The sequence below is a fragment of the Phascolarctos cinereus genome, unplaced genomic scaffold (assembly GCF_003287225.1).
Source record: "Phascolarctos cinereus isolate Bilbo 61053 unplaced genomic scaffold, phaCin_HiC Scaffold_5;HRSCAF=322, whole genome shotgun sequence".
Lineage (NCBI taxonomy): Eukaryota > Metazoa > Chordata > Mammalia > Diprotodontia > Phascolarctidae > Phascolarctos > Phascolarctos cinereus.
Window position 1 is genome coordinate 339,375,537 of NW_027555958.1, and position 144,179 is coordinate 339,519,715.

The window sequence follows — 144,179 nt, forward strand, 5'->3', positions numbered from 1 at the left end:
CGGAATCAACTGTCCTGCACAGATGCAAAACTTGGGATTAGGCCCAGGGAGAGCATCTCGATGCTATTCTCGTCCAAACATGGCATCAGTGGTCCTATAGCATCAGAGGCACGAGTTGTTCCTCTATGTACATGCTTTGTTCCTTATGTATCTGCTCCTTATTGCAATCTCTGTGGGGGCCAACTCTCCCCACAGATGGTGTATGTATTTATGGGAGCATATGCCCTAGATTTATAGGAGAAATTTCTATTGGGACTTTTTTTTACTATGCTCTTTCATTAAATGGCTTTCCTTTGAAATAATTTTGTGGTCTGGGTGACTAAAAAATAAACAAAAACATTATTTGGGGCTTGTGAACCCTAAATTTTAATGGATACAGGCACACAGAGCACCCTGAATCTGGGGTAACTATTCCAGGGGCCTCACATGAGAGAAGTGAATGCCCTGGGTACCACATACACATGGGCATATATGCCTACAAATGTGTATACAGGCATATAGGGCAGCTGGCAGCACAGTGCTGAATAGTAAATAGAGTGTGGACCTAGAGTCAGGAAGACCTGATATACTACAGACTCTGAGACTGTGAGCAAATCACTTAATCTTTCTCATCCCATTTCCTGATCCATAAAATAGAGATCACAACTCCTCTAGCACCAACCTAATGGAGTCGTTGGGAGGTTTGAATGAGATGGCGTCTGGCAGACTTCAAAGCACCATATAAGTGTCAGTTATATACAGATAAACCCATGGTATTTATACTAGTGATTTAAGGTTTGCGAAGTGCTTTATATGTTATCTCATCTGGTCTTTACAATAAACTTGTTAGATAGGTGTTATTATCCCCATTTTACGAAGGAGGAAACCTGTAAATAGAATTGAGTAATTTGTTCAGAATCACATAGCTAGTAATTAACATAGCTAGTAATAGCTAGATTTGAACTCAGGTCTTCCTGACTCTAGGTCTACACTGTATTTACTGGGCCACCTAGTTATGGGTATGTATGTATATATGTGTGTACATATGTATGTGTATATGTAAATATATTTATTACATATATACATATTATTTGTATATGTATATATGTTGTTGTTCAGTCGTTTTTCAGTCATGTCAAACTCTTTGTGACCCCATTTGGGATTTTCTTGGGCAAAGATACTGAAGTGGTTTGCCATTTCCTTCTCCAGCTCATTTGATAGATGAGGAAACTGAGGCAACCAGGATTAAGTGACTTGCTCAGGGTCACACAACTAGTAAATGTCTGAGGCCAAATTTCAACCCAGGAAGATGAGTCTCCTTGCCTCCAGGCCCAGGCAAATCCACTATACCACCTAGCTGCCCTACATCTTTGTGTGTGTGTGTGCGTATACCTAGGTGTATATGTATATGTGTGTATGTATGTGTGTATATATATATATATATATGTATGTGTATACACACATATAAATATATACTTACATTAAACATGTATATATATGCATTACCCATTAATTTGAATAGTAATTCCTCAAGTGGGTGGGATCAATGTGATACTCTTCTGAACATAATATTCCCTAAATATCCATCAGCTAAAATCATTAATCTGGGAGATCTGAGCATTAGGATCATCGTGACTCTGCCAAGACTTCATCATTAGTAAATCTCAATTGAGCCATCTCTCCTGAGCCAAAGAAAATATCCAATTAAATTTATTTATCGTTACAACCTTAGAAGGTTCAAAGGAAGCCCCTGGGACAGGCCTAAGGGGAAACTCATATATATCTTTAACCAAGATAGCTGCATTATTGACGGTTTCATAACTAGCTCTCCATTGCTGAACTGCATTCTTAGACCATGCTGAAATTGATCATGTACTCTTTAAACTTATCCTTACCCTCACTATTACTGAGTCTGAGTTTAGCCACAGGCACAATTGGAGTGGTGAAGTTATGGGAATGAGCTGTCAAAACAACCCTTATTTCTGTTCTCATCTTTTCCACTGGAAATAAGCTGAAGTGAGAAGGTAGGTAGGCTGTTTTTGTTGTTGTCCTTATTGTTTTTCCACCATTCATTCTTTCTTGGCCTCTAGATGTTTATTTGCCCATGCCCCATTTATTCCCATTTTCTTTGCCCCTTAGCTACCCTTCCAGAACATGACTACCCCCCAAAATTATACCTTTGCCATTGTATTTGAACATGCATAGTATAATAGCTGACATTCACATATCACTTGAAAGTTTGCAAAGTACTGTGCATACATTATTTCCTTTAAGCCTCCAGCAGCCCTGAGGAATATTCTAAAGCTAAAGGTATTATCCCCATTTTTACAGATGAGGAAGTTAAGGCTCAAAGCAGTTAAGAGGTTTGTCCATAATCACAGCAGTAATAAATATCTGAGTCAAATTCAGTTTTTCCTGATGTCAAGTCCATCATTCTATCCCCTGTGCTACCTTTTCCTTTCTCAACTCCAGCAAAGGTGTTATGACTCACATTATAACCAATAACACCATTGTTTGAATTCGTAGATTTTCTTGATTAATAAAAACAATGTTAGAATTAACTGGGTTTTTTAAAAACATATTCCTTTTTTCTACATTTAGGCAAATCATATCTGTTTTCATGAAAGCAGTACCTTTACCAATCTAAGCCCAAAGAGGCGCTCGTGAGTGAGGAAAGGGTCATCCAGACTGCAGACCTGATTAATGGGGCCAGTAACAGTCCTTGAGAGAGGGGGTGTTTGGAAATAAAAATTTAAAAAGAAAAGAATGTAAATAATAAATTAATATTATTAAATTAAAATGTTAAAAAGAAATCCATCCAAACTGAAGGTCAAGACCAATTAACTTGAAGAATGCCCAGGCTGAACACCTGAGTCCCCCAAAGTTTCATGTCAATGCTCCTGTGGACAGGGCCAAGCCTGTGTTATGCTAATAAATCATAGAATCATAGAATTAATACTAGATCATCTAGTCCAAGCCCCTGCTTTTTACCTATGAAGAATTGGAGGCCCAAAGAGGCTAGGTAACACACCCAGGTCACACAGTAAGTGGCAGAGCTGAATTTGAACTGAATTTCTCCAAATCTGAATTCCACAGTTCTGCTCTGCCTTTTTACAGTTCATCAGTCTAGCCTGTTATTTTAAAAATGTAATGAAAAGTACAGACTACCTTTCTTTAAAGGACATTTCAGAGACAGCTAGGTGGCAGAGTGGATAGAATACCAGCCCTGAAGTCAGGAGGACCTAAGTTCAAAACTGACCTCAGACCAAATACTTGACCCTTATTAGCTGTGTGATTCTGGGCAAGTCACTTAATCCCAATTGCCTAAAAAAATAAAATAAAGAACATCACATAATTTCACTCCTTCAGACAGGCCTTGTTTTTAAATAGTTGAAGTCAGTGACATTTTTATTCTCTCTATAGATACACAGGTTTATAAGATTAGAGAATTAGACCTTGAGGGGATCTCAAACATCACCTACTCCAACCAATTCATTTTACAAAATGGGGAAATGAGGTCCAGAAAAATGAAGTAACTTCCCAAAGTTTATATAGTGATCTAGCAGATAAATCTTTGTTTAAAAAAAAGCTTTTATTGATGTATTTTGGTTTTTTTACATTGCCATCATTTCTCCCCATATCCTTCTTCCCTTCCCTGAGAACTATTTCATATAACAAATAGTATTTTTAAAGACAGAAAAAGAAAAGGAAAAGGACAAAAATCAGCGTAACTGGTCAATGCATTGGGAAAATATCTGAAAATATGTGCAAAGTATAACACTTATGGGCCTTCCACCTCCTAAAGAGGTATGTGTGATGGGAATATTTTCTTTTGGGAATCTCTTCTTTTGATCCATGCTTGTTATTTATAATTTTGCAAGATTCACTTTTGATTTTTTTAATATCGTTCTTTCCACTTGCATTGTTGTACACAGGATACAATATACAGTGTGTATATTATTTCTTGGCTCTAGAAGAACCTAAGCTTCTTGACTCCTAGCCTCTTCCTAGGCTTCCTTTTAAATAGAGAAACTCAGAAATTGCCCCACGCACTCTAATTGGCTGAACTTGTGAACCTAGCGCCTGAAAGTGGTGCTAGCCACACTTTTCACTCCACTGAACCAGGTATTACCCTCTTCCTGAGATCCCTGGAGTGATTGCCAGTAGGAGTGCCATTAGCTAGAATGCTGCCTCTTTGACCCTGGGCAGAACCAGACCAGACTAGTGAATGAAACTAACTAACTAGGGTTCTGAGAGCACGTTACATTCCGCTCTCCTTTTCTCCGGTGCATCATTTTTCTAGCCTTACCTAACAACGCTGGAATCGGTACTCCCGTGAGCAGGAGCAGGAGAACGATTTGCTCCCCGAAGACAGAACAAGAAATTTTCCCTTGCAAATATGGGTGGAGAATTATTCATCATCCCTACTACGTGCTGATGTTTAGAAAGAGACAATCATCTCTGTAACCTCATGTGATATAATCAATGAATAAACCCTAGAATAAAAAAGATTAAGCTAAAGTGTACACAGAGGTAATAGTCAATAGGGTTCATTCTTTCTATGTAGCAGAAATGTCACCATGAAACTTCATTTCCCACAATACCTGGAGCTAAAGGAGCATCAATCATTGGTTGGGATTTTCTGGAATATATTTCCCAGAGGGCTGTTTATGTGCCTGTGTGATGACATCAGTAGTCAGAGAGCTGGGAAGTGTGCTCCCAGATCGGAGGTTTTAAAGGGGTGGAGGGAATAGTCCTGGAGAGACAAGCCAGCAGAGACCATGTGAAGCAGTATAACCATTGTGGCCCTGGAAATAGGAGTTATAGCTGGCCCATCATATTCCAGAGCTGAGACAAAAACTTTCAGTCAATTTTCCAGTCTGCTGCAAGAAATGGCTGGAAAAAGGGGCAGCTAGGTGGCACAGTGGACAGAGCTCTGGCCTTGGAGTCAGGAGGACCTGAGTTCAAATCCAGCCTCAGACACTTGATACTTACTAGCTGTGTGACCTTGGGCAAGTCACTTAACCCAATTGCCTCACCAAAAAGAAAAAGAAATGGCTGGAAAGGAGGGGATGGAGATAAGCATTTATATATCGCCTACTGTGTGCTAGGTACTTTACAAATATTACGTCATTTGATCTTCACAACAACGCTGGGAGGTGGGTGCTGCTATTACCCCCATTTTACAGTTGAGGAAACTGAGGCAAACGGGTTAAGTCCCAAGTGAGTGTCTGAGGTTGGATTTGAATTCAGGTCTTCCTAACTTCAGGTACCCCTCCCTCCTATTTACCTAGCTGCCTCATGCTGATAACATTGTACTCTGAACATTTACCACTGAAGCTATGAGATCAAATGAGATCATACATGTAAAGCACTTTGCAAACCTTAAAGTGCCACATAAATGTTAGTGATGATGGTGATGATGCTAGGGAATCAGGAATTAAAGAATTAGATTGAAAATCTCCTGGGCACATAGGATAGTGCAGAAAACATTTTTTTGCTTGATTCCCTTCTTTGCCTTTTTACATGTCTTAGTTAAGGACCTAATAAAACCCTGTTTGCCTCAGTTTCCTCATCTGCAAAATGAGCTGGAGAAGGAAATGGCAAACCACTCCAGTATCTTTGCCAAGAAAACCCCAAATGAGGTCACAAAGAGTTGGACATGACTGAAAAATAACTAAACAACACCACCAAAATGCTTAATAAATACTTGTGGACTCACTATCCTTTATTGGATGCAAATATTGTCTTATGATATAGCAAGAGAGAGAAACTTTGCATTGGATGGGGACTTGACATGTGTTCACTAGTCTGTTTACCCCAAATAGCCACACTGAATTTGGGAGTAGCATGGGATACTACAAACACACCCATACAAACATTATACTCAGTAAGAGATTTTTAAAATACTTTCTGAAATTAATGACTATTTTTCTGCTTACAATTCACAGTCCTTTTATAGGAACTTGTAATAACTGCCTTTTATGAACACAAATGTATATAGGATGTCCATAAGTCTTAGTACAGGTTTAAACTATTAAGCCTTAAAACTACACTAAGACTTTCAGGACACCCTGTATTTACTAGCATCCCCTGTAAAACAGGTATCATCACATGCCTACCTGCTGGATTACCATACCTTTTATTACTGAAGTTTGTTGGTTTTCGTTGGGGATGTAAGTAATAAGTTTATACATAAGATCTCATGGAAAGAAAGAAAGAGAGAGACAGAGAGAGAGAAGAGACAGAGACAGAGACAGAGACAGGGAGAGAGGGAGGAAGGAAGGAAAGAAAAAAAGACTTATAGAGTACATAAAAACGGAAGCAAAACATGGAATTTACCAAAGAGAAGACCCCTTCCTCTCCTTGTTGCCACTAATGTCATTGGCTCAACAAATTACCATTCAGCTTTGGATGGACCTGAGATGATTTTAATTGGTTACTATAGCTGATAGATTAGCCTGATGCCCCCTTTAAAGCTCAATTCAAATGCTGCCTCTCACATCGGACCTAGCTGCCCCGGAAGTGACTTTCTTTTTTGACAGTCTTAAAGAATGGCTGTGGCTGAAAAAGTCGTTACCCTGAGGCCAACCTAGAGATTCTGTCTGAGATCCAAACCTAAATATATGTTACTATGATTTATTTAATACTTTGACGTTTACAAAGCAGTGTTTTCCAGTGAGGTAGGTAGTACAAGTATAGTTACTCCAATTTTAAAGATGAAGAAACTGAGGCACAGAAAGAAGGATGAGGTGACTACCAGGAATACACAGCTGGTCAGAGTCAGCCCAAATTCTAGGCCTAACTCTAAGCCAAATATTTTGGTATTTTGTTTTTTAATTGCATCATGCTCTCAAGGACATACCTCCATTTCTCTGACATTGTCTAATATAGGTAACTCTCAAGATTCTTGTCCAGCCCTGAGATTCTCTGATTCTATGACATACAGCTCAAGGTTCTAGAACCTTGTACCTTGAATGCCACTATAGGACTCAAGGGGAGCATATATGGTAGGTTTCTGCACACCAAAACCCAAGAGGGACAGAGTGAGGAACAAGGAAGTTTTTATTTTATTTTTTTATTTTTTGGCTAGGCAATGGAGTTAAGTGATTTGCCCAGGGTCACACAGCTACTAGGTGTCAAATGTCTGAGGTTGGATTTGAACTCAGGTCCTCCTGAATCCAGGGCTGGTGCTCTATCTGCTGCGCCACCTAGCTGCCACTTAATTTTTTATTTTTATTTTATTTTAAGGAACAAGAAAGTTTGGAGAAAGATCTCTTCTTGAGGATTCTTTCCCAGTGGCATCAGACTTGTAGAGAAGATAGGGTGTGTTGCACCTGACCTAGGAAAGATGGATAGAATGAAAGAGACCGAGTCTGGCCAGATTGGAGAGGATTAATCCAGAGAAGCAAGTAAGACCAGTGAAATTCCCAAGAAAGGAACAAAGAGATAAGAAATGTTAAAGGTTGTGGTTTAGCAAGTAAACTGGACCAAGGAAGAGACAGACAGAGACAGAAGGAGAGAAGAGGAAAGGGAGAAAGAGGAAAGAGAGAAAGAAAAGAAAGAAAGCAATACTAGCGTGTGGTAATGTTTCCTTCTTCTAAACTCTTGTGAGTTATTTTCAGTTGAATTCATTTGACAATTAGTCACATACAGCCTTGCAACATCTCTTCTATTGTCTAAATTATTCAAATCTTTCATCATCATTCGATAGTCACATGTTGGAGCCTTGTTTCCCCATCTAAAGGCTAGGTGCCCCTAGAACATAGGCCTTGCCTCTCCCTGGAGCCTTAGAGCACCTAGCACATAAGAGGTAATCAATAAATATTTGCAATTTGAAAGGGGAATGAGAGAATAAAGCAAGGTCCAGGGCCCAGTGGAGAGCCAGATGTGCTAATGAGGGATATTTTGCAGTACTTGTTCTCAGGAATGACAAAAGTACAGATTCAGGGGCTAGCTTGCCTGCCTGATCGCTTGATTCAATCCTGTGTTCCCTCCCCTGAAGTCTTAAGATCATAGATCTTGAGCTGGAAAAGACTTTAAGTTCAACCCCTTCATTTCACAGATGAGGAAAATGAGGCCCAGAGAGATTAGGTGACATCTGGCCCAAAGTCACATCGCTAGTAAATATCTGGGGTTGGATTTGAATCCAGGTCTTTCTGACTCCAAGTTTGGCACTATCCACTAGACAACACTGCTCCCCTCAATTTGCTCCTTTTAAGCCACCATCTTCTCCAGAAAGATTTCCCTTAACCAGCTACCCAGGTGAAAATGATCTGTTCCTCCTTGCACTTTTATCTGAATTTTTCCTTCTCAAAATATCATAGTCATTGTGTATTTAACTACCCTACCTCCCCATCCTAAGCTCCTTGAGAACAGTCTTTGTCATAGCTCTCTTTGTGATTCAGGCTTCTAGCAGAGGGTGCTTTTCTTTCAGCCTCCATGCCAGATGAGCTCTTTGCCTGGCTCCCCCACTCCCTGCTCCCTCCCCTGGCTATGGCATTCCCAGCAGTGACTTTGCAGTTTTCTGGGGTCTCTTTCCACTGGTGTCCTGGAATCCACCGTGTCTCATTTTCATGTTGTTGTTTTTTTTTCTACTAGCTTGTATTTTTGTGCTTGCCTCCTGGCCGAAAGTGATGGTTAAGATTCCGATGCAGTTCTGGGCTGGTGAAAATTATAACAAGACCAGTGACTGCATTTGGATGTAGCAGTCAGTCAGTGAACTGACGTTTATTTAGCTCCTACTATGTGCCAGGCACTGTGCTAAGCGATTGGGATACAAAGAAAGGCAAAACAACAACAACGAAAAGTTATGTAGTAATTAAGAAATTTTTCAAAAGTAGCAATTAAAAGTTCCTTGATGAACGTGGAGAGAACAGTAGACAGCCAGATTGTGAGGGACTGAGAAATGAGTTGAGAGGGTTCCAATTTCAATCCAATATTTTTCCCAGTATGCAGTGTTGCCTCTCAAAGCAACTATCTCGGGCTAGATTCTTTTTAAGCAAAATAATTAGCCTCTGTATACCTGAGTGTAAGTCTATTTTCCTTTTGGAAGCTTTTTAAAATCTTATCTTACAACACTGGAGTGTAAGAGCAGTTAACACAATGTCAAATCGTGGAAAGATAACACTTTAAAATTTATGAATTATGATTTCTTGTTTCTGCTCTAATGACAAGGAGTCCCGAGGGCCACTTCAGTAAAAACAAACAAGCAAAAAAAAAAAAACCCAACCCCAAACCATAAAGACAGACAGACAGATGGACAGACAGATCATTCATTGCCAAGACGTCAGACCTCTGGCACCATCAGTTTGAGATGGCTAAGCAAAGAGAATACGAGCAGGGTTGGTGGCTGGTGCTGCCCAGATCAAAGGGGCCGCTGGCCCTGAGCTGTCTACTGTCCTGGGACTCGGGGGAAGAGGGTGGGCTGGTGCCAGGATGCTAGAGAAGAAGCCGCGATCTCCTTATGCTCTTCTTAGTTTTATCTCCCTTCCACCCCAGCTGCCTCTAGTTAGAGAACAGACCTTGTCCAGTAACAGATTTATTACTATGATGATGATTTTTAGTAACATGTTTCTGCTTCTCCGTTGATATGCCTTTGCTTATTTTGAAACTGCAACTGGCCAGACTTCCAGGAAGCTCAGGTTAGTAGCAGGTCCCTGGCTCACTGGGTTGTGGGCGAAAGTAGGAAAGTCAGCCGACCAGACTTCCTTAGCTCAGCTTCAGGACGATGACGTCAGTGTGGAGGGACGCGTGAACCAGGAACTGGAAGCCGACTCATTTTTGCTCTGCTTTTAGCCTCCCATACACAACTAAGTTATACCTTCAGAAAACAACAGACTTGCTGGACAGACAGGCTTCTGCTGGGATCTCCTGGAAGGTTGAATACCCAGGGTAAGTAGGAAAAGAAATGTATCTTCCTCAGCCATAATGACGGTGCTGTAAGCTATAGGAGAGGTGGCGGAATTTGTACAGGACCAGACCCGTGGACAGAGCCCTCTGACACTGGCAAGGCAGAGTTATGAAAAGCGTTGGAAAGAGGATGTTACTGAAATGCACTATTTATTTGTTTGGGTCTGGCTACCGCTGCTGGAGAGTTCTCCCGGTGCCCGATCCGGTAACAAATTACTTTGCAACGGGTAACTTGGAATGCAGTTCTCCCCGAATTTCTTCTGTCTCTGTTAAGAGGCAACATTTCCAGCACAATCGCACAACCTCCCTCTACCTATTACGAAGTGGGTTTGTTTAGGAAGGAGGTTTTATCTTTTAAGGAAAAACGCTGTCATCAGAGAGAGTAGTGGGGATGGAGAGATGTTGGGAAAGAATCGTCTTCAAAAAGTAAAGATCTGTTTAGGCTGCTCTTGATGGGGAAGTGGGGACCTGGACCCCAAAAAGCCTTAAGACTATCTCTCTGAAAGTAACCCAGTTCCTCCAGCCCCACCCCTTGAGAAAATTTACTCTTGTTGCAGGTCTGACTCTGTAATTCCCTCATCAGGACAGAGACAAGGTACTGGCCCAAGGGGTTTTGCCCCTAGCTGACCCAAGGACTCCTTCTGTCCGCAGATCCCCAAGGTGCATGCCTCTGACAACTCCTTCAATGTCTGATATGCTCCTTACACTTTCCCATACATAACTCCCAAAGATACCTGGACCCTTAGATCATCTGATTGGCTTCCCTGGCATTCCTTTCCCATGCCCCTTTTCTATATAAATTCACTCCCATTAGAGTGCAAGTTTCCCAAAGGGACTTCACCTGCTTCTAATGGCATTATCATAAACTGTCTCTTGATGGAAAGATGGCTTGAGTGTGTGAATTCATTCCAGGCGACTCTGCCTTGGCATTCTTGGGGTCCAGCACCCCTCACCTCTCCCCAAACCTCTTTACTTTTAATCCTTCTCAACTTGGTTTGCGTTGAAATATCATTACACGTAAAACCTCTCCCCAAATCCCCCACCATCTGGTTCTTTCCTGTTTGAGACCAGGGTTCTTTGGGACCAGGGTTCATTGCCCCCAGTCCATGTGTGGTGAAGGGGCCACAGATCTAGAAGGGATCTCAGAAGCCATTTAGTCCAATCCCCCGACCTCCTTTATACAGATAGGAAACTGAAGTTAGGTGACTTGCTCAAGGTCACACAAGCAATGAAACCAGAGGCAAGATTTGAACCCAACTCTTGTGCCAGTGTTTTTTCCCACTGTTCCCTAACTTCTGTAGGAAAGCCAGCATTTGCAGGAATATAACAGTGTTCCCCTACAGCTAGTTTCATGGCAGTTCTCCAGGCTTCCTGTTAATTGCCTTTCTTTTCAAAAGCATATTACAGTTGCTCAGTCACCTTGTGGTTAATTAAAGTAATAATAAAAGATTGAAAGCAATACACAGGGAAGCAGAGTTTCCCTCTCCCGATTTGTCTGAAACCCTACTTATGGCTCTCATCCTATTGAAGGAATGAAGTGGTAGTAATGGCTGTGTTTGGGTCTTCCCTGGGTGATCCACTTAAAATAAGCCTTTCACCAAAAGAAATGTGAATGGAATGTGCCTTTAAGTAGCTCACCGAATCCTTAGCTGTTTCTTTCAATTATGAATGTGGACTTGCAGCTCACTGACCTCTTGTTGAAGATTGTCTTCTGTTCCTGAAAGCTTTCTGAATTTTGCAGAGATCCAAAGCATTCTTCCTGGAAGGACATGGGAGGAAGGGAGGAGGGAACTGGTTTGGTTTTGGTTTTGATTTTTGCCTGTTAAGTTGAGATGTGGAGCAAAGAAAGATTTGCAGTTTTCAGCTGAGAGAAACCAAGCTATGGTTTTGGTTGGTGTATGGAGACATACAGGAAAGAAAAAGAAAAAGAAAAGTTTCTGAAAATAGATTCATGGGAGCTTTAGTTTATTTTTCTGCTAGCGGTCGGTAATTAAGGTTTTCCTGCAGGCAGTACTGTGCATGAAGTTCAAGTGGGTGGGTTTCTCTTGAAAGCCCTGCCTGGGTCTCATGCATCTCATTTAGACCTTGCACTTCCCTGGCCAAAGAACTTGTTTTTATTGGTAAAGAGATAGAAAAACCAGCCAAAACACCCACAGCTTTACCTGATTGGCTTGCTTTTTTTTTTCTCACCTACCCAATTACTGCTTCTGCTAAATGTTCCAGGTAATCAGGGGCTATGGTGTTGTTTAGTATTACATTTCTCTGTTTTTCAAGAGAGTTTATTATTATTTCACTTTATTTTCTTGCTTTTTTAAAAAAAAACAATATGGTTAAAATGAAAATTTAAAACACTTGTGTTGTATGGTGTGTACTGGTTTCCAGCATTTAAATTAGAGGAATTCCATTTGCAAATAAACCAGGTAAGGATTTGGAACAGTTCTTTAATTGTTCTGAGACTTAAATTGCACTGTGTTATATAAGTATGATGAATAATGAGAAGCTTGCATGAAAAATAGCTGTAGATGGAGGAACGTGGTGAATTACATTCATTAGAATGTAAGCTCCATGAGAGTAGAGGTTGTTTCTTTCTTAGTATTTGTCTCTTCAGTGTTTGGCGTGGTGTTTGGCATGTAAGGGCTTGATAAATGTTTGTTGAATGATTGTTTGATTGAATGTTTTCATCTCCGTTTGAGTTTTTTAAATTTTCATTTTAACCATATTGGTTTTTTTTTTTAAAAAAAAAAGCAAGCAAAATAAAGTGAAATAATACATAAAGTGAAAAAATATGCTTCAGTCTGCAAAAAAAAAAAAAAAAAATAAATTTTCATTTTATACTGGGGGAATTCCCCAAGTTTTTCTGTAGGTCAGTGACAGAAGAGAGACCCAGATCAACAATCATTTGGAAAGACAACATGATGCTCTCAAATAATCTACAAAATATCATCCACAATCCGGTAACTGATTTCCTAGAAATTAATTTTTGTTTATGGAGAGAGTACTACTTAATATGGCTATGTTTAGTTTATTTATGAGGATGTGAATGAAATTAGAAATTATCTAATGCCAAGAATTTCACTTTAGGGGCAGCTAGGTGGTGCAGTGGATAGAGTACCGGCCCTGGAGTCAGGAGGACCTTAATTCAAATCCGGCCTCAGACACATGATAGTCACTAGCTGTGTGACCCTGGGCAAGTCACTTAACCCCATCGCCTTGCCAAAAAAAAAAAAGAAAAGAATCTCACTTTATCCAAGAGATATAACTTCTCCCCCCATGTTTTTCATCAGACATTTAGTAAAGAGCAAAATTAGCAATGGTATCAGCTCCTCTCTCCTTCCTCTGTGGAAGTGTATGGTTAACAAACTTGGAGCTGGGAGAGATCTAATCATAGGGTCATAGCTCTATCTAGAGCATCAGAAATCAGCTAGTCTGATCTCATTTTACAGAGGACAGAACTGAGGCCCATTGAAACTAAGTGACTTTCCCAAGGTCACACATATAATAAGCAGTTGAGTCAAGATTTGAGTTCAGGACCTCCCTCCAAATAACAGCAGTCACATCACTGTACCACAGTGAAATGAAAGGTTTTGAGAGAAGAAAGGATATAAATAAAGGGCCTTCCCAAGCCACAGTGGGTTTAATTATCCCCTAAATCATTGGGGAATTGGCTGCGTCATAGATAGATAGATAGATAGATAGATAGATAGATAGATAGATAGATAGATAGAAAGAAAATAGATATAGATAGGCAGAGATAGAGATAAGTAAAATAGGTAGATAGAAAGATAGAGGTAGGTGAAGACAGATGGAGGATAGACAGGTGGAAATAGAGAGATATGTACACAGATGGAGGATAGACAGGTGGAAATAGAGAGATATGTACAGACAGAGAGACAGGCACAGATAACCATATAAATATATAGACAGATAAATAGATATAGAAAGGAAGGATGGAAGGAAGGAAGAAAGAAAGAAAGAAAAGAAAGAAAGCATGTTCAACAGCAAAGCTTCTGAGTTTATGTAATGATGAGACTACTGAGAAATGAGCTGGTTGCCATGTTTTTCAGGCTGAGAGGTGTTTGTGGGCCTGAGAAGAGTCATATTTCTCAGGGTCTTTGCTCTGGAATCTTGAACAAGGGGAAGAGGGTCAGCTCTGGGCATGAGTTCAAGTCTTGCTCCTTTACTCCAAGTGTGACTTTGGCTAAGTCATTATGCCCCTGTTTCTTCATCTGTAAATTTCACAAAAAACAAGTCTGTGCCATAAGGAATGAGGCCATAACTTATACTTTTCTTTTCAGCTGTTGAGTGTGAGAGTTGCTCCTTTCGCACCAGTTTTTTCTGCCTCTGGGAAAAAGCACTGTACAAATAAGAGTGAGCTACTGTATTATTTCTAAATGAAGATACAATAAGAAGGAATCCAATTATAACTATAAGAATGGAGATAAGAATTGGGAAGCTTCATAACTATGATATTAGTAAGAAAATACAGAATGAATTTCATGCATTTTGGAATTGCAAGTCTCAGGGTTTTAGTGTAAAGAGAGAGGATGGGACCATATAATGGCAATAGCTAGCATTGTCATTTGGCAATAGCTAGCATTGTCATTTGATCCTTATAACAACCCTGGGAGTCAGGTGCTATTATTTTCCCCATTTTACAGATGAGGAAACTGAGGCGGAGTTAATTCAACAAGTCAGCAAAAGCTTACTACGTGCCAGGAACCATGCTAAGTGCTGGGAGGCAAACATACTCAGAAAGAAAGACAGCCTCTGTTCTCAAGGAGTTTCCATTCTGATGAGTGAAGACAATCCAGAAAAGAAAGCTGAAAAGAGGTGGAGGTGGGGAGAGTAGATAAGGGTACCTAGCACAGAGGCATGGTAGAGAAAGTCTGGAGTCAAAGGTGTAGTCTAGAGAAGAATGAAGACGTGGTTGGCCTGGGAATCCTCCTTAAAATGGAGTTTCTGAGGAGAACCAGCTAGTCAGAGGAAAAGGCTATCAGGTCAGATGGTACTTTCGATATGAGAAGTAGTTCATGGGTGGTATAACCTTCTTCAGTGAAGAGATTTTGAAGACATGGTAGAGAATGTCCGGAGAGAATTCAGTGACTTGCTCAAGGTCACACAGCTAGAGGGTTAGATGGCTTTCTCAGGGTCATATTTCTAGTAAGTGTCCGAGGCAGGATTTACACTCAGATTTTCCTAACTTCTGGTCCAGTACTCTATCTGCTGCCCCATTGAGCTACCCCAACATGGCATTCTAAATGATTGAATCCCCTTGCAAAGCAAGGAAAATACACTCCAAATTAAAGCCCTAACTTCTGTCCCTCACAGAAAAAAGATCCCATATTTGAATATCAGATCTAATTCATTCAACAAATATTTATTAAGCACCTACTATATGCAAGGGGAGAGCAAGGGTTGGGTTCACCTCAGGCACACACTGGCTAGGTGAGTTTGGGCAACCTCTGAGTGCTATACACAACTGTCTTAAGACTCTCAATTATGGAACAATTACAGACCTCTGACAGAAAGTTTACTCATTGGGAATTTCCTATAGCAATGAAATCGTAGTTCTCCAGAAAGAAATATGTAAAAGGTGTAGAGGCAAGGCAGCATAATCTAGAGAGGAAAGTCAGGAAAACACAAGTCCAAGTTCCAAGCTCTGTAACCCTGGACAAATTACCCAAGCATTTATATCTTAGGCACTCCCTCAGGCACTTATCTTTTAAGATGTTCCTTGAAGCTCTATAAGAATGAACTTAAATAGAACTTTCATAATGGTAGAGGCAGTCTGGAAAGGCTAAGCTGCTTCTAGAAAGGTGGCAAAATCAATAAGTCCAACTCAAAACTAGTGTATCCTGAGTTTTGTGCCATAATGACTCAGTGCAATAAAAGAAAAGCCCAGTGTAGAAGTCACTGGAAAATATCTTTAACAAAAAGATCTCCTTTTTTGCCCCCAAAATAATCTTTCTGTTTTTTAATCAACAATTTCTTTTTCAGGGTCTCTCTAGATAGTATGTGGATTTGATGAAAATCTATCTAGATCTTTTGCTTCTTTCTTTAACCTGTAATCTTTGGGAGATTTCTCTGTTCCACAGTAGGATGAAAGGGCTGAGCAATCTGAAATGAATATCTGAAATAAGAGCCTTGAATCTGATTTATTATTAAATAGTACATTATTGAATGCCCATAATTCACTAAGGTTCTTCCTCTTTCTGGTTTTTAGTTGGCTGTCCTTCTAGAGTCTGAAAGACATAGTGAGGATACCGATAAGTCAGATAATCCATTAGGGTGTTTTGTGATATAGATTTGAAAACATTTGGATTCCTATTTTCATAAATGTATTGTTTCAGATGCATCTAAACAATTCATTAGACAGTACATAATGAATGTTTATACTGTGCTCAGCTAGGTGCTGTAGTGGATAAAATAATTTTTCTCTTTTAATTTTTGTGTTGAGTTTCAAAGTTTTCCTCTTGTACCCCTTATAGTCAACAGACCGTGCAAATTGTAGTCATCATAGAATCCAGAAAACAAAAGGAAAATTGTACATCTGGCTTTTGGGCCTTATTCATTGCACATTTTTCCTATAGGTAGCATCTTAATGGAATTCTAAGAACTATGATGCCAATGAATCAGGTTCATTTTTCTCTCCGTTCAGATTTACTGAAAAGGGTGGAGCAGGCAACAGATTAATTGCTTCAGATCTCAGTCTTGGCATACGTCCCTTATTGTTAGAGGTGTTCACTAAATAACTACAAGGTATATTGTGCGAGGATGGGGCCTTTGAGAGAGTGACATGGTCACTGACCTGTGAAAGTTCCTATGCTGAAGTAGCAAAGAGCCCTCTAAAACTAAAGCCTCAGCCTGTGCTGTAGTTACAATTTTTGTTCCTGAGGTATATTGTTGCCAAACTTGTCTCCTCCCACTATAACACAATTAGATTCTCATTGTTTTAATTTTGCCAAAAAACACAGAGGTCTTTCCTGTCTTTAAAAAAAAAAACTCCTTTTGTTTGACCATGCTACCCCTTTCAGCTACTGAGCATTTCTTTTGTTTAACAGTCTTTTTATTAAGCTCCTGCTGTTTACAAGGCATTGTGCTAGGTTCTGAGGACACAAAGATTTTAAAAAATGGCACTCCTCTTAAGAACCCTTTAGGTGGGAGATACACCCAAGATAAGTATATTACAAAGATGAGAAATGTTGGAACAAAACAGTGTTCTCATGAAGTCTGAGAAGCAGAAGAATGATTTTAGGTATAGGAATCAGAAAAGTCTACAGGGAGAAGGTGGTCCCTATAACCAGCCTTTGGCCATAATCCCAGGCAGGAGAGAATCTTGGTTCAAGCCCATACCTCAAATTGAATGTGACCAGGGGCTGGTTCTATACCTAAGATCAGTCTTGAAAGAAGAAAGGGATTCTGAAAGATAAAGAAAGATGGAGAGGCAGCTAGTTGGCTAAGTGTAGTGCTTTGAGAAGCCAAGAGAGTTTAGAAAAGTTTGGCTACCAGTATCCAGTAGTAGAAGCATAGTTTTTAGAACTGAAATAGACCTTAGATATCACCTATACTCTTGGTTCAGTCCAGGGGTGGGGAACCTGTGACCTTGAGGCCACATGGGGCGCTCTAGGTCCTCAAGTGCGGCCCTTTGACTGAATCTGTGAAGTTTAGATTCAGTCAAAGGGCTGCACGTAGGGACCTAGAGGGCGCCATGTGGCCTCAAGGCTGCAGGTTCCTTACCCCTGGTTCAGTCTGTTGTTTCCCACTTGATATACAGATTTTTGGCAGACACTGATTAATAAAATGATTCATATTAACAAAAGCAAATTGAGAGAAAACTCTGTTTCCTTCTTCCTTAGATGATTCCATATGTTGGTACACATTCTGAGGAGCTGGGGCCTGGGAAGTTGGTTGTCATCCATGGTCATGTGCCCAATGATGCAGACAGGTAACCCAATGGTTAGGGTCCTCTGCCTTGCATATGTTAGATGAGAAAAGACAAGGAAGAAATTGAAGAAGCCTGTGTACTTTTTGGTAATACTGTTTGCTTTCAAAATTCTTTTTTCCTGGATGATGACACGGGGCCAGACGACCAAGCTGGGGTGGGGGGAAAGGGGGTTGGGGGAGGAGGGGAGAGAGGGGTTAAGGAAGCAAAGTACAAGGTTTGAAACTATCTTCTTCTCTTTCTAAAAGACAAAAGGCCTGTCTCTCATGCTCTTCTCCGAATAGGTTCCAGGTGGATTTCCAAGTGGCAGCAGTGTGAAGCCCCGAGCTGATGTAGCCTTCCACTTTAACCCAAGGTTCAAAAGGTCAGGCCACATCGTATGCAACACCCTGATGAAGGAGAAATGGGGATGGGAAGAGATCACCTATGAGATGCCTTTTGAAAAGGGAAAACCTTTTGAGATCAAGATTATGGTACTGAAGGACAAGTTCCAGGTCAGTTTGGGGGAAAGAGAGATTATTTACTTACCTCCAGTAGAGGATCTTCATAGCATCATGGATTTAGAGTTCAAAGCAGCCTTAAAGGTGACCTAGTCCAATGTCCTCATTCTCCAGATAAAGAAAAGGCGACCTTGAGAGGTACAGTGACTTGCCCCCAGTGATACCATAATGTCACAGGCTGGATTTGAACCCAGATTTTTTGACACCCAGTCTAAATAAACTCATAGGGAAGATTTTCATTAAGTTCAGACTGTAACTGAATGAATTTGCTGCTCTAAGCTAGCTTTGGCATATGTTCCCTAAAAGGTTGTTGTGGGTAGATTCTTTTGTTTTCAGCTGACCGAACGCCCAGGGAAGGGTGATTTTGTCAAACATTATATGTTTCAGAGTTGAGGATGGAGGTAGGGAAATGGAATAATTTTATTACATTCTGGACATTAAATTCTGAATCTCTTCAACAGCCTCTTGCAAAGGGGCTCACCCCTAGTTACTAAACATGCTTCTGATTTTGACGTTCATTCTTTTTTATTTTATCTCTTTGCCCATAAAGATTCCCGTCCCCTAAATTCTTTCATTGGAAAAACTTAGAAACTTTTCCTTGAATTTCCTTAAATTAGCCAAAAGTAGATGTATCTCATTGTACATTATTGTCTTTAATGCTATTATTTCCCAATACCACAACCTCTCAGTATAATCCTCCATGGTGGCAAAGAAAAAGAAGCAAAACAAACTAATACCTTGACTATGTCTAAGACCATAGACCTCATTCCCACCTATAGTCCACCACCTCTCTGCTAGGAGAAGGGAGTTGTATTCCATCATCTGTCCTCTGGAGTCAAGATTGCTCAGTACGCTGAGCCAAGTTCTTATGATTGTCTTCCTTTATATTACCATAGTTATTGTGTAAGTTGTGCTCTTGGCTCTTTTTACCTGGTTCTATACCTGATTTCTTTTAGGTGCTGTTTAATTATGGACTGCCTATAATAGTGTGCTAGGCATTTTCATGGATAAGAGTTCTCTTTTTTCTAAGACCTTACCATCTTGGGCAACATAAGTTAATAGCATATTAGGTCTGGAAAGGACCTTAGACATTGTGTGGGCTAATCCTCTCATTTTAAAGCTATGGAAACTAATATATAGAGAGGTAAAGTAAATTAATTTCTAATACTCCCCCTACAATACTCATTTCTAAATGTGTTAAAAACCTACAGGAGTGAAGGGTTGCCCAACCATCCATAGCTTCCCTCCACGGTCTCCAATGCAGTCCAGATGATGCCTGCCAAGTTATGACCTGGATGATTTACAACTTACACATCAAAGGAAAATCTGTTCTTGAGAAGCATTTTATACGTCTTGTACAAAATGAACCAAATCTTTATTCTGCTAATGCATGGCTTCAATAAGCCTTGCAGATATACTGAATGACTTAGCTTAGTGTCACAGAACATTGTGTTAGTAAGGTTGACAGGCTTCGCCCCCATGAATGTGAGGTAGCTTCCCATTGCACAGCCAGAGGTGGTAGTCTTAATCCTAGCCAGCCAGGGATTAACTGTACTTTATTAATCCAGAGAGCTCACTCAGCACACTCCATTACTACTTTTAGGTTCAGTTTTTCCTTTTATTGAAGCTGAACCTGTATCTTTGTAAGTTCTACCCTTTGCTTCCAGCTCTGCCCTCTAGGCCCAAACAGAACAGTTGGATCTCTATTTTATTTCCCTCTTTTTTTTTTGGTGAGGCAATTCGGGTTAAGTGACTTGCTGTGAGTCACACAGCTCGTGAGTGTCATGTGTCTGAGGCTGGATTTGAACTCAGGGCCTCCTGACTCCAGGGCTTGTGCTCTATCCACTATGCCACCACACTGTCCCTGGATCTCTATTTTACATGAATGCCCTTCAAGCAGATCAATCCCTTTTGAAGACACAGCTGCCATCTCTTCTCTTTGCTCATCCAGGCTAAACATTCCCATTTCCTTCAAGTGACCCATATGTGGAATGGACTCAAAGTTCCCTCACAATCCTGGTCTCCTTCCTCTGGACTCATTCCAGTTTGTCAATGTTCCGCCTCAAATGTGATGCTGAAAGCTGAATACACAACAATTTGTGGTCTGCCCAAGGCAAAGTATATGTAACAGAGTGAGCACCTCTCTCATTTTGGATATCATACCTTTGCTAACATAGCTCAAGATTGCATTAGATTGTCTTTTTTGTTTTGGTTTGGTTTTTGGCTTTTGTATCTTACTGCAGACTCACAGTAAACTTGAAATCCATTATCCCTGTGTGTGAAGGGCAAAGCATTTGCAAAGTCATTGATTAGACTTAACTCCTCCAAACAGTATTCTGTTGGCAGCAGATAAATGTATGCTTATGCTGTCTTATAAAGAATATTATTACACTGGATGCGCTATGAAAGTATTTGCCATAGCATTCTATTATAGTTACATCCATTTTATGTGTGTCTGATTCTATGCAAGGGGAATTAGTTATTGAGGTACTGCAATGACCATGTTTATAATATGATGTGTCCCCCAAATTGTGGTATAGTTTTAAATTATAATAGCTTAAATAACTTAAAATTGCACTAAGATTTTTTGCACATGAAGAAGAGAGGGTGGGGAGAGTGAAAAGGGGTGGGGGAGTATTTAAATAGTATTTAAGGTTTCCCAAGTGCTATAGTTTGGCTTTCTCTCTTGATTATAATATCATTTTAATATCATTATAGTAGAGCCTTCACAAAAGTCCTGTCCTCATGTTTTGTCATGTCATGGAAGTGACCCTGAGCTATACTACCTACATTGTAAATAGGTTTGCCAATACCAGTAGAGCTCTGTGTGCCATTCCAGTGACAGACTGTGTCTGTTTTCTGAGGACCCTCTAAGTTTGGTCAGGCCAGTTACCAGTAGGATGGCCAGCCACTAGGTGAGGATGAAGCCATGAACCTATTAAATGAAGAAAGATACAAAATGGCCTTCACTTCTTTATGGCTTTTTTTTTTTTTGCTTCTGGCAGTGCTAGCAGAGGGGGGGGGTGAGAAGAAAGATGATCTGAGAATCACAAAGCTTTTAAACCATCCATCCACACTGTCAGCACACCCTAAATATGAGATCCACGCCCAGTGACAATTAAGTTGATGTGCCAGGTGAGGAGCTGAATCTTGTCAGTATTAGCATTCTTATTACAAATGAAAACAGAAGATTCCCAGCTGAGTGGAAGGAGGGCCCACAGGTTTTCCTTGGAGAGGCAAATGAAGGGGTCAGGAGAATTGTTTTTGCTATGTTTCCAAAGAAAATCATTTTATCATCATTTATGGGACCTGTAAAAATAATCTACACAGCTGTGAAGATTATCTTTTATAAAGTTTTTAAGAAGGAAATAGGAAGACTTGTGCAAATTATATTCTCCACTAGGCCAGATCTTTACAGTCATGTAGTTGAAAGAAATGTGCTTATTGTGTGTTGACATTAGAAAAGTATTTGTTTTGCTAAAGCACAATGACACCTAAAAGCCTTATATTAACATCTTGCAAGATTATCTGAAAGACACAACAATGAAATGACTTTGTTCAATGACTTGATTATTATTATCAAGTAAGGCATAAAACAGGAAGAAGTGTGCCCTCCAAAGATGTTTGCCACTGTTATGGAGGGAGATTCAGGGTAAAGGTCAAGTTAAAGACAGTTTCCTCTGTAGTGAAGTCCTCCAAAATGTTCCTGTTTGCAGATAACATTATTTTGATTTTGAAACATTGAAATGTTGTAGAGCATCCTAAATCAGATTCATAACCACTCAAAAGAGTTCAGAATCAATATCCACACAGATAAAAACTAAGCAAATGAATGGTTATTGTACATATTCAACTTGTACTTGGATAGATATCCCATAGAAGTGTTCCAAGATAGCTGATAAATATTGAACAAAATGGGACCAGAATTGAGTGAGATCATGGGACTACTCATGGGAAATTGCTTCTTTCTGAAACCAAAAAGTAACTTTTTAATACCAATATTCTTCTAGTTGGGTATATATCTGCAAATCATAGGATACCACAGTCTTTGACAAATAAAAATGGCAGACCACCCAAAGGAAAATGGAGAGACACATAAGTAGACTACAACATATTATATTACCAATGGAGGATATATATAAAAGGTAGCATAAAATCTATCATCAAAAAGATGTATGACTTAAAAAGGAGGTGTGCTAGTAATGAAGTGAGGGTGAGAAACAATGGATGGACAGTCTTGTGTGCTGCATCGGTACTAACTTAAATTCAGGAGAAATAGGAGACCAATTGCACATTGGATAGACCTTCTCTGGATAAATTATGAGAGGACATGGATAAGAATCACACAGGATGAGTTGCCATCTGTATACAGTAATGAAATTAAATGTCTCCTGGAGTAAGAAGATCTCTACCTAACATGGTGCAGCATTAAAGTGAAATTCTAGCATAGTGCCTACCACATACTAAAAGCTTGATAAATATGAGCTAAGTGACTAATAATGTAGGCAAAGTTTAGAGGAAATATGATTTTTAGTCATATCATGGTCCAACATATTGTGAGATCAAAGAAGAAAGAATTGAGGGATAATATGGTGCAGTGAAAAGTCTATTCAACTTGGAGCGTGGGACTTGGTGTCATTGAAATTGAGTTCAAATCCTGACTCTGCCATTTACAACCTTGGGCATGTCACCTAACATCTCAGGGCCTCATCTGTAAAATGATGGGATTGGACTAGATAACCTCTAAAATCCTTTCCAGGGGGCAGCTATGTGGCGCCATGGTTAGAGCTCCAGCCTTGGAGTCAGGAGGACCTGAGTTCAAATGTGGCCTCAGACACTTGATATTCCTAGCTATGTGACCCTGGGCAAGCCACTTAACCCTGATTACCTCACCAAAAAGCAAAAAAAAAAAAAAACTTCCAGCTCTAGTTATACTATCATAATGAAATTGATTCCAAGATTAGAGATTAAAACTAGAATACTAAGTTAAGTATCCAGGAGTTTGAGATTTTAAATTAATTAAATTAAAGTTAAATTTTAAAGCCTTTAGATTGCAGTTTATTTCTAGTTTTCTGCTATCTTCATAGGTGGCTGTGAATGGAAAGCATCTATTGATCTACAAACACAGAATTGAACCAGAGAAAATAGATACCCTGGGAATTTATGGCAAAGTACAGATTGTGTCAATTGGGTTTCACAGTAACTTGGTAAGTACCCCCGCGTAGCTTTATGTTCTCTTAGAATTGCTTTTCTAATAGTACTGTTCACCTTTAGAAACCAGGATCTTATAGTACAGGAATTCTTCACCAAATATCCGTGAACCTAAGTTTTGGGGTTGTTGTTTTTTTAAGGGAGATAGATAAGTAGGTAGATAGATGAAGAGATAGCTAGATAACTACATTTCAGTATACATAATTGATTTCCTTGGCGTAATTCACTGTATTTTATTTCATACATTTATAAACATTAATCTGAAAAGGAGTCCATAGGTTTTACCAGGCTGTCAAAGTGGTCCATGACAAAAAAAAGGTTAAGAACCCTTCATCTTCTAGTGAGATCGAGCTAGTGCTGGTCAGGAAATATCACCGTGAGTATATTGCTCACTTTCTGGGGAGTTAATTCAGATTCCCAGAGGACCATTTAATAAACCTGGTTTTATTTGGGCCTTTATAATGTATACTATCTCAGACCTGGAATTTTTTATTTTTTGAGGTGAGCTCAGGAATTTATTCTTAGCCATACCTGATCCCATTAGCTAAAATGATGTGTCCTTCAGATTTTTCATGTATTACTCTGTCTGAATCTCCTTTGCCTTTATCACACTTTTTTATTATACTTATTTGTGTATATGTTATATACCTTTTCTCTTTCCACCCTCAACTAGATTGGAAGCTCTTTTAGGGAAGGTACTGTGTAATTTTTTGTCTTTGCATCTTTAGCACTTAGCACAGTGCTTTGTATACAGCAGACAGTTAATTAATGTTTGTTGAATTCAGGTAGCTAACTTAGGGCCATATGGATTTGGCCTTCAATTTTTAACTTCATCACTGTGGTATTTACCATGCCACAGAAATGAATAGTTTCTGGAAAAAGTGCTTCATCCCAAAGATGAAGAATCGATTCCAGGGAGAATGTCAGTGGTAAGATGAAACCCAAGACCTTTTTTTTTTCCCCCACTTCCTTTTCAGTTTCATAGATGGAGGAAGCACAAAATATTTTAAAATGTCTCTCTTGGCGTTACATTAAAGTACAGATAAATGGCTGTCTCTTGTCCTCTTTTATCGTTCTGGGAGGAAAAAAAATCACCGTTTGACATCAACTAATGAATTCCATTTGTACTTTAAGAGTATGTAATTCCTTAAGCAGACCAAATTAAGAAAGAATGTTTTGAAGTGTCAGAAAATTTAATCCTTAATCTGTTCTTCAGTCTTTACAAGGAGCCCAAGCAACTTCTCTGGGAATGCTAAAGACAAATTCAGGAAATGTAAGTAGGAAAAAATCACCATGGTGGTCAAAGTTCTTTAGGTCACTTTGTAAATAAGATGCAGGGCATTTATTTTTATAATTGTATCTCAAATATGAGACCACAAGGGCAAATGAATAAAAATAAAGAGAAACACTTTGTATTTCTAGAGTTCCAAGTTCAGGCAGAAGCTTAGGCTAGTAATGAAAGGATCATCTTTCATAGGAAGATATAACTCTTTCACAGCTATTAGGAAACACATTACATCAGCTGCTTAAAGTTAGAACACTGGCCAGATGAAGTTATCAGATTAATAGCTACAATAATAATAATAGGTGACATTTATATAGCTCTTTCAGGGTGGGTTAGGGTTAGCACTTCTATAAACATTATCTCATTTACAGTTGATAACATCCCAGAAGAGATTTAATAAACCTAAACAGCTGGAGATAGTTTGAGCATAATCATTTTGGGGTTGTTTATGTGCTCACGGTGAGGGTCTTGTTGACTTCAGCACATTTATATCTCATAAATAGTCATATGATTCTGAGAACTCTCTGGATAGATAGAAAAGGGAATTAAAAAAAAGTATTAAGTACTTACAACATTCCAGGGACAGAAATGTGTAAAGTTCACATATAATTCTGTGAGAAAATATTATAACATCATGACATGTAAAAGACCAAGAAAAGCCATCCACTGATATAGTGAATTATCATTCTAAATGACTAGCTTTTTATATTCTGGATGAATCTTAAATTTATATCACCTGTCACAAAACATGTGACATTTGGATTCAAGATATCACAATCCTCTCCAATCACATATTAGTAGAAACAATTACAGGATCAGACTTTACCCAGATTCTAAAACAGAATCCTTTCCTGTTGTCCTTATTCAACGTTATTTCTTTCTCTTCTAGCAGATGCAAACATCTGAGGTGTCACAATTTGTAAGTACTTTTTACTTCTAGATGAACGTCAAAACTATTTATACAGTGGCTTAGAAATCAGTAATGCAATTGGCAAATTCATTTAACCCTATTTTACTCCAGAAACTTCTCCACAAAACCTCAAGAGATAATGGATGATAACTGTAGCAGCTGCAGCAGCACAAAGAGCCATAGTCACCATAAATGTTCCAGGGTTGAATGTCAATTTATAATACTTGCTTATCTATCATACGTTTGTTTACCTCCCTGCTACTGAAATGCTGTTTACCAATCCTGAATGAATGGGATAAAGGCCAAAATAAATTTTATATTCTTTATAATAAATCATACAAATCCCTTACTGCAGCAGAAGCTGAATGCAACCATTTCCCATTCATTTGCAGCATATAAACTTCAAAGCTATCATTACATCAAGTTTTTAAAAATATACAGGGGAATAATTAGCACAGAAAGAAGTCATATACATTTCCTAATGCACTTCCCCATTGAGAAGCCTGCAGTGTTAGGCAGAATGTTGTTGTTCAGTTGTTTCAGTCTTGTCTGACTCTTCATGACCTCATTTGGGTTTTTCTTGGCAAAGATACTAGAGTGCTTTGCCATTTCCTTCTCTAGCTCATTTTTATAGAGAAAGAACTGAAGCAATCAAGGTTAAGTGACTCGCTGAGGGTCACATAGCTTACAGAATACTGAACTGAGACAACCAGTATAAGCAGTTCAGTTTGAGTCAGTTTCATGTCATGGAGCTGATAATCTGGGGGCACTAGTGATGCCCCCCCAATACAGTAATATAACTGGTTCATTTTGCCCATGTGTAACCTGCTTTCTCAAGCTCATACAGATCAGCTGAAGATGGTTCTTTTTTTTTAGACACTTCCTTATGTTGCAAGATTGAACTCTGCACTGAGCCGTGGACGAACCATTGTCATCAGAGGAGAAGTGAAGAAAAATCCAAAGGGGTGGGTAACACTAAACCAGCATTCCTAAAATATTGTAACTTTTTTGCCTTTGTACAGCTCAGATAACAGTTTAAAGCAGAGTAGTATTTTGGATTTGTGATCTCATCAATGTGTATATTTCCTCCAACAATACTCCCTTGAGCGGGGGGAAATCGTACTCATCCATGCCCACTCGTACTGTATGGTCATGCTTTCCCAACAGTGTGAGTATACCAACAAATGTTTATTAAACCTTATTTGGGTCTAGAACTCAGAAGAGATGTCAGGGTTGAAGAAGATTTGGGAATCATCTTCATGGAGGATGTAGGTGTGAATGAAATTGTGTAGAGAAGGGAGAGAAGAGGACCAAGGAGAGAACTTGTTGGAACACCCACAGGAGAGGGACTATATTTAGCAAGGGTAACTATTATCTCCTTTTTATATGACGAGATTGAAGCACAAAGAAATTAAGTAATTTACTCAAGATCACACAGCTGGCCAATGCAAAGCCAGGAACTAGAACTTGGATCCTAGCCTAGACAGCATGAAATGGACACTGGACAAGGAATCAGAGATTTAGGTTCTAATGTGACTCAGCCACTGACTTGGCTTTGTGACTTTGGAAGAGTCACCTTTTAGGAATAAGTAGGAGGAAAGGGCAACTAAGAGGCACAATGGATAGAGCACTGGCCCTGGAGTCAGGAGGACCTGAGTTCAAATCCAGCCTCAGACACTTACTAGTTATATGACCCTGGGCAAGTCACTTAACCCCGACTGCCTCCAAAACAATTTAGGTAGGAGGTCATTATAGTAATCCAGATTTGAAAAGGAAACTAGGGGTGGCTGAGGTGGGAATGTAGAAGAGAGGCTGAGGGGCAGCTAGATGGCACAGTGGATAGAGCCCGGCCCTGAAGTCAGGAGGACCTGAGTTCAAATCCGGCCTCAGACCAAACACTTGATGTTTACTAGCTGTGTGACCCTGGGTAAGTCATTTAACCCCAACTGCCTAAAAAAAAAAGAGAGAGGCTGGATGTGAGAGAAATTGCCACAGTAGAATCTATAGGATTTAGCAACTGACTGGCTATAGAGAGGTGAGCGAGAGTAAAGAATCAAAGGTGACTCTAAGTCATGAGCCCAGGAAGCTGGGAGGATACTGGTGCCTTTAATAGGAATTAAGGGGTTAGGTTTTAGAGAGAAGAAAGAGTTTGGTTTAGAGCTCAGCTAGTTAGAGGCTTCTGTAGAACACAATGTTAAGACCTAGTTCTATCCTACACCAAGGTCCCATGCATCAAAACTGCCTTATTAAAACATCTAGCATATAAAGTGGAAATAGTTTTACATGATTTCTGTGTAGAATGGGGCACTGTATTTCTTGCCTTCTCAGTGGGTTGGGGAGGAGATGGGGAAGGGAAGGAGAGAATCTGGAACTAAAAATAAAAAATGTTTACATTAAAAAATAAAATTTTAAAAAATCTGGCATATACTGACACCTTCCAGTATTTATTGACTTGGGCTTTTTGTGTGTGTGTGCTTTTAGAAGCTTTACTATTGACCTAATGGCATCCAGTACAAAGGATATAGCACTGCATTTGAACCCCCGGCTAAGTGCTAAAGCATTTGTAAGAAATTCTTTTCTCTGTGAGAGCTGGGGAGAAGAAGAAAGAAGCATTACACACTTTCCATTCAGCCCAGGGATGTATTTTGAGGTAAGACAATCATGTAAATGGGATGATGGGTATAGGAACTATTCACAACAGGCTCCATTTAAATTGATGTTTGGAGGCTCAGTTAAGCAGGGGTAAAGGGGAATCTGTTTTCAATACTCTTAATATACAAAGATAGCCAGTTGGCTGACCCATTAGAATTCATTCAACAACATCAAAATTTATGTCCTTGAAAGTAGCTGTCACAAATTACCTAGGCAGCACTATACTAGTGAATGGTGATTTTAAATGCACAAGTGATGTCAAGAATTGGAAAAGCCATCAGGATACTGAATTTACAAACAGAAAGATACCAAAGTTGTTATTACTACATACCATTAGGCAACATAGGAGATTATGCTAAAGGACTTGCATAGTTTGAACTAGTAGCCCCTTCCCTCAAAATGTTTACAATCCATCAAAAACAAATTGAATAGAATATATATTTGTGAACTACATATAGTTTCAAAATTATATAAATTAGCACCAAAGTATGCTATGAAGTTTAATTCAACTGCATGCAATAGAATAAGAAAATAGAAGAATACACCCAGAAAAGCTCACCCCAAGATGACAAAAAAGCATCAAAAACTAAATCCACCAAGGAAGAAAAAGTTAAAAAGCAATATTCAAAAGATGCCAAACAAGAAAAGCTAGCTAACAAGGAGGAAAAGTCAAAAAAGACTAATGAAAATAGTAAGCCAGCTGATGCAAAGCCAGAAAAAAGAAAAAGAAAAGCTGAAGAAAAGGGTGCAAAGAACATGAGATTTTGTCATTGAAAAACTCTAAACCAGAAGTTGCCGAAATGATGAAGCCATCACCAAAGCGCAAAATTGAGCCAGATGTTGAGAAAACAGATAGGACCCCAGAAAAAGACAAAGGTGTATTAACTGCCCCAGCCAAAAAGATAACGCTCAACAGAGAAACAGGGAAAAAAATTGGAAGTGGAGAAAATCTGCCCAATGCAAAAGAACTCACTGAAAAATTGGAGCCAACATCCAGTAACATTAAACAAGAAAAGAAAAAGGAAATAGAAGAAGCTGGCTTTATCATGGATGATACCCTGGAAGACATCGATTTTAAGTTGGGTTCAAATGAAAAACATGCAATGGTGAAGAATATAGGATTGGTTGTTTTAGATCTAGGAGGACAGCTAGAGCAAATGACAAGAGGTTGGGAAGAAAAACATGTGAGATGATACCATTTTTGTCTGTTTAAAGAGAAGGGAGTAAGAATGGGTGAATTAAGACCATCGAAATTGGTAGGGTAAAGCCAAGCTGGCTGGGTGCCCTAGAAGGAGTTGACACTTGATGCAATTGGTGTTATGAGGTTAACTCAGCGTGTTTGGGGAAAGGCTAGATGAAATCAGGGAATGGTACAAGAAGATTATGGCGCACATCATGCATTCACCAAAACCTATTTGAGGGGTTTTCATTGTCTCATAGCAATATAGAGTGCTATAAATATAAACAGAGTTGCTATAAATAAATATGACTTTTGCCTAAGGTCACATAATGACATAGCTATGATGAGTACTCAAACATCTTGTCTCTCAGGCCATTACTTGGATTGACTTTATTGAAAAGGATGCAAGGGCTTAGCAGCTTTTCTTTTACAGAAAGAATCTTCATCCTTTTTGTGATAAGCTCTGTGATACCCTATGATAGGGGAAGTAAAACAATTCCCAGGTGATAAGGGATGAGGGTACATACAGAGAGTGCTGACAATGAAGACCCTGAGTTCCAGGGAGTATAGTGGAATACCATTCCCCTTACTGCTGAAAATCCCAGAAAACCAGGGAGAGGCCTTTGTAGTAGCCATACCAAACTTAGAGATAAGCCAATTGCTTCCAAAAACCTTAGCAGGGGCCCATCCAACTGAATCAGAATGCTCTTGACTCTGCTGAAGTTATTATTGTTATTACTCTTAAATTAAGAGAAGCACCTACATTTCCTCTTTTTCTTATGTTTCAGATGATCATTTACTGTTCCACTAACGAATACAAAGTTGCCATAAATGGAGTCCACATCTTGGAATACAAATATAGATATAAGGAGCTTGACAAGATTGACACTCTGACGATCAATGGAGACATTGATTTATTAGATATAAGGAGCTGGTAGTTGGTGCCACGAGAACAGAATCAAAACATGGTTTATGTAGTAGGGGCCTCAACATTGTATATGTAGACTTCCTCTCTGTTGTCCATTTTCCTTATTTTGTCAAGTTACTTTTCATAATATAAAAACTGAAAAGGGTATTTTGAAGAGTCATCACTAAAACACAACTTAGACTGGAACAGGGAGAAGACATCTGTGGCACAGGGGACCTTATAGCCACTACTGGTGTTATTCTGACTCACTCCCCACCACAGGTTCCTCTTTTCCCTCTTTCTTTTTCCCACTTGCCCACCTCCTCCCTCCTTTCTTCCCTTTTCTTTGGGCATTGTTTAACTGTACTGGGGCAATCAGGGTTAAAAAAAAGGATTACTAAATTCTATTCTAAAGGAATCCAAAACCCAGTCTAAGCTGGACTATATTTATAGGATCTGACTTAAAAGTTGCTAATAATGTGATGCTCTAGTTTTGGCTTACCATGAGGCATATAGAATACACTTAACAGCCGACTGTACCAAAAAAAAAAAAAGAAGAAAGAGAAAGAATAAAGCATGACTTGTAGCTAATTCCTTTGTCATAATACCCATTTAGATTGTACAGTAGCCTTAAACAATTCATCCATTACATAGACAAGTATGCATAATGAATCTCCTGAAGTGGTCAATTTATCTGAATTCTTACATATATTCATTGGGCTAGAGCTGATGACTATATTTTACATAGTTATAACTTTGAAGAGTATGAGTTCAAATGCATGTGACCATGTTAGGGGATTCATTATTCAGACTAATCAGGGACTAGCTGTGGTACTTTTAACTATTCACTGCAGTAAATGAGCCAAATTAAAAAACAACAGCAACAACTAATTGGTTTTGAATCTGGATTGCAGTTGTATCTACATGGTACAGAAAAAAAGAAATAGGCTCGGGGTGGTTATCTTGTGTATGAGCAAATGCTAATTTCTGAAAGATCTGCACTTTAAAGATGTGAATGATCTTTCATTCACTTTCTTTTTAAGTCTCTGTGGACCCTGTGCTAAAATAACTTAGAGTACACACCCAGGAACTTATAATGACTCCATAGTAAAATTGCAAGTCTACGTGAATTTTATTTTTAATAGTTTTAGGTGGGGTAAAATGAGGGTGCCATGTACTATCAAGATGAGTTTTCCTACATCTTGAGCATATATGCCATCTTGAATATTGATACAGTAGATGTTATTAGAAAATACAATACTGAATTTTGAGAAAAGACAGCATGGTAGAAATGATGGACTTGTTTGCATGAGCTTTTCACCACTCAAAGTCTTACCCCATCATGTCATTAATAACTGAGATCCGAACATTACTCTACATAATGTGATTAAGATGAAACTTCCATTAGTAAGTCAAAGTGCTTTACATTTCTATCTTCAGTACTGTCCCTGAAAGCTGGCTAACTGTGGAAATTCAATGTAACCAACTCACTATAAGTCAAATTATGTAGCAAATTTCAAGGAGGTACCCAGATCATTTTGTTCTATTGAATTTTGCTGAAATGAACCATCTACTGGGTCTTGGAAATGTTTTCATTATGGTGAAATTTTTATAATAATATAATGTGAGAGCAGATCTACATTTATATTTTTAAAGAGAATATTTGACATTTTCATTTTGCAAATACTTAGGGCAGAAACAGCTAGTCCAAATGTTTGGGGTTTTTTTTTCCCTTTCAATCTCTTTTTCTCTTTAATGTAACTATAAACTATTTCTTCAGTATTAATATTTATTTGATGAAATGCTTTGGTGCAGAGACACCAGTGAAATGGCACTTTCAAGGGTTTTCAGGTCCCCCTGTTGACCTTTCTGGGCAAAGTAGCAAAAGCTCAACTTTCCCCTCAAACTTTTCCCTCACTAAATAAGGGCTAAGGTTCTATAGAAACAATTGGCTGGTAGTAATAATACAAGAGATCTAGTTATATTGAATGTTAGTAGCAAAGATCACCTATATGGAGCAACTAGATAATTCTCAGTTCAGAGGTTATGGAGATGGAATAGTTTTTATAGTGTGCATTATAAAATCCTCAATAATTCCTATAGGAAATTTGTGTGTATACATATATATGTACATGTATGTACTCACACATATATACATATATTATATATATATATATTAATTAATGATCTTGAAAAATCTGTAAGCAGCGAGCTGTAGCTGAAGCTTGAAAATGAACCTTTCATTTCCTTTGTTAAAAGATTGTAACTAACAATGATTTAATGAAATGCAAACCATAAGTCCTTTAATGCTATGGGTAAGTTAGATTTTATATAAAATATCTATATTCCATATAATTCTTAAGATAGCTTCTTGAAAGAAAATATTACCATGGCTAACATGTTTAATTCGTATAAGGTCTATCACTTCTAGGTCATATTAGAATATCAGAGTCCTAGAAAACCACTGAAATTGATTTTCTCTCTCATAGGCAATTCTTGATCATCAATCTATGGAACTCTCTGGCAAATTTGTAATCCCAACTTGGCTTCCTCATGGACCTTAACATGTTTCTTAATCACTTTTTTCAATGTGTGCTCAACACATTTTCATTCACCTCAATAAAATAAGATTGGGGTGCCAGAATGCTAAAAAAACCCCAAAAACAAAAAACTCCACAGCCAAATGGAAGAAATTGTTGGCCTTTCTGTTGTTGTTTTTGTTGTTGTTGTTGTATGCCACACTTCCCTTCTACTGGCACAGATAACTGAAAGTTGACTGTAAAATTTCAAAATAACAAATAAGTATTATCTTAATAAATGCTTGTTTCATTTTTTCATTTCAAGTCCAGCATTCTGTGTCTATGACTGGCCTACATATATCTGAGGAATCTGGGTATGCCCTCTCATGATGTAAGAGGATTACCTTCTATCAGCTCTGCTAAGAAAACAATAGATTCAGGAAAAAGGATGAGGTAGCGTTCCTTTATCTGTAAGACAGAAATCAAGGCAGCAAATCGAACCTAAAATGAAGAAAACACTAGACAGACAGACAGACAGACACACACACACACACGCACACACACACACACACGCACACCCTATGCACAGTGCTGAAAGAGGAGGTAGCATCTGAGCTTGGAATCCTAAACTTGGGAACTTCATGATACTTACAAGTAGTAGGTTGTGCATTTTGGACTATCTGTCCATTTTATTCAGAACAACACAGTATCTTGAACAAAGCAGAAATCATAAACCACTGTAAAAGATGGAAGTAGGAACACTGCCCTGCCTGTCTCAGGGGGTAGCTGTGAGATTAAAGGGACAGGGCTTAGTACAGTACCTGGCACATAGTAGGAGCTTAATAAGATATGATTAACCCCCTTAGTCCATGCTTATATTTTACTTAATGTACATACCTTATCCCACATTTAAAAGGGATATACAAGATAGTTACAAAAACAAGGCTAAATATTAAAAATTCCCTAGATCCTAATACTTTAATCATGACAAGGCATTTAAAGGCAGCTAGATGGTACAATGGATAGAGTGCTAGACTTGAAGTCAAGAAGACCTGAGTTCAAGTCCTACACAATCTAATAACTGTGTCAAGTAACCTGGCCAGTCACTTAATCTCTGAGCCACAGTTGTGTTATCTGTAAAATGGGATAATAACATCTACCCAACAGGATTGTTGTGAGGGGCAAAACAGATTATTATTGAGCCCTTTGCAAAGTGTATCATTCTTACCTGTCTGTGTGCCTTACCAACTCTACATTAGGTTGTAAACTCTGAGGGGAGAGAAGTTGTGGTTTTTCAATTTTGTGTCCCTGGCACTCAGCTGTAGTACCTGAAACATAGTAAATGTGTAGCAATTGTTTATTGAATTTCCTAAGCAGACAGATTCCTTCTATTTGAGCTTTTTGCCAAGTTCAATTGTTCAAAAAGTTCAGTTTTGCTAAATTTAATTGTTCAAAAAGAAGAATTATAGGACACTGACACTCTCTTCCCTTGCCTTCTCAGATTTCTCAATCTACTCTTCCATTGTTTCTTTTCTGTCTTCGCGGCTTTTCCTCGTGACCCCTCAAGGTAGGGTCTGCTCCAGCCTAAGGCTTTTGTCTACATCTCTTTAATGGATTCCATTAGTAGGCCCTCTGTCTTTTTAGCTTGCAATCACCCTTCATGCTTTCCTTAGTAGATAGCCTTTATGAGTTTCCATGGTGAAAAAGAATGATCACTTGTTGGCCAATTTTCTACCATTAGCTAGGCTGGTTTTTGTTATGAGAGCCACCATATTCAAAGTTGTTTTAGACTGGCTTTAAACTCACTTCACATGTCACTGGCATAGCTATAAAGGGCCACTTTTACGCAAAGATTAAGCACTGTCCTGATATCATTGGTTCTCTTCAAGAATGAAGGATGAACAAGAAGCTTCAGAGTAGGATTTTAGTGGGAGAAAGCTCCTATTATAAATTTAAACATTGACCTGTTTCACAGATTAGTCTCTTTTGAATTTGGTTAGCTTTAAATCAGTCTAACCAGAACCTGTTCACCACTGACTTAGCTAGAGCCTGCAGCTTGTTTTTGCATGGCTTGAGAGTCATACATTTCTCAAAATGTAAAATCTTTCTTAGCTCATGAGCTTTTTTATTTAAAAATGTAAAAACCTTCTTAGCTCATGGACCATACAAAACAGACATTGGGCTAGATTTGGCTCTCAGGTCATAGTTTTCTTACCCCTGTACTAAACTGATAAAAATCCAGTTCTTGAGACACTGAAGACTGAAGAACACATCTGAACCAGGTTCTCACTCTGAATCCTACCATGTATATGCATCTGGGCTCGCAAATATTTTGACTATAACAATAGTGTTCTAAAATGTATATTTATTTCATCAAAATAGGTTCAAGATGTTCTTATCAACCCTTCTGACCCTGTAGCAAAAGCCTGCAGCAGGATCGACCTTCCATATCTCAGTTCTTATCTGTCACTTTTCACTATTGCCTTCACTGGCTTCACCATTCTGACATTTAGGAATGACAGACAAGACATTCAGTGACATGACAAGAATTGCATGAGGATTTGTGTTTTCTGCTCACCCAAATTTAGGACTTTAAAGGAAAACACAGTTATACAGATACCTGAATAACAGTTGAAATGACCGATTTTACTGTCTTGTTATTAAGTTAAAAACTTAAGTATCAGCAAGGTGCATAACATTGGGTCCCAGGAATGTAAAAATGAGCATAATTTTGTTCTGGATTTTATCCTAAAATAATAATAATAGCTAGCATTTATGTAGTATTTTTAAAGCTTCGAAGTACTTTATAAATATTATGCCATTTGATCTTCATATCCTCATTTTATCCTGAGAGGTAGCTTCTATTATTATCTCCATTTTACAGATGAGGAAACCAAGGCAGACAGAAGTGAAGTGACTTGCCCAGAGTCACACAGCTAGTAAGTATCTGAGGTTAGATTTGAACTTAGGTCTTCTTGCCTCCAGATCCATCACTCTAAAGGAGGCCATTGGCCACATTGAAATAAATAAGGTCTTTGAGGTTCAAACACCTCACTTCGAAATTTTACTCCTAGAAAGGTCTGTTCTGTATAAGGAAAGGACAAAGTGTTCTTGGTTTGTAATTAATACTATCTCATGCCACTTCAAGGGCATTGCTGAAGGGATCAGATTCCTAGAGTAGCTTGTCATTTTATTATTCCATACCATGGCAAGTATTTTAAACCAATATATTCACTAGATTTGGTGTGTACAGCTCACCTGTGGCTAAACGAGAGAGAAGATAAGCTGCCACCAAGAAAAAACAGCCTGAAATACTCTGATGTCATGCCAGTCCAAAGGTTGAGTCTACCAGGGTGTTTGTCTGATTTCAAGCCAAAATTCCAAGTGAGCTGATAAAGGAAAAATTAAACATCGGAGGGGGAAAAGAAGCAACAATTTATACCTTAGGCACTAAATTTCTAAGGTTGTTCCAAAATATAATCCTTATAATTAATAGTAGGTCAACAAATAAGAGTTACATTCTTGAAAAAGAGTAGAAAATGTATCGGTATAAATCCAAGGGTGTATGTGGAAGAGCTGCCACCTGAATATTGGGCAAAGTGCACCATTTGTAATTCAGATCAAACGACAATGACCAAGGTACCCCACTGTTTCCCAGCAGCAGCAGGCCTGAAATGCAGTTTGGGTCTTTTTGAGATGCAAGTAGCCCTCTGCAATCTTACATTATGGAGTTGCAGCAAATGGCACAATCACATTTATGGGTTGGTAATATACAGAAATGTTTATGTGTGAAATGTGCCAGTATTTCCATTCTTGTGGCTCTTTTCGCCGTCAATAATATGTTTATACTCTACATTTGTACATTCTTTCTTTTGATTGTACTGGCAGCTCCCCAGAGTTAATGAAAATCCATTTACTTATATAACGAGGGAGCCCACTACAAAATGTCTTTGGATGTGAAGCATTGACTTGGCTTGGTATTTCCCAAATGGAATGAATATTTTGGGGCTTGAAATCTAATTGGCAGAAAGCAGAAATGCTGCTTGCAGCGATGGAAGGGAATAAAATGTATCTGGAGTAACCTTGGGATACAAGGAAAGGGGAAGAGATTTTGAAATAAGGCAAAGAATTAAGCCTATTTTTACACTGAAAGATGACTATATGTAAAAAAGCTTTTTATGTGTCATTTCATATTTATATTTTAGAGGAAAAATGTCACTAGCATTAAAATTTTCTCATGGAATTCATATTCACATCATGCTGAACATCAGGGTCTTATTTGGGAAGTACTCATTTAACAGATATTATTGAAAAATTGTTTAGGAAAAATATACTTCATTTTTGACACACACAAAAAAATACTTCAGCAGCAAAGGTGGAGGGAGATGTGCAGTGAGAGGCTTGAGGAGATATTAGAGGGAGTGGAACAGGTGCTTTGGAGAGTGAGATACAGCAAATCAACTAGGTAGGAATATTGGCCTTGCTGCAATGAGAGCCTAGTTGAACTAAGATAACATAAATTTGTAACAGGACCAGCCAGCATAGTGGTGTTATCTCCATTCACCAAGGGGTTGATGTAGGAAGAGAAGGAGGAGGAGTAAGTCATTGCAGGGGTGATAGCCTACCTAGGAAAGAACCAAGAAGTGGAGAGAATGGAATTCATGAAGAAGGTGAAGGCAATGTAAGATGTAAGTTGGAATGGTAGAAGACTGATGAGGGAATTTCAGAGTTCATGAACGTGGAAGATGGAACATGTGGGTGATGGAAGGTCAAGGGTATGACCTACTCTGTGTGTAGCTGAGGTGGAGTGGAGTAGGTCATGGGAATTGAATAGATTGATAAACAAGGAAATAGGGGTACTTAAGTGTCTATTTTTATGTTGAAGCCCCTGGTGTGAGGAAGAGAGAAAGATTATGGGCCAGCTCTGAACTCAGTGAGGAAGGACAGAGAATGTCCTGAGGATATAGAGATAAAACCACAAGGTTTTGGTTTAGGTCACAAAGTTGGTTAGCATGAACCTCAAAGGAGAAGTTGCTTAGCAAAGGTTGTGTGATGTTGGGAGGGAGCCATGTCTCAGTGTGGATTAGAAGATGGAAGGATTAACAAAGGTTTAAGGTGAATAGAAATTAAAAAATTACTGAGCAGATATTCCAGAGGGCACAGTGGAAGGGATGGAAAAATCTAGAGTAGGCCATTGGGAGTTAGTTAAGGTGAGGAAGTCTTAAGTCAGGGATGGGTAAAGGGGAGTTTATGTTGGCCTCTTACTTCACTGAGAAAATTGGGGTCATTCACTGAAAGCTGCCTCTTCTTCTCTCCATCTTAACTAGATCACTCAGATGTCTTCTCCCACTATCTCCTTTTCCACCCCATGCTCAAATGAAGAGGCAATTTTCCTTGTCAAAGTAAATCTCTCTACATGCAGGATTCCTCTACAAGAGGGATCCATCCTTCTTGATTCCCATCCCTTCCCATCTTCTTCAGTAGATTTCCACCAATGTCATCCCCATCCTTTCTCTCTTGTTTTTCATCTTTCCCTCTCTACTGGCTTCTTCTTTCCTGCCTACAAACATGTCCATGTCTTTCCTACCCCTAAAAATCCTGATACAATCCCACCATTGTCAATTAGTTCTCATCCTATGTCTCTCCTCCACTTTATAGACAGACTGTCTGAGAAAGCCATCTACTATTGGTGCCTCCATTTCTTCTCCCTCCTCTCACTTGCTTCTAAATCCTCTGCAATCTGGGCTCCTGATCCCATCATTCAACTGAAACTTCTCTCTCTGAAGTTCACAATGAAGTCTTAATTGCCAAATTTAATGGCCTTTTCTAAATCATGATCCTCCTTGACCTTTGTGCAGCATTTGACACGATTACCTTTTCCTTCTGGATATAGTCCTCTCTCTAGGTTTTCATGACACTGCTCTCTCCTGGTTCTTTTCCATTCTAACTGCTCCCTCTCAGTCTCCTTTACTGGTTGTACATCTATATGCCATGCCTTCTAACTATGACTATACCCATATATCTCCATCTCAGTTTCCTCTCTCTTTTCAATCTATATTATCTCACTTTGTAATTTCATCAGCTCTCATGACTCAATTATCATCTCTGTGCAAGTGATTCCCAAGTGTATATATGCAACCCTAGTCTCTCTGCTCAGGTATAGTCACACATCCCCAGTTGCTTATTACACATATCAAACTGGAAATCCCATTGGCATCACAAACTCAACATGCCTAAAACAGAATTCATTTTTTCCCCTAAATCCTTCCCCCCGTTACAGGTTTCCATCTCACTATCAAGGGCACCACCACCCTCCAAGTCATGTAGGCTTTCAACCTTGGTGTCAGCCCCAACTCTTCACTCTCATTTACCCCATATATCCAGTCACCACCACCAACCTTGACTACCATCTCCCCTCAGATGCTGGTGGAGACAGCCCAAGACTAACCAAAGAGCCTTAGAAATAGTGTGTGCCTTTGGGAATAGTGTGTCCTAAACCACCAGACTGATTTCTAGCTCAGCCCCTGAAGCCAGTATTGAGGGGAGAAATCATTGTGGAGGGAAGCCCACCATCCTCACCACCAGCAATCATTACTGACAAATTAACTGCCATTAACAGGCAGATGGTTACAGGAGCCCTGGAAGTGGCAGCACCCTGTAGATCAACATTCTTACTTCTAGCTCAGCCTTCGAAGTGATTATCTGGGGAGATAATTCCTGTGGAGAACAGGCCAGCCATACCCACCAACTGCCGAACAACTACTATTCATAGGGCAAGCAAGCTAGCTTTAGTGAAACAGTAGGACATGCTGAGGGGGAAATGTGAGGTAGTATTTGCCTTTTCAGGCAAATATTTGACTACCATATTTCTTTAAGCCACGTTGGAGATGTTCTAGGATCCTGAATGTTAGAGCCTTTGAAATAGCTATGCTTTCAAGCTCAGTGTCTCCAGCCATCATCCTGGGAAAATCCCCCTTATGGAGATGCAGCCTGCCAACTGCTCCCACAGATGCCACATCCATATCTCTTGTAGACCTAGCAAAGAATGTTGTAGCTGAAGCCCTTTACACTGTCAAATGGTTCAACATCAGGAACTGACAGGATTTTATCAATGCATTAAAGAGGGATTATCAGAGAAAATATATAAGATATATACCTAGTAGTGGTATTGCTAGGTCAAAGAGTATGCACAATTTGATAGTCTTTGGGGCATAGTTTCAAATTGTTCTCCAGAATGGTTGGATTAGTTCACAGCTCCACCAACAATGCATTAGTGTTCCAATTTTCCCACATTTCTCCAACATTTATCATTTTCCTTTTCTGTCATATTAGCCAATCAGATAGGTGTGAGGTAGTACCTCAGAGTTGTTTTAATTTGCATTTCTCGAACCAATAGTAATTTAGAACATTTTTTAATATGATCATGATTTCTTCTTTTGAAAACTGTTCATATCCTTTGACCAGTGGGGACCATCTATACCTTGATCAGGACCCAGATGGCTCTAGAGGAGAGAGTTTGGCTGGGGACTTTGCACAGTCCTGCCTCACTTAAATCCATTTCACTTGCAAGTAATGACATCAACTACCTGACCTCATGGTCCTCTTCCAGAACAAGGACAAACAACAACAAAGAGGGATTATTATGTTTACAAAGAGGCAGCTAGGTGTTGCAATGGATAGAATGAAAGGGCCTGGAGACAGGAAGACTTGAGTTCGAATCTGGCCTCTGATTGTAACCCCGGGCAAATCACTTAAATTCTATCTGCCTCAGTTTCCTCATCTATAAAATAAGGATAATAGCACCTACTTCTCAGGATTGTTGTGAAGACCAAATAAGGTAATATTTGTAAAGTGCTTAGCACAGTGCCTAACATGAGGTAAGCACTGTATGAATGTGAGCTATTATTATGCTCTGCTTTGTTGCAGCATCCTGAGGATCTTGTGATCTTTCCATCTGACTCATAGCTGAAACTTGCCATATGGTGCTGTCCTCACTAGAACATGAGCTCCTTGAGAGCAGGGACTGCCTTTTTTCTATTTGAATCCCCAGAACTTAGCACAGGGCTTTGGATATAGTAAACCCTGGATAAATGCTCTGACCCCTCACTTCAAGTCTTAGTTTCCTTGGCTTCCTTCAAGACCCAACTTAAGTCCTCCCTTCTGAAAAAACTTTCTTGATCTATGCAGCTTCTATTGCTTTCACCTTTCAGATTAGCATCATCATCTCTCTCCATGTGTATACGGTATACACACACACACACACACACACATACATACACATATATGTATCTAGGTATTTACATGTCTCCTTGCCATTCCCCAATTGATTAATAGTCAGAGGATATGATAAGGTAGTTTTAGGAGAAATCAAGGCTATCAAGTCACATGAAAAAGTTCTCTAAATCACTGCTTATTAGATAAATGAAAATTAAAACTCTGAGGTACTATTTCATATTTATCAGACTGGCTAATATTGCAGAAAAGGAAAATGACAAATGCTGGAGGGGCTGTGGGAAAATTGGGGCACAATCATTGCTGGTGGAGTTGTGAACTGATCCAACCATTCTGGAAAACAATTTGGAACTAGGTTCAAAGACTACATACTCTTTGACCCAGTAATATCACTACTTGTCTGTATCCCAAAGAGATTATAACAGAAAGGAAAAAATCCATTTGTACAAAAATATTTATAGCAGCTCTTTTTTGTGACGGCAAAGGATTGGAAATTGTGATGCACCGTTAAGATCAGATTTCCTGTCTTGAGCATAGATGCAATTTTGATTGTTCATAGAGCAGACACTACCAGAAAATGCAGTACTGAATTTTGAGAAAAGATGGTGCCATAGAAATGGGGGGGCTTGTCTACATTCAAAGAAGTATTTCTCTCTCACTATTCAAAATTGTACCCTGTTATCATTAGTAATGAGATCAAAACACTGCTCTACCCAATGTGATGAAAATAAAGCCTGTATAAGCAAGTCCCAAACCTTCACATTTCTCTAACTTCAGTACTATCCCTCAAAGCTAGTTGGCAGAAATTCAGTGTAAGTAAATTACAAGTTAAATCATGTAGTGAATTTATTTCAAGGTGTCCAGATCATTTTGTCGTCTTAAATATTGCTGAAACAGGCCATCTGCTGGGCTGTGGAAATATTTTCATTATGGTGAGGTTTGATATGATGAGATTTTGAAGTGAAACCAACGTAAATTAATTGCTACAGCAAGGAAACCAAATTGCCCAGAAAGCACCTTAGCAAACATTTGATTTACTTGCCAAGTGGATAGAGATGGCTGCCAAAGGCAACACTGGGTTAGAATATAAACTCATTTTATTAATATGGGTTCTTCATAAAATCTTATAAAGGATGATAGATAAGCAGTACTATCTCATACAGAAGAGAAAAGCAGGAGGCTAAAACTATGAAAGTTTGGCAAGGTATCCATCTGAACAAAGGCCATTCCAAGGTCACTTGGGGATAAAAATGGAAAGAACTATGAACAGTAGAAAAATGGAAAAGATTTGCAAAAAAATATTGCAACAAATTGTTTTCTTCTTCAAGGAGAGCGAAACCACAACACTTGGACCCTGACATGACAGTTCCTGAGGTGTGTGTAGACAAGAGAAAGAAATGGTACAAAAGAGAATAAACATGATTGGATGAAGTAATTATTGGGGCAGCTAGTAGAAACAGTACTGGGCCTGCAGTCAGGAAGACTTGAATTCAAATTCAGCCACTGACACTAACTAGTTCTGACCTTGGGCAAGTCACTAAACCTGTTTCAGTTTTCTAGTCTATAAAATGGGGATAAAAATTGCACCTACCTACCTCCCAGAGTTGTTGTGAGGATTAAATGAGATAATAATTGTAACGCACTTAGCATAGTGCTAAATGTCAGCAATTATCGTAGAGGAGATCCATGCTGCAGTCAGTCCATACAATTGTGAGGGGAGAGGGACAAATTTATAAGCAGTGGAAGATCCCAGATGTAGAGGAAAAATCTCAGGCCTTCCTTACCGATGCCAAAAAAAAGAAAAAGTGACCCAGAAAATATCAACTACTGACCTGTTTATTCTCTCATCTTGATAAAAGTTTCACAAGTGCCATCTATACATCATTTGAGACCATCCTTCATGAGAGTGTTAGTAGGGAACAAGCATGTTTTCACCAAAGTCTTCAACAGTGGAGCACATCTCTACCCTCTCACATGTGATTCCTGGAGGGGTTGGGATGGAATGGGATTGCTTGTGTAGAAATAGGATTAGCTTTGGAAAGGCTTAAAGTCGTTTCATCTTGTGAGACAGGGGTAAAGGGACAGATAGCGGCAAGAGGCATGTGAGTGATATAAGATGTGGAAGAGGTGGAAAGAGTGCACAGTGGAAAGAAAAAAAGCCCATCCTCAAGCTAAGTAGAAAAAATTGTTGGCTGTTTCATTTTCTTTTCTTTATTTTGACCCTAACATCAAATAAAACGAACATTTCAATATACAAAGTAGAATAGAAAAAGGATTGTACATAAAACAGAGAATTTCTTTTACATGTAGTTTGCTCTTCCTTTTAGGTATGTAATAAATCCAATATGTAACTTTTCAATCTGCTTGTCTGATTCCTTCTGGCCTTCCTTCTGTTCTCTTCTGTGCATTTACAAAAAATGATTCAATGACCCTCTTTTCTTTTGTCTTTTTTTTTTAGCAACCGTATTGCTAACCTCTGCCTTCCCCCCATCAGTTTTTCATTACTTTTACCACACTGGCCTCCCTCTAGGAGAGACAAGTGAAAAATGACCGTAATGTTTAAAAAATTATAAATAGGCATTATCTAATTCCAATGTAATATACACCATTTAAATGGATAACAACCTTTCTGTGTGTGCAAAAACTTTATCCTTTTCTTATATAAACACCAGAGAACACTAAAATGTGTATACATTCACATATTAAGGATCTGTGATCTTATCAAAGTAGTTAATTGCATTTGGGAACTGCCTCTACTATCGTGGAAGGCAAATGATTTATTATTTCGGAGATTTGTTCTTTGGGAGTTGCCTAAAGCCAGGGGCTAAATGACTAGTCCAGAGTTACCTATCTAGTAAAGGTTAGAAGAGAATTTGAAACCAGGTATTCGGTACTCCAGTCCTAGCATGCTATTCATCACAGAACCCAATGCAATAATTTTTTTACAAAATTAGTTTACAGTACATGGACCTAACATTATGGATTATAGTTAGGTGTATTCTAGCCTTCAGTAGTAAAATTAAATTGTTTTTATTATTACCATAGCTAATTTTCTATAAAAAGTTACAGTCCAAATGAAAAAAAAGTAACATTTCTACAAAAGAAAAAAACCAGGCCAGTTGATATTAAAAAACATGTTTCATTTACTCTTTATGCAAATATATACGGTTAGAAGATGGCACTACTACATATTAATACAAATCAGAAAAACTGAAAGAAATACTGCCATTTAAAAAAGACAGCTCATGAAATTTTCTAATTTCAAGTAGCTGGTTAAGGCACCAACAACAGAGAACTAAGATATTCACAGATACAACCATAAAAGATGAATCCCAAACTCTAAACAAAGAAAAATTTCTTAGAAATAGCTCTGGAGCGGCTCTCCCAAGATGACTTCTAGTTGCTGAATCGTCTTCTGGCACTGATTTTCCACTTCTTCACATTCATCTGAGAAAAGAAATCTTCAAGTCAGTCTTCCTGCTCCTATTCCATTCCCCCACATTCCCTCATTTGCCCCAGCACCCCCTCAAAAGGACCTGAATACTGAAAGCAACAGTGTAGAAGTATCGCAGAATAACATTCCAGATGGACCCCCAAAGTGAGAAGGGAACCTTTGATGTCATAGGGCAAAGCCATCTAATAAAAACTCATCAGCACTGTTGTTCTTTTCACAGATCTGAAATCTCTCTGAAGCACAGAGAAGCAAGGCAGAGAGCCCTGGTTCTTCCTCAGGTGTGCAGAAGAATAGCTGTGATTAGATCACATACTATTAATCTACCCACTATCTAATTTCTATCTTGTTGGGAAAGTATTTCTATAAAACATTGCCATGTTTGTAAAGCACTTTAAACCTCCATACTAAGGTAGGTGCTCTTATTATCCCATTCTACAGATAAAGAACCAGGCTCAGAAAGTGTGAGTGACATGCCAGGGCCTCACCGTTCCTACATCCAGCCCCGTGACTGTGACTGGCCTACATGTGTCTGGTGAATCTGGGCATTCCCTCAAACAGTGTAAGAGGATTACCTTCCATCAGCTCTGCTAAGAAAGGAATGGATTCGGGGAGGAGCACGATGTAGTTCTCCCTCAGCTTTTCTGCCAGCTCCAAGACAGTAATCAAGGCAGCGAATCGAACCTAAAAAGAAGAAAAAGCTACAGCTCAACACGTACATCTCTATAATAGTTCTGAAAATTGAGAGGGCTTTCAATTGTAGAATCTAAGTATTTCTTTAGCTGTTTTGGGGAGTACTACTGCTACACATCTCCAACTTTTTACTGCAAAAAGCCCATAACTTTAACAATTTAGGATAGTATGGACAATGATTAGGCAAAAATTAACTATTCATTTCTTTTTTTCAGAACAAAGTGTAGATATCCATTTAATGCCAGTTTTTCTGACCACAGATATAAAGTTGGAAAGGACCTTAGGGGCTTCTGAATCCAAACTCCTTATTTTACAAATAAGGAACCTGAGGCAGAGAATTGAATCACACACACAACTGAATACCAGTATCCGAGGCTGGCATCTGAACCTGGGTCTCCCTAATCCAAACCAAGTGCCCTACTATACCATGCTGGGATTCATCTTTAATCATTACAATAAGAGGAAGAAATTATAAATTATATGAAAGAGATATTATTACTACCCTACTTGCCTCATACAGTTGCTGAAGACAAAGTGCTACGTAGAAATCATAAAGCTCTAGTGCACTACAGAAATGAAGAAATTAACCACCTCATCTTATATTTTACTGCCTGTACATCTTATCCTGTTATAACTAGGGTATAAAAATTTCTAAAAACCTTATAGCTAAATATTAAAAATCTGCTATGCCACTAACTTGTGATACCCCAAACAGCTCTTTGCTATGGCATGTCACAATTCATCACCAATTAAAGTCACGGGATACTATAGACATGCAGTAGTATCACCAAAGGATCACACAGCTCCCACCTTAGGCGATGTGTGCCGCATCTTAAGGAGAATTTGGTAGTTCAATGGTTTCCACAGAGAATCATCTGCCATGGCTACAGAAAACTGAGCAATACACGGTATCAGGTGCTTCGTCACTCTTTCCTGGAATGTCTCTTCTCCTCCAAGCATGTTTTCAAGCTAGTAAGAGCAAAACAAGTATTTTTATAAACTGTCTGAATGTTCAATTTGAACAAAAATCCTTATCTGTACACATTTCAATAACTTTCAAAGATCAGCAGAATGAAATCACTCTAATATTCTAACACCCCATGAAATGTTACATTCAGCAACAGCATAAAACAAATATTATAGAGATGAAATGTGCAGGGAGATTAGATAATTTTCTTAGCAAATTTATCAACCTTTCAAGACATTCCGTCAGATGAAATCTATGGGAGATACAGGTGATACTGTCATCGTCTATCATTCTCTCATCTCATTAAGGATCCCATTGGATAAAAACCTTACATAAAGTATGCATTATGTACTTGGGCCAACCTGCCTTGTCACAACAGAAGGAATGTAATAGAAGTAGGTACTGTGAAAGAATAAAAACCAAATCCAGAGATATAAAAGCTGATAAGGATTTCCTGCTTGACCTCACATGTTATACACATACAACTAAAATTACAAAGAATGAATAAAGATGGTTTTGGGATTAGGTATCTCTATCTTGCCCTGGCTGGAAGGGCAGTGGCCATTCACATGTCTGATCCCACTAATGACTGACATAGGTGCTCTGACCTGCTTTAGACCTGTGTGGGCTCGCCCCCTCCTTAGTCAGCCTAGTGGCCCCTCCAAGGGGGCACTCCCACACTGGCAATGATCTTAGCATAGTCCCCAGATCAGCTTAATCCCATGTCATCACTCCTGAACTCATGCCTTCCACCAGCCTCATCATGCCACTCTGGTAACAGGTACTACAGACATGCAACAGACCTCGCTTCAAAGCAAATTCAAGAATACTATGATTACAAGTGGCATGTAGGGGTACACAAAAGAACTGCCTTTATAAAGTATAAGCTTTGAAAACGAAAGAAATGCTTGATTGCAAGGAGGGAAAGTCCTTACATTCACTGAGAAAAGTAATACTCCTCAGCCAGGAACCCCTATGATTAATACTACATCCCACAAAGAGAACATTATCTACAATTTTAAGAGCTGTAAATCAAGATTTATCTGTGAGAAATTGAGGTTATCTTCCTCATAAAAGAGAAAATTCTATTCTAATACCTGGTCCACCAGAGGCATCATCAAGGCTTCGGCTCTCTCTTTGCTTACAAAATGCTGGGTGTCAAAAAGAAAGATCTTGTGCAGACAATCCAATATAAACTGTAGTAACAAACAGCTCTTTTCAGGTTCATTTTCAGAGTCAAAAAAGGCTTCATCTAAAAATAAGTAAAAATTTAGAAAGAGAAAAGTTTACATGGCTCTGCAAATCTCTGCAGTATATGCACTAACTGGAATTGGATTTCCACTCAGTCTAAGAACATTTAACTTTATCTAAAATCCACACATTCAATCTGCTTAATAAATCAAACATGAAAGGAAAAAGATGTTTGAACCGGCCTGGCCTGACCTGCAACTACAGCCTGAACACGTGCCGCCAGCGCCTCCAGGAGTATGTGAAAGACACTGGCTTCATCAAATTGGACCAAATTATATTTATGGACCTTGCTTCAATGATTGATCTACCATCAGCAACCATTTTACAGAATTCTGGACAACTAGTTGATGTGGCCACCTAAAGGTCTATCCTGTTGTGGAGGCTATACTAATTTGTACATGCAATTAAAGAAGGTCACTCAGAAAAAGGCAAAGTATGTATGTACTCTCCTGGTGTGTGCCCTTGTGGTTCTTCTCTTTCCTCCACACTTTACACCTTAATTGCTGGCTTTTCATCTTCTTTGCTCCTCTTAAATGTAAGTGTGAGCCCCCAAGGTTCTATTATAAGCCCTCTTCTTCCCTTTCTTTATGGTACCATTCAGTCTCTTGGCTTCAATAATGTTCTCTAAGCACCGAATTTCCAAATCTACCTTCCCAATCTCCTCCCAGAAATTAGGTGTTTTATTTCCAATTACACTTGGACATTAGGCAAGTACCTCAGACTCAAATCTCAAACCACACCTATAGTATTCATCTTTAAGACAGCTCCTTCTCCTAATTTCCCTATTTCTGTTAATGGAACTAGTACCATCCCAGTTTCCAGAGTCATGTTCAATTCTCTGTCTCCTTTACATGTCCAATCAGCTCCCAAAAGCTGTCATTTCTCTTTCTGCAATATCCTTTAAATTCTAACCCTGCTTTCTACTCCTACTGAAACCTAATTCAGCCCTCATCTCTTCTTTAAGCTATTATGATCAAGACCCTTAACTGGCAGGGGGGCTTCTAGTTTATTCCCTTTCCAATCCACCTCTATCTTAATGATTGCTATATTATTCCTTGTTATTCCTCCCTGGTTAAAAACTCTGGAACTGAAAAGTAAATGACTCCTCATTTTCTAGCTTGCCTCCTTTTTACCTACTGCCACTACCCTAGATCCTACTCTAATTATATCTCTTTTGTCTGGACTTTTCAAAAGCTTCCCAAAAGAACCACCTCCTGCTGATTTCAGCTCCAACCCAACCTACAAACCACTGACACAGGAATCTTCCTAATGCTCAGCTCTGGTCATTCCCTTGAGCTACCACCTTTTTTTTCATTCCCACTGCTGCCAAAAAAGTGCAATGCCTGCAGCCTGCAGTTAGTGGTGCTGCTCAATCTTACTGCACACGACTCCTCTTCCTATGATCTAAGCTCCAGCAAAAGAAAAATACTCATCATTCCCCAACTCTGTCCTGCCCTTCCCTGTTCCCCCCACCCCCTGCCATTTTAGCTTTATGCAATGCACCAACTCTACCCAGAAGCCTCCACCCAATGTCTAGGTCATGGATCACTTGCTGCAAGAAGCCCCTTTCCTACCAACCCCCAAAGCCAGAGCTTCCCTCCTTCCTTAGATTCCTCAAAGGCCTTGGTGCTTCCCTTCAGTTTCTAGTTTCCATTACCACTTTGTGTATCCTTGCATTATCTTCCCTTGGCTCTGTAAGTGAGCTCTTTAAAGGCACAAGTCTTCTTATTCTTCTGTTTCCTAAGAGCAGAGCATCAATTCCCTGTGCCTCAGAAGAGCTTTAGAAATGCTCAAGTAAACTATCCTCTCCATTACACTTCACAAAAAAGCTACAAGTATGGTACATGGCAAGAGTAAAAATGTCTAAATGAGATAAAAAATATACCTGTTTTGGAGATGTTGATTTGGTTCAAAATATCAGCAAAAGGTTTCACTAAATGGCCAGCAAATAAGGTAAAAAGGCCTTTCAGTTTTTCAGCAACGCAATCTGCCAAGTTGCACAACGTCAGCAGCCTGTCCTTTGGAGCGTCTTCTGTTTTGGCCCAATCAAACAGCTGAAGGAGAAAAAAAGATCCATTTCCATTTCATACTTTGCTGTAACAATTGTCTGGAACAATCCAGGCCTGGATGAAGAACAGTCTTACCTTAAAGAAGAGAGGTCTGAAAGTAACTTCAGAAAGTTTCATAACCATGCTCACTACACAGTTAATTATATAATCTTCAGTTTGACCAATTTCCTTTAGGTTATCCTGAATGTGAAAGAGAAATTTTTAGTTCATTAGCCATAATAACATTTATGTAGTGCTAATTTATAGTTTGTTAAGTACTTTGCATACATTATGACATCTCAACCTCCCTATATCCCTTTGGTTTAAGTACTATAGGTATCATAACCTCATTACAGATGAGAAGATTAAGGCTCAAAAGAATCAGTACCTCGATCAGGGTTACACAAGTCTTAAATGTAAGAGAAAGGATTTGCATCTAAGAGTTGTTATCCAAGTCCAGGGCAACAGAGGCACCAAACTCATGGCCTGCAAAACTCCTGAGTACAGCCCAAACCAGATAAAACTATAACTGGAAACTATTTAACAAAATAAATAAAAACACAACACGAACAATGTTAATTTGTGGTTTTCTGAGCCAACATAGTATGTGGCCTGCAGGGATCTGTTTCTGTTTGAGTTTGAAACCACTGTAGAACATGATCTACTCTGTCAACACTGCCTTTCTTTTTTTTAATGAGTTCATTTTTAAAAAATTAATTTATTTTGATTTGTTAACAATCACTTCTGGGGCAGCTAGGTGGCGCAGTGGATAGAGCACCGGCCCTGGATTCAGGAGGACCTGAGTTCAAATCCAGCCTCAGACATACAACATTTACTAGCTGTGTGACCCTGGGCAAGTCACTTAAACCCCACTGCCCAAACAAAAAACCAACCAACCAACAAACAAAAACAACCAATCACTTCCATATGCTTTTGAGTTTAAAATTTTTCTTCTCCTTCCTCCCCACCACCCTCCCCAAGACAGCACACAATCCGATATATACATATATGTGTGCAAGCGTGCACGCACGCACACACACACACACACACACACATTCTTATTATACATATTTTCAGATTAGTGATGTTGTAAGTAAAAATTAGAACCAACAGGAGGATCCACCAGAAAGAGGAAACAAAACTCAACAGAAGAGAAAAAAACCCAGCAAATAGTATGCTTTGATCTGCATTCAAATTCCATAGCTCTTTCTTTGGATGTGGACAGTATTTTCCATCAGGACGCCTTTAGAGATGTCTTAGATCCTTGTATTGCTGGGAAGGGTTATAAGTCATAGCACAACGTGGCTGTTATTGTATACAACATTCTCTTGCTTCTGCTCACTTCACTCAGCATCAGACCATACAAGTCTTTCCAGGTTTTTCTGAAGTCAGCCTGTTCATCATTTCTTATAGCACAACAGTATTCCATTATATTCATATACCACAACTTGCTCAGCCCTTCCCCAATTGATGGGCATCCTCTCAATTTCCAATTCTTTTCAACCACAAAAAGAGCTGCTATGAATATTTTTGTACATGTGGGTCCTTTTCCCATTTGTATGATCTCTTTGGGATATAGCCCTAGAAGTGCTATTGCTGGGTATGCACCTTTTTATAGCCCTTTGGGTATAGTTCCAAATTGCTCTCCAAAATGGTTGGATCATTTCACAACTCCACTAACAATGCATTAGTATTCCAATTTTTCCACATCTTCTCCAACATTTATCATTTTCCTGTTTTGTCATGCTGGCCAATCTGATAGAACACTGCCTTTCTTGAAAGAGAACCTGATATCTAGTTCTTTACTATGGCCCCAAATAATTTGGGGAATATGACAGTCTTTGATAATAAGTGAGAAGATAAATTTCATCTTGAGACTTCATCTCCTTTTCTCTCTTTCTTTGAATCACTATATAATCTACAAATTGAAAAGCTTCATGGAGAAAGCAACCAAAAATTATCCCCCCCAAATCTATAGCAATTAAGAAAGAAAAACTTGGGATAGAAAGCAGAACAAAACAGCCAGAAATACCTCACCTCCGAGTGTTCTGCTCTGAAGTTCAGGGCTTCCAAGAAAAATGCTGTTAATTGAGACTGATGAGAGTTGAGGTCCTCCTTGTCCATTACTGCAATGTGCTCTTGAAGGATGCTCATAAATGGACCTATTTGAATCTACCAAAAATACAGTGAACAGCTATAAGTACAGTTTCCCCATTGAGCTATATTATTCTAAAGTAATTAATAAAGAATTTACAGAGACATGTATTATAACTAGGCCCATAACATTCAAAGACAAAAGCTTTTGAACATTGTTTCTCTGAAAAAATAAAAAAATTTTTAACCTTCTCTTTTCTAAAATTCAACTCTGAAAATTATTCTAACCTTCCAGTTCTTCCCAATTTGCTTGTAAACTGTGTTGAGTGCTGACAATAAGACTCTTGGAGAAAGTGTAGTAGCCAATGTTGCTTTCAGGGATGTCACCCGGAGAGTTGCCTGGGAAGTAGGACCCATCTCCCTCGCAATTATCTCCCAACGAATTGCCTATAAAAATAAAAGTGAATTACTAGAGCCATAGGACTGCACCTCTATAGGAAATTCTTGATGATTAATCAAGAAATCAAATTTTATGATATTAGCATTGTCAGTGTTTGCCACAATTACCGGATCGCTCAGATTGACTAGTTTTTAAGTTTTACATAAATGAAAAATCTATGTTAAACAGAAACTTACTATGCCTTTACAGATAAACCTGAGCAGGGCATTGACTCGTCTCCCTCATGCTGGCAGCTAAGGGATAATGGTATTGTAAAGTGACATAAGAGTATCAAACAGACAGAACACAGGGCTACTTGGATTTGAAACTAAGAAAGTCTGAAGTACACAAAATAAACTACTTCATCTTGAAAGATTTAGGTACATCCCCAGAATAAATGTTTCTCTACAAGAAATCTGATTTAACCCTCTGACCTCAAAGGACACGATTCGGCTGTATTTGAGACTCTGAACCACTTTGTTACTGGAATAAGAAAAAAACCCTGACTTTGTTAAGTCAAATGGCAAATGATCAAACATAATGGAACAATATCAACCAGAGAAGAAACTCCCCAGGAAAAATCATTTTGTATTTTCAAAATTGAGATTTCAACTAGCTAATACTGTTGGCAGGCAGACATAATTTAAAGACACTATGGGATATACAAGCTTCCATAGCGGGAAGAAATGAAGCACACTAAATTTCCCATAAAGTGACCCTACATGTCGCAAGAAAAAAGGAATGGCCAGGTCAGGACTTTTGGTGTTTCCATGTTAATTCTGTTACTAAATCAAGAATAGGAGAAAAGAAGAAATAGACATACACGTGATCAAGAAACTAATCATCAAAGACTAGAAATCACAATAATTTCTCCTGATAGAAACAAAGTTTAAAGACCATGTTTTAAAAACTAGACTGTCATTTTATCAATCAGTCAACAAGCATTTATTAAGTACTGTGCTTACCACTGGGATATAAAAAAAAGACAAAAACACGGTCCCTGGCCTCAAGGACATCATTTTCTAATGGGGGAGATGGCATATCAATAACTACATAATAAAGATATATATAGTGTAAATAAGAAGTAATCTCCTACAGCAGGATCTAGTAGTGGAGCAACTGGAAGGGTGGTGGTGAAAGGGAAAATGGAATAAGAAGTGAAAATGAAGGTGGTATTACCTACCCATCAGGGTAGGAAGCGCCTGGTAAGGGAAATTTTTTTTCACTAATGCAGAGCAGCACCTTCAACGTGGTGAGCACCCCAGGGCACTGAGTGAGAGGCTCAGGGACTTGCCCAGTGTTACACAACCAGGATAACATGATTAATTCACAGGTTTTGCTGTGTTTGGATTTTAATACTACAAATAGACAAAGATTTCTCCTATCCCACTCCAAATTCTGTGGCTTACCTGCATCAAAATGCCATGGAGATACGGGCTGAGAAAACGTGGAAGAGTTTCAACAACCTTCTGAAGGGCCGCCAACGCACTAAGCAAATAAACCTCACTTGAGACCAGCTCGTTGGTATTCTCCAATGTGGTCAACAAGGCAGGCATAAGCCTAAAAACAGTGGGCAAAACATTAGAATACCCAGCAGAATAAGCCATTTGAACAGAAATGAGAAGAAAGCAAAACAGAAAGAATCATTAAGAAACCCATTATAGCATTATACATAATGTAGCCTTCCACATTTTAAGTCACTCACGTGTCTAATGTGCCACAACAGACAAGTGAGACCTAAGGGCCAGTAATGTTGGCACTATTACCACAATCACCAATCATGGGACAGACAAGCAGTATCATCCTAGAGGGAGTTTAGCTTACCCACCAATGGGATGGGATTAATTCATGGCAGAAACAAATGTCTTCTGTTCCTGCCTTCCCATCTCTCCATTTAGCCTTTGCTAATAAAGGGGATTATGAATTATGAAGTAGTCTGTATTTGTAAACTTGAAATGGCAAATAATTCTTTACTAATTGTATTTGCATTAACCCTAAAACAAAAAGACTTTGCCAGCTTCTGTATGCAATTTTTCCCTGTAAGACTACCTGGGAAGATGAGGTATTGCCAGTGCTCCCAGGACACAGGTGACCTCAGCTATACACAACAAAGCACTTCCCAGTACATTCTTCTCATCTTTCATTTCTGGATTGATTAGGTTAATGGCTGCACTCAAAACAGGGCTAAAAGCCTCTGAATTTTCTGTGCCAAAATTTTTGCACAGTAACTTCAAACTGTACAAGGCAGTCTGTCTGTTGATGGCTTGCTCTTCTTCTTTCTCCTTTATTTTATGCTGTGCAATAGCCAAGAGATCTGGAACCAGTTTCAAGAAAAGGGCCACCTATGGACAAAAACCAAAAATTCAACCTAATTGAAGTAAAAAAAAAAAATTAAACAAATGAAACAGATCTTTGCTCCATTTTTCACTACCAAAAAGAATTATTAAACTGCAGCGCACATCAGACACCACAGGTGCGTGTACTCAGGGGGAGTAAAGTTAGGCCTTTCCCTTACTTGTCCCTTTTTCCACTTTGCATGCTGGTGTAATTTATTGTTTAAGAGGTCCATTGCTTTACGACGGACAGAAGGTAGGTGGTTAGTCAGCAATCCTCTAATCACAGGAATAAAGGTTTCTGTAGGCAATAAGGAATTGACCTGTGAAGCACAAAAGGGAGAGATTTCTATCTGAATCATTAAACCACAGTCCATGACAAATACATAAAACATCATATTTCTGGAGACACAAGTACAGGGATATGATTGAGGAAGGCTCCACTGTACCCCTCATAGTCATTAGACTAGCCTGTTTCCAATCACTGAGGTTCTTTTCTAAGAGAAAACATGGTATTGATTTTATCTAACTAAAAAATATCAATCCCTCAAAGATGTAAAAAAGGTAAACTAAGCTAAACAACGAAACCAACAGCAACAATAAAACACTGTGAGCAGGAAAATCAAAACTTACCTTGTCCAGCATATCATAAGCTTTACTTAGGAGAGCGCGCCAAAACTTGGCGGTTAGTTTGTCTGCGTTTTCCTTCGCTGACTGTGCCACAGAATTTATGTAACCAAGAACAGTTTCAAGTAATCTAAAAACAAAGGAGAAATTGTTCAGTTAACAGTGATTGTAAAAATATTTAAAACAGAGAAACAAAAAAAGCTTTGCATTTTTATTCTTCTGAGGTAGAAATCAATTAAATCAATTGACTTCTCCCTACATATTTTTTGAAACTTATAAAACTTAGAATTATGCTTAGGATTTCCATAAGTAATGAGGCCTACTAAACATCCTTCTTAGATGGGCAGACAGGTTGAGGGAGCAGAGAAGAAGTATATTTTCTTAATGCTGAAGTTATTAAGAAAGAGGAATAAAAGTGTTATTAAAAGATTAAAAAAAAATGGACACACCTCTGTTCAAGGCCTTGTAAAGCCACCACACCACCAGCTTCCATGACCTAAGTATTTAAAAAGAAAATAATTACAAAAGATTTAAGCTGAAATTGTAACTGCTTAAAAGGGGTCTCTAAAACTTAAGCTGAAGGCTCTCTACCTTCCATGGCAATCATTTTCAGAGATTGCAGACTACATTCAGATCGAAACCAGTGATTGATTAAAACCAACCCACTCTTCCCACCCCTTACCTTCCCCCTCACCCCCAAGCATTTTGGTTTTCTTTGGAATTTCAAAGTCTCAAATTTAAGACATTTATGCTCTGGCAAAAATTCTAAATTAGTGACTGTTTGACTATTACTAATTCAAGAAAGAGTTCTCACAGGAAAAATAAAATACTTCATACAAACAAGAATGAAATGAAAGTATTACCTTTTTGATAAAATTATGGGAAGCCAAGAGTTGAGACATGAAGGACACTGACAAAAATGTAAAATGACGTAGCTGCTTGCTGGTATGAGTGTCCACATTGAAAACCTGTACCATCTGTTCTTGTGTCTTAGTCCTGTGAGATACTGTTTTGGGGAGTTCTTCTGGAGAAATAAAAGGCAATACAATGATTTCACTAAATTTCAAGATGAACTATCCTATCAGTACAGAAATGGATATGATGTGTTTCAGTACTTGCACAGGATATTATAGGAAAGAGGGAGTAGTGAATATTTACTTAGAAACTTCCATGGCAATCACAAACATAGAAAAGGCTGCATAAGAAGAGTAATCTTTACTCACCTCCCTCTTTTTTCTCTGGCAGCTTTGTTAAGTATCTGAGTATATCCATCAAACTTTGGAGCTGTTGCTGGACAGTAAATTCACAAGAGACTGAAATCCAAAATTCAGTGTCAGTCTCTAAGATAGCATCCTATTTAAAGAAGAGGGGAAAAAGCTAAAAGAACTACCTCTTTCAACATAGTCAATAAAAGTTAAGGAAATTTAAATGAGTGTGGAAATAGTCTCCAATTTTTCTTCAGCAAAAGAGATCAGAACAATGTTGTTCACTACAGTCAAAAGTACCCCTACAGTGACACTGGCAGTGATATATTCTAAAATCAAGAAAAATGGGTGGATTAGGAGGAGAATGAAGAGGGTACTGACTGATTTATGGATCCACCTGTGTCGTGTATAGGTATACACGACACTGAATTCCACCCTGGCTCAAAAGAAGCTATCTTCTCAGCCTTTTTCCTTCTGGAACCCTTTCTTTTAGGCCCTACTCATTTGCAAAGATAGTTATCAAGGTTAAGCTTCCAGGTTGGCTGGTTGGTTGATTGTTATCCTTTGCCCTCGAAGAGGACCGAAAATGACATCACTATGCTAGAGTCAAGTTTCAGTGTGTTCCACTGCCTGATCAGACCAATACAATCTTGGAACGTTGTACCACAGATCAGGCATAAATAGTCTATGTGAACATCTGGGGTGAATTCACTAAATTTATACATGTTGCTTTTTTTGGTTTGTTTGGGGTTTTTTGAGCTATTTCCATTCTGTTTTGCCCACAGAGCACAGCTCTGATATGGGCACACCACGCTGAGTGGTCCTGTACCAACATCCCCCATGACACACTATCAATTTCAAAGTTAAGAGAGACCTGGAGGGTGTCCTTGTATCACTTCTTCTGACCACCATGTGAATACTTGTCCTGTGTGAGTTCTCCATAAAACAATCTTTTTGGCAAGTGTACAGGGTATACCAGCAAAGACAATTAAGAGTACCCAAACTGTCAAGAATATCAAGGGAATTAGTAGGAAAAAATGTGAAGGAAAGGAGCCTAGCCATACCAGATCTCAAACTGTATTACAAAGCAGTAATCATCAAAACTATCTGATGCTGGCTAAGAAACAGAGTGGTGGAGCAGCGGGATAGATTAGGTATACAAGACACAATAGTCAATGACTACAGCAATCTACTGTTTGATAAATTTAAAGATTCCAGCTTTGGGGACAAGAACTCACTATCTGACAAAAACTGCTGGGAAAACTGGAAAACAGTATATCAGAAACTAGGCATAGACCAACAACTCACATTATACACCAAGATAAAGTCAAAATGGGTACATGAGTTACACATAAAGGTGATACCATAAACAATTTAGGAGAGCATGGAATAGTTTACCTGTCAGATGTATAGATAAGGGAAGAATTCAGGACCAAAAAAAAATATAGAAAGCATTACAAAGAAAAAAAATGGATAATTTTGATTATATAAAATTGAAAAGTTTTTGCACAAACAAAACAAATGTGTCTCTGATAAAGGCCTCATTTCTCAAATATACAGAGAACTGAGCCAAATTTATAAGAATACAAGAATACAAGTCATTCCCCAACTGATAAATGGTCAAAGAATATGTATGAATAGGCAGTTTTTGAATGAAGAAATCAAAAGCTATCTATAGTTACATGAAAAAACGTTCTAAATCACTACTGATTAGAGAAATGCAAATTAATATAATTCTGAGGTATCACTTCCCACCTATCAGATTGGCTAACATGACAGAAAAGGAAAATGATAAATGTTGGAGATGTGAGAAAACTGGGACACTAATGCATTGTTGGTGGAGTTGTGAACTGAGCCAACCGGTCTGCAGAACAATGTGGAACTATGCCCAAAGGGCAATTAAATTGTGCATACTCTTTTGATCTAGCAATACCACTACTAGTTCTGTATTCTAAAGAGATTTTTTAAAAAAAAGGTAAAAGAACTTATTTGTACAAAAATATTCACAACAGCTGTTTCTATGGTGTCTAAGAACTAGAAATCGAAGGGTTGCCCATCAGTTGGGGAATAGCTGAACAGAGCTGTGGTATGGGATTGTACTGGAATACTACTGTGCTATAAGAAACGACCAGCAGGATGATTTCAGAAAAATCTGTAAAGACTTACAAGAACTATTGATAAGTGAAGTGAGAACACTGTACACAGTAATGGCAACACTGTAGGATGATCAACTACAAATGACGTTGTTATTCTTATCAATACAATGATCCAAGACAATTCTAAAGGACTCATGATGAAAAATGCTATCCTTATCCAGAGAAAGAACTGATGGAGTGTGAATGCAGATTAAAGCATACTATTTTCTGTTTTTTCTTGTACAACATTACTAATATCGAACTATGTTTTACCTGATGACACATATATAACCTATAGCAAACTGCTTATCATCTTAACGAGGGTGTAGCTGAGGGAGGGAGGGAGGGAAAAAATTTAGAACTCAAAACTAAAAAAACAAACAAACAAACAAGAATTGTCTTTACATGTAATCGGGAAAAGATAAAATACTATTAAAAAAAGAGTATCCTAGTTATGAACAACCTTGTTTCAAAGTCCCTTGTGTCCAACCAGAGCCTAAAATTCCCATAATCGGATCCAAATACTAAGACTACCCAATCTCATTGGATATGACCATTCATATGCCTGCTCGTTTTTTATCCTGCCTTAGTACTAGAACTTACACCCCTGAACTATGTTATCTTAAAAGATAACAATCAAAGAAAGTGAAATCATTCGTTAACTTTCCTATATAACTACACCTTACACTGAGGTATGGTTAATGAAATAAAATTGCATTAACCCCTTGTTCACTACATGACTTTTCATTGCTTCTTCAACAAAACCATGCCTAAAGGATAAAGATTTGCCACTAATGTGCAAAAGTAAAGTGTAAGGAAAATGTCCTATGCTCTAAAACCAATGCAAAAAAAGGAGTCCTAAAACTTTTTGAGCAATGAAAGCATGAATTAAATAGATGGATGGTCCTCTTAGGTGATTACTTTTAAAAAGGGACAACACATATTTGCACGTGTAAGTTCTGGCACATTTGTTTAAAAAACCAATTTCATTACTCTATAGTTACATACATTTTGTTGTGTTATTCTCTACCTCCCACCCCAACACAAATGACTACAGAGTAGGTTTTGTTTCTATCTCAGCACTGTATTACAGCAATGATGCTTCCAGTCTAGGGAAGAGAAATAAGGTTGGGAGAGGCAAATTTTGTTGATACCAACACCTTAAAGCAGTGAAATATGAAAATTTTAAGCTAATTTCAGTTTTTAAAAGTTCATTGTTAAATGTTTTAAGTAAGCTATAGAAATAACCATAGACACATTTAAAGTTGATATAATCTCAATCAAGAACAACAGTGTTAGTTAAATTTAAAACTTACATGTTAGGAAAATACCACAGATTCTCTGTGAAGCATAAACATCTTTCTCTCACTTCCCCACCCTGTATTCTGACCTTTTCTCCACGAGCAGCAACCAGCACTGTTTTAGTGACATACTGTTCAAAAAGCAACAGCAGGAGAATCCAGAGGAATTTCTCTGCACCGAGAGTATCCACAAGTTCTACAAGGATGGGCAGGCGCCTGTGCTCAGGAACATGAGGCAGAGCATCCACAAACACATTTATAATTTTAATCCCAACTTCTTCTATGTTCCTTGTGACATCTGCAGAGTCACCACTGTCTGCCTGTAAATCAACAAACAAGTGAAGAGTCAGCAAAAGCAAGTTTCTGACTGATGAAGCAAATTGCTTCTTTGAGTCATGAGTCAAAAGAGTCCAAAGAAAACAAAGTCCCAAAACCTAAAAATAAATATATAAGGAAATTTAACGACTAAGGCCCTACCAAGCCATACAGAGTAACTGCCTACTATGTGTGGTAAGGCACTGTGCTAACTGCATGAGGACACAAGGAAGAGTACGCCATGGGCCCTCTATCACGAGGTCTACAATCTATATGAGAAAAATACAAAAAGGAAAGATGATAACAAACATTTAAAAGTCTGTGAAAACCAAATGAACGGTAGCTTCATGGTAAAATGAAATGAGCCCTGAACTTGCAGTCAGCAGAACCTTGGGTTCAAATCTCACTTGAATAGTTACTAGATACAGGATCACGGACAGGAAGCTCATTTAACTCAAAACTCTGGGGTTTTTTCACATGTAAAATGGAGATGATAACTGAACCACCTGCTTCACAACACCTTCAATGTGTCCAAAAGGAACCAATTATTTTTTCTCCCATTCTTTCCCTTTGATTTCTGTTGAAGGTACTACCACCAGTCACCTCCGTTCACAACTTAGAATCACCCTCCACTCTTCCCTCTCCCTCACTGTTCACATCCAATGAGTTGCTAAGTCCAGCTGATTCCACCTCCACAACATAATTTGTATACATTCCCTAATCCCCACGAACCAGAACCACCCTAGATCAGGACCTCCTCATTTCTTAACAAGACTATTGCAACAGACTCCTCTGTCTGATTTCCTTGCCTCCCTCTCTAAAATACCCTTCATATAGCTATGATACTGATAGATACAAATAAAGGTCTGAACATGTTACTCCCCTGCTCAAGAAAAATCAAGTGGAAAAAAAAATGGAGCAGTTAGGTGGTACAGTGGATACAGCACTGCCCCTAGAGTCAGGAGAACTTCAGTTCAAATCCAGCCTCAGACACTATGACTTTGGGCAAGTCACCTAACCTTGACTGCCTTTAAAGAAGAGAGAAAAGAAAAAAAAAAGAAAGAAAATCAAGTGGATCCCCTTAAAGTACAAATACCTGTTTGGCTTTTAAAACCCTTCACAAGGGTTGTATCTTATTGCATAGAAATAACATCAGCTAGCATTGATTATAGCATTTTAAAGGTGTGCAAAGCACTTTACAATGTAATCTCACTGGATTCTCACAACAACCGAAGTTAAGTGCATTATTATCTCCATCTTATACGTGAAGAAACTGAGGCCAAGAGTAGTTAAGTGACTCACCCAAGGCATGGAGCTGATAAGTATCTGAAGTAGAATGCAAAGTCAGATCTTCCTAAAAATCCTGTCTTCTATTCCCTACATGACTAAGTATTACCCCCTCTTTGCCATCCTATGTTCCCACCAAACTGGACTGTTTATTGTATGCAATATTCCATCCTCCATCTCTCTGCCTCCATTCAGGTTGTCCCCTATTCCTGGAATGAACGCCCATCCTTTTCTCTGCCTAATAAAATCCACTCTTCTTCTGAGATCAATTCAAGGCTCACCTCCTAGAGAAACCTGTCTTAATTCACTTCCTTGCTAGTGCTCTCCTGTCAGAAATGACTTTGTACATATTTTGCCTTTAATTTTCTATGTAATGTTGGTTCCCTTCAACAGCATGTTGGCTCCTGGGGAGCAGAGACTGTTTGTTGTCCTTCTACCCCAGAGCTTAGCAAAACATCTGAGACCCTGTAGGTACCTAATAATTGCTCACTGAATTGCTGCCTAGCACACATATTTCTACCTTTTCTACAAAATGGTATAAGATACTTTTCAACGTTTTGCATATCTACAGCATTTCACTGATCTACCAGCTTAAAAATCCTGCCAAAAAAAGAAAAAAATTTCCATGTAGCATGATCTATTCTTGATGAAGCATGCTGGCATTTTGTAACTACTACTTGCTTTTCTAGAAATATACTAATCATTTCTTTAAGGCTTCACTGGTGTGGGCATTTCCTCTACCCATGCAGATGGCAATCATCTTTGGTCTTCCTTAGACAGTCAATGCCACAAACAGTCTTATTAGCCTAAAGGTTTTCCTGTGTCTCTCCTAATGCCAGTTTTTGTGTTAGGTCTCTGAAGGAAACAACAATGCTATGCAGATAACATACCTGGATAAGAGCAGGAATGACCATTTTCACTGTCTTCTTGATAACTTGAAAACTGTAAGTGTCATCAAGGCGCATAACATTGGCTCCCATGAATGTAAAAATGGGCATAATGTTGTGCAAAACTTTATCCTGAAAGGAAACAGATCATCACAATCGTCATCTTTAAAAATATCTTACAGAGGCAACATAGCTTCTTAAACCACGACATGCATTTCAATACTTCAAGACAAATTGCTGCCATGAAACAATATCTCTTTTCAAAAATCTCACCTCATATGTGTGTGTGTGTGTGTGTGTGTGTGTGTGTGTGTGTGTGTGTGTGTGTATATAAAATGTTGTTTATTTTGTTTTGGTGAAGCAATCGGGGTTAAGTGACTTGCCCATGGTCACACAGCTACTAAGTGCCTGAGGCTGGATTTTAACTCAGGTCCTCCTTACTCCAAGGGCGGAGCTCTATCCTAGACCTAGCTGCCCCCATATATCTATATCTATCTATCTATCTATCTATCTATCTATCTATCTATCTATCTATCTACACACACACACACACATTTAAATAATCTATTCAGGAACCTCTAATGCCATTTGTAATTAATACTCATTACTCATGAGTTGCTAAGAGGGATCAGCCATCCAAAGTAATTTATAATTTTATGATTTAATGTAAAAAAAACCCACCAGTGTATTCATGAAATTTGGCATGTATAGTTCATTTGTGGCTTTCACAGAAAGAAGATAGGCTGTTACTATGAGAAAAATAGCCTAGAACACTCTGATGTGATGCCAAATTGAAGACTGAGACTAAGATGTTTGGTTTCAAGCCAAATTCAATGTGAGCTGATAAAGGAAAAGATAAGAATCAGCAAGAAAAGCAACCAGCTCTACCTTAGGCACTTATTCTTTTTAAGGTTGTTCCAAAACATATTTCCAATTAATAGCTGGTCAATACTTTGAATAACAAGCTAGACTTTCAATAAAGAAAATGTATAGTTATAAAGCTGTGGGTGTATACACGAGACCCACCACCTAAATCTCAGGCAGAGCACACAATCTGTACCTCAGATTAAGGCACATGACCAAAACTTCCCGCTGTCTCCTGGCAGAGTACCTAAAATGCAATTTGGGACCTCTTTTGGAGACATAATTAGCCCTTTTTAAAGATTCAGTCTCTAATTTTAAATTACAAAGTTAACATCACAATTACATATATGGGATGATAATGAACAAAATGTTTCTATTTCCCCTGTTGCTGATTTTCTACCCACAAATGATAAACAAGCATAAATCCTACATTTGTATTTTTTTCTGGTGAGGGAGGAAATAAGCATTTAAATAGCACCTAGCATGCCAAAGCACTGTGCTATCATAAATGTCTAAGGCAGGGATGAGGAGCCTATGGCCTTGAGCCCACATGTGGCCCTCTAGGTCCTCAAGTGCAGGCCTTTGACTGAATCCAGCCTCGAGGCCAGCCCTGAGCTCACAGGTTCCCCACCCCAGTCTAAGGCCTATTTTAAACTCTGGCCTTCCTAACTCAGGTGCACCATTCCACCAGATGCACCTCTAAAAGTTCCTCAGTTAATTAAACTTTGATTCACTTATCTATAGGACTAACTACAAAACACTTCTCCATGTGAAACATTAAGTTAGTCCAGCATTTTCCAAATGGAATATTTTTAAGGCTTGAAATTCTGAAACCATAACTGCTGAGTGGAGAGATGGGGTAGGAGTAAGGGCAAAGAAGGGGCCTAGAACATTCCAGGGACACAGAGGGAAAGAATATATTAGAGCAAAGCAAGAAATCAAGCCTATTTTTATTCTGAGAAATTATCATATGTAATAAGCACTTTAACGTGTAAATTCTTTTCTTTTTTTTGAGGGTCAAGAAAGACCTCATATAGGAGGTAACATTTATTATTAACATTTTTATTTAAAGTTCTGAGTTCCAAATTCTATCCCTTCTTCCTTCCCCTTCCCACTCCCTGAGAGAGTAAGCAATCAAATATAGGTTATACATGTGCAATTATGTAATACATTTCCATATTTAATGTGTAATTTCATATTGAACATTTTAGAGCACCAAGACTCTAGAACAGAAATCTTCAATGGGGGTTATATCCCATCCTCCCTACAGAAGCAAACTACTGTACTGGGACTATCACACAATTCTACCTCCTTCCCCCATCATGTCACAAATCCCACCACTCCTTCCCCTCTTGCAGCTATAGAGGTGCTGTGGATACTCAGATCACTGTCACTGCCTCACAGAGCAGCGGGGAGGTTTGAGCTTACACAGATCAGGAAAGGGAGGAGGAGTGGGATCTGCAATGTAGACCTCATTACCATAGCCACTCTCTGCCCCTGCCCCTTTTCCCCCCAATCCAAACCTCTTCATAACTTCCTATTTTTGTTGAGGGTAACATTGTCTTTCTAGTCTCCCAGGTATGACTCCTAAGAGTCACTATCCTTGACTCCTCAACTCACCTGAAACAGCATCTTTAAAATTACAAATGATCTTTAAGTGACAAACTGATGGCCTTTTCTTAACCTTCCTGACCTCTGCTGCAGCTGACAATCACTCTTACTGAAGAGTTATAGATCCTTCTCTGGGGTCACCTATAAAAACTCTCATATCTACACATTGTAAAAACCTGGAAGCAGAATTTTTTTACCTATTAAAAAATCTTCCAAATGAAGAGTTTCAGTGAGTACTGAATCCATTTATTAAAAATAAAAATACAACACCTTCTAATTAGTTAGTAAGAATGACTAATTGGCATCAAGGAAGATTTCTACTAGCCAAATTTCAACAAAACTTTTACATAATTGCTGTAAGTGTTGAAAACCTGTCCATCTGCTATAAAAATATTTTAATAACTAGGAAAGTAATGATTCTGTTTCAGAGCCATTAAGAAAGCTTGAACTATCCCTAAAATGTAACAGAAAACAAGATACTGATCTAAACAAATCAGTAAGTACCTAATAAAGGTTAATTTACATGATCTGAATGTAAGCACCTCAAGAGCAGAAGCTATGTATCATTTTTGTATTTGTACTCTCAGTACCCAGAACTGTGGCTGCCTGGGATGTAAGGCACCTAAATGTCTCATTATTTAAGAATTATCAAATCACCTTTAAATCATAATTTCCCTTGAACTAACATAATTTCAGCCTTACAATGTTAAGCTAGATAAGATTAAAAGGATGTCTACCTTTTCCTAAATATTTCTGTATTTCAAATGTCCTAGAATTTTTGTGGAAATTTTTCACAGTAGAGAACATGAGGCAGTAGTAAAAGAGAAAGGGCTGGACTTGCAACCTGTGTCTGACAACCACTCGCTGTGTGATCATGTCCAAGATAGTCAAGCTCTCTGAGCCTCTCACCTCAATTACAAATTGAATTACGCTATGTGATAGGACTGTTCTGAGCAAAGCATTTAAAAAAGTTGTAAAGTATTATAGAAAAAAAAACAAAACACTTACAGGAAATATTCCAGCAACAGCACCCAAAAGCAAGAATGCATGATGATGTGTTTGAGGCATCTCTGAAAGCCGCACACACTGAACTAACAATTCTACATTGAACTTTTCTTCATCAAGAATACCTATAGAGGAAGGAGATAAACGCTTAAAATGGATCAACATGTAGAAGTATCCTTGAAGCACCCCCCACCCTTAGAATGTTGTACCTACCTTTAGGGAGCTTAGAACCATCTGGGGATAGTTTTTGGCAGATATTGAGCAGACAGCTAAGAATCAGCTGCTTGGTATATTCCAGATTTCCCTGCTCTGGTGGCAAAGTTTCAAGACATCTTCAGATTTCAGTCCAAGTGATGATGAGGAACAAAAAAGTAGTACAATTTTTCTTGTCAGTGTCCATTAGAAATCATAGATCATAACAGGTTTCATAAAAATCAAACAGAAATGACTAAAATAAGAAAACCAGCACTTGCTAATTTACTGCAGTCTTCTCTAAACCCTTCCAAGGAGTTTAATGGAAAATTGCTACTCTTATCACATTGCAAAGAAAATGAGAGTAGAGAGAATCTCCACTTATCTAGTTCTGCAGAAGGAAATGTGGGAGGTATATTGTGTTGACAGCCATGATTCATTTAAGTTTCAAAAACTATCCACTCAAGATCCTATATCTAGGAGAGCATGAACAGTAATAACAAACTATATCTGTCTCTCATACCTAAGCTCCATCCAAACTTTCATGTTTACACAATAAAGCCCAAAGAAGTGACAGGCGCATGCTCTAGGTTCATCTAATAGAATGCCAGAAAGCAGAATGGACTGTGTTCAGTGGCCATTCACTTAGTCCAAAACTAAGGAAAACCTGAACTTTCTAGTGGTTCTTGGCCAAGGATTTCCCAACACCACCCCCTTGGCTACATTCTTTTTATTTCCCCATTATCTTATTTGCACAAATGGTAGCCACTTCTATAAGCAATACAAACTGAAGGCTCATATTATGTTGGAGGTAAATAAGAACAAGAGAATAATGACAATTCTCAGGCAGGTGTTAGCATTCTGCTCTCTAACAGACTATAATTAATTAAAAGACATTTTAAAAGTGATTTACCTGGAGAGTAAATTAAAAAGACATGGCACTAATAACTGAGGACTTTTCAGTTTCTTTTTGTGCTGCAGTAATTCTAAAATGAGAGTTACTCTCTGCCAGTAAGCACTGCCAACATCTTGTACAGGTTCTGTATCTTGTAGTTTTCTGCAACGGGAGTAAAAAAGTATTCTTAGAATAAAAAGAACTTAAGCAAACATGAAAATATTGGATAAAAACTGATAAAAAACAAAACAAAACACACATAGCTAGAATAAGAGAAACAGGGAAAATGGTTGCATCAAACACCTGATTGATTGCACACATGCTTACACGTGGAACTGACAATAATAGAAAAAAGAAAACACCTACATGAAAAATTGCTCCAAACAAACAAGATAAAAAGAAATTAAAATACTTCTGAGGAATTGACAATAAAAGGCAGTTCCAGGATATACTAGAGCAGTGGTGTGAAGATGAAAACACCAATACAATGCTGTTAGAAATGCCAACCATTCTGGAAAGAAATCTGGAAGCATATGAGACTATGAGCTTAAAATTCATACGCTCTGACCCAGGCTATATCCCAAAGAGGCCAAAGTTTAAAAAGGCCGCATACATACAAAAATGTTAATAGTAGTAAACTTTTGTGGAAAAAAAATGTAAAGTATTGGTGCCACAGACTGGGGAATGGCTGAACAAATTGTGGCATATAATGGAATGGAATATTATTGCACAATAATATGAGGAATTTACAGATACATCAGAGATTTCTAAGACCTCATGCACAGAGACACAAACAATCAGAATATATGTAACAACTACAACAAAATTAATGGAAAAATACAAAAGACAACTAAACTTTGATTAATTATAATGACTAAGCTAACTTTTTCCTCAGTTAAAAAGAAGAGAGTTCCACGGGGAGAACACTGGCACTGAATGTGAGTATATGCTGCCAGACACAGTCACTGTGTCTTGCTGGCTGGTTTAAGTGTTTTATTTTGTTACCAGAGTGGGATCAATGGTGGAGGGAAGGTATACTGGAAAAAACTAATGCAAAAACAAATGGCATCAATAAAACTCTAATTACATAAATAGCTGAAAAAGTTAGGTAATGTACAAAAAGCTAGAATAACAAAAGAATTTTTCTTAGTGAGTTCATAATGCTTACTTCTGTTGCATTTTTTGCCTTCTTGTTTGCTGAATTGTACCCAGGGACTTGGCTTTCTCTGGTGGCTCTAGTTCTAATCGGATTTGTTCAGCATCAACAGAAATCTGAAATTATGTTAAAGTAAGAATTACCAATAATTTCCATTTCTGGGATAAACAAGCACAATGAATAGATGTATTTTAAAACCCACAAATAACTAGTTGCTTTTAATCGCCTTCAACCACTCATTAATTTAAAAAAAAAGAAAGATAATTCTATCAAGTTATTTTGAATTTAAATCAGACTAATTGACTTGTCATGCTTAAAGAAAAATTATTCTCTTATTCCAAGGGATTAAAGCTGTCCAAAAAGCAGGATGGTAACTACTGAGTTCTTTATCATGGGAGTTTCAAACGATGTGCTGATTAACTCATCTATAGCGCACTTATGAAATACGGGGAAGGAATAAGAGTTCGCAAAATTGCACAGGTAGAGAGAATTAACACACTGATAGGTTTGAGTTTGATTCAATTAACAAATCAAAGACTTTCCCTGGTGCCAATCCACATGGCAGGTGCAGAAAACGTTTAAAAACAAAGGCAAAACCAACTACAATTATTTGCTGACCTGTAATCAATCTGATTTTATGAATCAGAAGTCTCTTTTTTTAACTATGTTTGTATCTGTATAGTTGGTGTCAGGTCCCTCACCTGGAATTGTTCTCAATTTCATTATTCACTTCATCATATAAGTCATGATCCTGGCCCTTTCAGTTCTCCCAGGTAAATTGCAAACTACTGACCACTATTTTTGGCATACAACTCTACAATCTATTATGTACTACTTAACAGAAATCTGATCCAGACTAAATACTAACAAATGGTTAAACTATAAATGAAAAAATAGGTATCAGAAACTAATTAGAAAGGCCTACATTTCATGTTTCCATAGATATCAATATATTTCTGTCTCCTATAAGATTTCATTAAGTCCTTTGGTTGCCCCCAAATCAATCAATTAATTAATAATAACCCCAATACAAGGAAGACTGAGATAAGGAAAAGAGGTGCAATCAAAGAAGTGAAAATGAAGAATACTCAAAAATGTTCTAAACTATAACAATTAATACTGTGTAATATGGCTCCAAAAAGGTCATAACTTACTGTTTTAAAAACACTGCTAACAGTTTGTGCACAGAGAGTATTTTTGCAATTCAAAAGTAAATCAAACAGCATTCCCAAAAGCTTCTGTTGAACTTTTTCATCTGATATAGCAGCAAAGAATGGTTTTGTAATCTAAAAATAACAAAAAGAAATCACACGAAATCAAATTCCTAAGAAGCCTTCTTATATAGCTTTGTCATATTGTTAAAAAATAATGTATGCCCGTTCCATGTCATGTAACTTCTATACAATTTAATAGCAAGTCGAGAATCAACCTGATGAGAAGCTTCACCAAAATGAGTGAGGCTGATAACCAGAACAACAAACACACTGTCCATCACTGGGGCTATACCTGAAGACTTTTCAGCTTGGATGAGCTTGCTGCCAGAACCTTTGCTTATCTTTTCTGTTACACTTCAGGAACTGAATCATCTCCATGTCAGGATGAGGAATCAGAGAAGGATTTTAATGGACAATTATAAAGCTTTTGAAATGAAATGAAATCTTAAAACTCTGCATATTTCTTTAGAACCTGTCCATCACAGTGATCACTAAAGAAAATCCATTCCATATTTTAAAACATTCAACACCATTCAAGAACTTAATTTGTTCATTCGGTCATTCAAAATACACCATATATTATCCAATTCCTGAAATGTGCAAATACATCGTGCTCCAGTATTAGCAGTGATAAAGGGAAAAGCAAACTTAAAAATCTAGATTATAATTAGAAAAAACACCAACCTTTCCAAGTGCAAGGATCTGGAATGTTGGCATCCCTTTGAAGACTTCCTTCGTTGTGTGCACAGCTTTTATGAATACATCTAAACTCTGTGGGTCCTTGTGTAAGAGAGAAGCTGAATGCTCATTGTACTTCCCAAGGGCAAGGTGCAAAATGACAGCTTCATCCTTCAGTATTGTAGGGGGTTCCTTTAGGATTTTCTCCAGCAACTGATCAATTGTGGGCAACAGCTGAGAAAGCACCATCTACAAATTGGGAAAAGCTATTAACTTCAAATGACCTCTATTTGTTACATAAGAACATTACCATTCATGAGAAAAATTTGGCATGGGAAGTAGCCCAGGAGAAGATCTCAGGGAAGTGATAGGATCTTCAAAAAACAGAAAGAGCTAAAGAGTTATCAGGAATGTTTTGAGAGAACTTGAGAATGAATTCTACTAGGAAGCACTGAGGTCTTAAACAGCCATCTTCTGAAATGTCTTTAGGTCTTTCAGGCGAACAGAGCAATCCCCACAGCCATAATGATCCTAATAATCCTAAAGAATAGGACTCTTTTGTTCCTCAGGTTAGGTTAAGAAGAGGGTGTCAGAGCATCTGTTCAAATTATACTGTACACTTCAGTTTAAAGATGCAAACAAATCACAAACATTAAGCACCGATTCAAACCTTTGCCTTTGGAAGCAATGTTAGCACGCTCCTGCCAGCTAAAAATTTCAGTAAGTTATTTTTCCAATTAGCTGAACAAATGACACTAAATTTTTGAAGACCTCTTGTTATCCATTATTCTCTCTTTCAGGATTTAACTATAATTCAAAAACTTCTATTTTACCTATAAACTAAAAGTACAGAATGTTTTGTTCATTAAGTTCAAGACAAAGAATTATTACATTTTAGAAAATCTGTGACCATATGTATCTTTAATTAGAATATTAAGTTGTTTTTCTTTTAAATAAACCTTTGTCACTTTTCCCTGCAGTGTGCAAATATTTAAAAAAATGACACACACAACATATTAAATTACTATAATGAGATTACTCTTTCTGGATGGAACATATTTAATTTGATTTATACTTCATGTATCTGCTCAAACTTGTAAGATTAAAATAACAGGTAGTAAAAGAAGATTTTAACCTAATATTAATACCAGTATATAGTTCTCTTTATTGTTTCTATGTTATGCTTCCTGTTAAAACTATTAGTTAAGGTCATAGAAAAGGTTCTAGAATATGGTATTATGAAAATTGATGCTGTTAATAGTAATAACAACAGTAACAATAATGTATATTTATAAAATACTTAGAGGTTTGCAAAGCATTTTCCTCATAACAACACGAGATATCTTGATAGTCCAAGTATAATTACCAAACCAAGACTGGAAATTAAAATTAACTGCCCAGAATCACACACAGAGAGTAAATGTCTGAGGTAGGAGTCAAATCAAGGTGTCCAGACTCCAAATCTGACACTCTATCCATAATTATTATCAACACTTTCAGGCAAATTTGTCATTTATAACTTATAAAACTAATTCAGAAGACATACAGAGAAGGATTTTTACAGGAAAAAATAGTGATAAAAGCTCAAATTAAGGCTCATTGTGATTTTAAAACATGAATACACTTGTGCAAATATATACACACGATTTATATGTACGTACACACACACACACCCCCTTCAATATGCAGGAGTAATATGCTTGTTAAAACAATCCCTCCTACCCTTCTCCAAAACAACATTCAAGCTTTGCTCTCTCTACATTCAATATCCCCTTCCTGTTACCTCTCAAGCTAATTAAAATAAAATTTTCCCCATACACATCAGTTATCACAATATTTTGGTAACACCAGACTCAAAGTATATTTCTCATTAAAATATACACACCTCACTATTGACTTCCTGAAGAATTTTCATCAAGTTTTTTGCAATATAGGATGGACAACTATGTACACAATAAAGAAGATGTTTTAAGGCTTCAGTCAACTTCTGGTGAGATTTCAGCTTTTTTCCTATTTGTAGATCCTCAAATAAAGTATTCAAATCCTAAAACATTAAAAGGTAAAACACAAAAATAGTATATGGAGGGTCTTCAAATGGTAGAAGTGCTAATTTCTAAAAACGATCAACCAAATGACAACTTAACATTATTTCACTAATAATCCGCCATTTTTTGTGTGTAGTTGACTCACAGGTGATACTATTGGCTAACAGAACACTACAAGCATATGTTACCTAACAGCAAATGCCAATTATTCCCAATTATTTTACCCAGGGAGAAATGTATCAAATTATTTTTAAAATGTTTAAATAATATTTAATAATCTCAATAATAAATATTGCAAAAATTCAATTTTTCCACAGATTTGATAGCCTAGCTCTTAAATATTTAAATGGCTTCTTAACAATGACTTTTGGCACTTCTTTAAATTCCCAATTATATCTCCCCATTTATTTACGTTAAGAAAAGATTTTTTAAAAAAAATTTGTATTTTCTATTACAGAAATTTCTGTGAAGCAACTGATCAAATAAGATGAAAATCCTATTTATATAGCTTTCAACTAGCAGGTCAGAGGAATAGACGACTTCATATATGTATATGAAATCTCCGCGCCTCCCCCCCCCACTATCTATCTACTTATACACCGCTAACAGGAAGATTTACCTGTGCTACATACGTAGCATCTGAAATAATTTCTTCTTCTTTCTGAACTAGATGTTGTATTATTGGTTGCAGTGGAGACTCTATTTCATGTAAGGTCTGGAGGCAAAGAATGGCAGCCCTTCGTACTTCTCTTACAGGACTTCCCAAATTTATGAGTAAACATATCACCACTGAGGAAGAAGAATAATGTTAGGTATGCATTACAATAAACTTCACATATGTAAACATCAAACACAGGACAGGAAAATCTGAAACACTTTTAAAAGGAATTAAATATTCTATAACTTAAGAGAGGCTAAATCTGTCAACTGTGGTATTTTCAGAAATTTTAATTTTCCTTAACTTAACAACATATTCGATTCAACCAACATTCACTGAATTGACTGACTACTGTCTACTATGTGCATGGCACTGTACCACGAAAGAGAGAAATAAAAAACTTGAGTCATACACAGAGTATACAGAGTATCAGGGAGTAAGGGGAGAAGAGACAAGACATGTACGCAATGTGTATGAAACAGGTTAAACAGAGTGGAATGAAAAATTCAGGAAGGTTTCATGAACAAGGCAAAACTTAAGCTAAAATAATGCATCCAATCAGGAAGTTGAGGTGGATTTCTCATCCTCCAAATACCAATGAATATATTTAGTCATAGCTAAGACTCTAGCCAAGGATGGGGAACCTGCTCTAGACAGATGTCTCCATATCTTGTATAAGAAGACAACATTCAAGCCTTTTTACATCAGACTGACTCATAAAACCAGGAAAAAGAACTTCACTTACTGTGAACAGAAAACTTCTAAAGTTACCAGCTCTCTTCAAATAAATTAGTTCCCAACACAAACAAGGCCATACTTAACTGACAATTTATCCTTAGCTGACTTCTTTCCTATAAAACTGTTATCCTTCTTAAAGAAAGTTGCTGGCATGTCTTGTTTCTATAATATTATAGCATTACACATGGAAGATTATTTTTCAAAGTTTTGAAGTGATTCCCTGCCTCCATCACTCTAGCAGAACCAAGATACCCCTTTTGTCCAGGAAAGGCAGTGGGGGTGGTGGGAGGGGATTGCTGAAAACGTAAGGGCCAATTACAGCAACATCAAGTATGCAAGGGTATTATAAGTATGCTTGTATTAATTTGAACCTTTCTGAAGTCCAATAGCAAAAACTTACACAAACTAGGGAAGGGAAAAATATGTCAACATGGTTATGAAAAATGACAATTTTAATACCTGGAGAAGATGTTGTTGCCAGGTATTTTTTCTTCTGTACAGTCTGGCCTGATAGCATTGCACGCCCTATGTAAAGAGCTTGAGTCTGTAGTATTGTCTTCACAGTATAGTTAAGTGGATTTGAAAGGCTATAATTATAGGTCCATAAGAGTGAAAAGAACTTAAATAACTCGAAAACATCTTCTAAATGTACCTAATTAAAACAAAAGGAAGTTAAGTTTAGTTTTCTTCAAATTACCAGCTAACATATTCCCAAATATTATCTTCATTGCACCACTGTGTGTACTTGGAAATATATGTTAGCAAAAAAAATTTTAATTCCTGTATTTGAGCAGAGCTGCAATTATGGCACAAGTAAAATTTAAAATTAAAAAACCCAACAGGCTTGATTAAAATCCTTTTCCTGGAAAATACATATTGAAATGAGAAATGTCAAACTGTAGAAGACAATTTAATTCTACTACATTTTGTTTTCCATAGGATATAAAATTACTTTAGCTGAAACAGGTTTCAGAATAACAATGAAGTACCTTTAAGAAAAGGTTCATCAGAACTCTGAAGTGAAGGGCATCAGCACCAGCAATAATAACTTCAAATATCTGGATCAATAAGTGCAGATAGTCTCGACTATCTTCTTTCATATGTTCAGGATTCCACCACTTATCATCTAATGGGCATGAAAACATGTGAGGTAAGAAATAATCCACAACTCTAAGAACATGATGAGCTTGCAATGGCTAAACACAAGCAAGAAATTTTTCAACCATGAAAAAGAACAATTTTCTAATTATAACAAAAAATAATTCACACATCTAATTTTTCTTAACTAGTTTCTAAGACAATCATATCTAAAAATATTCACAATGATTTACCTTTAAGAAAAGATTCAGGAGGCTTCAAGACTTGAATAAAGTTTTTCAATGAAAAGGCAAACATAACCGCATCTTCCACAGCAATCATCTGACCTCTGTTGAGCTTTTCTACATATTGAATCCATATCTCCACTGGTATTCCTTTGTCTAACAGTTCAGAATGACATTCAAAAGAGATTTCCTAAATTGGTAAAATAAAAGGAAAACCAGTCCAGTGTGATTTTAAATATATATTAAAAAACCAAAAAACTTTTTTGTTTTTGCATCCTAGAGCCATTTATTATTTACATGTTGGGACACAGAAAGTAGCAAAGACAGAGTTTCCTTATTTTCCTAAAAATGAGACCAGCAAAAGAAATTTTTTTTCTACTTATAAAGTTCACCAATTTGAATAAGGGAAAGTAGTGACTGGAAAGTGAAAAAAGGAGGAACAAAATCTCCTCTATATGAAGTAAAAATAATGGGGTTCCCCAAAGATTCCTGAGGATGAAGGCTCATTCAGCATTTTAAAAAATTTATATGGAAGACGGAATGTACAGTCAAATCTCTCTTTGCATACATTACTAACATTTTTGGGTCAATGAAACAGTAGCTCAAAGGTAATATCATCTCTAGAAAATGAAGAAAAGAAAATGACAGATAAGAATCAATCTAGGTATATGTGGAAGAAAAAAAAATCCAAACTACCCTTAATAAAATGGTGAGCTCAGAACTATTCATTATGACTTTGGAAAAGGATAGATTATTCCCTAAAAATACTGGCCTAATGTGAACTGTGGTATGGAGGAAAGGAAGAGAGACAGATAAGAGCAAAAAAAAAAAAGGTAAAGGAAGTTTGGAAAAGCAAGTAAATAAAAGTATGAGAGATGGCAGAGATACTGTAGATAGACTGCAAAGGGAATTGCTGAGTGGCTGTGAGGACAAGAATATGGACAATCACCAAATTCTGGAATGTGAATGAAAGGGCACCAGGACAGACAAACAAAACAACGTACAAGTATATACAAAGAGGGGGTAAGCCATAGACTTTGCTAATCTAGAAGGAGGTAAAGGATGGAAATAAGTTTTTTTAAAGGGGCTGAAGCAAAGTCTTACGTTATAGATTCATGATGGGTAATGCATTTAAAGATGTCCCTCTTTATGCTACATTATATGGCCAGGCATACCCTGTACTACTTATTGCTACCTCCAGTATTATTTGTCTATGATCATCACTTAATGACATTTCCTTTTCTGAGGAACATGTTTAAGGACCATGCAGTCAGTCTACATCACCTTCTCCTCATCCTTATTATCTTTACCTACAGACCCTGGGGAGGTTCTCCCAACTTTTTCCAAGATCTAAGCCCCTATCTTAGAGCTCTCTCTCCACACCCTCCCACCCAGTTCATCAGCTCAGCCACTTCCTACTCAGGCTGGTGTATTCCTCATAAATTTACTTCTCAATTCCTCATCTCTTAAAATCTAATGATTTTCTCTACCCCATTTTGGTCTCATAATATGAACTTCAGACTCCATCATCAAATGTGAAATTCCATTCAGATCACAGTCACATACCCTTCTACCTTCTCTCGCTCTGAGACTTACGCTAAACCTGCTTTTCACCTTTATCATGCTCTATAATCCAATGTTCTATCCCTATTACCCCAATTTATCTCCTCCACTCTGGCTTTGTTTCTTCTGTAATGAGGTTTATCCAAATGGTTAGACACTTTAATGTTTCACTAGCTACGACTCCCGGATCCTTTGTGTCCTGATGTTCCACTTTTCCAGAACTGAGAATACTTTTCCTCAAAAACCACACTTTCCAGTTTCTCCAGTCCTGCTAAACATGGATGGAGGGAGAAAAATAACAAAATCAATCTAGTTTAACCTATTACAATACGTTATATAACCTTAGCTGTGCCCTTGCTTTTGCTCAACAATCCTGTTCCACCATTTTCAACTGAAAACACTTCCTACATTTTACACCTCCATGTCTTCACTCACTCAGGTCCCTATGACTAAACTGTGTCTTATTACCTGATAAATTCCTACTCATCCCTTAAAAGCTAACTCAAGGGCCACCTCCCTCCATGAAGCTTTCCATAACGTTCCTATTCAGAACTCACTGTTTTCCACTTTTCTAATATATTTGGCATACACTGTTTTTTGCCATAACGGTCTATGTATCATACGGGGTAGTTATGTGGTACAGAAGACAGAGTGCTGGGCCTGGAGTCAGGAAGACTCTTCTTCCTGAGTGCAATCTAGCCCAAGACAGTTACTAGCAGTGTGACCCTGGGCAAGTCATTTAACCCTGCCTGCTTTAAGTTCCTCATCTGTAAAATGAGCTGAGGAAGGAAATGGTAAACCATTCCAAGAATCTTTGTCAAGAAAACGCCAAATGGGGTCATGAAGAGTCAGACACAACTGAAACACAAATGTATCATACTCTGTTCCTGGACTATAGGTTCTATGAAGGCAAAGTAGGGTCTGGTTTATTTAAGCCTTTTCTCTCTTTCAATGTCACGTGAACAATAGTTCCTCACTAAAACAAGTAACAATTTCTTGCTGAATTAAGTTGAATGGACTTTGGATCTGGTCTAGGAAAGAAATTCTTATGTTCTGGTTTAACATTTTACTTAAGACAAGCTATCACTATTTCTTGTAAATATATGAAGAGAAAGAAAGTGTCATGCTCAGTCATTAATGATTGAAAGGCACTGTGGCAACAGTGTTGGATTTGGCCTCTCAAGAGCTGGGTTTGGGTCTAGATTCCACCCCAATTAGTTGTGTGACCTTGTATAGGTCATGTAATTTCTCTAAGATCTGTAATAGACATGTTACCTGTACTGCCTACCTCATAGGTTTGTTGTGAGGTAGTTTTCAAACCTTAAAATACTATATAAATATGAGCTACTTCTAAAGGACTGGTACAATAACCCTAATCTACCATGCAGAGAAAGAGGCAAGATTACATGAGAATTCTAACTCACATGTGACCCATACCTATTTAAATAAAACATTTCTCACCCTAGTTCCCCACCCCCATTACTATTCTAGGTCTTAAAGAGCATCAGACTGCCATTTAATCAATCATGAACTTTCAAAGGCTTCTTTGTCCTTACCAAAGCAGTAATAACTTCAGATTCTCTTATTTTTCTTTCCAGTAAATTGAAGACTCTTAATGCAAATGGAAAGCGAGTTTCCTTTAAAGAAGAGCAGCAAGAGACAAGAACCGAAATGATGACCTGGGAAGTCACTTTCTGCTTCAATGTGTAGCTTTCCTTTTCACCAACAGCTATCAAATCCTCCACCTTCAAAAGCAAACACACAAAACCATAACTGCCTATTCTGTACTTCATAAGATAATTCTGCTGAGGGTCAATGCTTACAGCTCTACACATCATATGGTATTTTAAAATTTATCTTGGTTGTAAAATAGAGTAAATGTTTAAAATGAAGCACCTATGATACAAGTACAAAATGTAGATTACAAGTTCTCAATGTTTATCTTTTGTTATTATATATATATCACCTAGATTTTCTCTTGCTCCTCTTTCTCCCCCCATTGAGAATCATTCCTTATAATAAAAGTTTTAAAATAACATTAGTAGAGGAAAAAAACCCACCAAAGTTTATTAATATATTAAAAAAAGACATTATAAGCTCTTCCACACCTATGGACAGCCCTCCTCTGCAAAGGACGGTAGGATTACCCTCTTTTATCTGTTCTTTGGGAAGACTTTTGATTTAAGGCCATAATTCATTTACTCTGCCATTGGACTCTATTTTCCCAGTTAAAAATTATTATAGTACCTACTACTGGACCTAAGAAAAAAAAAAGGAAGTGAGATAGTTCTAGGCTCTTTGGAAAAGAGGAAGAGAACACACTTTTAAGTACAAGGTAGGTTTAGAATCTAGTATATATAGAATCTAGTGTATATTCTCTCTGTAAATGTTAACAAAATGCTACTCTTCCTATTCTGTAAAATTATTTGATGTAGCACTGTTCGTTTTTAAAAGCAACACTCAGAGCATTCAAAAAGCATAAACATTTACAAAGAATGTTGACAAAGCAAAATTCAAGACTCAAAATCAAGTTTCAGCAAGAAATATTTTTAAATGGGAATTTTGATAATACACTTACCATCTTCAACATTGAAGAAGGATTCCCTGAATTTATATTGTCAGCCAACAACTGAACCATTTTCTGATTTGCTACACCAATCAATTCTGCTGGCTTTGTGGTTTTAATCACTTTTTCAAGAGCTGTGAAAAACAGTATATACAAGTTTACAAATCACTGAAGAAAATCACAAGAAAACTTTTACTACTTAAATCCAATTCTAAGTATATTAGATTTTTATTAACTTCATCATCCCTCACACTGTTTACTTTCCTTTTATCATGTACTATTTGTCTTAGCAAAAAAATGATTGTCACCAGTCATGAACATGATGATTCCTTTTTAAAAGCATGGGATTTTTGTCTTTTATCATTTTCTTCTGGAATTAACCCTCTTAGTTACACTTTTTAACTTACACTTAATAACACTTTAATTTGAGATCAAAACTGAATGTCTTACCTTCTTTCCATCCTTTCAGAACAGGGTGCAATGAGCAAATTCCTGATTTTGACAGATAAGTAGCCATTTTCATCTCTTGGGATTTTGAATTGTCATTCGTAACAATCATAAATGGCAGCAAATGTATCGCCACTTGATTTAGTAATTGATCACTGCCATTTAGAATCTCTTCTTTAATTATAATGTCGGCTGCTAATTCAAGTATCTTGTACCTATTTTTAAAGAACTAGTTAAGGAATATAGTAGAGACCTACTGAGACAAAAACCATCATCCATCACCCCCACAGAGGGGAATATTTTTCCTCTTAAGGCTCCAGCACAAATGATAACAATTTACTTTATTTCCCAATTAAAATATGACTGATCTCTGAAAGAGCTGAATAAGATAATTACCAGAGAATCTATATCAGTCAAAATGTACAGCATTACAAACAAGTTCTCACATAAGAATTAAAGTTTTCAAGATTAAAAGAACATTCTGCAATAATCTATATCAGGGGTTCTTAACTGTATTTCAATATAACTGATTTTCTTTGTAAACATGTATTTTACTTTATGCACTTAAACATTACTCTGAGAAAGGGAACACGGCACCCACCAGACTGCCAAAGGTATATGACACATAAAAAATTAAGAACCTCTGGTGCACAGAATGAAAATATCAAATCTCCAATGGCACATTAGTCTGATGTTGCTACAAAGCAATCATAAATACTATAAAGAAAAGTAAATATATACCATGTCCCATCCTGTGAAAGCTCTGCTCTTTGAAAAAGACTCAAAAGACTTGAAACTGTTTCTTCTGGGCTGAATTCTTTTTTGAAAACCTACAAACAAACAGGAAATCATCATTTCAGATGCTTCTTGCCCCTTCAAACTGAAATTTGAAAGAGAAAACATTTACCTAATATCCACCCCTAGGAACCTTGAAGTAATTTATATTTTTATCACTCTAATATTTCTGAAAGGGAATTGCAATAGGCCATTTTAATAAGGTACGATTTTTCCAAATACTATTGATGACATCAATAATATTGTGCCTTGAATTACAGAATGCTTTATACTTTTCAAAGTACTTTCAAATTCATTATCTCATTTGATGTTCCAAGTACCTCCATGACCACTAAGTAATGTAAACTACCAGATCATTCCTCCAAAATATGCTGCTGATTTATACTGCACAAAAAACCCAGCAACTATACTTTAAGAGTTACCATCAAAGTGGAGAAGGGCAAATATTATCCTGCTTTTCAAAAAGGGAAAAGAACAGAGTCTTAAAACCAAAGGCCAGTGACTCTGACTTCAATTCTTGGGAAAATTCTAGAATGGATCATTTTAAAAAATGATTGGTGGACATACATAATGGGAAATAGTGATTACAAAGAGTTTGCATGGCTCCATCAAGAACAAGTCGTAAGAGGTCAACTTTTTTTTTTGGGGGGGACAGAATTACAAAACTAGCAGATGAGGAAAATGCTGTGGATGTCATCTGCCTAGATTTTAGTAAAGCTTTTATAAAGGAGCTCCTACTATTTTTGTGGAAAAGATGAAAAGATAGGAACTAGAACAGAACACAATTAAATGGATTCAGAACTGGCTGCACAGCCACACTCAAAAAGCAGTTGTTAAAGGTTTATGGTCAACATGGCACAGGACCCCCTGCGGAACCCCTCCAGGGTTCCAAGTTTGGTTTTGTGCTGCTTAAAATGTTCATCAATGACTTAAAGTATTGGGGGGTGAAGGGGTGGGGGAATGTTTACTTATCGAATGTGCAAATGACACAAAGAGCTTGGAGGGATAGCTAATACAGTGGATGACAGTCAATATACATAAGGATCTTGCAGACAAAAGCCCTGTGCTGAATAAATTAAGATAAAAATAAAGTCTTGTACTTGTATACAAAAAGAAAATGAACTTTACAAACACAGATGCAATAGGCACGGTTATAAAGCAGTTTTTTTTAAAAAAGTGAGGTCTTAGTGGCCTCCAAATTCAATAGTTAGCAGTACAATGTGACAGCCAAAAAGCTCATCTGAGAAGCACAACTTCCAGAGCCCTACTACCCTCATCTTGAGTACTGTGTTCAGCTTTAGGTGCAAAAATTAAAAAGGAGATGGCTAACCTGGAAAGGGGACAAGGGAGGGAGATCAGGATGATAAAAGGGCTTGGGTCTACATCTTATAAGCATGAGCTGAAGAAACTGGGTTTGTCTGTCCTGCAGAAGAGAAGACGCAAGGGGAACATGACAGTGTCTTCAAGGATCTCATGTTGGGGAAAGGATTATGTTTGTTCTGTGGAGAGCAATGGGCAGAAATTACAAAGAGGCCAATGCAGGCTTGAGGTCAAGAAAAATTTCCTAACCATTAGAGTTGTCCAAAAGTGGAATGGCTTGTCTCGAGAAGTGCTGAACACCACCTTCTTGGAGCTTCTCAAGCAGAGGATGTTTTCTAACTTGGGTATTCCCTATACTTGGTGACGTGATAATGGAGATTCCTTCTAGGAATGGGTTAGACTGAAGTTGCTGCAGCACTTTTGATCTCTAAAATCCTCTGAAGTCACTTAAACTTTCTGGGTCTCCGTTTCCTTATCTTTACATGTGGGGGAAGGGAGTAGGACTTATGATCTCTAAGGTCATCACCTGCTCAAAATCCATGATCCTATGAGAATGACTTACATGAAGAAATTAACTGCCAGATACAACTCTGACAGAAGAAATTTTGGGAACATGGGATGGGAGCAGAGAGGACAAAGATAAATTAGTTTACAATATTGGCATTTTAATGACAAGAACATACCTCAAAAGCATTCACAGCTGACAGAACAACATCTAAATTATCATCACCAACACGCATCATGATAGCATCTTTTATGAAAGAATCGTCAATACTCTCCTGGATAACAGAACAAAAAAAAATTAAAAATCAAAAAAATTAATTTTCCAGTTATTAAAAGATCTCATCAGACTCTACCACAAAAACAAGGCATCAGAGTACTGAGAGAACATTTCAGTCAGGAGACCCAGGTTCTGGTCCCATTCTGCTACTAATTAGTTATGACCTTGCAGAACTTATTAAACACCTCTGAGCCTCATCTGTACAACAAAAGAGGTAGTCTGCACGTTTCCTTCTATGTGGAAAATTCAGTCTTTTCTCATTTTTCATTGAATATTCAATTAAATATTTATAACTTAAGTATAATTTAACCATCAATCAATTTATTATAGATTTCAGGGGCAAAACTACATATCAAAGGAAAGGGGAAAAGAATATAGAAAAACTAAACTAAAACAGTAGGCAGCCTATGCCTACACTTTATGTTCTTGTGTGTAAAAAACGACTGAACAGGGCACCCAGGAATAGTCAGCAGGGATGGAGCCACCTCCAGACTAATTTCTTTTTCTCCTAATCATTTGCGTTCACTTAACCTTTAATCATCCAGTTTATCACTGTACTGAATTCTTTTTTTTTATATAACAGCTTATAATTACAAGGGGAAGAAAAATAATGGCTGTTAGAATCTCTAACTCTAGAAAAAACAACACAAAGAAGCTTGTCTCTACATCCAAAGTGCTGCAGCCGCTACAATTACATACCATCAAGTGTACATGACGTAACTCCAACCTGTTATTCTAGCATAACATTATGGCATCCTATATAAGAATTACATACAAACACATAAAAGTAATTTTTCACTCGCCTTTGATGTTTCCACAATATTCTTCAGATGGTTAACTGCTAAAAGTCTCACTGGAGCTAGTGGATGGTTCAAGCTAAGCATGAGGCAAGTATCAGAATCTGCCAAGAACTACAGGAATTGTCACAATTACTGAATGAGTCCACAGGAAAGATCACCATTATTTGATTCGGAAAAAAAAAGTTGAGGAAGATCATTTTTAACATAATAGCCCACCCAAATGTCCAACATATGCAATAACTGCCAGAACCTAATTTTAAACACCAGAGTCAAAACACAACACTTTCTGTCTTCCTTAGACAGTAGCTCTCCATGTATTAGATCACAATAGACCAAGAATCTATACTGACATATACTAAGATAAGCTTAATTTTATATTCATAATTTTTTTCACTCTAAATAAAAGCTACAATGCTAAGAAATGAACAATTTATCATCTGATTACAAACAAACAAACAAATAAAAAAACTCATGGCTATGAGTGGTCCCTGAATGAAAATTAAATCGGAATGAAATGACAACAAAGATTAGTATCCAACTAAATGGCGATTTAATAGCATTAAAAATTTACTACTGAACAACTTGGGGAGATATGCATGTTATTTGTACTGCCTTAGAATTCATACATATGTTATCTCTAAGGATATAAGGTTAATGTTTGTAGCAGGGAATAACTCTCAAACTAATCAGTTGTGACCTTATTTATATAACTATTCTTAAAACTACGTCTTTTGCCAGAGATTTTACTAGCACAGGAAAAATGTTGGTTAGGCATGGATTCTCAGAAAACTTCTGAAAATCCAACATGTCTATGAAAATGCAAATACCAAAAACTTGAGGGGCAAATTTACAAGTTAACATTGTATTAGTATTAAGGTTACTTCATCTTTCTTTACCCCCTAATTGAAGAAAATAAGGGTGAGTAGAAAGACAGAAACAAGAAAGGATGAAAGAAAAGCATGGCTCACAAGAAGCTTCCATTCCATTATATTTTAGAGAACATTAAGGGAGACTAGGCAGAAAAACATTCTTGCCAGGAGCTTCCACAAATCAAACACATTCAGTGCTTACCTTTTTAATCATGCTAGCATATTTCTGTCAAACCATGCTAAAAGCCTTTCCTCGTGCTGTACCCCCAAACCAGAACATGCTCCTCAGCAGACTCAAAGCCTCCCTTCTTTACTCAGAGTTCCTGAAATCTGATTCTCTCCAAGACTTTTCTAAACTAATGGGAGAAAGAGAATAAATTTCTCTTTGCCCCTTCCTACCTAATCATGCAATTTTTATAACTGCTATCTTTATCCCCAATCCTCTGTAGTTACCAGAGCCTACCTGAAACTTTCCTCCACTTGTGGAGAGAGAAATAAATTGATGAAAAAATTCTTGCTTTTGTGGATCTATAACATCCTTCAGATGGTCCTCCAATACTAAATCTAATGTCTTAGGGTATCTGTAAGAAACAAAAAGCCATCAATCAAACGACCAAAGAATTATGTTACCGAGCTAGCAAAAAAATAATAAAATCCATCTGGAAAAACAAAAGGTCAAGAATGTCAAAGGAATCAATAAAAAAAAATGTGAAGGAAGGCAATATTAGATTTCAAACTATATTACAAGTTAGTAATCATCAAAATAATCTGATATTGGCTAAGAAATAGAATGGTGAATCAGTGGAATTGATTAGGTACACAATACACAGTGACAAATGATCACAGTGATCTAGAATTTGATAAATCCAAACCCCAAGCTTTTGGGGCAATAACTTGCTATATGACAAAAACTGCTGTGAAAAATGGAAAGCAGTTTGGCAGAAACTATGCATAGACCAACACCTCACACAATATACCAAGATAAGGCAAAAATGGATAGCTGATCTATACAGAGAGGGTTGACGAGCATAAAAAACTTCATCTGTCAGATCTGGGGATAAGGCAAGAGTTTACGACCAAACAACAGGTACAGAGGATCATGGGAAATAAAATGGATACTGTTGATCATATGAAAAAAGTTTTTGCGCAAACAAAACTAAAGCAGACAAAATAAGAAGGAAAATAGGAAACTGGAAGAAAAACTTTTATGGCAAATTTCTCTAAGAAAGGCTTCCTTTCTCAAATATATAGGGAACTGAGCCAAATTTGTAAAAATAAGAGCCATTCCTCAATTGACACATGGTCAAAGGACATCAATAGACAGTTTTCATAAGAGGAAATCAAAGGTATCAACAGTCACATGAAAAAAATGCTCTAAATCACTACTGATTAGAGAAATGCAAGTTTAAACAATTTTGAGATACCACCAAACATTTATCAGATTGGCTAACATGACAGAAAAAGAAAATGACAAATGATGGTAAGGATGCTGAAAAGTAGGGACACTAAAATAAACTCTTGGTGAAGTTGTAAACTGGTCCAACCTTTCTGGAAAACAATTTGGAACTAAGCCCAAAGAGCAATCAAACTGTGCATAGCCTCTTACCCAGCAATACTAGGTCTGTATCTCAAAGACAAAAGGAAAGGGATAAGCACCTATCTGTACAAAAATATTTAAAGCAGCTCTTTTTGTGATGGCAAAGAGTAAAATCAAGTTATACTCATTAACTGGGGAATGGATGAACAAATTGTGGTATATGTATTGTGCTCTACGAAATGACGAGCAGGATGATTTCAGAAAAACCTGGCCAAGTCTTATGTGAAAAGTAAAGTGAACAGAATCAGGATACTGTACATAGTAACAGCAATATTTTAAAGATGATCAACTGTGAAAGATTTAGCCCCTGTGATCGAGACAACGATGCAAGACAATTTCAAAGCACCTATAATGAAAAATGCTATCCACCTCCAGAGAGAGAACTGATGAACACTGAGTGCAGATTGAAGCATACTTTTCTCACTTTCTTTGTTTTTCGTGTATTTTCTTTTACAATATGGCTAACTAGTATGGAAATATGTTTTACATGACTTCACATTTATAATGGACATATTTCCTTTTCAATGGATGGAAGAGGGGTAAGAGGGAGAATTTGGAACTCAAAATTTTAAAAAATGAATGTTAAAATTTTTTACACGTAATTGGTAAATATTTAACTCAGTAAGTTAAAAAATATATTTTAAAAAATAAACAAAAAGCCAAAATTAATCCCTATCAGTAAACTACTAAATTAGCTAGAAAGGGGAAAAAAAAGTAAATATGACCAAAAAGAATGTTATTCAGGAGAAAATGTAAAAGTAAACCTCAATGTGAGGACTTAATATTTGAAGCTTAGAATATCTGATATGGACTTACTGGCTCCCCACAATACTATTCCCAACCTAGTCCACCTATTTCTCTGGTTGTTGATACTAAGTCACAAAAAAACCCCTCTTTTTGTTAAAAATAAAGATGGACAGATGTTAAAAACATTATCAGCAGAGGTGGAGCTAAGATGGTAGAATAGCAAGAAGAAGTGCAGTGAGCTCAACCCTCTGCCCCCAAACTCTTCCAAACAGATCTAGAACATGCACCAGACTGGATCCTTATCTTGAAATTCAAGAAAAAGTCATAGTCCAGCATAAGTCAGTACAGAGACATGAAGGGTCTTTGGATTTCAAGGACAGGATTTGGCCAGGAGCATGAGGCATGAGGCTGTGCACCTGAGTAAGAGGAAGTCTCAGATGACTGCGAGTCCCCTTCTCCACTCACCCTCCTGCAATAGGAACAGATGCTACCCAGTTTTAGTGTTCACTAACCAGGACTAGGTTACAAATCCAGGATGGACTGAGGAAAGACTCTGAATCCATAGGTGGCATTGTAGGGGGAGAAATAATCGTGTGGACTTAAGTAAGGAGCATTTAGCAGTAGCAGTGTAGCCCAGAACAAGAGCACAGCAGGGTTTAAGTTCCAGCTTCCAGCCCTGTCTAAAGCCTGCAGAGGTCTAACAAGGGCAGAGACCCTAGACAAAGAGGCCCTGTAGGTCTGTCCCTCAGAACCAGCAGAGCTGCCCAGCTGGCTGACAGAGGTTGAGTTCAGCAGCATCTACTGTTGTTCCAACTCAAACCCAAGTCAGGAACTTGCAGAGCTCAGACCAGGAGGGCAACAATCAGACACTGTCCTGGATCAGAGCACTGAGCATGCAAAAGTCCTTAGACTGACCTGTCCCTGAGAATTTGGAATAACACAACACTCAACATCCAGCAACAGGATTAGCCCAGCCTTCCAGAGCACTGCCACAATATCAAGTCTAAAGTCAGGAAGTAAGCTGGAAGAACAAACAAAGAAAAAAGAACCTCATCATCAAAAACTATTATGGATGGCCAAAACACAAACCTCAAAGAAGAGAATGACTGAAAAACGTAAACAAGAAGTGTCCAAGAAAAACACAGTTTAGGCACAAATTCAATTACAATTCTTAGAAGAGATTAAGAAGTTAAAAAATGTATTTAAAATGTTTTTACAAATGAAATGAGAATGCTAGAGGGAAAGGAAAAGAAATGAGAGCTATTTGGAAAGTACAAAACCTTGTATAAGTAACAAACTCTGAAAATCAAAATGGACCAAAAAGAAGACAAGGGAAGCTAGGTGGCACAGTGGCTGGAGTACCAGGCCTGGAGTCAGGAAGATCTGAGTTCAAATGTGACCTCAGACACTTCTTCAGAAGTCACTTAACCCTATTTGCCTCAGTTTCCTCACATATAAAATGAACTGGAGAAGGAAATGGCAAACCATTCCAGTACCTTTGCCAAAGAAAACCCCAAACAAGGTTATAAAGAGTCACATACAACTGAAAACGACTGAACGACAACAAAAAGAAGCCAATGACTCCATGAGACAATGAGAAACATTAAAACAAAGCCAAAAGACTTAAAAAGAAGAAAATGTAAAGGATCTCACAGCAAAAACAAATTACTAGAAAACAGACTGAGGATAAAAAAATTATTAATCACTGGACTACCTGATGTAATAATAAAAAAAAAACAACTTGATATATTATTTCTAGAAAATTAAAAGGAAACTATCCATATCTCTTGGAACCAGAGGGGTAAAATGGAAATATAAAGAACCCACTGGCCACTTCCTCAAAGAAAAGCCAAAATGAAAACTCCCAAGAATACTAAAGATGAAATCCAGAGCTTACAGGTTTAAGAGAAAAAAATACTGCAAGCAGCCAGAAAGAAAGAATTCAAGTAGTGAGGAGCCAAACTTAAAGTCACACACAATATAGCAGGCACCACTACGATGGGGTGGAGAGCCCTGTACCATATTCCAGAAGGCAAAGTATGTATAGGCTTGTAGCCAACAATGACTTACCCAGCAAACCTGAGTACAGAGAAAAAAAAATGGACCTTTAATAAAGCAGAAAAATTCTTGATGAAAAGACTAGAGCTGTATAAAAACTTTTAAGTTCAAACAAGAGCTAAGAGAAATGCATTTCATTCAACAGGGAAAAGAGGAGAAGGGGGAATTAGAGAGAAGGATTAGTTCTAAGTAAGATCAATCTTATGTACAAAAATATTTATTGCTCTTCCTAAAATGGCAAAGAATGGGACAGCTAGGTGGCATTGTGTCACGTGACACTGCCGGGTATGGAATCAGGAAAGACTCATCTTCCTGAGTTGAAATCCAGTCTCAGGCTCTTACTAGCTGTGTGACCCTGGGCAAGTCACTTAATCCTGTTTGCCTCAGTTCCTCATTTGTAAAATGAGCTGGAAAAGGAAACAGCAAACCACTGTAATATCTTTACCAAGAAAACCCCAAATGGGATCACAAAGATTTGGACACAACTGAAAAATGAACAACAAAAACAAAAGAATGGGCATCTCAGTAAGTGCCCACAAATTTGGGGAATGACAGAATAAGTTGTGGTATATAAACGTGATGAAATATTATTGTCCTGTAAGAAATGATGGAGATAGTTTTAGAGAAACCTGGGGAGATTTGTATGAACTGATGCAGTGAAGAATCAAGGAGAACAATTAACACAACGGCAATAATATTGTAATGTGAAACAACTCTGGAAAAATTAGGAACTCTCAACAGTATGATGACCAACCATGATTCCAGAGAACTGATGGAGATATGTGCTACCCACTTTCTGACAGAGAGGTGAAAGACTGGGAGTGCAGAATGAGACATATAATGTTTTGGATATGGTCAATGAGGAAATTTATTTTGCTTAACTATACACGTTTGTAATAGGGGTATTGTTTTTCTTTTACTCTCAATTGGGGATGGGAGGAAGAAGGAGAAAATCAGATTTTTATGGATCAAAAAAAGTAATTAATATTAAAAATAAAATCTATTAGCAGCTAGTAAGGCTAGAATGGGCACTAGAAATGGAGACACTTTGCAGAAAAACTGGGGAGCTGTCCAATGGATTTTACGGGGATGTCTTCTCCTAAGCATCCTTACAATCTTCCACTCTCAAACAGGGAGTGTATCCTGCACTTTAATTTAAAGACACTGGTCAAATATGTGCTTGACTGTTGTAAAACATGTCATTTACTTAATAAAAAAAATGCACAGAATAGCTTTAAAGACTTCTTCTAATAAAGTTTACAAAATTTTTCATTTAGCAATCTCCTGAGAATTTCTGTAAATTCTACTGTGTATAATGCTCTCCGCTCCTTCTCCTCTTTCTCTCATTTCAAGGAAAAAGAGGACAGAGGTAGATGAGGAAAAGGGAACAAGCCTAAAGAGCACAAGTCTAGGAACCACTGTTACAGCATTCCTTCTCCATCACTGACTCAGAGCTCAGTCTTCATGGGTTCCACACAAACCTTTTATAAATTTTTTAAGGGACTCAAGTCTAAATAAAATTAGTCATGACTGTAATCAATTAATACAACCATTCGAATTTAAAAAAAAATCACAATGCCCCCTTTCATTGTAAGCATGTACTAATTAGGGTTCAGATACATTGACAGCCCCAAAATCTGGACTGTGAGCTCCTTACAGTAAGACTATCTTCTGTTTCTTTTTGAATCCCCTTAGTATATATAGTACCCGACACACAGTAAGCACTTAATAAATGCTTACTGACTAAAGATTAAATGGACATCTTCAAAACCAAAAGGAAGAGATCAAATTGTGTTAAAATGAATGTTTCTTTAAGAAAATCTCTGTAGAACAAAAATATCTCCAACACTTTCTCCTCCAGTAGGATCAGTAGACAGCCCACTGCATATTGCAAACAATTCAACACAAAATTTCTGTATAAAATGTTTTTTAATGTACAGAACTGATTAGAACTGGGAGGTCCTACTTAATTCATAAAGAAGTACATATAAGGAAAAAGTAACTTACTTGCTTTCCAAAAGTCTAATGAGAGGAAGAAGTTGTTCATTGAGTACTGATATCTCTTTAGAATCTGTTTCTTTCTGTGAACTGTATGAAATATATTCTTCAAGAAGAGTGCTAAGAAACAAAACAATCGATAGAACATGGTCAATATGAACCCTCCTCATTAGATATGCAAGTACTTTTAACCAGGGACAAGAAATACCATTTCTTCCCTATAATTAAGGCTTTCCTTTATTAATATTTACTGAGTGATATAAAATTATACTGTTTTAGTTTCATATTAATCTATCCTGAAAACCTCTGAATTCAGAGCCACAAATGAAGCAGTGTTACAGAACACAAATGGAATCCAATAAGACAAAATAATCAATATGTTTTCACTGATCAGTTTTGCGGAAACATAGTGTCTGTGAATAATAAAATGGTTTACATCAAAACAAGGTGTAGAAAAGCAAGGGAGCATGGGAAGCATGGAAACCCATCCCTGAATCAACCAGACTACACACAAAATTTAAATGCAGTATCTTACCTAGCCAACAAACGGTCTAAGTTGTTTTCCAATGATATATCTTTAAGTATATCTTCTAAGAGTCTAGCATATATGTGACTGTCCAGCTCCTCAGTTTCTTCTTCTTCTTCTTAGTAAGCAACAGCATAGAAACAAGGATTATAGGCAGAAATCTAAACTATTTTTAAACTAATGTCTTACAGTTCAACACTGCATCATGAAAGAGAACCTGGGCTCTCAACAGCTCTTTCAGCATAGAAATAGTTCTATCAGATCCAATCAAGTTAAAAAAGATTCAAGTACAGATCTAATAACAACCCTTGTTATCTGTCATCAAGGGACCAACCAAGCTAAACAGAGAAGACTTGGTAACAGAAAGCTGGGTCACTGGGGGATAAATCTCTTTTGGACACAGCAATTGAAGAATACCATCTATCCACTAAGGCATGGAAGGGTTGCAATCTACATTAGTTGAGGGATGAAATCATAGATCTTAGGAAAAACAGAAGCATTCAAAATAAATACTAATTCTATTCAATTTACTAATAGTGGACAAGTTTTAAAATCAGGATAGTTTCAAAAGCCATACTTTACCCTCTCTTTCACTGTTATTCAAAGGGATAATATTTTAAATACATTAAGATTGTACAGTGATTTATGTTTTTCAAAGCACTTTCACATATGAAAAACCTTAGATTTGCTTATAAATTAAAATACCATGCAGTCAGGATTATCTCCATTTTACAGATGAGAAAAGAAAGACACAGAAAAATCAAATAACTTGTCAGACCACACTGCCTGTGACAAAAATTCAGGGCTCTTAACTCCCAACCCAGTCCAGTAGCACAAGGAATTTTAAAAATGTCTTAAAAACTTGAAATACCTGAATCCAGTAAAGTGCTAAAAACATACTTCAGTAACTCCCTGCTCCAACCAGTTTTCACAGTCCTTACTAGATGCACCATCAGCATTAGGCCTAATGTTGCCAGTTGCTGAATTCCAAATATAGTGGGCCTCACTCATCAAAGAGGCTTATTTCTGAAAAGTTGCTTAGAAATCATACTTTAGTATGGAAAATCTTTTCCCACTGATTGATAATATCAGAGATGTTCTATAGTAACTTCTGATTGCTTGTTAGTGGTAGCAACTTTAGTTTAAGTATTTCTTCTTAGAGGATCTCCCTCAAGTGTTTAATAAGTAAAAAATATAAGCCCGTACTAAATAATCACCCCTCATTTTAAAAATTTTATGAAGTTTCAATTAACACACCTTAAGAAACATTCTCTCAATTAAGATTATTGGGAAATGGCAGTATTTAATGAAGAACAAACATCCAGATGTTAAACGATATTTGAAACACTGAAGGTCTCTCACTATTAGAAAAGAATAAATCAGTTTGTTTAAGACACAACCACTCGGTATAATATAAAATCACATACCTGTGACATGATGAATGATGGTGACCACAAGACGGGGAAGCATGTATTGCAGAAGAGGACTGATATCATATGCCACTGAAATTTCATGTAGTAAGGAAACAAGGTCAGGAACATTACATAGGTGAGCAAACAGCCTATAAAAAATCAAGTCCATATTATTTGCCTCTGGTAGTCAATATAGGGCAATTATAAGTTAAAAGCATGCATCATTTAACTCAAAACAAATTTGTTCAGCTGTTCCAGGAACAAAGAATTTGTTTTTTTCATTATCCTATACTTACTTTTTCCCAAGGCCCTCTATTTTCTGTCTCTGCAAGAGCACAATCAAGCAACCTAATCCATCCTTGATCAAAGAGGGGATTTTGGTCAAGGTTTTGCCAATCTGTGATGCCAAGGAATGAACAAAAGTATCCTCCATTGTCACTTTCACTGAGACTTGACAGATTATCATGTAGGTTGCAGCTCTATAATCAGGTAAAGATGACTTAAGTCCCTAAAATTTTTTAAAACATTGGAGAAAATTATAAATTATATTTCATCTTATACATACACTATTCTGGTACAAATAAATAGAATTTTAGTTTTCTGTTTATACATGTTCCAAAAGTCTTAGTGCAGCTTAAAGTTATTTAAAGTTTAAAACTGCACTTTGATTGTTAGAATACTGCATAACAGAACCGCAGTGCATCGTGTAAACTATAGGTTTGCTCTCTTTCAGAAGTGGGGTGGTACTTGCTGACTTTGGGCAGGTGAGAGGAAAAGAATGCTAGGAATCAAGGAACAACATAAGGTACACACCAATAGAATATAAGCTCATTGAGGGCAAGACTTTTTTTTGGTCTTTGTATCCCTAATACCAAGCACAGTATTTGGCACAGAGCAAGGAACTTAATAAATGCTTGCTGGAGGCATAGTTAAAACACGCATTCCTCTTTTAAAATACAACTCACCAAAAAAACAAAAACAAAAAAGGGGTGTGTGTGTGTGTGTGTGTGTGTGTGTGTGAAGATATGCAGGTAGGTGGTGCAGTGGACAGAGTGCTGACTCTGGGTTCAGAAGACCTGAGTTCAAATGTGGCCTTAGACACTTGACACTTAATATCTGCGTGACCCTGGGCAAGTCACTTAATCCTGATTGTCTTGCAAAAAAACCAAAAAAAACCCCACAACCCACCCATCTCTATCCCATTCCCTCCAAAGATAATTAACTTATTTTTGTCAGGTTTCTTTCCTCCTAATATTTAGCTAAGACCCCTGAGAGACTGGGAGCTTTAATCAGTGAGAAATTTTGAGGCAAGAGAGATGAATGCCATCAATCTGACTACTGAGAGAGGGAGACATAAGGATGCTAAGACCCATGGAAGCAGGTAGAAGGGGTATTGGCATTAATATGGGAAGAAGATGCAAAAAGAGAAATGCAAATTGGATTGTACTAATCTACTTTTTTCTGGTAAAGTGCCTCAAATAGTGAGAATAGCAGTCAGATAATTTGTCCTTGGAGATTTTCCAATAATAAGTTGCCAAGATGGCAGCTTTGGAGAGAGGGGAAAAATGCTTTGTGTAGAAATTATTACTTCAACAATTATATTTTTTACATGATTTAAATAACATTTATATAAACATACATCAAATATCAATGTTCTTCTACAAGAATTCTTATAAATTACTGAGTAGATAGGAGCTTAAAATAAATAATCCATTTCATATATAAAGAAAACAAACCTTTTGAATATAGGGGAAAAGCTTAGCAACTAAAGTGTCTGATATATCATTAGCAGACACTAGAGCTGACACAATTGTGGAAGCATAAAAAGTCAGTAGGACTCTCAACTGAGCTGAACTTCCAGGATATTCTGAAAAAACCTACAAAGGAAAAATCAAAAAGAATTAGACTAGAAAGACAATAACTAGAAGTGAGTATAAGAATCAAATTATTTTCTTCAGAATTCTAAATACTTTTTTTGCATCATCTTATTTTAATGCAACAGAACTGATTCCAGATTATACATCTCATGGAGTGTCTGCTAAACTGGGAGACTGTGGTAAATGACGTAACTGGCATAATAGAAACCCAGTACCAGCTGACAATTGTACCAATAAAGCTACATATTTTAAAGCCAATACTTACTATGATGTATCTAGCTACTTTCTAAACTAATCATATTTTGTTCTATTATCAGACTTTTCCTCTACGCAGTTGTTTCGGGGGACAGTATTTAGTTTACTTGAGGCTAAGATAATAATAGTACAGGTTATAACACCTCCTCAATATAACAAAGGTTGTTTTTTGCCACTTCAGTTGGAAAACATAAGTGACAAGGTCAGCAAAGACAATGCCAGTTTTGGGGTGGTGTGGTAGTAAGTCTTTTGCAGATAGCCATTTCCAAATGCAGGCTGTATGGTACTGAAACAGGGCCACACAAGCATCTAGAGAATTGGAGCACTCAATCATCTCTCATACTTTTACCTTTTCTTCTGTAAAATCAGAAGACTAAATGAACAACTATTAATAGGCTAATAATTGTGACACTGATTCATCACTTACATATCTAGATGTTTCATATATCTATATCTATATCTATCTATCTATCTATCTATCTATATCTATCTCTATATATACATACATACATATACATGAATAAATATTTCTAAAACTGCTTTTTTGGTAACTGAAATTCAACTCGTACTAAAATAATCTAACAATTTAGAAAAGCATTCTTATATCATGTGAATATATCATCAAACAGACTCCATAGCAAAAGAAAATTGTTTTATGTAATGATCTAAAGAAAAGTATCCTCACTACATCTGAGTGGATACTCCCTCTCAGTGGCCAGTCTTCAAGAGCTGATATAGCCAAGAAGGCCTTCATCCTGTCACCACCAGCCTGATGATGAACTTTTCCAAACGGACAGTACAACATTAGGCCCCTACCTGAATTGAAGCCTTTCTTATCAGACCTTGCATTCTACTGGCAAAATTTTAAAAAAACAAGAGGACCACCTCCATGCCTTCATGAAGCACCAGAACAGGACTTTAAAGAACACTATACATACCGAATGAAATTATATATACTAACCTTTACAGATTTGGTTACTAGACTGCATATAAAATCCATGAAACCAAGATCTTTGTAGCAATGTGTAACCAAAGTTCCTTTGGCTAAATGAACCCCAGACATCTGTTGGAAGAAACAGCCAAAATAAATTTAAAAGGTTCTAAGACCAATCCACCATAAACAAATTTAATCAGCTAAACAAATACTGATTGAGTGCCCTTACAGTGCTCTGCACTAGATTAGATATTATCAATAAAAAAGTAGTAAGATACAACTTTTGCTTTTAGAGGTTCTAAATCTAATTAGGAAGAATAACATATGAAACAAACAAAAAATAAAAAATAAATGCTAAGTTAAATATTACAGGCTATAGGAATTTTTAGATTATTTAGAGATAAGAGGTCAGTAAAGGCTTAGGGAAGAAGTAGGAGTTAAAGGATGGGTAGGATTTGGGCAGGCAGAGAATTCTGAATACAGGAAACAATGTAAAGGAAAACATGAAGGTGACAATGTATAATGCGTCTCTTTTACAGCAAAGAAACTTTTTGCTATAATGGGGTATGCACATTGTGAAGTAGTGGGAAATAAGGCTGGACATATAAGATGGTGGAAGGCAGAGTTTAGATTTGATGGACATGAAATAGGTAACAAATGGATTAAAACAGGGTAAGGAGATGGGGAGAGGCTTAGGGAATGCAGTTAAACCAACACTGCAGTCTGAGAAGCAATTTTGGGAGAAGAAACAGGCTGGAGATTTGTCCTCCCTTCTTTCCTCAAATGCTTTTTCTATCACCCCTGTCCTATTGCCTCTGACTCTGACCCCAAAGCCCACTCCAGACCTGCGGAAGCAAGAAGCCATAAAGAGGCATGTGTAAATTATAGACTGTCTCTATGATACTTGCTCCATTTTTTCCACTTTTTTTTGAATCTTGATTTCCCCTAATCTTAGAAGTTAGTTCTGTTTCTATCTTCTTTGGCTTCTTTGATAATTTAGTGTTCTAAAAAGACATACAACCAATTTTCTAATTTTGGCCTGAAATAATCACTGCAAATTGAGAAGTATTAAACATTTACTTTTGCATACAGCTTGCCCTTTTAAGACTACGTAATAGGAACCTCACCATTAAATTGCATATTCTTCTAATTTTTGTGTAAGTTCTTAGCTAAAAATTGAGGTAATAAGCAAAATTTCCTAACACTGTGACATTTTTGTTTCTCCCCAAAAATTCTTTATTTATGGAATGAACTTGATTAAAAATTTTCCCAACTGGAATATTTTCCTTTCATTGGTACTTACTTATGACAAATAATGGAGTACACAAATTTTAAATACAAGTCAAATGAACTAAATATTTTTTCAAATGAATTTTCCCTTTATCAAGACTTTTAATCATGGCAACTATAATTTGATGCACATACCCTGACAAGTGTCATTTAATGATCATACCTTAACAGGTTCCAACCAATTCCACTTATGAGTTGGACTACTAATCTTTAGAAGCTGTATAACACGAACAAATATTTTTGTCTCATGATATGGAAGAACACAACCAATGAGGCTATCTGGATTGTAGAGATGGATATGAAATCTAGGAAGAAGATAAACAGTTAAACTTATAAAATACATTATCAATAAATTTTCCCCCCAATAAATACTTTAAAATGCCAGTTTCTAAACTTGGGTGTTCTCAATTCTAGAAAAATGTGTCATACACAAATATAGGGCAAGTTAAAAGACACATCAATTGATATTTAAGTTTTGTCAACAGGCAATCACAACGATATGAAACATATGAAAACCAGGTTTATTACAAGACAAATGAACACGCATGTGGAACCCCAAGAATTCCCAGTCCTTACATAAGTTTGCATATTTATTATAGTACAACAAAAGGAGAAAACAGGAAGGGGTGTGGCATGGGAGGAAAAAGGTACAGTAAAGGTGGGAAAAGGACTAAACCCCACCCAAAGAGGAGGAACAAGGTGATGGCAAAAGCCCTATTCTTTTCCCTTGGGAATGGCTAGACTATGAAGATAAGAGGGTCCATTTATTTGCAAAGGACCCCAGAGGCACAAGCATTTTTGCAGCCTGGCACATACTGCTGGTGCCTGTCCTGCCTCTCAAGGAATCCAGCTTGGGGTGCGAACAACAAATTATGTTAGCTGGGGGGTGGGAAGGAGGTGGAGGGCTTTGTCCTTGACACATTCAGAGCCTCCTGCATGCTCTGGGTCCTTTGTTTTTGGAAAATACGGCAACTCAAAAAGACAAGTTCAGAAGATCCCTTAACAGTTCTTAACATCACTTTATTTTGAAATACAATAGTTGGATATTATAGTGCCTATAACATCCATATATTGTAATTATATTATTTCTATTATAATATCCTATACAATATAATTATATTATAATATCAAATATATTACAGGCACTATAGTACCCAACTAATGTATTTCAAAATAAAATGATGATGGTTTTGCTAGGCGACCCCTGAGTAAGTCATTTAACCTCTCTGAGCTTCAAATTTATCTTCTGTAAACTAAAGGTATTAAACTGAATTATCTTTAAAGTTTACTCTATCTCCAATGATCCAAGACAATTCCAAAGGACTCACGATGAAAAAATGCAATCCATCTCCAGAGGAAGAACTGATGAACTCTGAGTACAAACTGAAGTATAATTTTTCCATTTTATTTTTTTAAAATATGGCTAACATGGACATGTTTTGCATGATTTCACATGTCATATTGCTTACACTCTCAGTGGGAGGGAGGGAGAGAATCTGCAACTCAAAATTAACAAAGACAAGAATGTTTAAAATAAATAATAATAAAAGGAATGAAAAAAGATAAAGGATTTCACTGGTTGAACTGTGGAGTATGCTAGGCTCGGAGAGTGGTTGCTGAAGATGAGCAGCGGTGGGAGAAAGGGTAAGATAAAATCAAGAGAGAGTTGGCAGTCTAGTCTGACTGAAATGGATGTGAAAGCTCTTTGTAGCCATAACTTCTTTGAATATGAACTTATTATTCTTTCCACAACAACAAAAAAGTTTCCTGTATTTCTAAAATTCTATGCTTTAATGGAAGCAATTTCCATTTTCACGGCAGACATTTCTAAATATATAGTATTAGTATTACACTATTTATTATATATAGGCAATCCTCACCTAATGTTATCATTCCATTGGTGGGGTAGGGGGGAATGGGCAAATGGAATTACATAATTAATAATTATAGAATTAGTTCTATTGGAATAATGTCATCAAGAAACAGTCAAAAAACATTACAATGAAGTTTTCAGACCTTACAGTGGAACTGAATTATATCTAATGTACTGACATTAATGTGAAAGACCCTGGTTAAGGTACTGTTATTCAGGGCATGCCTGTGTTTATACACATACACAGGTGATTTTTTAAAATGTTTTTTTAAATGCTGAAAATAGACCCAGAATTCTAACATTAAGTCGTCAGGCTCTATTTATTATATCAGATCTGTTCCTTCAATTAAATACTGTAATAAATGACAAAACCATTAATCTTACAGGACTAGCTGAATTAAAAAAGTAAATGCTGTCTGAAACACAATTAGGAATATATTCGTTAGTATAACTGGTCTATTCATCCTTTAAGAAAAAGGTAGATTTGGTTTCCTTTACAAGGAGAGGGTAGTATTAGAAGTTTACTTCTGAGTCCTTTAACTTTATATCTACATATGGAAGAAAACTTGAGAAGTTAAGAGACCCAGTCTTACAAACTCATAAAAATTGATTTGTTTTGGAAAAAGAGAAATCATCTGACTTTTCAATACCAAAATATCAAAGATTTTTTGAGCTAGAAAGAACCTTAAAGGTTGTCTAGACTAGAGGTTCTTAATCCAGGATCCATTAACATTACTTTTCAAAAAATATTTTGACAACTATATTTTAACAGAATTGATTTCCTTTTTAATCCCTTGTATTTTATGTATTTAAAAACATTATTGGGAGGAGACCACAACCTTTACTAGTAGCGCTAAATGGCTAAGAGGTAAAAAAACATTTAAGATCTTCAGGTCTAGACTGATCCCCCCACTCTACAGATGAGGGCACAGGTTACACAAAAAAACGGCAGTCAACACTCCTTTTACTGCACCAAACTTCCTCTGATTTATATGAGCATCTCCTGCCCATATATTAGGTACATTGAGAGGAGTTATGAAAATGCACCAATGACATAAACTAGTGGCCCAAATAATCCTACTAGATTACTGACATTTATCACTAACTTACTAGTACATGAGATCAGTAGACAAAAGATGGGGAAAAGAATAGTGCCTGTGGAAGTATGTACCCTTGACTCTTCCCTAACAATTCAAGAAAATGGGGCAGTCTACAAAGAAAAGGATGTCTGAATATATCTTGTCCCAAGTATATAGTTACATTCTCAAAAGTAAGGTAGAGTGGCCTCATTTAAATAAAGATATTTTAAGCCATTTATTACAGGTTCCTAGTATGTATTTTTGTAAATACCAAAAAAAAAAAAAGGTCATTTTAATGTTGGAATAGGATACTTGCCCAGTATATAAGCAATGCAAAATAACAGAAACAAAAATCTATTAACACTTAATTTTTTTACCTTTAAATTAACAACACAAATGAGTACTTTGAACCATTTTAGTGATTTTTTAAAATGCTTAGAATTTTAAGTCTATTAGTATGAATACAGTTTAACTGATTACCTGTGAATCAACCATTCCAGGCACTTCTGCGCTGGCTTAAGCATGAAATAAGGAGACAAATGTATAAGAAATAATGAAATATTTTCATCCAGCTGTTTGTTCACTGCCTTAGTCTGAACACTCCTCTCCAAGCTTTTTGCCAACTGGCTGAACAAAGTAGACTCAAACTTCTGAAATAAAGGATCAATCCCAATAAGTTCTTCTAGGCCAGTACATCCTAAGAAAAAAAAGTAGAGAGTGGTTTTGTATAAAAATTAAGATGATAGATCTTTATTGCCAAGACCTAGAAATATTAGAATGAAATGTCATCACTATTCTTAATTCAAATATTTTTAAAACACATGCATTTACTATTTAAAATACCCCAGTGACATAATCATATCTAGAGGTTCGGGCAAAGACAGAGTTATGAACTCTCTCAATTCTCACCCTACCAGCAATTTGCTGCATGATTTAAAAAGCATCTGGCTCCATTTTCAAATGAAGAAAATATTTACCAACCATTAAGGTGTAACAAGCATTTGAAAATCCTTAAAAGAATAAAGAGCACTGACTTTCAAGTGTGAGGAGCTGAATTCAAAGGCAAGTAGCTTTAGTTCTTTGAGTTTTAATTTCCTTTTCTGTAAAATGAGTGGGCAAGATTAGATGATGTTTAAGTTGTCTTCCAGCTGTAAATACTACAAAATTATTAATATAAACTATAGTATTAACCCTGTGGGTTCTTGTTAAGAATTAAACATTAAGGGCTGCAAACTACTTGATATAGAATTTATTTCCATCTAAAACATTAAGACACAAATGCATTTCTGATCCAACCTTTTATCTCACTACTTCCTTCCAGTCCAATCAGATTTGGCCAATCTTATTACTATATGTCATTCTCAGTCTTACTCCATGAAAACTTTTCTTAGTTCAAAATAATATTGAAAGAATCTTATAGATGGAAGGAACATCAGAAGTCCAACTTATTCCTGAACAGAAATCTCTTCTACAACAACCCCACAAGTGGTTTCCATCCCCTGATAAAGGAACCTCCTCTCCCACCAGCCAAATCCCATGACAGAGAACCTACTACCTTCTGAAGCAGGCCATCCTGCTTTTGAACAGTTCTAATTGTCAGAAAGCTTTCCCTTACATGGAGTCAAATCTACCTATGCTGAGCATCCATCCATGGCTACTAGCTCTGTTCACCTGGGTCAAATAAAACAAATCTAAACCCTTTACCACACAACAGTCCTTCAAGTATGTGAAGACAGCCACACTCCCTCCAAAATATATGTCTCATTTCCTCACCAGCTAGGCTGATATCCTCTGAGCACACTCTGATTTGTTGTCAATGACCTTCCTAATTTGTGGTTACCAGAAAGTCTACGGATTTCTATAATACTTGTGGTCTGCAGTACAGAGCCCACAATGGATTATAAGTCTTTTCTTCTGTTAGAGAAACTCCTTTCACATAGAGCCTAAAACTCCTATTTTATAGGGCTAGACCTAGAAGGGACTTCATAAGGCCATCCAGTCTAATTCCTTCATTTTATAAATGAGGAAACTGAGGTCCAACAGGAATAGATGACTTGCCTAAGGTCACTGAAGTTATTTAGAGGTGGGAATTCAAATCAAAGCATTCCAATTCTAAAGCCAGAGGCTCTTTATATGCCACACTGACACCTATTTGTATAACCCTCATACTGTAAAGCAAAAGTATTAAACTTATGGTGTTCCTAGAATGCAGCCAAATTAAAACCCAGATGAAAATATTATTGGAAAATATTTAATAAAATAAATTAAAAAATAGAATACAATGTGCATAATGTTAATTTGTAGTTTTGTAAGTCAATATGTGGTCCATAGGCCACAAATAGATTTGTTTCCATTTAAGTTTGATACCATCGGCACATGTGACACAACCAGGGTCACAGTAGAGGCCTAATAAATATTAATTGATATTTTAAAAGCCCACAAAGCTTGCAGCAAAGAGCTAGTTTAATGCAACAAGTCTTGGTTCTCAATCCTCTAATTCAGATGCCACATTAGACAACTCCTTAAAGCAGCATATAGCACAGAAGAGAATGTTAAGTACACCATTGAAGGGAAGAAAGGCTTTTGAACTATGTGCTAATGCAGAAAATATACATTAAAAATCTTTTTTTTTAAAATGTGATGTGCTTACCTATAGCAAAGATGGTCTCTGTCAATTCTGGCTGCTTCCTTACAATCAAACAGCAAGGATGCAACCTCATGCCTAGCCAAGAGACTAGGATCATTTTGAGGTAGAGCAAGACGTTGCAGTTGCTGTGATAAAGATGTCATCTTTTACAACCTTAAAAAAAAAAAGACAGCAATGATAATGAGCAATCCTAGGAACTTATACAGTAGATATGAAGACCATAAGCAAACACTACTCCTGCATAAGTATTCTGCGTGAAACACCAGACCATTCAACCAATCAAGCAACAAGCATTTATTAAGCATCTACTTGGTGCTAAGTGCTAGAAACAAAACTGAAACTTCTGACCTCTCAGCTCACATTCTAATAGGTGATATGATATGTGTGTGTATGCATTTTTATATACACACACACAATATACACAAAATGAGTACAAAGTAACCTGGAGGGAAGAGGCACTAGAAAGTGGGCAACTCAGTAAAGATCTCATGTAGAGACCATAATTAGAGATTCTAAAGTAAAGAGGTGAGAAGAGTACACTTCAGGCAGAGACATACTTTTGCAACACCGAGATGGAGTGTCAGGTCTGGGTAACAAGATGTTAGTTTGGCTAGGCTGAGAAATGTGTGAAGGGTGCAATGTGTAATGATCCTGGAAAAGGAGGCAAAAATCAGATTGAAAAAGGTTTAAATGTCACAGAGAATGAGTTTTTATTTTATTCTAGAGTCTAGACTTTTATTTTATTATAGGAGCCACTGGATTATATTGAGCACAGAAGTGACATGTTCAGACCCGAATGTTCGGAGTTCAACTTGTCATCTGAGAGAAGGATGCTCTGGAAAGTGAGAGGTTGGAGCAAATAAGACAAGTTAGGAGACTACTAGAATACTACAGGTAAGAAGCGTTGAGGGCCTGAACTAGCAGGATAGAAAGACCTGACAAATGATTGGATATCTGGGGTGGGAAGAATAAAAGATGATTGAGATTTCACTAGTGGTACCTTTGACAAAAATAAGAAAGTCAGGAAGAATGGTAGATTTGGGCAGAAAGATGAGTTATGTTTTGAACTTGATGAATTCAAGATGCTTGTGGGATATTCAGTTGGAAGTGCCCAATGCGCTGAAGAAGACTAGGGCTAGAAATAAGATATACAGAGTCAGAAAGAACAATGGAGAGGGGGATATTTATACATGGGAGTTAGCTGAATACAGGTACCAAATAAATGTTGACAGTTCACCCCCAATAGAGTGGAGAGAGAGAAGGTTCCAGAAGAGAGCCTTGGGGTACACCCAGTTAGGGAGAAGATTAATGGATGGAAAGTGGATTATAATCCAGCAAAGAAGACTGAAAAAAATGTCAGACAGGTAAGAGAACACAAAAGAGCAGCATCAGGAAAACTCAGACAGGAGACCTCCAGAAGAGATCAAGACGGTCTGAGTTTTGAGCAAAAACAGCGTAAAGCACGTATTTACCTGGTAACTTTGAATCGCAGTTCCAGAAATTAGAATGCTAAAGATCGAGAAGGGAAGCTTGTAAAGAATTTAGACAGCTTCATCCGAAGGCATTTGACTGTGAAAGAAGAGAGATGTGTTGGCAATAGCTTGAAGAAAAGAAAGAGGATTGAGGGAGGGTATTTTGATTTTAAGTTAGAAGGAGCCCTGGTTTATAGATATAATCTCTATCTATAAACCAGCAGTAGATACCAAAATTAAAGATTTGGGGAGGGGTTGCGCTATGGGAACAATCTGCCCAAGAATACGGGGTGAAAAGGTATCCAGGATACAAGCACAGAGGGGACTGGCTTTGGGGGGAAGAGCAGCCTCTTCACTAGAGACTGGAGAAAAGAAGGAAAAAACAGGGGTTGATATCCAGGGGGTTTGAGATGCGCCCTAGAAGAGGAAAATGCTGGCGAACGGCCTGTTTTGCCCGGGTTTGGGAGAGGCAGCCGGAGACCGCCCGGCCCAGGCAGACGCTACAGAGTAACAGACACGTGGGAGAAGACACACCCCTCCTGGGGCTCACCAACACCGAGGCGGCCTGGGCCGGGTCCGGCCGGGGCTTACAGTGTCTGAATGAACAGACTCGCCCGGGCTGTGGGCTCGGCACCACACTGGCTAGGGCTCCGGCTGCATCCCACCGCCGAAGTACAGGGAACCCCAGCTCCCCGCCCCCCTTCCGTCGTGAAGTGGCGCCGGCGCCAGCGTGGCCGGGACTACGCGTCTCCGCTCACCGCTACGCTCCTACCTAGTCCCGCGCAGCTCCCTCACCGCCTTCGTGCGCTGCTACGACAGGGTCCAACTACTCTTCGGCTGGGCAAGGTTCCTCCACATGAGAACTGTGCGCTGGAACTCTGACCCGGAAGCAAAAGTCAGTGCGCAAGAGCGCGTCTGGTTCGCTCTCGCGAGAGAACCCTGTGGCGTGGTGAATGTCTCCTTCACTGGTGAGTCGCTCCGCCCCCTCAGTCTTCCGAAGGCAGAGCTAGAGGTCCACGTGACTCATTGTTCCCGCCTTTCCTCTCCCTTGAAGTTTGAGGCCCCATTAGCTTGTACTAGGGGTGGAATTGAGTTAGTTTAACTTTAGTCAAGCTCCAGTTTTACCTAAAGGTGCTTACATTCTAACGGTAGAAGCAACATGAAAATACTACTACCACTGTGCCACCTCGCTGCCCCAAGGAAAATCTTTTGAAGACATTATGAGAGTGCAATAGAACTCAGTTCTAAATGGGAGGAATGAGGGCGTTGTTGATAAAGAGCCGTTACTGGTTGCCTTAGGGGAATTTACTTAATGGAACACAAGGCTAGGACAAAAATGATCTTCCCACGTGGCTGAAGAAGAGAATTCCTGTAATAACCTTTCAACCATGGGGCAGCCATGGAGAGGGGAACCACATAGTCTGAGCAATAAGAGTTACTAACCACAACTTTGTGGAGAAATGTCAATCACTTAATTTCAACCTCCTAGGTAGAGGAGTGAGGAATATCTGGCAAAGTTGATCCTAAACCCTAGCCAATAGGAGGGGGATTTCTTTTTCAAAATATTCATTTCTATTTCTATTATTATATATTTTATTTTTTATTATAGACTCATTATATCACATATTTATATGTTTATTATTAACATAGTTATATATTTATATTATATAATTTATTTTCATTTCATTATTTCACTTTTTAAAATGTTTTGGACATTTTTATTTTTTCAACTAACAAGCATTTAAAAAAATTAATTTGTTCCTCTCACTATTGGGCAAATTAAAAAACAAAAACAAAATAAAACCCTATACGTAGTTGCATAGTCTGGCACAGCAATTCTCAATCTTTTTGGTCTCAGGACCCCACAAAATTTACACTCTTCAAAATTATTGAGGATCTATTTTGTTTATGTGAGTTTATTATTCATATACCACAATTTGTTTAGCCATTCCCTAAGAGTAACATACCCTCCTAGTTTCCCATTGTGGGCTACAATAAACAGAGCTGCTATAAATATTTTTGTACATATAGATCCTTTTCTTCTTTCTTTGATATCTTTGCAGTAGAATCCTAGTAGCTATAGCTGAGTCCAAGGGTATGCAGAGTTTGGTAGCTTTCTGAGTTTAGTTCCAAATTGCTATTCCGAATGGCCAGACCAATTCACAGCCCCACCAACAGTGCACTAATTTGCCTATTTTCTCAAAACCTGGAGAGGGGATTTTCTGGGCAGCACAGTCCTACCATCTAGACTTTTATTTTTGAGAAAAGGGAAATGTCCTAGGTAGCACTGGCTTTAGTGGTTGCTTTCTGGGCAACACCAAATCTGAGAGTTTGGGGATCAGGCCGTGTATGAAGACAAGGGGTATTATCTGGGCAGTGACTTTTTTTGATAAGAAAAGATCATACCTATAGTCCCCAATGCCAAGAGAAGTGGCAGCAAAAGTCTAAAGCCGCAATTGGTGGAAGCAAGATCCTGGATTTGTATTTCTGCCATTTCTGTGTTACCCAGATGAGCTAGATCTGATGAAGGGGTGCTGTCTTTCTAGCAGCCCTGAATGTGTTTCTCTTCTGAGAGGAATCTCAACTACAGAGTGGTACTATGATTCTGGAGAACTGTGGGATCCTGTAGAAAGGGGGACCCAACAGAAAGGAAGAATTGTACTGTTTATGGAATCCTGTAAATCAATTGTGCATTTTTGTGGGGTTTTTTTTAGATGAAATAAAGATTTCCTGTACCTGATACTTGCATTATCACCTTGAGAGATGAAACAGGTAGAGTGCTGGCCTCAGAGTCTGAAAGATTTGGGTTCAAATCAAAACTTACACACATTTTCAATGTGTGACTGTAGGCAGTCACTCAATCACTCTCTCAGTTTCCTCATTTGTAAGATGGGATTGATGATAACAACTACTTTACGAGACAGCCAAAAAGATAAAAATGAAATAACATATGCAAACATTTTGCAAACAGTAAAGAGCTATATACATATGAACCATGGGATCTTGGGAATTCTTCCCCATATGTGGAAACCTAGACATAAATTACTTTCAAAGATTTTCCCAGGGCAAACTCTAGGTATAATGAGAGCGTAATGAGTCAAAGGAATTGTGATTTTAGGGATAACCCTCAAGATTGGATCTAGTACAGGTAAACCCAAATCTGGGTTCCAAGGCTATGACCTCTATAGGAAAATGCCAACAAAAAGGTCTCAGATGAGATTTGATGTATGAAAAATACTTTACCAACCTAAAAGCTCATCAAATTAATAGGAAACAATCTTGATCAATCCCCTCCCTACAAATGTACTGATTTATTAGATTGATAGACTATCCTTCCAGCTGTATATCATAATCTGAACCATAGTTATTTTTCATCTATTCAATTCCATTAATAATTCTGAGGTTGATCTCTTTGGAATAATAATTGACTTTGTGCATGTTTCTGTTGTCTTTTGAGTCACTTGCAATTTTGGTTACACGATTTACAGTTATATAGCATCACTGAAAGAATATTGGTTTCAAAGATGTAGATTTTTGCTACAGCAAGCAGCAATGTAATACAATTAAATTAAGGGCATCATTTGAAATGAGAGCTCTCTGTGCAAGATAGAGAAATTTTAATTAGAAAGAAAAGATCAGTTTCTTCTATCCATTTCACTTTCAACATTGGCCAACAAATGCTTCTCTAGATAGATGATTACATGATAACCTAGCATCCATACTAGTGAGGGGAAAAGAACATTCCCACAAAACACTTAGGAGTCCAAATGAGAAGTATTAGAAGCCAGCTAAAGATAGGAAAGGAAAGATAGGATCCTCAAAATATGCTACCAGATTGATGTGATGGTGTGGCAATGTTTTCTAAAGAGTGCTTCTGAGCTTTCCTTCTTTTGGACAGGAAGTTTTGTCTCTGATGTGTGTTGGAGATACTTCATCCTTTGGGGAAGTTTCCAAGAGGGTGATTGGTGGAGAGCAAGGTGTTAGTTGTTACCTCTGTTTTCAGAATTTTTGAATATAGTAATTGGTCATCTTTATTGTTTCATTTCGGTTGTATCCTACTCTTTATGACCCCATTTGGAGTTTTCGTGGCAGATTCTGGAATGGTTTGCCATTTCCTTCCTCGAGCTCATTTCACAGATGAGCAACTGAGGCAAACAGGGTTAAGTGACTTGCCCAGGGTCACACAGCTAGTAAGTGTCTGAGAACAGATTTGAACTCAGGAAGATAAGTTTTCCTGACTCCAGGCATGGCACTCTATCCAGTATGCCACCCAGCTACCCTAGTAATTGTTTGAGGGATATGAAAATATGGAGCTGGAATGTTTTATAAACTCAAGGTTGGCTAACAAAGTAGAGATGTGGAGGACCTGGTCTATGATTCCAGGTGTGATGGGCAGTTTGGGACCAGACAAAGGTTTGTCTATCAAGTTATAATTGGTGAAAAAGGAGACTTTCTTTGCTGGTATCATGGGTGAAAGCAAAAGAAAGCAATTAACAATTAAAACTATATAGATACCTAAGATAGCAGGCAATTTTAAAATTATTTAGCCAGTACCAGGAGGATGGCATTGGGGTTGGGTGTAATAAACTCACAATTATCCAGAGATCCTGCAAAAGGAGAAAGGCTTTAATGGTAAATACTATTTTGTAGAAACATGCACTTTCTTTTCTTTTAGGCAACTGGGGTTAAGTGACTTACCCAGGGTCACACAGCTAGTAAGTGCCAAGTGTTTGGTCTGAGGCTGGATTTGAACTTAGGTCCTCCTGACTTCAGGGCTGGTGCTCTATCTACTGTGCCACCTAGCTGCCCTGAAACATGCACTTTCTTACATTTATTCTAGTAATCAATACCAATTAATTCCTGTTCCTCAGGGAGGAGGGATGGCACTTATAGCTACAAAATTCTAAGAAGCACACATATCCTTATATACATCATAAGAAAGGGTCATAGAAAACACAAACCAGACACTGTAAGATTAATCAAAGCAGTCATAATTTAACAGACCCCACAACATATTATAGTCTGGGTAATGTGTGTTTTTCAATCACTTTATTTTTCCAGTGCAGATGGTCAAATTCATTTTTTTCAAATTATCATAGATTTTACTGAGAAGGCTTGGTAGTATTCCAGGGCTCAATGCAATTCATACCAGATCATCTGTGAATAGCTGTATTCACAGAAACTTACCAAAGACAGGGAATCATTCTTACTTTTGGAGTCTGCACAGGATATTGTTTGTGACACTGGCAAATACCTTAAGCAAGCAATCATTTTCCTGTTCCATACCTCTTAATCTTGACCTTAATACTCATCAAGTTTTAAAGTAAAATTATCTTCATAATCATATCTGCCATAGAATCTTGTATAGTTTCAATGAACGTGTGAGGGACACTTGTTTGGAGACAATCTCTCAAAGCTGCGTTTTGCTCTATGCTTTAGAAAAATTCAATTACTTTTAATCATCAATAAGCAAAGGACACAATAGAAATTTATACTAGGTACACCTCTCAGTAAGTTGTGTAACTATAAAGATGCATTTGGCCTGCTATAAAAAATTGACTGAAAAATGTTCCAGTATCCTTTCATCAAAGATAACATCTATGTGTGCGTAGATTCTTTTCATAAAGATTTTATGTTATAAGATGTCAAGGATCTATAATTTTATTAATATGGATCTTCCCTCCTCCAAAGCAGATCACAACACTTATGTAGCTTAGTAGATGGTCTCCATGAGTTGCTATGGTCAAAAAGTATATCTCCCTGAAATCAGTGTATCCAAATGTAGCCAACCTGACCCTCTCCAAATTTAGCTAGGTCAACCCACTCCAAATTTAGCCAGGCTGGCCCTCTCCAAATTTAGTAAAGATGGCCCTCTCCAAACTTAGCTAGACTGACCCTTTTCAAATTTAGCTAGGCTAGTTGTCAGATAGCAGACATCCATTGCCAGGCCTAACTCACAACCTTTCCAATTTCTAGGACCTGCCAGAATTTGCCTTTCTCTTGCATTGACTTTGACAGCCCAATATCACCTCCTAGCCAAGTGTGTACAGATGAAGAATTAGGCATGTGGCTATACAGCTATAAAGCTGTTGATGCTTTCATAGTTGCCATTCCCCCTCCTGTTTTGGGAGTGGGTGGGTATAAAAATGTAATTTTTTCTATTCTTTTGAAAACTTCCCATCTTTGACAGGTGGCGCAGTGGATGGCGTGCTGGGCCTGGAGACAGGAAGACCTCAGTTCAAATATAGCTTCACACACATAGTGGCTACATGATGGTGGGCAAGTCACTTAACCTCTGTTGGCCTCAGTTTCCTAATGTAAAATGGGGATAGTAATAGCACTTACCTTGCAGGATTGTTGTGAGGATCGAATGAGATAATATTTGTAAAGTGCTTAGCATAGTGCCTGGCGTAGAGGAGGTACTACATTCCCTATCTTGCCTTTCCCCTCCCTCTTTGAGATATCCTGAGGATTGATGCCCGAGTACCTTTAGGTGTACTAGCTCCAACATTGACTTCCATATGTGTTATTCGGGTCCTGACTCTCTTTCTATTTACTTCATTTTTTGTATTACCATCGCTCATGTAGGGTATCTCATCCTGAGGTAGAAACATACAAATGTGGTGCTTCCATTATCTTCACCAGTGAATAAAGATCGCTACAAAAATCCTGGCAGATCAGTTCTATTTTGCATCCTTGTTTCCCTCTTACATATACAGATGGTGCCAGCCCCATTATGTGGCATTCAATTTGGAGTCAGAAAACCTGGATTCAGATCCTAGCTTTGCCCCATATGACCTTATATGAACTTGGCCAAGTCACAATAATAATAACTGACACTTTATAGCATTTTAGGCTTACAAAGTACTTTACTTGTGTGTCTATGCTTGTGCATATATTAAAATTGCCTTGACATGTTTTGGCACATGGTTTTGGTAAAAAAAAAAACACTTTGAAAATCATCAGGAAAATGTGTATCTATTCTGCCAGTATCCTTTCAGTAGGGTTTGTGCCTCATCATGGCATGAAAGTGAATGTTTTGACCCACACATATGAAATTATAAGGATTTTTATTATTCTGCCACTTCTAGAGCTAATAACCACCAGATGGCAGAAGAATCCTTCTCCGACCACTAGTTCTTGGTTTCTTTTCATGATGGTGAGTGATTTAGGTTTCCTAGTAATTTTATCATAAATGAGACTCTCGACCTATGAAGACCTGGATTAAAATTAGAAGCAAGGCACAGCTCAGAAATTGTTGGCAAGGAAAGGATTCATGGGTATTACATGCTTTCCTGCACAATTTGGCCATCATTTTATTTCATCTGTTAACCAACAGAAAAAAATTTTTTTAAGGTATCTTCTGTAGGACAACCAAAAATGAATGTTCTTCAAGGAATTTAATAGTTACAGAAGCTAATAAGAATATGGTAAATATGTCTAGGATTTAGAAGGCTCTCTAGTTTACTGTTGGAAAGTTGTTACCCTAGAATGTAAAAAATTTTGATTTTTGTTTATAACTGAGTCTTTGTAGTAAACTTACAACTTTGTATAATATATACCTCAGTTAAAGTCATTTATGATTGTTTTTTGGACAAAGTAATCTAACTAGCTAAGATGTAAAGGGTTTGTAATCTGTTCGGGCAGAGGGAATATCCAAGCTAATGAAATCACAGGGCCAAGAAAAATTCTTAGGTTATTTTCTCATATATATTTTTTATAGATTTTATTTCATGGTGTAATAGAGTGATAAATTTGGAGTAGGAAGATTTGGGTTTAAATCTCATTTCTGTGTGACTCAGGTAAGTTTTTTCACCTCTATGGTTCTCAGTTTCCTCATCTGTAAATTGAGGGGGTTCAACTTTATGATCTCTGAAATTCCTTCCATTCCTAAACCTATTATGATAATGATGATGTAACCTAACACTACAATCTTTTTTTTCCCCACTGATGCCCACAACCATTTCTCCTTAGGCGTATCAATATTTGGCTCATGTATAAGTATATCAAGAAAAGGAAAAGGGATCTCAGCTCCCATGCAAGCACTCAAGCTGACAGTATAGCAAGCTTTATTAAGATTCATCAAAAAGTGAAAGACCCACACCCAAGGTCATAATACAGTCAAAACAACTATTCTCCACCCTCTGCCCCAGCCTGTCTCCCCAGGGACCTATAACAGTTCTTCAGAGTTATTGTGAGGGAACAAGGAGTAGTGAATAGAGAGATGACCTTAGATCTAGAAAGACCTGGGTTTAAGTCTTACTTCTGATACTTGAAAAGTCACATAATCTTTCACTGCTTTCTGCAATTGTAAGTTTCAGAAAAGGTATTGTCCTGCATTGGTACAGGGCATTCCTTTATCTGAGAGTTCTTTATACCAATGAAATCACAGGTTTACTCCTTCCTATGCTATCTGCACATTGAGCCTCCCTCTCTCAAATAAGGAAAAAATACTTGTGATTGTTGGAAAGTCAAGCACACTATTTCTCCAGTGAGTCTCACTTTTCCTAGAGACATATACTGTCCTCTAGACCAGTGGTGACAAATTCAGATAGAACTGAGGCCACCAATCTGTAAGTAAGATGGCTACATATTGACTTAGTTTTAAAATGTAATGTTATCTATGTTTTATTGTATTTTTTTATTTTGTTAAATATTTGCATTTATATTTTAATCTGGTTCAGGTTGCACTTGAGGGGGCAGAGTGTTGCAGGCCTTGTTTTTGACACCTCTGCTCCAGACTTTTAGTACTATCCCAGAGTTGGGGTCCTCTTTCCATAAGAGGAGAGCACTTAGGGACTCAAAAATTAACCCCTTTTCCCAGATTTCACTCATACTCAGAGCATCCATGAAGGTCTTGGTCTAGGCTTGCTCTGCAATATTATGGCTCCTTCTCTCATACCTTGATTCTGGTTCCATTTAGTCCAAGAAATCCTATTCACGTTCCTGAGACTCACTCTATTCCTGCTGCTCCCCGCTGCTTTCTTTTCTATAGCTCCCAGCCTGGCGCAGCAAGTCCTCAATGCTCTGCTGCTGCTTCCGTCTGTGGCCATTTCTGGGACCATGCTGTTGTTCTTCTGTAACCACATGGCTCCCAAGAGTGGGGAATTGGAGTCATATTTATGTTCAATGAGCTTTTCTTTGTTCAGCTTTGGTTCTTTTTGTCTCCATCTAGCTGTTTCTACCATAATGTAGCTGATATATATGAACTGGCCATGAATTAATAAATCATTCTTAATGTCATAAGGTCATAGATTTGGAGTGTGAAGGGACTATTTAGTCCAACCTTCTGCTTCATTTTACAAATTAGTTAACTGAGGCCCAGAGCAGGTAAGTGACTTGCCAAAAATTGCATGATAATAAGTAGCAGGTCTGGGATTAGAAATCCAAGATTCCCTTATTCCAAATTCAACATTTTTTCACTCTTCAACTGACTCCATTCTTCTAAACACACACATACACACCCAGTCTGTTTCACTCTCTCCCTTACCACAGTCTGCCAAAGTAATATTCCTAATGTATGGCTTTGATTCACATTTATCCTCTCCTTGAAAGTCTAAGTGATCTCCTGGTGCCTTTCAGGTCCTTCTTAGCCTGGCATTCAAAGACTTTGGCTTTCTGTGTCTTACTACTTACACTATCTCCCTTCATGGATCACATGTTCCTGCCCAACTTAGTTCCAAGTTGCCCACACATGTTTCCTGATGTCCAGGTGGAAACATCTGAACCCTCCCCCCTCAGCCTGTGTAAGTACCCCCTGCTCCCCTGCCACACAAACACACACACACACATACACACATGAACACAAATGTAGGGGAGTGGCTGGGGTCAGGCAAGTATATCTCTTATCAAAGATCTTGTCAAAGGATCAACACATTACTAAGGAGATGCAAAAGGAATTCAAGATGGCCTTGTCAGACTTCTCAGTTCATGCTCTTCAATAATAATTACAATTATATAATTGTAGTAAGTATTTTTGTACTGTCTTTCTCATTTCTGGGGAGATCCTAGACCCTTTGGAAATCTTCCACAAATGGAACAGAATTTGTGAGACACACTACTGGAAATGAGACCACTCTAACTCTCTTTATGACAGAGAGAGGATGATGGAAGCTGCCTTGCCTCTAGTGTAATGTAGCTGAGATATATGAACTGGCCATGAATTAATAAATCATGTGTGTATGTCAGGATACCCTCTTTTTTTTTACCATCCATTTCCTTCCCCTGACCTTATAATTTCTATTTTTGGGACAAGGGAGAAAATGGAGCATTTGATGTGTCTGAAGACCAGATGGAGAGGTGCAGATACCATGGCCAGAAGAAATAATACCATAAGGAAACTTTCTAAGCTTGGGGCAGAGTCAGCAACAGAAATTAAAAAAAAAAAAAGATCAAGAGTTGCTGACACTGTTAGATTTTGTGATTATTCAGCTGGAAAATTGTGGAGTATGGTTTCTCTTTCAGTCTATGAGTTTGAGACAAGAGTAGAAGCTCATCACCATCTTCTCTGCTTTCTCTTTAGAGAAATTCTGCCGATGCTTTCTCTTAAAAAAAAAATCCATAATCCTGAAGAGGGAAGAGAATACCTTTCCCCCTATTCCATTTCCATGAACTGTGGATATGTCTGGTCTGGATTTCCTCAAGGAGGAAAATGGGACCAAGGTTAGGAGATGATTGGTGGCAAATGTCTCCATAAAAGAGTATTTGGTCTAGTTTCTTTTTCAATGTACATAATATGTTATATGATCGCATATGTCTCTGAATCTATCAGTGCACTTGGAAATTGCCTCAGAAAATGGAATATTCCAGAGGGTGGGGGCTCTAAGCTTAACTTACACAGCAGATTTAATATTTTGAGCAATATTCTATTCAGTTCCCTAAATTAAATTTGGACTTGAAGTCAGGGTTTAGCACTACCACTGCTTGGCAATGGGGGAATGGTTGGCACTACATCCCTTAAGAAAGAATTGTCTCAAGAAGAGAAAATAACTTAAAAGCTCTAGACTGGTGTCTCAAGTAGTATGCCACATAAGAAATTTAGATATTACAGCCCCCTAATTAAATTCCTTTGCTAGATAATTAATAGAGTGACTTTCTATTAGTAGACTGTCTTTCTATAGGTTTAAGGAAGGCAGTGGCATTTTAACTATGCGACGTGTGTGTGTGTGTGTGTGTGTGTGTGTGTGTGTGTGTGAGGTGAGAGAGAGAGAGAGAGAGAGAGAGAGAGAGAGAGAGAGAGAGAGGGAGGGAGAGCTCGCAGGAGAAGAATGGAGGGGGAGAGAGAGATGGCTAATGTAGAAATTTGTTTTGCTTAACCATGTAAAGGGTCGGTTTTTTTTTTTTGCTTTCTCAATGGGTAGGGGAAGGAATATTGGATGGTGAGAATTTGAAATTGAAAGTAAAAAAAATGAATTAAAAAAGAAATAGAGAAGTCAGTTGGTGGAATAAATTAAGTATAGAACATGACGTCCTTTGATTCGTGCATAAATTGGATTTAAGTGAGGCAGAGTTGCACTAAATTGTCAGCCTTACTCTCTCCTCCAAAGTCATCACAGTCCAGTGGCAGGACAGAATCAAGAAGTTCAAGATGCAGTAGATGACCTTGGTGTCTTCAGTTTCTAACCAAGCTCTAAGGGCTCCACAGAGCCTGTTTTAGCTGCCTTCATGACGTTGGAACAAATTGTTCTGACAGACAGAAGCAAACACATTAGCATAATGTTAGATGATAAAGGATAAAGATCTATGGATAAGAGAAGAGTTCATGAACATATGAAGGATAGAGAGGATCGCATATCATAAAATGGATAATTTTGATTAAAATTAAAAGTTTTTTTACACAAACAACTCTAACGTAATTAAAATTCGAAGAGAAATAGGTAATTGGGGAAAATCTTTGCTGTAAGTTTCCCTGATAAAGTTCTCATATTTAAGATATGTTTGTAGCCCCAAATTGGAAACCAAGGGAGTGCTCACCTATTAAGGAATAGCTAAGCAAATTATAGTACATGAATGTAATGGAATATTATTGTGCCTTAAGAAATAATGAAATGGAAACTGGGAAGACCTTATGAATTGATGTTTAATAAAATAAGTAGAACTAGAACAATTTATACAGTTATATTATAAAGAAAAACTCTGAAAGACTTCAGAGTTTTGATCTGTGAAATGATAAACCACAAGTCCAGAACACTGAAGATGAAACACTATGCATATTTAGTATAAGGGTTTTATTTCTACTATTGTTATTCATTTGGGGAGAGGGAATGGAAGGGATTGATAATAAATGTATATAAAAGTTAATCAATAAATTTTTCCCAAAAAAGTTATTAGCTTCTCTGTGTGTGTGTGTGTGTGTGTGTGTGTGTGTGTGTGTGTAAGAAAGAGAGAGAGAGAGCCAGAGAGAGACAGAGAGACAGAGAGAGAGAAACAGAGACAGAGAGAGACAGAGAGAGAGTGATCCACAGATGTCTGGATAATCGAGGTCTCCCAATACTACTACATCTTTCCCCTAAACCACTCCTTAGCTATTTTATCTTTCTGTTCGGGTGATCTGTGGCATGCTCCAATTACAAAATAATTTCTGTTTCTCCTTATTTTGGCCTTCATCCAGATACTCTCCCTCATATTTCCCCTCTCTGTTTCCTGGATTGCTTCCCATAAATTTACCTTGTTAACATCCAATGCCACTCCCCCACCTCACCCCCCTCCTTTTAACTAGCCTGTTTCTTTTAATAAAAGATGCCCATCCACAGATATAGACTATATCACCATGTTGCAGTGATAGGTTTGGCTCAATTTTGTCTTCTTGCATCAGATACTCTAGTTTCTTGTAGTTATTGCCTAAACTTGGGTCATTTGTGAATAGACTTTTGAGGCCATGTGTTTTACTATGGCATCTTTCTTAAATTTTTTCTTCTGTGAATTTCTGGATATTTTACCTGTTAATCTTCTGGCCAGATAAGACTTCATTACTAGATACTTACACAGGTTCATAGAATCATGAACTTTTAGAATTGAAAGAAATTCTATGGACCACTTTGTTTAATCCCCTCATTTTTAGAGATGAAAACTATAATTCAAAGAGGCTGATTAGTGTAAAGTCAAATAGGTAGAAAAGCTGGGACTAAAACCTGAGTCTCCTGGGTTTTCTATTCTGTTCTTTAGCATGAAGATCAGTCTTCTTGACAAAAAACAGAAACTAAACAGAAACAAAGTTTTGTCTTCCCTTTCACGCCAAATGGTGTTTTTCCTTCCTTTATCTTCTTCTTATCCCCCAAGAGAGATTTTTAAAACCCTTTTAGCCACCTTTTAATCTAAGCCTGAGCTCATATCTCATTTTAACCTAATTGATCTGTTTTAGGATCTTGCCTCTCTTTTGTGTTTGTCTAAAGTCACCTACCCTTATTGGAATGTCTTATATAGGTCCTTTTGAAATCTGAGTTTGTTAATTGGCTCCCACATTAGCCATGTCAGTCTTACTTCGCACATATCCCCTTTTCTTCCTCATGAAAATTAATAGTGACTGGATTGATATCATATTGTTCTTAAGAGTTCCCATCTATCCTAAGTAAGCTTTACTTTTAGCATCTCAAGCCATGGCATCCTACCTCTACTCTCTTTGAGCTCTGAAATCTATTTTCCTAAAGTCTAGGGTACATGTCAGATGATAGCCAGAAATCTCATTTACCATGAACTCTGAAAGGTTGTGGTTACTGCCTTTCAAGGTTCCGGTCTTTTTTATAGTCCAACACTTACTCTTTATTGGTCAAAATCAGGCTTTGAATAACAATTTCCTTACCCTCATCTTTCACTTTCTGAAAAATGAAATTATCAGCAAGGCAAGTCAAGAATTCATCAGCTGCTCTGCTTTTAGCAGATAGAGATTGCTGCCAGATGTCCAGATAGTTGAAGTCCCTCATCACAATTATATCTTGTCCCTGTACCAGTTTTGAGATCTGCGTCAGGAACACCAGATGTCCTGGACGCCTGTCTACTCCCACCAGGATATCACCTCTGTTTTTTCTCTTCTTTGACTCTCACCCAAATGCTTATCACCATGCTCCTGTTTGGTTGGTGGATTTCCACACAGGTGAATATCTTGTTCATGTATGCTATACTTCTTAGCCTTCTAGTTGTGTTACTCTTTTTTTTTTTAATAACTTTTCAAAGATTATCCCTTTTTGCCTTTCTATTCCTAAAGAAGGAATTCTTGGCTTTGGTACTGTGAGATGAGCTATTAAGAAAAAAGTCTTCCCAATGATATAGATAATTAATTCTATTTTCCTTTTAGCAAAAAGCCTGCCTTCTAACAATAAGTGACTAACAGCTCACTGTCAGACTGTGGCAGGGAGAATATGGCTACATAAAAGATAGATACATAAACAGATAGATAGATAATAGAGCATGTATTGTTTATTGCTTTGTTGCTTGTATTTCATATCAAGTCAAGAAGTCAATAAGCATGTATTACGTGCCTGTTAGATGTCAGGTTCTGTGCTAAGTGCTAGGTGTACTGTGAAGGGAACCACTATCTTTTCAGTCACTCAGATTCAAAACTTACGTGTCATTCTTGACTCTTCACTCTCTCTCATGTCCTATATGCAATCAGTTGTCAAGTTGCATCATTTCTGCCTTTGCAGTATCTCTCCCAGACCCTTTCTTCTGTCCTCTGACACTGTGACCAGCTCAATGTGGGCCTTCATTACTACGATCATGCCTGGAGTCAGTTGGTCTCCCTGACTCATGCTTTACCCTGTTCTAGTTCATCTACTCAGCTGACAGATTGAACTTCCTAAAGCACAGCTCTGACTATATCATCTCCCCTCACCCTATTCAATAAACCCCAGTGGCTCCCTATTTACCCTGAGGATCAAATTAAAATACTCTGCTTGGATTTTAAAGCCTTTCATAACCTGGTCTCATCCTGTTGTTCAGTCTTCTTCCACTTTACTCCTCTCCACTTACTCTGCAATACAATGACACTGGCCTTCTTGTGGTTCCATGAATACAAGATACTCCATTTCCTGATTCTGTGAATTTTCACTGGCTATTCTCCCTACCTGGGACTCTCTCTCTCCTCAAATCTGTCTCATGCTTTTCTTCAGGTCTCAACTAAAATCCCAGCTTCTAGGAGAGGCCCTTCCTGATGCCCCTTAATACCAGTGCCTTCCCTCTGAGCTTTTCTCCAATTTATCTAGCACCTACCTTGTGTTTACACCATTACTGACCTGTTGTTTCCCCCATTAAAATGTGAATTCCTTGAGGGCAGCCTATTTTTTTTTCTGTCCCCAGCTCTTAGCACTGGTTTCACACATAATAAGCATATATACTTGTTGACTTGTTGATTTGATTCTACGCCTTGGTTTCCTAATTTAGAAGATGAGGAAGTTGGCCTGGACAGCCTCTGAGGTGCCTTTCAGTTCTAATATCCTGTCATGTTCTGATTGTTCTCTAATTGTTTCACTTGCTCTTTTTCATGCTTTGGCTTCAAATCCCCTCTAGTCATCCACCAGTCCACTCCAGCCACCTTAGAACATCTTTGCCCTAAGCATATTCTCTTCTCTATTAGAATGTAAAGCAGGAGCTCACTCACTCTTTTTTAGTCTTTCTATCCCCAGTGCTTTGCCTAGGGTCTGGCACATAGTAAGCATTTAATAAATGGGTTTTCATTCATTGTAGGCTTTTTTTTTTTCCCACTGAGGCACTTGGGGTTAAGTGATTTGCCCAGGGTCACATAGCTAGTAGTGCCAAGTCTCTGGTCTGAGAGTGGATTTGAACTCAGGTCCTCCTGATTCCAGGGCCGGTGCTCTATCCACTGCGCCACCTAGCTGCCCCCACTGTCGGCTTTTGACTACTGCTTTATACTTGTCTTTTTTTCCTTACAGAACCTGGTGAAAGAGTGGCAATGAGAAGAAGCTGAAGTTAAAATAACTCCAACCTGATACATTCAAACAAACTTTGACCTGGAAAAGTGGGAAATGGATAAAGGTAAAGACACTGACTTTTATTATGTCTATTTTTAGGAAGTTTAAACAATACAGCACCCTGTCTGCATAGGCTTTAGAGCTACAAGGGAACTTAGATATCTCCTAGTCTAATTCTTTTTATGTTATAGATGAGGACACTGAGGTACAGAGAGGTTGCCAAAAGTCACACCTTAATTTAATTATGAGATTTTATTGACATAACTGAATGACAAAATGTGTGAGATAGCAAAGTTAGTTATTAGCAAAATCCTTTGAAATGAAACTAAACAGATTATTCTGTTATCTGCAGTTTTTTTATTAAACTTAGTTAAGACCTACATATCTAGTTGATAAATTCATATAGAAAAAATGCTCTCCAGTTGAATGGTACCTCTCTCTTGTTGATCTTATTTTTCTCATAAAAATGCTAACAAGAATGACCATATTTAATCCTTTGTAATTGAGATTGCTGCAGGCAATGTTTGTATTTTCACAGCCTGCTTATTCAGTCAATATTTATGTGTTTACAGAAATGTGTGATGTAGTAGAAAGAGTGCTGAACTTATTTACTTACTAGCCGTGTGACTGTGGGTGAATCACTTAACTGCTCCAAGATTCAGTTTCCTCATTTGTAAAAATGGGGTTAATAACGCCTATACTATCTATCTTAAAAGGCTGATCTTAAAAGTAAGGATCAAATGAGAATATGTTTGCAGAACATCTTGCGGGCCTTCAAGGCATTATACAAATTTGTCTATTGTTATAAGCAACAAATAATACTTATTAGGTACCTAATATGAACAAAGCACTGCTCAGTAATACAAATACAGAATGACAAGCAATCCCTGCGTTCAATGAGTTCATAATTCAGCAGAGAAGATAAGATAGATACATAATTAACAAGCAAAGTAGAAAAAGTACATAAAAGAGATATGAAGTACTATGTCAACTCTAGGGAAGGGGATTACTTCTATCTGAAGATATTAGAAAAGGTTTTATGAACAAAGCATCATTTGAAGTAGACCTTGAAGGATAGAGATTGGAGAGGAGGGCATTCCAATTTTAATTGACAAACCAGATGCAAACAAGCCACTGGTACTACAATGTTGCCATCTGAAAGATTTAAAGGCCTCTGACTATGAAACTGCATGACTGATAGTCAAAATATGTTACTCGTCATTGTAAATGTCTACTGTGCCAGATGACCGACCTTGTCAATGTGACCCCCATTCTTTTAAAAAGGGTTCAAAAGGTTCAGTAAATTATGAACTGAATTTCATTTTTATTGAAGAAAAGTTAGAAAAATCTACTTATGAAAGTATGTTTATTGAACACAAGTCAATTTCTCAATCAATTACCATATTGAGCTATATGGTAGCAATAAGTGAGCAGTTATGAGACTTGTCCAATACCATGCAGTGAGTAAATAACAAAGCTGAAATGCAAAAGCAGGTCCTTCGGTATTCTTTTCTATTACTTAAGATGCCAGATAGAAAACTGCCTTAGAATACAAAATTCACTCTTCCATCAAAGGATTGGTTGGTGATGGGATGGAGGAAAAAGATATTAAAGGAGTGCAAGTAGGACAAGTGTATAATTGATCCAGGTCTTTTGTACCTTGCTTCCCACCAAGCTTAGGTGGGAAAACAGTGGCTGATAAAGTATTATCTTTTCCCGTCTTCAATTTACTATTTCAACTTCACTTTGCTCTCTCGTGAGTTTTACCCCTCCCCAGTAGTTTCTTGACTTTCTTGCACCTTAGATTAACCCTGAAACGTCAGTCCATCTTACATTAATTTACACAGAGTGAAGTGAGCAGAATCAGGAGAACATTGTACACGGTAAAAGCAATTGTATAATGAAGAACTGTGAATGACTTAGCTATTCTCAGCAAGACAATGATTCAGGACAGTCCCAAAGGACTCATGATGAAAAATGCTATCCGCCTCCAGAGAAAGAACTGATGCCATCTGAATATAGACCAAATCATACTATTTTTCACTTTTTCTTTCCTTTTTTTCTTGTTTTGTTCTAGTTTTCTTCCACAAAATGACTAATATGGAAATGTTTTACATGATTGCACATATGTAACCTATATTAGATTGCTTACTGTCTCAGAGAGGGGAAAAGTGAGGGAGGGATAGAATTTGGAACTCAGAACTTTAAAAAAAACGAAATGTTAAAATGATTTTTACGTGTAATTGGGGAAAAAATAAAATGTTATTTTTGAAAAAGAAATGCCTGTCAGTAAGAATTTATTAGATTTTTACTGTGTGTCTGGCACTATGCTGAGTACTGGATGTAAATGTAAAGCTGTCACCACAATAAAGAGGTCAAAAGAGCCCTGAAATTACCATAGTCCAAAAATGCTTTATGTCTTTGACAAAGAGAGATGTTATAGTCAAATACTGAATATGAGACTTGTTTGTGAAAAATCACAAAGAAGAATTGTGGAAGGTTATAAACAATGATGCCTTATAAAACAACAAAAAATAATAGAGGAGGGAAATTTTCAGCAGAAAGCTTCACATGAGCACCAGTAAGTCAGATCATCCCAAGAGTATTTATGAATGAAGTTGGACAGAGTAACAGATACAGAAAATGGAACAATTTTGTCAACATATCTGTAGTGATCTATGCTCATTATCAATGATAGGACAACCACCATGTTTGCATTCTAATATTTCCAGTGTCTAATGCAGGCCTGTACAGCATACAGCCCACAGGCCACTTGTGGCCCACCAAAGGATTTGAGGTGGCCCACCACTTCCACTCTCTCCTGTTTGTCACATGACCTGTGACAACCAACCCCCATCAGTCTGTCTCTAGTTCCTGGAAAGTGAGCCACTAAAAACCTATCTGCTCCCAGAAGAAGACAAAGTTGGGAAGAACAGCTAAACAAGATCAGGTTCTCATGGAAAAAATCTGTTTTGAGTGTGTTGCAATTTTGAAACAAAATCTCAAAAAGGGAAGAGAGCAACTGATTAAAAAAAATCACTGCCAGCTTTGTTGCTCCCAACAGGCAATGAAGAATATATCAGTAACCACTGACTCTAATGCCTCCTTTTTAATCTTTATAACATTTTTAGAAAAATGACCTACAGATATATCAAGGGTATCTTTGATGAAAATATGAGAAGGGAACGGGAAAGCTTTCATAAGAAATGGGAAAGCTGCATCAGTCAGCACTGTCCTCAATCAAACACAGACAACTTGAATCTAAAGTGTTTATGGATTACAAAAACCAAAAAAAAACACCCAACTATCTTTAGGATATAAGGACTAGATTGGTGATTTCATTGGTATATAGGGAACTCCCCAGATGAGAAAACTCCCTTTTCTCTAACAGGTCAGCACCTTCTTTCTGCAACTTATAATCTTTGAGAGTTGGTTACAGGCCTGAGAAGTTAAATGACCTGCCCAGGGTCACAAAGTCAATAAGTATTGGAGGTGGAACTTGAACCCAAGTTTTCATGGTTCCGAAGCCAGTTCTTTATCTATGCTACACCACTTCTCCCCACAATTTTTAGTCACACAATTGATTGAAATGTGGGAAGTATATATCTTGCTATGTCTATTCCTTATTGTTCACCAAAAAAAAAAAATTACTGAGGAGAACATATGGTAAAATTGCTCAGTAAATACAACCATGGAGATAAGTTCACAGCTAGATTAAGATTAGTATGAATAATTAGTATTGTGAAGTAGCCGAATATATTCTAATTTGCACTATCAGAAGTTATAATTATGTAAACTATGGCAATTGCTTCCAGTGCAATGGAAATACAAAATGTTGTAAAGTATGGGGAATGTGTTAACAGGTTTGCTATTACCGATGCTAAATAGTGTGAAGGAAACATCTTCAAAGCATGAAATCAGACTTTTTCAATCAAAGCATGCACCCTCTTCTAAGAACCAACCACCAATTTGATTTTTTTTTAAGCAAAGAAAATCATTTATCCAAGTTGATAGCAAAACAGAAATCAGAGAAAGTATACATAGGACAATATATACCACACAATGCAGAGTAAAAGAAATCTAATTGAGAGCACTATAACTCAGTCCAACCAAGAGAGCAAGTCCCAGAATACCCAAGGGGAAATGCACCAAAGTCTCTAGAGTAGCAAGCAGAAGAGTTAGGGAGATGATAGAGACTGCTAGCTCCTCTCACGTCTTGTCTGCTTCTTTCCGGACTCTTATTCTCCCTTCAGCAATCTGAAGTAGCGTTGGCATTATCTTCTTCATCTCTTGAAGCTGTAAGCCAAAAGTGGCTGAAGCACTATAGCTCTGGAAGAGCCTGGAGAGATTCGAAAAAAGTCCCAAGAGGTGGAGCTCTCCTTTCTCCTGCTCTTGCCAATTCTGCAGATTCTTTTTTATTTAATTAATTAATTTTTTGACTTTTATAAGATTTTGAGTTCTAATTTTTTCCCTCCCTTCTTCCCCCTCCCCCAAACGGCATGCAATCTTATGTAGGCTATACACATATAATCATATTAAACCTATTTCCACATTAGTCATGTTGTGAAAGAAGAATCAGAACGAAAGAGAAAAACCACGAGAAAGAAAAACAAACAAAAAAAAAGAGAAAAAGTATACTTCTGTTTGCATTCAGACTCCATCGTTCTTTCTCTGGACGTGGATAGCATTTTTCATCATGAGTCTTTTGGCAATTCCGCTGATTCTTAAAGGTTTATTCATACTGGACTCAAGACAAGGTTTGCTCTCTGCCTAGCCAGAGATCGTGTGTCTCCCTCCGAAGCGGTCACGTGGGAAGTCTGCATCAATCAGTACCATCCCTCCTGGTGTGTGTGTGTGGGGGGTCCTCAGGTGGGGTTTTTGTCCATTTAGTTATGAGTGCTCTGAAGTTGTTTACAACATAATTTGATTGATAGTTTACTTCAGAATTATAGATTAAGTTGTTTGTAATATTTTTGTCTTGCTTGTCTGTCTTATTAGAGGGTCCATATATGTTTATCAGTTATTGAAGAAAATATACATGTTGCTTATGAAGACAAACCACACAGATACTTAACTTGTTAATGAAAAAAAACCGATTTATTCAAAACAGCTCAGTCACAAAATAGAGGCTTAAAACAAAATAAAATTAGTTATGCTAATTCTTACTTATTCCTACTATCTTATTAAAGTACTAAAACTTATTCTCGCTACCAGTGCAGATTTGAATAATGCAACTACTTCACAGGATTCATTATTCACATTGATAAGGACCTAGTTGTATTAGCAATTCCTCTAATCAACAGGGAGATTTGAGCTCATGCAAACTGAAGTAGGTTTAGTTGAAATAGGTTTGTTGAGTCCAAGTGGAATAAGGATTTTCTAGAGGTGGTTGGATACTCCAGGTATCTGTTTGTTGATGACATTTTGCCGATTGCATCAAGCTCCAGAATACTATAGAACTTCCTCAGTGAGATTTATGGTCACTCAAAAGAGATTGGTCAAATAATCCAGGAGCGGGTAGGCGGGAGGGAAGAAAAAGGAATAAGCTTTTGCATAGTCAGGCGCTATGCTAAGTTCTTTACTAATATTATCTCATTTATTCCTTGCAACCACTCTACAAGGTAGGTGCTGTGTACTTTACCATTGAAGAAACTGAAACAAAGAGAGGTTACGTGACTTGCCCAGAGTCACACAGCTAGTGTCTGAGGCAGAAACTGAACTCAGGTTTTCCTGACTCAAGGCCCAGTACACTTCACTACCTAGCTGCCAATCCACAGAAGAGGAGAAAGAAAACAAACAGCTTTAGTTTATAGCCCAAAGTATCCTCAAGTGTTGGGTGGTACACATTATATGAGATAAAAGTACATTAAGGAAACTGGGAGAAGACCAGTTAATAGGCTTACAAGGTCCCCTACTGGTTATATTTGAATTACTTATTTGCTATAGTATTTTCTGCTTCTTTCATTGAAATTGTATAGGGCGACAATAAAATGTAGTGAATAGAGTGTTTGACTTGAATTCAGAAGAATCTTGGTTTAAGTGACACTAGTTATCTAGCCCTGAAAAAGTCACTTTACGTCTGTCAACTTCAGTTTTCTCATCTGTAAAATGGGGGTAATTCACAAGGTTTTTCTGAAGATCAAATGAAACAGTGTTATGTATAAATGCTTTGCAAACCTTAAAGTGCTATGCATACATATTAATTAGTAAAGATTTTTCAACTTCGTTATGGGTTAGGTAGGCTTTCATAGGCTGCCTTAGGAACCCAACTGCCACTTATAACATTTTTTCTATGAGAAAATGCATCACTTGGGGAATAGCTGAACAAATTTTGGTATGTAAATATAATGGGATTACTAGAAGAAATGATGAATGTAAAAAGACTGAGCTAAGATCAAGTCTGTTCTTCAATTGCTCTTAGTGCTCTTGTATTTTCACATTTCTGTTATTTATTTTTCTTTTCCCTGTCGTCTCTTCTGCCTCTCTGAATTCAACTTTTATCCATCATGGTGAGATGCTATGGCAAGGAAGTTTTTTTAAGCTCATCATACTCATGCAAATATCAATGACTGTAGGATTGAAAAGTCAGACAAGGCTGGTGGTTTCTGTCTCACATTCCGTCAGTAACACATCACAGCCTCATCTCTCTCCAGTCTAAGTACATTTTTAGCAGCTCTCATTAGGGGCACTCCATCCCTGAGGGTCTATCACTCCTACATTTTAGGCAATGGTCCAGAAATCCAAAACATGGTCTCAGATACTATCTTCTTAACCAGCTCTTCATTTCTCAGCTCTCTCCTTTATATTCTATCGTTGCTGTTTTGTCTATGGGATCTAGAGGCAAAAGGAATACATACCCATTTGCACTCATACCTTGAATTCTGCATTCACTTACATCCTCCCGAGGCCCTCTTTCATCCCTTTTGGAAAATAACAAAGACATCAGAAAATGTCAATTCAAAAAACTGATTTGAGACCAAATCTAATTAATAGCCTTTCATCATTGCTCTTCCAAATTTGTGTCAATGTGTGGGGAGTACCAGGAACAACAACGACAAAATCTAACCCCAGCAACACACAGTCACTCTCTCACAGAGTCGTTGTGTCCCTCCTGGAGCAGTAGATTCCAGACTTCCCATACTCTGACCTTCCTGTATGACCACCAGGCTCTAAGTTTCCAGATCCCCTTTGCTCTTGCCATCCTGTGCTTAGACAGTTCTCATAAATGACTGCCTGTGGACAACCTACTGGGGCTCCCCAACTGTGAATATATATTAAATGAGCCCAGGACATAACTAACAACTACAAGAATTCCCTTACAAATTCCAAACTCACTAGTATTCTCCTTTTCCGTTCATTACATCACTGATCTCCACACATACCCATTGACTCTTACTCCCAAGCTTCCTTCAGTACCCCAGAGCTAATTTCTATCACCATGTCTCTTACAAATACCAGTGACAAGAGCACCTCCTGACACATTTTGTATAAGCCGAGAACGTAACTAATACCTTCAAGCATCTTCTATGTGCTCCTCTAGTCTTGGGCTCAGAGCTGACTCTGTCGAAGGTAGGGCACACCTGCTGTGTATTTCTATGTTACAGTTTCCAGAGGACTCAAACTTTAAAGCAGTTCTTATCAGTAAGAACACTTCAGCACTGGTCCCAGTTCTGCTACTTACTAACTGTGTGACCTTGGACAAATTGCTTTCCCTCTGTGGGTCTGGGTTTCTCCATCGCTAAAATGAGAAGGTTGGACTAGGTGGTCTCTGAGATTCCTTCTAGGTTTAATATTCTGTGATTCACATGAACAACATCCTCTCTTACATGATTCAGCTGCAATCCAGGTCAAAAAAAAAAAAAGGAATATCTGCACAGAGAAGGCATTTAGAAAAAAAAAATTTAACTTGTCAGTCCTTACCTCTGCGTGTGTGGGAGACATAGAGGGCCTTGATTCTAGGAATGTCTACCCTGGCTACCAATGAAAAGCAATGGCAGCGCTTAAATTGAGTAACAAGTGAAAGCTCAAGCCAAAAAGGAACGTCAGTCAAGTTCACTTCCCTTGAATTTTTTTTTTTTTGCTTTTTCTATCATCTTTTCTTTTTTTCTCTCTCTCCTTTTTGCTTTGTGAGAAACATAAAACTTTGCTAGCATAACATCTATACATGACCCTAAATTTAGCCAGAGAAAAGACATGAGCTGGAACAGTTTCACAATATAATCGTCACCAATATTTATTGAACCTCTGCAACATGCTAGAAGATAAAATGCTTGGGAAATAGATGCTGAATTTTTCATTTTGTGCGAGTTACCTTTGAGGGCAATGATTTGACACTTTTAAATGATTTACTCCTCATTTTTTATGGTCATATCCTTTTCCCCTGAGTCTTTCTGAGAATAGCAAGTCTTTGTCTCTTTTCAACAATTCAAGTAAACCCATTTTAAAAAGCCACTACTATATGCAAGATACTGTGCTAGGCACTGTGGAAACAGACAAAGATGAATGAAAAAGACCACCATTCTCCATATGTGCTTGTTAGAATTCAAGCGCACTATGCACCCTCTACCAGAGAGGTGGTAGAAAAAATACAAAGACAGATATTTTTGAACATGGCCAGTATAGGAATCTGTTTTGTTGGACTATGTATATTTGTTTTGAGGGTTTTCTTTTTCTTTTTCTTTTTAATTGTTCAGTTGGTGGGAGGGAAGTGAGAGGAAGAAGTAACAAATGCTTATAAAAATAAATACTTTTAAAAAGTAGAGTGTAAATTACTTGACACAGGAATTATCTTTGTTTTTGTATTTTTGTCTCCAACTCTTAGTTTAGTGCTCAGCATATAAGTACTTGTTTTTTTTAATTAATTTCATTCAGTCATTCATAAGAGATCCAAAATCTAGCTAAAGAGATGAAACAGAGGGATAAATAGCTGTAAAACTGTGTGTGTAATCTTTTCACTAAGAGAGCTTATAGCATTGGAGGAAACGGGGGTAGAAGGAACTGAGCAGAGTTTTATACCTAATGTGGCTTAAAAATCTTGAAAAGCATTTATTTCAGAGTTATAGACTATCGATTCAAAAGTCATGCCTACGCTCCCCGTGTGACCTTAAACAAGTCATTTAGTTTCCTATCTGTAAAATGAAAGGTTGGGTAGGATTATGTTTAATATGATTCATTTGAATCTGGATAATTCTTTCCATTTGAAAGTCCAGAAGACTGGACAACATTTCTTTTAAAGTGTATTGATTATCTTTGCCAATCTGATGGGTATGAGTTATTTTAATTTGCATTTCTCAAATTATTAGTGATTTGGATCATTTTTTCCTATGACTGTTTGTAGCTGAGATTTCTTCCTTTGAAAGCTGCCTGTTCATATCCTTTGACCATTTGTCAGTTGGAGATTGGCTTTTTTTGTCATAAATTTGAATCAATTCCTTTCATATTTTTCAAATGAGAACTTTATTAGAGAAACTTACTACAAAAAATTTTTCCCAGTTAACTGTTTTCCTTGTAACTTTAACTGCATTGGCATTGTTAGTGTAAAAACTTTTAAAAAATTTTAAGTAATCAAAATTATCTCTTTTATCTTTTGTACTTCTATTCAAGATGGATTAGTTAGGTATTGTGGTCCTGTCGAGCTAAAATGAATGAGGTGATTGTGGTTGGGTACAAAGACACACATGTTCAAATATGTGAATTGGATTTAGGGGCAGTGGCTAGGTAGGGGCAGTGACTGTATTGAGTCTAGGGGTAGCTTTATTAGGATTCCATGACATAGTAGAATAGAACAAGAGTGTTGTACATAAAACTGTGGATTTCTATTATATACAGCTTTCTTTTCTTTATTTAATTGCTTTTCTATATTTAATATATGAGAAATCCAAATGTAACTTTCAAATCTGCCCCGCTTGTCTGTGATTCTTTCTAACCTTTGTGCTGATCTCTCTTAAGCACATAAAAAAATGTTTCAAAGCCCATCTTTTTCTTTTTTTTGGCTATATATTATCTATAATCCTTCTTTCTCTTCTGCCCCACCCCCAAATTGAAAAAAAAGGAAAGAATGAAAAGGAAAGGAAAACAAAGCATTTGTAACACATATGCATAATCAAAGCATATAACTTCCCACATGGGCTGTTTTTAAAAATGTATGTTTGATTCTGTATCCTGAATCCATTACTTCTCTTTCAGGAGGTGGGTTCATCATCATTCATGATCAGACTTATGGAATCATGGTACATAATTTCATTGATCAGAGTTCTTCAGTCTTTCAAAGTAGTTGTTATTGTTTAATTATTCTTCTAGCTGTGCTTACTTCCCTCTCATATGTCTTGTCTGAAACCATCCATTTTGCCATTTCTTATAGTGCAATAAATATATTAACACTTGTGTGATAATTTGTTCAGCATTTTCCCAATTTATGCCCTCGTCCTAGTTTCCAGTTCTTTGTTACAACACAAAGAATAATAGAACACTCAGTAATTTTGGTTTGCAGTCCTCATAACTACAATGAGTGTCCTTTTGCTTATATTCATTGTGGATACTGCAAAGCAAGATTACCAAATCCAGTGAATATATGTGTCTTATACTGTTTGAGAGATAGCGAAAAAATTTTTTTTGATCTCGACCTGTGGTTTTTATCATTGTAGGGAGTTTCAATAAGGAATCTTCTACTAATGAAGAGAAAAAAACTGTTCTGCAACTTATAGTCCTAGAGGTTACCTAAGGCACTGATTTACCCAGGGTCACACAGCTGGCATGTGTCAGAACTCCCATCTTCCATATGCCAAAGGCTGACTGTCTACCCTGACTACAGTATACGTTAGTGGATAGAGTGCTAGGCAACTCTTTTGTAATATATATGGTCTTAGAGAGTTGCCTGGGCCTACAGGGAAAGTATGATATGCAGGACTTGAACCCAAGTCTTCCTTACTTCAAGTTCACCACCCTGCCAGTCATACTTCCTTTCAGTTGGTCTATGATTTACAATTATCTTCACGGTACTCCTTTTGCTTGTTATCATGAGTATTGCAAAACAATATTACCAAATATCCCATGAAAGTATATTTTTTATTGCCTTTGGGAGCACATTGAAATCAACTCTGCCAAGCAGTATGCTTGCTTCTCCAAGGAGAACTTGTGTCTTCCTTCCATTTAGTTGAAATTTCATTTTTTTCCCTTCTGTAATGGACTGCTTTCTCACTTTTGTATCTTATCCCTAGGATCTTTCAAAGCTCAGTGTAAGTGCTGACTCCTACGTGAAGCCTTTCCTTATCCCCCAGTTGCTAGTTCCTCTGCCCTCAAAACTGCCTTGTATTTTCTTTGTATATGTTTTGTATTTATTTATATGTGTATGTACATGCTGTTTCCCCTCCAAAGAATGTAGATTCCTTAAGGGAATTAAGGGCAGGGGATATTTCATTCTTGTCTTAGTATATCCAGTGCCTATTACATTGATTGGCTCAGTCTATCATAAATTGGTTAATAAATGCAGTTATTATTGTTATAGTTGTCTTATTTTTAGGATCTCCACTGATATTACTGAAGAAGTAGAAAGGGGCTGTGTACAGGACTAAAGGGCATTTAAAATGTTTCTTTGTTTCATTAGTTACCACATCCAGTAATCCTCTTCATACCTAGGCTAGGTAGAATGGTTCTAAGATAGCAGGCACAGCCTTTCTCTGGGACTACAGTCAAAATTTTTCCAATATGGTTGTTGTTCAGTAGTGTACAACTCTTGGCAAGGATAACTGGTGTGGTTTGCTCTTCCTTCTCCAGTTCATTTGACAGATGAGGAAACTGAGGCAAACAGGGATAAGTGACTTGCCTAGGGTAACTAGTAAGTGTCTGAGGCCAGATTTGAACTCAGGAAGATGAATCTTCCTGACTCCAGGCCCAGCATTCCATCTACTGCTCCACCTAGCTGCCCTTTCAATATGGTAGAACTGCTAGAGCTTACATTTTTCCAGCATGGCCTTTGAGAACCTGGTAGTCACCTGCATACCATAATGAGATATTGTGTGGTGCCTCTTATCCCTTGCTTTGATTTCATTTAGGTTTTACTGTAGGTAGCAACTATTCTAGAACAGAAAAAACAAACAACTTTTCCAAGTTCATGTAGTCCTACTGTATTCAGGAGTGGGGCTCAGAAAGGAACTCATAAAGAACAATTCTGATTATTTCTTTGTGGCTAATCCACAAAGAAACAAGGGAACTGAAATAAAACCTTAGTTCTTATTTCTTAGTTGAGTGAAGGCATGTCCTTTTCCAACATAGCAAGCATTTCAAAAACTACTGACCACTTTGCTATCATATTTCTTCATCTGTTCTTTGAATATCCTCTTACTTAACTATAGGTTGGTTATTTATAGCTGCATTTTTATGCTCATAATAGAGTGCTTTTCTGATTTATTAAAAAGCAATGAAAGTATATGAATTTAATATTTAAATATGAAATAAATTATTTATATTTAAATATTAAATATGTAAATATTAAATTAATATACTTTTACTGCATTACACAAACTTTTTCTTCCTCTTCACTGCCCCCCGCCCATCCTTGGTTTTTGATTTAATTTCAGGAACCAAAGAGTCCACAAAGTCTATATTGACTAAAGTATTAATTAAAGAATTTCCCCATTTTGAGAATGACTATAAATATAAAGCTTGTTGACTGGTGGTGGTTGTTGTTGTTGTTTTTTCCAAAGAGTAAGAAAACAGTCAGGAATGAATTTGAGCTGATCAATTTGGTCTCAAATAATTCTCTGCAAATTTTGTCATTCTTTATACTTGTTCTGAGCACATAAATTTCTGAATTTGCTACAATGCACTTGGAAGAAGGTATTTATATTCACTAAAGAAACTTGTATATGTGCACATGCTAGTATAGAGATTATATGGAGCTTGGTCAAGGAAAAGAATGCCTGTGATAAAGATAAAGAGGGGAAAGAAGAAAGAAAGAAAGGAGGAAGAGGAGGGAAGAAAAGAAAAGGAAGGAAGGAGGAAGGGAGAGAAGAAAGGAAGAAGGGAGAAAAAAGGAAGGATGGAAGGAGGAAGGAAAGGGTAGAAGGAAAGAAAGGAGGAAGAAAGGGAGGGAGGGAGAAAAAATAAGTGGAGGAAGGAAAGGAAGGAAGGAGGGAGGAAAAATATTTCTTCGCCATCAACTACCATTGTATGATCCTAGCTATAGAGCTGGAAAGTATCAGAGGTATCATCTACTCTGACTCCTTCATTTTATAGGTGAGGAAACAAGCCCAAAGAGGTGAAGTAGGGTTAGTGTCCCAAGCTGGAAGTAGCAGGACTGGGTATCAAACCCAGATCCTCAGACTCTGAATGCAAAATCCTTTCTATAACACCATAACATTTGCTCTCAAGAGCTTTCTTCTTGGCCCAGGCAACTATCTAAGACCATATATGTTACAGAAGAGTTGCCTGGCACTCTTCATGACAGAAAAGCTATTGATGCCCTAACTGCTACTATCTCTTAGGTTAGAAAACTCCACCTTCAGATACTGATGTGTTCAGAAAGAGAAGATGGATAATGAAGAGAGTGAGAGAAATATTTTTTGTAAAGGAGCTCAAAAATGAAATTTAAAAAATAATGAACAGGACTAGTTGAAGGGGAAGAGAGGAAGGAAGAATCCAATTAACTAAAAGAAAAAAAGAGGGGAATGATAATTAGGTTAAAAAATAAGAGAGAAGAACTAATAAAACCTTTAAGGGAAAAGAGTAACAAAGGAGAAGAAGGGAAAGAGGGAGAAGGAAAGAGAGCCAGTGGAAACAGAACCACCTTAAAAAAAGATTTAAATAAAATAATTGAAGAAACATGATTACAACATAAGAGGGGGGAAAATCATACCTTGGTTGGGGGAAAGAATTTTAGAGACATATGAAAGACATTGCAAATTTTCAGACTTTCTTAATTTATCAATCAGTTGTGCTGACATTTTTTTCCTCTCTAAAAAAAAAAAACACAACTGTGTCATATGGGATGGCTCTGAAGGAGGGGAAGGAGGAGGAATACATGGGATACCATGGTGATGTAAGAAACAGAAAATATTATTAGAAACTTATTTAAAAAAGAACAAATAAAGTTAACCAAATAACAATAAATAAATAAAGACACAGAAGACAATAGAAGTAAGTTCAAAAGGAAGCATAGACAAGCCAGACAGATTTGAAAATAACATGTAAAATTTATTAGGCACTTTAAAAAAAAAGCAAATGATCTGAAATGGAAGTTCACAGTTTCATATAAAACCCTCTTCTGTGTTCTGATCTATGTATGGAATTGCTTTTTTTGTGTAAGTTCAGAATTTTAAAAATTTCAAAATAAAAATAAGTGAAAAAAGATCATATCATAGATAAATTAGAGGAACAAAGAAAAAATTACCTTTCAGATCTATAGAGGAAGAGTTTATGACTAAAGAAATGATAAAGAGGATCACATATATTAAAATGGACAATTTTTATTATGTAAAATTAAAAAGTTTTTGCATAACCAAGTCTAATAAAGTTAAAATTAGAAGACAAGTAAATGGGAAAAAATGATTTTTTCTTGCTACAAAAAATACAAGCTATCCACAACCATATGAAAAAAATGCTTTAAATCAGTAGCAGAGAAATGCACGTTAAAGCAGTGTCAGACTGGCAAAATGACAAAAGAGGAACAGGACAAATGTTAGAAGGGCTGCCTGAAAATAAAGACAATAATACCCTGTTAGAACTGTGAATTGGTCAGGCCATTCAGGAAAACAGTTTGGAACTTTGCCCCAAAAGTCACTTTGACCCAGTTGTACTATTGCTAGGTTTATACTCCAAAAAGATAAAAATAAGAGGAGGACCCATATGTACAAAAATATTTATAGCTGTTCTTTTTTGTAGTGGCCGAGAACTGGAAACTAAGCAAGTACACATCAATTGGGGAAAGGCTGAACATATGGTATATGAATGCAACGGAATATTTTGTGCCATGAGAAATGACAAAATGGACAATTTCAGAAGAAACTGGGAAGACCACTGTGAACTGATGAAAAGCAAAATGACTGGTGGTGGTGGTGGTGGTTGTTTTTTCCAAAGAGTAAGAAAACAATCAGGAATGAATTTGAGCTGATCAGTTTGGTCTCAAATAATTCTCTGCAAATCTTGTCATTCTTTATACTTGTTCTGAACACATAAATTTCTGAATTTGCTACAACACACTTGGAAGAAGGTATTTACATTCACTAAAGAAACTTGTATATGTGCATATGCTAGTATAGAGATTATATGCAGCTTGGTCAAGGAAAAATTTATACAATAACAACATTATAGAAAAAACAATGTTTAAAGACTTCAGATCTCTGATCAATGCAATGATAAACCATGAGTCCAGAAGACTGAAGATCAAACATACTACTTAACCTTGGGCCAGAGAAGTGACAAACATACTACTTAACCTTGGGCAGAGAGAGAGAGAGAGCCAAACATTTTTGGGCGTGGCCATTGTGGGAACTTGTTTTGCTGGACTATGCATGTTTTTTTTAATTTTATTTTGATTTTTATGTTATTCAATGGGAGAGGCAGAGATTTGGCATACATATATACACATATATACAACCACATGCAAAAATATGTATATATATGTGTGTATATGTATATACACACATTCACACACACACATACAAAAAACATATATGGGCCATTAGGTTGCATAATGGATTGAGTACCGAGCCTAGCATCAGGAAAACTCATTTCCCTGAGTTCAAATCTGGCCTCAGACGCTTACTAGATGGTGACTCTGGGCAAGTCACTTTACCCGTTGGCCTCAGTTCCTCATCTGTAAAATGAGCTGGAGAAGGAAATGCCAAACTATTCTAGCATCTTTGCCAAGAAAACCCCAAATGGGGGTCAAGAAAAGTTAGACATGACTGAAATGACTGAATAACAACAAAAATAATACATATATATATGTGTATTTATATATATATATATATATATATATATACATATATATATAAAATACATATAAAGAGAAAGATCATTTTAGCAGATTTGTGAAGCATATACTGGAATGAAAATAGACAAGATCAGGAGACAAATTAGGAGGACAATGTGATAATTTAGGCAACAGGAGTTGTCTAAGTAAGGAGAGAGGAGATAGATTCAAGAGATCTTGTACAGATGGCAGCTAGGTGACACAGTAGATAGAGCACTGGTCCTGGAGTCAGGAAGACCTGAGTTCAAATCCAGCCTCAGACACTTGACACTTACTAGCTGTGTGACCCTGGGCAAGTCGCTTAACCCCGTTTGCCTCACCAAAAGAAAAAAAAAAGAGATCTTGTAGAGATAGAAATAATGAGATTGTTAACTGACTGGATCTAGTGAGTGAGAAGTTGAAGATAACATGAACCCAACTGGTTGAAAGAATGCTAGTGCCTGACTTCCTTTAAGATCCCACCTTCTACAGGAAACTTTTCCTAATCCCTCTTAATTCTAGTGCTTTCCTTCTTTAAATTCTTTATTCTTTGTATAACTTGTTTGTACATATTTATTTGCTTGTTGTCTCCTTCCTTAGATTAAAACCTCTTTGAAGGCAGAGAGCAGAGCTGCCTTTTGTCTCTTTTTGTGTACCCAGAGCTTAGCACGAAGTTTGGCACTCATTAGGTGCTTAATAAGTTTTTACTAATGAATGATTGACACATATAAATATATATCTGCCTTTATCCTGTGCTTCTACTAAAAATTGCTGTCAACTTCTGGGGGAAGGAAAAGGAAAAATTCTTTCTGCCCATTCTCTCTATCTCTACTCTACTGCTAGAAACTAGGTACAAATGAAAAGGTGGAAAGGGAATACAGAAAGCCAGAGATAGTCTGGATTTGCTTTTATGGATCTTGGAAAGGAATGACTCCTCCTACCTGTCCTGAATTCCAGGTAGCCAATCATCATGGAGCAGCCCTAGTCATTGGAAAGCAATCAGAAGTAGTCAACGTCCTCTAAACGAAGTACCTGTTATCATGTTTATACTTTTCTGGAGAGAATAGAGAGTGGTTGGGCCAGACATGTACTTTGGGAATAGTTATTGTTATTTTAAATCACATCCTTTCTACCTATGGTGCTCAAGTTTTGTTTAAGCTAGAGTCCTCCAGGGTATGTATATGTGGGGGGGGGTAGAAAGGAGAGACATATATTTGAACCAATATGGGTTTTGTTGTTATTGTTGTTGTTCTTGTCTATGTAAAATTCATTCTTCATAAGGAAAATATTTTGTGTTGTTTTGAATGATAGATTGGGAGGGAGAGAGGATTAGGGCTGGGCTGGGCCACAGTTCTTTTTTTCAATATTAAATTGCAATTATCCTTCACCTTCACCTACCACAAAGGATTCACTCAAGCCCTGTAGAAAACCTCTCAATCTACAAAGTAAAGCACAAAATTATGCAAGAGCGAGCTAAGTATTTTTTTTCTTTCTGTAATGAGTCCAGATCAAAAAGATATTAAATTAAAATAAGAATCATCTAGATAGCATGCTTTCTTTCATTGATAAGTTCCTTCTTGGCCTAGCCTGGTCCTATCTCCTACATGAAGGCCTCCCAGTATCCCAGAGTATCTCTACCCATGAAGTATTATATCCTAGACTTTCTCCCCTTGCCAACTGAATTTTTGTTAAAAAGTTGATTTGAGGGTACCTTTCATGTTGCTTGCCTTGGTCGTATTTTGTGAAGGTTACACCATGTACTAATACTATTGGTTATGGTTCTGGGACAATGGACAAAATACAATGGTAGCATGAAATAATGATACCTTTCTCCAATATGTTTTATATAAATATAAAGTGGAATACTACAAAAAGGATAGATTTGAACAAGTTTTCCTAAATGTAACTCATTCTTTAAATTCATGCTAACATATTTAGGGCATAATTACTTGGTGCTTATTTTTATTTGTATATAGAAACTATCCATTATGCCCTATTGTAAACAGTCCCCCCAAATGATTGTAAACTGTTGTAAATAGTTCCCAAAAGACGCCTCTACAGGTTAAATGATCATGCTTTATTAAATTTGGAAGCTTTTCTAGTAACCAGTCAATTTTGCTTCAAACCAGGTTGGCAGGTTGAATACTTTCTAGTAGCCAGTGAAGTAAAACTACACGTTATTCTGTGGACATGATGGTGTCGTAATAATATAACAGTGGATAGTATTTAGACTTGAAGGCTGTTCCATTCAACTTATATAGCCCTGGTTGGCAGCAGTCTGGGGTTACTATCTTACTCAAACACTTTCCATTCCCTATTGCTTCTCCTTTTAGCATTGAGTATCACGTGGTATGCATGCTTGTCTGTAATGTCACTTGTTGAGATATCATTACCGTTTTCTTCCTCTCTACTGTTCTGTGACCTCGCTGTAGCATCAGCTATCATGTGTCATGCATGTGATTTCAGTATGAGAAGGCCAAGAAGATCTTTGCTTACAGCACTAAAATCAAACACAATAATATAAATCTGGCAATTTTCTAGGGGTTAATAACAAATCTGGCTAAGATTCCACGTGTGGCTTTAATCCACATTACTCAGGAGTTTTCTCAGGAGTGACTGATAACAATACAGGATTTTCCTCTACTCAAGTCAAAAGTGAAGTGATAATGCAAACCTCATGCAGTATCAGCCAGATTGTTACAGAAAGAATGGAGACTTTGCATTTGACAATCCCCCTTTTTATCCACCTAGCATTGTCCCCATGGGAGCGTCACTTTCTGTTCTATTTCAGTGGAGGGTACAGTGGGGGGGGGGGGGAAGTAAATGAGAAGAAAGTGTATTAGCAAAATAAAGGAAATAATAAAAGAAAACAATGAAACAGCCTTTTTAAGCAATTGCAGACTTCCTTTCTCTACAATCAAGATCATCTTAACACCTACGTGAAACAACTCTTGTTTTATATTCCAATTCTAGGTGTTTCACATTAACAAATAACAAATATTTGGATATTACTATCCAAATTGGACAGGAGTTTGAGAAGCTCAGGCTTCAGGGTCTGTAATAATCCAGCTGCCCAGATTCTTACACATAGCTTTGTGAGCTTGTATATGCCAGCCAGTGGCTTAACCAGTTGCCAGGTTTCTGAAGGCTTAGGACATCAAACAGTTGTTTCTCAGAAACAGAGATAGGGTTATCCACAACGACACATGCTAAATTTAAATAAAACCTTTTCCTCGCAGCCTGTAGGTCTGATCTAAGGCCGCTCACATTTCTTCCTCTTCCATTTGCCCTCGTCCCTGCAAGGGTCTTCACTAGCAGGTATTTTAAGGAGGAAACAGATGAATAGTTTTGGGAAGGCCGCATAGGAAGATGTCATTAGTTTCGGATCATGCTCCTTACTGGTCTCTTTTAGGGACTTTTCAAAGAAGTTGATCAGTTTTTAGTATGACTTGGACTAATAGTAATAATAGCCAGCATCTGTATGGTACTTTAAGGTTTTCAAAAAACACTTCACAAATGCCATCTCATTTGATCTTCATGACATCCCAGGGAGGTTGATCCTATTATTATATGGATTCTTCATTTTACAGAGGAGATTTCCATTTGTAAAATGAAGAATCCAGACATGGCTTTACAGCTAATAAATGCCTACGGCCAGATTTGAACTCAAGTTTTCGTGATTTCAGGTCCCTTTCTCTATTCACTGTACTGGCAAGCTGCCTCTACTTCTGTTCAGAAGGATAATAGACTTCAAGTCAGGAATCGTAATGCTACTAATGATTTGGTGAGAATTTAAGTGTCATTATTGTGCCTGGTTCTACCTAGAGGGTGCTAGCCCAATCACAATGGAGTCATGAAGCTGAAAGGGCTTCTTTTCCTGAAGGTGGTTCCTGTTAACAAAATAAACAATGTTTTCTAGATGAGTTGCCATCATCACTCCAGTCATAAGGTCTTGGGAGAGGAAGGAGTCACATATAATTCCAAAGTCCTGAACACTGGAAACAAACAGACAAGTGGTGCCACAGACATAAAGAGTAAAGTCAGAAGGAGGCCCAGGTTTAGGGGAGAAAAATAATAACTATTAGTTATTATTATGTTATTGTTTTGTATTTATTATAATACAACCAGTGTTATAACATTCACAAAGCACTTCACATATATCATCTGATTGTAATTCATTAGTTGTGAACTCCTTAAGGACCGGGACCATCTTTTGCTTCTTTTTTGTATCCCCAGAGATTAGCACAGTGCCTAGCACATAGTAGATGCTTAATAAATTTTTGTTGACCAATTACCTGACTGATTAAATGACTTGTTCATGATCAAATGAGTGTCAGAAGCAAGATTTAAACCCAGATATTCTTAAGTCTAGCACTCTTTTTATTACAATCAAATGAGATGACATATGTAAAGCACTTTGCAAACTTTATAGGACTGTAAAAATGTTAGCTATTATTGTCATTGATGTTCAAGGAGAATTAGTGCCTCTGGTATGAGGGCTTGCTGAGACCTTTTCAGGTCTGCTTAGCCACCTTTGGTGTCTACCTGCTTTCAACTCCCAGATGTGGTTCCAAGAAGATGTAGCATGGGGGCAGCTAGGTGGTGCAGTGGATAGAGCTCCGGCCTTGGAGTCAAGAGGACCTGAGTTCAAATCTGGCCTCAGACACATAATACTTACTAGCTGTGTGACTCTGGGCAAGTCACTTAACCCTGTTTCCTTGCGAAGAAGAAGAAGAAGAAGAAGAAGAAGAAGAAGAAGAAGAAGAAGAAGAAGAAGAAGATATAGCATTCTTGGCAGATGGACTAAACCAGGTTAAGGGTAACCAGTAGACCTCAAAACTGTCAGTGAGTTAGGGGGATGTGTACCCCAAGCGTGTGAAGATTTCCAATGGTAAAATGGGCAGGTGAGATTAGTTTGTTCCAAAGGCCATGAAGCCAACTGAAGCAGGTGCTGCAGAGCACTTAGAGCTTTGTCAGACATGGAAGACACCAAGGCCATCCACTGCATCTGGACCATTGCCAATCACCTTGACTTTTGTTTTACCACTGGACTTCTATGACTCTGGAAATAGGGAGTGAGGCTGATGACTTTGTGCAACTCTGCCTTACTTAAATCCAGTTCACACACGAGTCAAGACATCACCCTTGTGATGTCATTGGTCCTCTTCAAAAATGAAGGACAAACAACATCAACAACATTATTGTCATTATTATTATTATTATGCCATATTGCTTCTCAGTATAAAAGATAAAAAGCTTTATTTTGGGCATGGTGATTTTGCCAGTAAGAGAATATCAGAATTATATCATTTTCAATATATAAGGGTTGGTATACACTTATTGTTATTATTGCCTAGTAAGAATGAATCTGTGCGATCAAATCACATTTTCTTCCTTGGTCTCCCTTATGTGCATTCGTGAAAGGGCTAACTATGTTCAGGGATATAGCCATGGCCATGGAAGCTAACTGGCTCACATTGGGATCAAATACACAGCACTCATCTTAATAGCTACGTGGTTCAGTCGGCTAAACTAAATGAACGATAAGGAAAGTCTCTAATGGAAGCCTATTATATCTTCATACACTCCAGTACTTCCTTGACTTTGATCACAAAGTATGTAATAAAATGATACTAGGTAGGAAGGAGACTGGCTCTTGAAACTGTGCCCTAGCCTAGTTCATATTTTTTTACCTTCTTTTTCTCCCTGTTTAATTTACCTCCTCCCTTTTGTCAGCCATACTGACACCACCTGATTGTACAAACAAAATCAAAAGGGAAATGATTGACTAGGAGAAAAAGTCTTTGCCTCAAATATGTCTGATTAAAGCTCTTATATCTGTAGTATAATAGGAACTAATATAAATACATAAGACAAAGATATTTTCCTGTGTGGTCAAAGGATATAAACAAACCATTCTCGGAAGAATTGAAAACTATTAGTAGCTGTATGAAAGATTGCTCCACACTATTGATAATGAGATAAATGCAAATCAGAACATCTCACATTCAGCCAATTGACAAAGGCAGAAGATGGAAATAGTTCTGGAAGAGCTAAGGAAGTAGCAAAGCAGGATCCCTGATACACTATTGATGGAGTTGTGAATTCATCCAACTGTTGGTGGAAGGCAATTTGGAATTATGTACCTAAAGCATTTATACGACTTGATACAGATTTTACATTGCTAGGTATCTATCCCAGGGAAATCAAAGAAAGAAGAAAGGTCCCATATACCCCAAAGTATTTATAGCAACACTTTTTTGTGTGGTAGTAAAGAATTGGAAACCAAGCAGATACCGATTGAGGAATGGCTAAACAAATTATCGTATATTAATGTAATGGAATATTACTTCAACCTAAAAAACAATGACTGAAAAGGAAGAAAAATCATGCAAGCAATCAATAACTATAACAAAATAAAGAGAAAGAGAAAGAAATGAATGCTGGACAATTATAATTACTAAGCTTGAGGGAGGAGTGGGGAAGGAAAGAAAACAAGCATTTTTTATGTGTGATGAACTTTGCAATTATTATTTCATTTAAGCCTCACAACCAATCAGCAAGTTAGGCGCCATTATTATCTCCATTTTACCAATGAGGAAACTGAGGCAAATAAAGGTTAAATGACTTGTACAAGGTCACATAGCTAGCAAATGACTGAGGCTAGATTTGAACTCATGTCTTCCTGGCTACAGGCAGAAGACTCTATTCACTGCATCACCCAACTTCTCTGCTCTAGGCAAGGGCTAAAAAATGTTCCTTCCTCATTTTCTTCTTTTTCTCTCTATTTAATCTTTTTTGGTCAGCATCCCTGAGTTTCTGGGGCAGCAACCCTTCTTTCTCCAAAGTCTATGCCAAGTTTCAACATGGATACCTCATTTCTTTCTTTTAGTGAATCCAAGACAGAGGTTTGGTTTTTTAAAAATGGAACTTGTTCCCACGCATTACCTTCTATTTGAATTATTGGTATTTTCCCTTCAGACCCACAATTATGAGGAGGAGGAGGAAGAGGAGACTATGAGTGTTGAATATTATAAATAGTGACAATTTGTTGGCTAATTTTGATGAAATTGTTTTTCATTGTACTCTAATAGGAGAGCTTTAATCTCATCTTGTCTAGAACCATGCCTCCACATCACTTGCCAACCATTTCCAAACCATGCCAATACCACACGAACCCTCTCTACACTTTTAGCACACCTTTATGTATAGCCTAGTGGAATACAAATTCCTTGAGAGCTCCTTTCTTGTATTTGTGTCCTCAGACCTTAGCACTGTGCCTATTGCATACTAAGTGTTTAGGAATGTTTTATCATTTATTCATTAATCTTTATTACAGGGGATGGCAAATTGCAGACTGCAGACCAAATCTGGCCAGCTACATGTTTTTGTACACTGTGAGCCAAGAATTATTTTTACATTTTTAAATACAGCTTTATTGTATTTGAAGATAGAAAAATGATTTTTAGCTTGTGATCTATATGAAAATGGGCAGTGAGATGGATTTGACTCTTAGGCTATAGTTTATTGATGCATGTTTCAAGAGATGACTTCGTGATTAAGGGAAGTGAGGGGTTATCTTTGGAAATGAATATATGTAAAAACAAAACTTATCAATAAAGACAAAATATATTTCTTTTTAACAAAGAAAGAATACTGGAGAGTAACTAAGTCCCAGAGAACCTTTGGCAATTTACTAGAAGGGCAGAGTATAACAATCAAATATTAAGCAGGAATTGTAGGGACTTCCCAACCCAAGTCACATGGCAGCTGCAATCAGAAAACCAACCTTTGGTGAGTATCAGACCGCATATCCATTTTGATCCTGTCTTGGTAAATGGTATAAGATATTGGTCTATGCCCAGTTTCTGCCATACTGCTTTCTAGTCTTCCCAAATTTTTTTTTTGCCAAATAATGAATTCTTATCCCCAAAACTTGTTTTTATGAGAGAAATAATATTTACAGTATATTAAGTAAAAATTAAAGTAAACATATTATTAATATATTAATCAAATAATATATTTAGAATCTACAGGCAATCTTTAACTAGCTAGCTAGTTGTTCCATGTCCTAATGTACTTGGCTCCTGAGGTAAACCACTTCTACTTCTACTTCTACTTTCTACAGCCAATACTCTGAGAACTAATAGTCTCTTCTTATGGTGGAGAAAAGTCAATAAACTGAGGTCTTTTTTCTAGCCAAATGACAGAGCATATAAAGACCTTGCATAAATACCCTAAATGAGTTGTAGTTTAAGCCTCTGGGCTTTAAACTAAAAAAGAAATGACTGAGTCCGCCTCTTCTCATATGGGGAAAAGGTAGCACCTCAGCTAAATACTCTAGTTGAAGACAGAAGCTGGAAATAATAAAAAGTTCCATAGACTAATATCTAGATACCTGGTAGCATCTAGTAGGAACCATGGGGCCAGTAAAGTATTGCCTAGTATCAATACCATGAGACTAACTGGGAGCAGTAATCAGCAGAGATCTAAGGCCGTGTGAGACCAGAGTAGGCCCAGCAGGAGCAATGTGATGACATCATCAAAAACACTGCTGCCCTGTAGCATTAAAGTCTTAAGTTGTCCCTCCATGCATATGCCCTGACCTCATATTCTCTTCATATGTATACCCTTCCAAATACATGTATTAGCTACATGCATTCCCTATGTATGTTCACCTTCACATGTGTACATTAGACAATCAACTCCCTACGTATTTACTCAATACATATGAACTCTTGCCACTGAAGGTATGAGTATT

At 37.5% G+C, this 144,179-nt stretch overlaps 2 protein-coding genes across 3 annotated transcripts; one reads left to right on the forward strand and one right to left on the reverse strand.

Moving 5' to 3' along the window:
• Positions 1-6,943: 6,943 nt before the first annotated feature.
• Positions 6,944-33,321, forward strand: LGALS8 (galectin 8). Its single transcript, XM_021000398.2, is given in 12 exon segments — positions 6,944-6,989; positions 9,778-9,873; positions 12,755-12,845; positions 17,748-17,836; positions 18,118-18,134; positions 18,137-18,327; positions 23,421-23,540; positions 24,761-24,817; positions 25,719-25,748; positions 26,616-26,704; positions 28,221-28,389; positions 30,360-33,321. Coding segments are annotated over 10 exon segments (954 nt in total). The 5' UTR covers positions 6,944-6,989; positions 9,778-9,873; positions 12,755-12,803; the 3' UTR covers positions 30,510-33,321.
• A 10,103-nt stretch (positions 33,322-43,424) lies between these two features.
• HEATR1 (HEAT repeat containing 1) lies at positions 43,425-104,443 on the reverse strand. 2 transcript variants are annotated; one of them, XM_021000399.2, is made up of 45 exons: positions 104,319-104,443; positions 102,088-102,227; positions 99,908-100,136; positions 96,639-96,780; positions 95,213-95,314; positions 93,856-93,996; positions 92,416-92,627; positions 92,135-92,268; positions 90,717-90,825; positions 90,191-90,301; positions 84,245-84,362; positions 82,916-83,023; positions 82,015-82,110; positions 79,958-80,046; positions 79,220-79,431; positions 78,782-78,903; positions 77,760-77,948; positions 74,650-74,830; positions 74,308-74,444; positions 73,778-73,970; positions 72,542-72,711; positions 71,763-71,921; positions 69,884-70,126; positions 69,140-69,271; positions 67,998-68,101; positions 66,848-66,991; positions 65,956-66,074; positions 65,746-65,867; positions 62,266-62,394; positions 59,863-60,093; positions 56,356-56,485; positions 55,996-56,153; positions 55,582-55,628; positions 55,139-55,262; positions 54,688-54,828; positions 54,222-54,514; positions 53,582-53,732; positions 52,022-52,180; positions 51,677-51,811; positions 49,736-49,840; positions 49,477-49,645; positions 47,438-47,592; positions 46,184-46,342; positions 45,256-45,364; positions 43,425-44,676 (listed from the first exon to the last, which is right to left on the reverse strand). In XM_021000399.2, exons 2-45 carry the CDS (start codon positions 102,215-102,217, stop codon positions 44,588-44,590), a joined length of 6,432 nt encoding a protein of 2,143 aa, XP_020856058.1. In that variant the 5' UTR covers positions 102,218-102,227; positions 104,319-104,443; the 3' UTR covers positions 43,425-44,587. The 2 variants fall into 2 exon arrangements, with proteins under 2 accessions (XP_020856058.1, XP_078012376.1); XM_078156250.1 differs by lacking the exons at positions 102,088-102,227; positions 104,319-104,443 and having other exon boundaries at positions 55,996-56,156; positions 99,908-100,048.
• Positions 104,444-144,179: the final 39,736 nt, after the last annotated feature.

Bases quoted from the DNA above. Each gene is read 5' to 3' on its own strand.
- HEATR1 (XM_021000399.2), bottom strand. From the start codon at position 102,217: ATGACATCTTTATCACAGCAACTGCAACGTCTTGCTCTACCTCAAAAT. The intron at 82,111-82,915 runs GCGAGTGAAAAA...TCTGTTATCCAG, and splicing joins ATATTGTGGAAACATCAAAG to GAGAGTATTGACGATTCTTT. The intron at 71,922-72,541 runs GTAAATCTTCCT...TTAATGTTTTAG, and splicing joins ATGCTACGTATGTAGCACAG to GATTTGAATACTTTATTTGA.